At 35.5% G+C, this 144,179-nt stretch overlaps 9 protein-coding genes and 3 pseudogenes across 10 annotated transcripts; 5 read left to right on the plus strand and 7 right to left on the minus strand.

Moving 5' to 3' along the window:
• The first annotated feature begins 7,964 nt into the window (after positions 1–7,964).
• Positions 7,965–8,543, plus strand: LOC145059560 (putative mitochondrial protein AtMg01250). The gene has a single exon (XM_079007396.1). It carries the CDS (start codon positions 7,965–7,967, stop codon positions 8,541–8,543), a length of 579 nt encoding a protein of 192 aa, XP_078863522.1.
• Positions 8,544–10,947: 2,404 nt separating this feature from the next.
• LOC145058511 (2-oxoglutarate (2OG) and Fe(II)-dependent oxygenase superfamily protein) lies at positions 10,948–13,138 on the minus strand. The gene is made up of 4 exons (XM_079006407.1): positions 12,303–13,138; positions 11,770–11,945; positions 11,244–11,314; positions 10,948–11,152 (listed from the first exon to the last, which is right to left on the minus strand). Exons 1-4 carry the CDS (start codon positions 12,987–12,989, stop codon positions 11,010–11,012), a joined length of 1,077 nt encoding a protein of 358 aa, XP_078862533.1. The 5' UTR covers positions 12,990–13,138; the 3' UTR covers positions 10,948–11,009.
• Positions 13,139–18,939: 5,801 nt separating this feature from the next.
• Positions 18,940–21,884, minus strand: LOC145058767 (uncharacterized). The gene is made up of 11 exons (XM_079006669.1): positions 21,430–21,884; positions 21,143–21,230; positions 20,974–21,065; positions 20,774–20,892; positions 20,454–20,569; positions 20,247–20,374; positions 20,073–20,159; positions 19,711–19,771; positions 19,580–19,620; positions 19,344–19,464; positions 18,940–19,241 (listed from the first exon to the last, which is right to left on the minus strand). Exons 1-11 carry the CDS (start codon positions 21,876–21,878, stop codon positions 19,182–19,184), a joined length of 1,362 nt encoding a protein of 453 aa, XP_078862795.1. The 5' UTR covers positions 21,879–21,884; the 3' UTR covers positions 18,940–19,181.
• Positions 21,885–29,169: 7,285 nt separating this feature from the next.
• LOC145058956 (Ankyrin repeat family protein) lies at positions 29,170–30,646 on the minus strand. The gene is made up of 2 exons (XM_079006832.1): positions 30,451–30,646; positions 29,170–29,944 (listed from the first exon to the last, which is right to left on the minus strand). The coding sequence occupies exons 1-2, from the start codon at positions 30,570–30,572 to the stop codon at positions 29,362–29,364; spliced, it is 705 nt and encodes a 234-aa protein (XP_078862958.1). The 5' UTR covers positions 30,573–30,646; the 3' UTR covers positions 29,170–29,361.
• Positions 30,647–38,318: 7,672 nt separating this feature from the next.
• LOC145057577 (large ribosomal subunit protein eL13z-like) lies at positions 38,319–40,055 on the plus strand. The gene is made up of 5 exons (XM_079005443.1): positions 38,319–38,454; positions 39,028–39,143; positions 39,221–39,351; positions 39,457–39,615; positions 39,707–40,055. The coding sequence occupies exons 2-5, from the start codon at positions 39,035–39,037 to the stop codon at positions 39,926–39,928; spliced, it is 621 nt and encodes a 206-aa protein (XP_078861569.1). The 5' UTR covers positions 38,319–38,454; positions 39,028–39,034; the 3' UTR covers positions 39,929–40,055.
• Positions 40,056–42,755: 2,700 nt separating this feature from the next.
• On the minus strand, positions 42,756–44,553 carry EMB2768 (Tyrosyl-tRNA synthetase, class Ib, bacterial/mitochondrial). The gene has a single exon (XM_079006842.1). It carries the CDS (start codon positions 44,425–44,427, stop codon positions 42,934–42,936), a length of 1,494 nt encoding a protein of 497 aa, XP_078862968.1. The 5' UTR covers positions 44,428–44,553; the 3' UTR covers positions 42,756–42,933.
• LOC145058968 (ATP-dependent Clp protease proteolytic subunit 4, chloroplastic-like) lies at positions 44,544–45,894 on the plus strand (annotated as a pseudogene). Its single transcript, XR_013686590.1, has 2 exons — positions 44,544–45,015; positions 45,136–45,894. The product of XR_013686590.1 is annotated as an ATP-dependent Clp protease proteolytic subunit 4, chloroplastic-like (transcript).
• Positions 45,895–46,205: 311 nt separating this feature from the next.
• Positions 46,206–49,507, minus strand: LOC145058966 (pollen receptor-like kinase 4). Its single transcript, XM_079006841.1, has 3 exons — positions 48,716–49,507; positions 47,343–47,945; positions 46,206–47,039 (listed from the first exon to the last, which is right to left on the minus strand). Exons 1-3 carry the CDS (start codon positions 49,353–49,355, stop codon positions 46,360–46,362), a joined length of 1,923 nt encoding a protein of 640 aa, XP_078862967.1. The 5' UTR covers positions 49,356–49,507; the 3' UTR covers positions 46,206–46,359.
• A 32,500-nt stretch (positions 49,508–82,007) lies between these two features.
• Positions 82,008–82,125, minus strand: LOC145060694 (5S ribosomal RNA; annotated as a pseudogene).
• Positions 82,126–82,952: 827 nt separating this feature from the next.
• LOC145060696 (5S ribosomal RNA) lies at positions 82,953–83,070 on the minus strand (annotated as a pseudogene).
• Positions 83,071–95,547: 12,477 nt separating this feature from the next.
• Positions 95,548–97,286, plus strand: LOC145057607 (large ribosomal subunit protein eL13z-like). The gene is made up of 5 exons (XM_079005474.1): positions 95,548–95,685; positions 96,259–96,374; positions 96,452–96,582; positions 96,688–96,846; positions 96,938–97,286. Exons 2-5 carry the CDS (start codon positions 96,266–96,268, stop codon positions 97,157–97,159), a joined length of 621 nt encoding a protein of 206 aa, XP_078861600.1. The 5' UTR covers positions 95,548–95,685; positions 96,259–96,265; the 3' UTR covers positions 97,160–97,286.
• A 41,831-nt stretch (positions 97,287–139,117) lies between these two features.
• Positions 139,118–142,638, plus strand: LOC145059016 (uncharacterized). The gene is made up of 2 exons (XM_079006885.1): positions 139,118–139,483; positions 141,942–142,638. Exons 1-2 carry the CDS (start codon positions 139,316–139,318, stop codon positions 142,458–142,460), a joined length of 687 nt encoding a protein of 228 aa, XP_078863011.1. The 5' UTR covers positions 139,118–139,315; the 3' UTR covers positions 142,461–142,638.
• Positions 142,639–144,179: the final 1,541 nt, after the last annotated feature.

Genomic DNA, 144,179 nt, shown 5'->3' on the forward strand with positions numbered 1-144,179 from the left:
AAAAAAGTGTGAAAAATTCGGAGACCCTCGCCCCCCTTTTATAGCTGCGAGGCCTCGGACTACGCTGGGCGTAATCCTTGGCTACGTGGCTCGCACTCGAACAGGACCCGGATAAGACCGAAGGTACGCGGGGCGTAATGCGAAGGCTTCGTGGCATGATCCGAAGCGAGGTCTGTTCAGCGATGGAGGGTCCGGATGTTGCCACGTCATCTCAGTTTCGCAAATATCCTTCTCGACTTCTAAAAATCATAACTTTCGCATACAAGCTCCGTTTTCGACGTTCTTTATATCCACGTGAAGGTGGGAACACATTCTACAACTTTTGTTTAGACTCCGTCGGCTAATTTTGGCTCGATTTTAAATTTTATATTATTAACAGGCCGGTACAGGATTGGTCCGTTAAATCCTCATAACTTCTTCATCCGACATCCGTTTTCGCCCATATTTTTCTCGTTACGCTAATCTTAACGATATCTTCGATTCTCTTTCAGGTCGTGTCGGCTAAAAACCGCTCGATCTAATATTCGAATTTCGGGCTGTACACTGCTAGTCCGAAACTTCGAAAAATCATAACTTCTTCATACGAAGTCAGATTTGGGCGTTCTTTTTTATCGATGTTCTTAGTTTAACATATTCTACGACTTTCTTTTAGAGCGCTAAGGCTAAATCCCGCTCTATCGTAAATTCACTATTTACGCTTCCCGGTGCCGTGCCGGTTCCGACGCGAAACTTCGACGGGTCATAACTTCTTCGTTATAACTCGGATTTTGGCGTTCTTTATATGTACGGAAACCTTGTGACATACTCTACAACTTGGTTAAGATTATTTATTCTAAATAATCTTTTGTCGAAAAGTCGTTTTCGACCCCTATTGCTTCTAATTTGACTAGCTCGGATCTACGGGCGTTACATTAATGGCTTAAGCACTTAAGCCCAAACTTTAGATCTAGAGAACTAATGTGCCTAGGACCCATAAAGTCAGGAACTTTATCACTTTGGACATCTAGAAAGCTCTTAATACTTGGTCTTAATCCATTAAGACCTTCTTACTCCATGCATGGGACACATTCAACAACTGGGACCTCATTTTTATCACTCAAGGCCCCTTCAAGAGTCTAGAAGGATAGTTCTTTTCGTCCAAATCACACCATGCACCATCTTTGGACTTTGGGGGACAAGAAATGGTTCTTTAAAGCAAAATGGCAAGATCTATACATATATGCATAAAGTTTGAAGCTTTTTACCTTCTGGAGGTTCTAGGGCACAACCCAACCTCAGATCTACAAGCTTGATCTTCTTCTCCAACTCCTTAATGCAACTCCTTGTTCTTAAAACACTAAAGAAACACTCAATAAACTCAATCACTCGAGAAAATGGCTAGGGTTTAGGGAAAATGACTCTAAGCAGTGGAGGTTGGGGTAAGGGAAGGGTAGGTGCTTATAATGTTGCTTATATAGCCCCCAAACCCTAAATATTAGGGTTTCATCTAGACTTTAGTACGCCCAGCATATACAAGTTTACGCCCAGCGTACTAAGGCAGACCTTAGTACGCTTAGCGTACTCTTATGTACGCGCAACGTACTCCTTCTTAGCCCAAGGTTGCAGCTTTGGCCCTTAAACTAATCTTGGCTCTACACTTCTAACCCTAAGGACTATAAATGACAAGGTAATGAAAGAGGAGGGTTCAGAAATACCTGCAAAAATCTCGGGATGTTACAATTCTCCCCCACTTGGCCAAGACTTCGTCCTCGACGTCTGATGCGGTAAATAGATCCGGGTAATGCTCCTGCATCTCGGACTCAAGCTCCCACGTCCACTCGGATCCCCTTCGATGCTCCCACTGTACCTTTACCAAAGGTATTTCCTTGTTCCGTAGAACCTTCATCTTCCTCTCTAGTATGGCCACTGGCCTATCCACGTAATCTAGGCGCTCATCGACCAAAATATCATCCAACAATACCACTGCCTCCTGATCCATAATACACTTTCTAAATTATGAAACGTGGAAAGTGTTGTGGATCCGACTAAGCTCCTCCAGTAGCTCTAGCATGTATGCCACCTTGCGAACCCTGGCAATAATCCTGAACGGCTCAATGTATCGGGGACCCAACTTTCCCCTCTTTCTGAAACAAATCACACCCTTCCAGGGTGAAACCTTCAATAATACCATGCCCCCACCTAGAACTCCAACTCAGATCGACGTTTGTCGGCGTAACTCTTCTGCCGACTCTAAGTGGTATGCAGTCGCTGTCTAATCTGTAAAATCTTCTCGGTAATCTGCAAGACTACCTCCGTCCGTCCCATCACCCTGTGTCCAACCTCACCCCAATAAACCGGGGTGCGGCATCTCCGCCCATACAATAGCTCGAAAGGCGGGGTGCCAATACTGGAATGATAGTTGTTGTTGTAGGTGAACTCTACGAGGGGTAGGTGGGAATCCCAGCTCCCACCGAAGTCAATGACACACACCCTCAACATATCCTCGAGGTTCTAAATGGTTCGCTCGCTCCGACCGTCGGTCTGTGGATGATATGTTGTGCTAAAATGCAGTCGCATGCCCAATTCCTCGTGGAACTTCTGCAACAAATGGGAGCTAAATCTAACATCTCGGTCGGAAACAATGGAGACCGGAACCCCGTGGTGAGCGACAATCTCGCGGACATACAAGACGGCCAACTTATCGGTCGATGAACTCTCCTGTATAGTCAAGAAATTGGCGATCTTGGTCAATCGATCCATAATGACCCATATAGCATCAAACCCCTTCGCCATCCTCGGCAACTTGGTAATGAAGTCCATCTTGATCTGTTCCCATTTCCACATAGGAATCTCCAGGGGATACAGCGTGCCATGCAGCCTATGATGTTCGGCCTTGATCATCCTATAGGTCAAGAACCTCTCAACATACCAAGTGACTTCTCGCTTCATGTACGGCCACCGGTAACTCAAACTCAAGTCTCGGTACATCTTGGTGGCCCCCGGGTGAATAGAGAAGTGAGACTTATGAGCCTCCTCCATAACTGTCTGTCTGACCCCACCAGACATCTAGGGATGAAAATGGGTATAGGTATACCGGGTTTCGTGCTCCCCATCCCCATACATGAATCCCCATCCCCATCAGGGATTAAAAATCTATCCCCATCCCCATCCCCAATGGGTAATTGGGGATTTTTCCCGGTTACAAAGCTTTGAACTTTTATGAAAAGTAACTCATAATTATATATTAAACAACAAAAAAACTAACATAACTAATAAAACACTATAATCACTGAATGTCTTCAAACACAAACAATAACATTCAAGGTTACAAATAAAATCATTTTTTGCAAAAAAAAAAAAAAAAAAAAAAAAAAAAAAAAAAAAGACAAAAAAAAGGGACAAAAAAATTCTACCCAAAACATACGTTTGATTGTTAAAAAACCTTACTTTGTCTACTGAAAATTTGCTTATGCATTATTAAAAATAAAAACATAAGTAATACTATATATATATATATATATATATATATATATATATATATATATATATATATATATATATATATATATATATATATAGGGTACCCATCAGGGTCGGTTTCGGATACGGGTATGGGTACCCGACAGGTAGAACCATCCCCATCCCCATCCCCATCCCTGCTTTTTATATTCGGGTAATACCCATCCCCGTCCCCATCCTCGGTCAAGTCGGGGATGTACCCGGTCAACTCGAGTTAGTGTTTCAGGTACCCATCGGGTACGGGTTTTTTTTCCATCTCTACAGACATCGGAACCCATACACGACCGCATCGGGTCAATAATCCCCGACTATCCTGTACAAATTGGGTGTTCTCGCCCCTGATCCTCTGCAGCTTCCAGTTCTCTAGTCGCATGCCCTCAACCTGAGCATCTCTGGTCAAACTCACAAGCAGAGAATCTACCGCTATCCTCATACATATCGTTGGGGTGGACGACCAAGCTGTCTTGCGGCTCAGAGCGTCCGCCACTAGATTCGCTTTACCGGGGTGGTAAATAATCTCACAGTCGTAGTCCTTGACTACATCCAGCCACCTCCGTTGTCTCATGTTCAGGTTTGGTTTATCCATGATGTGTCTCAAACTGTTGTGATCCATGTATATGGTACATCAGACCCCATAGAGGTAATGCCTTCGAATCTTGAAAGCAAATACCACCACTCCTAACTCCAGATCATGCGTATGGTATCTCGTCTCATGCGGCTTTAGTTGCCGCGATGCGTAGGCTATGACCCGTCCTCTCTGCATGAGGAACGCCCCCAAACCTGTGACGGACGCAACATAGAACACCACAAAATACTCAACTCCCTCTGGGAGAGTCAAAATTGGAGCCTCGCACATACGCTGCCCGAGGGTCTCAAACGCCCTCTGCTGCTCAGGGCCCCACTGAAAATCCACCCCCTTCCTCGTTAGACGAGTGAGGGGTACTGTAATCTTGGAGAAATCCCGTATAAATCTTCGGCAGTACCCTGCCAATCCCAGAAAACTCTGGATATCTGAGGGAGATCTCAGCACCTCCCACTACATGATTGCCTTGATTTTGGTCTGGTCAACCAAAATTCCCACCTAGTTAACGAGATATCCGAGGAACTGGACCTCAGAACCAAAACTCACACTTCGAGAAACTTGGCATACAGCCGTTCCCATCTCAGAACTCCCAATAACTCTCTGAGGTGCTCCCCGTGCTGCTCTTGGGTCTTCGAATACACCAAGATATCATCTATAAACACGATGACCATGTGATCAATCATCAGTCTGCAAACCTGGTTCATCAGGTCCATAAATACTGTTGGCGCATTGGTGAGTCCAAACGGCATCACCACGAATTCGTAATGTCCATATCGAGTCTGAAACGCAGTATTGTCCACGTCCTCCTCTTTGACCCGAACCTGATGATATCTCGACCTCAAGTCTATCTTGGAAAACCAAGATGCACCCTACAACTGATCAAAGAGATCATTTATCCTCGGGAGTGGATAACGGTTCTTCACCATCAACTTGTTCAACTCCCTATAATCAATGCACATCCGGTGCGAACCGTCCTTCTTCCCGACGAAGAGGATTAGTGCTCCCCATGGAGAACTACTCGGACGAATGAACAACTTGCCTAGCAGTTCCTACAACTGTGATGACAGCTCGCGCATCTCGGGTGGCGCCAATCAGTATAGAGCCTTAGCGATAGGGGCCGCACCTGGCACCAGGTCAATCCGAAACTCGACCTGCCTCTCTGGAGGTATCCATGGTAACTCCTCATACGAAGTTAGATTTTGGCGTTCTTTTTATCGAACTTCTTGGTTTAACGACTACTACAACTTTCATTTAGATCGCTAAGGCAAAAGTAGTTTATCAAAAAATCACTTTTTACGTCATTCGGTGTCATGCCGGTTTTATCGCGGATCTTCGATTGGTCATAACTTCTTCGTTATAACTCGGATTTCGACGAGGTTTTCGCCTACAAGTTTCTAACGAAATTATCTACAAATTTAAATAATAAAATTTTACTTATTTCAAAGTTTTATATTTTCGCTAAATTTCACTATTTGACTTTTAACTTGAATCTAATAAGACTCCCAATATTTTATGAGTGATTCTAAACATAGTTTTACTTCATTTCTAGTAAAAACTATATGTTAGAATTCAATACTCAAATTCACATAGTATTTCACAATATTATTCATTATAAAACACGATTTCAAAACATGTATGTTACAGTTAGGGTTTGACAAAGACGGCTCAAAGGGTATGGAGGCTGAAAAGGTGGGGTGAAATGATCCATAATGATGCTTATATACCACCCAAACCCTAAAAATTAGGGTTTTCTCCTAAAAATAGTACGCCCTGCATACATAAGTGTGCGCTCAGTGTACCCTCGTGTACGCTCAGCGTACTGATCCAACTCAAATTACCAAATTGCCACATGGCTTCAAGGCTCATTCTCATGGACTTAGGGACTAAAATTTCATATGATAAAACTATAGGGATGAATTTAGAAGTACCTGAATCTCGGGATGTTACACCACTCCCAGGGGCGTTTCCCTCGGATCCCCGTTCGTTCAGAAGATTCACCTCTAAATGACAGTCTACTTTAAATCTCGAATAAATTAAACAAGTGTACACTTTGCACCTTCCTTACTTATTTAATATTCATCAAGATTGATTTTGGTCGATAAGTCAACCCATTACACTTAAATACAATTAGTAAAACAAATCACCAACAGTATCAACCAAATTTGTTAGTAGCTAAACATATTGGTACCAAGTATACTTGGTACGGTACTGGTAGCAAATTTTTTATACCAACTATAGTTGGTACGGTAAAAAAATTTAGGGAAAAAAATAATTGGTACCGTACCAATTTCACGCCTAGTGGCTAGTGTTATGGGTGCTATACACCGCCCCTTGGCGAAGACATGCTCACTACTCACTAGTTGGCAAACGAGATGAGAGAAGAGAAGAGATGTAATTGATTCATATTTACAGCTTTGGTCCCTCACAGCTATGAACCCGGTTTATCCTCCTATTTACCACAATGGTCCTTCGCCTTTATCCAACAAATCATTTTACATGCTCAACTAACTACAAACTCTAAATACTTATAATTATCACTTTTTTATTTACAATAATGACCCGTCATTTTACACCCATAATATTTTTAATGCATTTTTATCTCCAATATATTTTGGCATGTTTTGAAGTCATTTTATAACTTTTTTATTTAATATGAAATGTTTGTGTTTCATAAAACATAATTTGTTTAAGTATGAAAAAAAATACAAAAATAAATTGATCGTGCTACCACTCCCCAAGAAATGCCAAAGAGAACATATTATTGAGATGGTAATACAAAAGATTACGTGACAATATGTTAAGTTGGCATGACAATGTACTAAGGTTGGAGGGAATAGTAACACTCTTAGCACATTGTCACATAGGTTTTTTAGTTCTTTTTTTAAGCCGCATAAGCTTAGGATGTATGCCTTGTAGTTGGAGAGTGGTAATGTGTCATTTGAAAAGGTTTTATTTTGAAAAAAACCAAAAACAAAACAAAATAGAAACAGTCAATCACAACTCATCTTTCAACTTTGTCTCTCCTCTCTCCTCTCGTTACAGCCATGACAAGTTTGCATGGTAAGGCTACTCAGTGCAAGCTAGGTGCGGTGTGGCGGGTGCTAGCGAGCTTGATGGCCTTTTTGGCGACCCAACTCCTCATAAGGGTGTTACCGTTCCTTCTGACCTAAATAAAACTAAGGAAATGTTTGGTTATGCTCAAGTGTATTAATATGTTCAATCTCAATGATACTTGGTGAGAGTAGTCGGTGATTCAATCTTGATTGAGAAACAAATTCTAAGTATTAGGAGTAATTCAATCTAGATATAGAAGCAAGTTACGAGTACTAGAAGGGTGGTTTGATCCATGCTTTGTACTCGAATTAAGAAATTATAAGACAAAGCCCCTATCTCGTTTATGGAAGTTAAACAAGCTGTATGGGCATGTGGTAGTGAAAAGGCTCCGGGGCCTAATGGGTTTACCCTTAAATTCTTCAAAAAAAATTGGGAGACAATAAAAAATGATATCTTTGAATATGTCAAGTACTTTGAATGCAGTGGAAAGTTTTCAAGGAGTTGTAACGCCTCCTTTATTACCCTGGCTACGAAGATTAAAGACCCCCTATGCCTTGTTGACTATCGGCCAATTAGTTTGATTGGTTCATTATATAAAATCATCACCAAGATCCTAGCACTAAGGGTTAAAAATGTAATCGGGAGTGTAATTGACGATGTCCAGTCTGCCTTTGTGAAGGGATGGAATATTTTGGAAGGATCACTCATTGTGAATGAGATTTGTTCGTGGGCCAAGAGTAACAGGAAGGAAATTTTATTGTTTAAAGCAGATTTCAACAAGGCATTTGACTCTATTAATTAGGGGCACCTGGATTCCATTATGATCCAAATGAATTTTGGATCAAAATGGCGATCATGGATCAAGGGTTATTTGGAGTCAGCTAGAGCTTCGATTATCATCAATGGTAGCCCCACTAAGGAGTTCGAAATGTCAAAGGGGGTAAGGCAAGGGGATCCGTTATCCCCTTTCCTGTTCATAATTGCAATGGAGGAGTTAAATATCACAATGAAGTCAACAGTTTTAAAAGGTGTATTTGATAGGATTTGCATTCCAGATTCTAGTATGTGTGTGTCCCACCTCCTATATGCAGATGATGCATTCTTCTTTGGGGAGTGGTCGAAAAAGAATGTTAATAACATGGTGAGGATCCTTAGATGTTTCTATGTATCTTCCGGCCTGAGGGTCAACTTCAATAAATCCAAAGTTTATGGTATTGGAGTTTCAGATCAAGAAGTGGTCAATTGGGCAAGTCCGTTAGGATACGAACCTGCATCACTCCCATTCACTGACCTTGGGGTCCCAATTGGGTTGAATATGAACCGTATGGCCTCATGGAGTCCAATTATGGAAAAACTTAAAGGTAAGTTATCGATTTGGACTGCAAAAACACTCAGTTTTAGTGGGTGAGTCACACTCGCAAAAGCAGTATTTGGAAGCATCCCCACATACTATATGTTCATTTTTAATGCCCCAATTGGTGATATAAACTCGCTAGAAAAAATTCGAAGACAATTTATCTAGGGAGGTCCAAACTGTAATAAAAATATAAAGTGGGTTGTGTAGGAGAAGATTATGGCTCCAAAGAAGGTGGGAGGTCTTGGTTTGGGATCAATCCATTCGTTGAACCTTGCATTACTTACCAAATGGTTGTGGCATTTGAAAAATGAACCCAACTCCCTATGGGTTAAGATCATCCGGGGGCTCCACAACTTGAATGAAGAACAATTTTGTACAAATCTAAAGAGTCGATGGAGTGGCGTCTGGAGGAGTATTGTCAAATGCAAAGCCATTTTGAACAGAATTAACATTCCATTCGAGGAGGTAATGAAACCAGGAGAATCAAGCTTCGGGTGGGTATCTCCATTTGTCGTGGACGAGGAATTTTGTGTGGCTCTCCTTCGTGAAAGAATTGAAAGGGCAACCTTCCCTGTTTGCGACGGATTTTTCCGATGGTTAAAAATGATTCCACTGAAAGTTTTGGGTTTTATATGGCGGGCTAAGCAGAACAAGATAGCATCGGCTGGAGCTCTCCGGAATAGGGGTATTGAAATGACCTCGACCCTGTGTGGAGTTTGTCAAGAGAAAGGGGATCATATCCTAGTCTCGTGTTCACTAGCAAAAGGTATATTACACTCGATTCTTAAATGGTGTAACGTTCAAGTGACAGGGTTCCACACGGTCACTAACATCATTGATTTCGCCTCCAAATGGGGGAACTGTCCCAAAAAAAAAAAAAAAAAAAAAAACATTAATTACGATCTTGTGTGGTGCTTTTTTGGTGTTTATAGAGGGCTAAAAATGAAAGAATTTTTAACGAATGACAACCAGTCATAACAATATATACTATTTTGTCTGGGTAAAACATCGTGGAGATAGGGTTAAGATAGAATGAAGATTGTGGAATATAAATCCTCTCCTTTGTATCTAAATCAATGTAAAAAAAATTCACCTTAGTAGCTTCTTGCTGGTAAGTTATGAATATAATATATTTTTGCCGGTTAAAATAAAAAAGAAAAGAAGAGTAAAACAATAAACTTTTCTATTTCCATACAAAATGGTTTAGTGTTTAAGGCCTCATATGATTGCGTACACGCAACACGTGGTGGATAAGGGCGTTGTGGACTTTTGAAAGTCAAAGTACATCTCATCGCTTTAACCGGTGACCATTCTTTGCACGAAAGTTTAAATGACAGATTTTTTGATTTTAGTGGTCCATAATAAGAACCATCTAAAACCATATATAAAAGTTTGTTGGGCTTTCCCAAACTTTTTTTTTTTTTTTTTTTGCCAAATGATGCCACAAACATTTTAAACTAAGCTATAGATAACACCATCAAAATTCGTTCAGATGTCGTAAAAGTGCTAAATGAGTTATCAAATTAATTGGTTACTAAACTTCGGTTGAGGTTCATTTATACAAATCCTGTAAAAAAACATCCTTGTAAAATAATCATCATCTAAAATAATAAAACCAAACTTTCATTGTAAATCTCAGAACAAAAAACCAATAAAAATATAACAAATGCCATAACTTTTGCAATATAAAATGGGGATAATGACCTAGAAAGGTAACGAACTTTTGTCTTTGTTCATATGCAAGTAACCATGTTTTTTTCGTTCACGTTTGACCATTAAACTTGTTTGATCTGTTCAAAATAGGATAATATAACCGGTAACTACGGTAATATTACCCTATTATGAACAGGTCAGACAAGTTTATTGGTCAAATGTGTACAAAAAAAACATGATTACCTAAATACGGACAAAAACCAAAATTTCTTACCCGTTTTGGTAATACTGGACAAGAACCGTCTTAGGGAATGTGTGCCATGGGATCAGGCTCCGACAGTCAATGAACAATTAGGTTAGGCTTGGTCTAACCCAATTTAGTCCCGGTTAGTCATGGGCTACGCTGTGTTGCTCGGTCTTTAAAACACATACAACATAGCCCCTTAATCGTATACAACCTAACCCCTAACTAGTTGGGCCTAAACTGGGTTGGCCCAAGACTTAACCATCTCCTCATACACGAGACCGGACAACCCAATTTCATTTCACATCAATGGATCTTATGACAACTTGTACTTAACATAAAGACCCCAATATTACCAAAATAGGAAACGAACTTTGTTTTACCTGTTCATAATAGGGTAATGTTACCGCTAATTACCGGTCATATTACCTATTTTGAACAGGTCAAACAAGTTCAATGGTCAAATGTTAACAAAAAAAACATGGTTACCTAAATGTGGACAAAGACCAAAGTTCGTTACCTTTCTAGGTCATTAACCCTATAAAATGAAAACTAAAATCAAGTCAACCTAAGAATAATATATAAACACAAGTGATAAATAACACTTTTAACAAAGAAGTTCACTCCTCCTTATGGTTTTTGTCACCATTGGATAAGTTTTCATTTATGAAAGAATCACCATCATTTAAACGTGGTTTACAAAACGAAAGTGATTGCAAGAAGTTGAAGTAGGCGTATTTTATATCAAACTGCATATCATACCCTGCCAAAAGAAAAGAAATATTTCGTGATTAAATTAAATTATTACGCAATAAAATAATGATAATTTTGGAGAGTTTGTGAAGTAAATTTACAATAATTTACTGCAATGGTGAGTCCTCGATTATCAGGTGTCTGTCTAACATGATGAAACCACATACTCGGCCTACATAACATCCAAATTTAAGAATCACAAATATTCAAAAATCGTCTAAATGCAAGAAACGAAAGTTGTTTTTGTATTTGGATAATATTACTATAAGTTTTCCAAAGCACAATGCTATAATGGAAAGAAACGAAAAATTTGACCCCTTGGGAATAAGATATAAACCAAATCAAACCAATTAATCTCTGCCCATAAAAAAAAGCAACATATCTATTTTGGGTTGTCTTAAAAAAAGTACACAGTGTCTTCTTTTCTTTTTAGAAAGATCCGTTTGTAAATTTGCAAACGGATTTTTCCAAAAAGGAAAGAAAACGGTTGCAGCTTTTTCAAGACAACCCAAAATAGAAAGAAGATAAGAAATGAATTCAATTGATTTGTATCAAGATTTAAACTTTACACAGGCACATACATGTGGGAATATTTTTATTTTTTTAAAAAAGATAAGAGATGCTTACAAGTAAAGTATTTCACCAGCCTTAAGAGTGACTTCAAATGGTTTGGGTCCATTATAGTAAAATGGAAATTTAGACATTTCTTTTTCCTTGTCTTTGGGCAATGGGTAAGGATTTACACTACACCAAGGGACATATCTCTCTGGATTCTCCAATTTCAATTCAAATTCCTCACTTTCCTGTTAATACTTAATACATCAACAAAACAACCAAAATGACTAAAACACCCATACATAACAATAACATATTGTACTGTGTTTGGAATCCATTATTGTGAAATTTAAGGTCAATATCACTAAAAAGCAACTTTCATTACAAACAACATTAAGATTACTGATATTACTACAATACACCTATGCTAGTCCACATCATCAAAAAAATTTAGTCATGTCTTCATGTGTAACCAATTTTATAAAGTGATTATAGCCATTTCAAGAATCCTAACAGTATAATTGGTTAATATGTTAGAACATTACTTATTATTTTTTCATGTTTTCTGGATATGAATGCAAACATAGAAAAGGGTGAAATTGTACCTCAGAGTATGTGTATTGAGCAGCAGGGTATTCACGAATATACATTCTATGAACATCAGTGGGTGGAAGAAGCAGAAAGTGCTTTTCTCCGGTTACAACAGCATACAGATTCTCATAATGATCCTTATGAAACGAAGTTTCAGACAAATCATTCCCAATCCACAGATTAACAGCCTCCGGCAATCCTCCCATTGCTTCAGTCGCCCATGGAATATGTGAATCACAGTCTCTAGCCAACGCACCGTACTCCTCCCTAAAACAATCGTTCTGCTGCTGCGCATACGCAACGAATCCTTTACTTGAATCGTTCTTACGTGAAGCTTTGATGGCATCGATGGCGTCGGAGAATGATGTACGTTGGACGTGGGCGGAGGCAAAGCAGAGAGAGTCAGGATTAGTGGGGTGTTGGGTGAGGGAGTCGGCTTGACCGGTGGGGGTTAGGTGGAGGGAGACGGTGGAAGAAGAGAGAGTGTTGAGGAGGTAGGATGTTGAGGTCCAGAGAGTGGTGGCGGGCCATTGGAGGGTGGTGGCGGCGGAGGCAGAGAGAATGAAGGGTTTGTTTTGGGAGAGGTAATGGCGGAGGAATTGGAGTGGGGTTGGTGGGGTATGGAGGCGATCGATTTGGGGAGTGGTTCCTAAGCTTAATTCCCTCACTTCTTCCCAAAGGTTTTCGAGCTTTGAGTTCATTAATGGAGGATCCTAGAAGAATTTTTTGTGGTCTTTTGGTGGGGGAAGACGGCGTAGACGCCAGAAAACACACTTCGTACTTCGTAGACGATGGTGGATCAAAGGTCCCCGAGACCCGGTTGTGGTTAAACCCATGCCGGTCCCTTAATGGTCTAAGATTTCGTTAATTATAGTGTAATTTTATAGTTAAACTTGTGATAAAAGTATAAAAAAAATAAAATTTTGAATACTATCATTTTGGCAGATGACTATCTACAATTTCTTCATCGCATCTGCGTCTGTCCCATCTATTTCCTCATATGTCATTGATCTCTTTTAAGTAAGATTGTATAATTATCCAATACAATAATACATAAAGTTATATATTAAACACTTTTATAATCTTCCTTGTCTAAAATGGTGAGGATAGTTATGTTCAAACCTTAAATACTATGGGTTCATGAGCTTCGGGTCAAGATGAAACAGTCTATAAACGAAAATGCAACACAGTAAATATCACATACTACTGACTATTTGAATAATATTTTTGGATAACAATTATAGAAAGTTACAAAAATAGCTCAATCCCTTAATTACTTTGTGGAAAAATAGCTAAAAAAAATCTCAAATAATAAAAATAGTCACCAAAATCGCAGATGCACTCAGTCCATCTACGATTTTACTTGTCCATCTGCGAACAAACAAGTCACTAAAACACATCTGTATTTTATCGACTTGTACGTTCGCAGTTCATCTGTGATTTTGCGTGATGGATTTCCCTTTTTCAGAGATATAAAAAGATAATTTTTTTTCTTTTATTTTTCAAACTTTTTGTTGGAGAACTAGTTTTAAACAAAATTTTCAAAAAATAACAACTAAAGTGATAATTTTTTGCAAAACTTTATATATAATAAGTTTGTTTTGTAGTTAAACTTTATCAATTTCATAGTCAAAATATAAAAATAAAAACAAAAAAAAAGAAAAAAAATCGTAGGTGGGATGAGTTCATCTGCGATTTTAGTTAGAGATGAAGTATTTATACGGAAAAAATAAAATAAAAAATAAAAAATAAAAAAAAAATTACGAACGTACAAGTTGCTAAAACACAATTGTGCTTTAACAACTTGTATGTTCGCAGATTGAATGTTCCATTTGCGATTTTCATGACTATATTTGTTATTTGGGATTTTTTTTTAAATATTTTTCACAATGTAATTAAGAGATTAGGTTATATTTATAATTTTCTCTAATAATTATTTAAAAATGACAAATGATACCAGTTAGACCACTTTCCAAAATGTAAGCAAAAAATAGATATTGGACCAAAATAACCATAATTTTCGCATCCGGTATTTATAAAATCTCTAAAACGATATCATTTTGAGAAAAAATTTGTAACTAGTTAAATCTCTCATTTGCAAAAAAGTGGGTCCCAAAACTATTCTTGAAAAAAGAAATCATATTCTTTCATAGATTTCGTTTATGAAAATCCATGTTTTACATGCAAAAAAAAAAAAAATTTGAATTTTTGTTTATGATAAAGTCTTAAAATCCATTTCCATATAAACAAAGTTTAATATCCTAGTTTTACCTACGAAACTAACAAAAATAAACGTCCGCAGATGGAATCTGCGGAAACATCTAAAACGAACCGTTTTGAGGATTTTTTTTGTAGGTAAAGCTACAATATTAAGCTTTTTTGTTATAAAAATCGTTTTTGAAGGCTTCTAATACAATAAATAAATAAATAACTAAATTTTAAATTTTTAGTAGGTAAACTTTGATTTTCATAGGTTAAAATTGGATTTTCATAGACAGTATCTGTGAAAAAATCAATTTTTTTCCAAACAGTTTTGGAGGACATTTTTCGCAGATAGTTAAGATTTTCACGGATGTCATCTACGAAAATATTTAAAGTTGTGTTGTTTTAGAGATTTTTACATCTGTCATCTGCGAAAATCATGTCTATTTTAGCCTAATAGCTAATTTTTGCTTAAATCTTGAAAAGTTGATAACGATATTAGGTTAATTTGTCTTTTTATCTAATTATATAAATGTATATTTTTCAAAATAGGAAGTGTCATGCCAGCATAGTTTATGATACATATATTTTCAAAGAGTTTATAATTTATAGAACAGCAAAAAATAATTGAATTATTCAAGTAAAATAATATATTTTCAAAGAATTTATAATCTCACTTTGTAACTGATTTACATTTTGCATTCCTTGATGACCATGTTCACAATTAGGTAGTGTGTGGTATATAGTAATTGAATTTCTCCCTTCTAATAAAAAAATCTTAAACTTGTTACTTATTATGTTTTATAATTTTTAATTTCTTTTCTTTTACTCTTTAAAAATGACACATGTCATTTTTTAGGATTTTACATTTAAATTTAAAATTTATTCTAAATCCCTTAAATTTAGCATTATTAATAGAGATTTTGAAATTCAAAATATTTGATAATCAACTATAAGTAATATCATATTACACATATTTTGTTATAATTATTATCTATGTTATTTTACTTTATCAACCATATATTATACGGGTTATAACCTATAATAAAAATTAAATGAACCATTAAAGTGAAATGAAAAAAAAAAATCATTGTTGGCTGTTACTAAAAATTAAAATAGGAGCATTCTTTTACTCTTTGTTATAATATTCTACTCAGTTTGATTTTCATTTTGGGTGTTTTTTTTCATTCTTTAAGGAAATGGAATGATATATAATATAATTATAAATATAAATTATTTTTATTCCTATAATTAACTATAAATATTAAAATTTTCAAAATTTCAGTTAAGTAATTTCTTTTATATTAATATTTCTTTTAATGCTATCTAGTAATGTTTATTTTTTTTAAACTAAATTTAAGTTCATATATTATCATTATATGAAACATAAGAAGAAAATTTATTTTGTAACCTTTTTAATTTCGTAGATTTTTTTTTAATTACTTTCAAAACATATTATAGATTTTTTTGAATAAGACGAAATATGCGTATATATTATTTAACGATTTATCTTTGTTTAATTAAAATTTATGTCTATAGAATAGCATTTTTGTAGTTATTTATTAACTTAACTTTATTTAGTAATAACATACAACATATCTAAATACAGGTTTGAATGATTTTCATTTTATTCAATCAAACATGACAATTGAACGAGAGCTGTATACAATTTCTTTTTCTTTTAGGCTGATCTTTATTGAATTGGGGGAAACTATTTTTTTCTTATTACTTTTGAAAATGATATAATAAAATTATAAATCATTTTTATTTATAAAAAATCAATAATAATTTTTTAGAATGACATAGACACATATCCACTACTCTACTGTTATATCTAGATATTTTGTCAACCTTTGATTGAAAACCATATATTCATCAATTTTTGATGAAACCTTTTAGTTATAAACATTAATAATAATCTTTTTTAAATTAAAATTTTCAATTTTTTTTTTGTTGAAAAATGACTTACTAAGATTTATTTAAAGATTCATAGTATTTATTGTTTATTTATTATGTAAATAAATTTTAGACGATAAATAATTTTTTAAATATGTAGAATACATATAAAATATGCTTAGCAATCTAATTAACTATATAACTTTATTTAAACTGAATATTATTATTTATAAAGCAATATTTTTTTCTTGTTTGTTTATCAATTTAATTTTATTTACTTTTTCTATTTATATGTATTTATATGTAGACATTCATACCATTTTTTCAAATCAATCAAACGTTACAATGGAATGTAATAATTAATTATATTACCTGATTCATTGTGTCATTATGTTTCTTAGTGATTCTATTTTATTATACCAACTAGTTGTGAGACCCGTATATTATACGGGTTAATTAAAACAAAATGTTAATATAAACGATTAAATGAAATTTTTATTTGAATTTGAAATTCAAAATAACTGAAAATTATGAGAAAAAAACATGCAAAAAATAAATAAATTAAAATTATGTGTTTAGTTATCAAATTTGTGTACTAAATGGGTAAATTATAACAAAATGTTAAACACAAAGGTTTAAACTGTAAATTTATTTGAAATTGAAATTAAAATTTAGAATTTGAAATTTGAAATGAATAGTCATTATTGTAGGTTTAATTTATGGAAACTAAATTAATGATATATTGAAAATGAAAAATGAAGTAAATGACAAGTGGAAAATAAATATATCTCATAATTATGACAAAATGACATGTGACCAATTGAATGGGAGAATGACAAGTGACAAAATCATTATTATTTATTAGAGTAGAATAGACCATAAATTTACATTTTGGACACACACATGTTAGAGAGGATGTATGGTTTTAATACAAAATATTTGCATTGAAGTTGTTATTCTTATTGATATATTTTTTCGTCTCAAAATTATAGTAAATTTTCCTTTTTGGTTTGTCATAAAATAATAGTCCATTTCTAAAAATAAATGACATTTTTACCAACTAAGCATTTAATGGAACATTAAATGCAAAGTAAGGACAAAACTGTCATTTTATTAAATAAAGTTAGTGGTAATTAATTTTTCTCTAATCTGTGTGTTTTTTGTCTGTGGACAATAATATTGGGACGGAGGGAGTATTTCATATAGTTTTGTCATTTCTTAGGTGGATATACTCTTTGAGAAAATTGCAAATTTAGCCAAAAATGTTAATTACTTTGTGGAAAATAGCAAAAAAAAATCAAAATTGCATTTTTAGCCACCAAAATCACAGATTGAGCCATCTGTGAACATACAACTGGTTAAAGTATAGAAGTGTTTTAGCCACCTATTCATTCGCAGATGGCTTTTATTTCCGTTGTATAAAAGCCTCATTTCCCTTTAAAATCGTAGATGGATTAATGCCATCTGCGATTTCCTCTCGGATTCAACTGTGATTTTGTGTTTTTTTTTTTTTGTAATTCTTTTTTACTATGAAATTGATAAGGTTTGACTACGAAACAACCTTATTATATATAAACTTTTACAAAAAAATTATCAATTTAATTGTTATTTCTTTGAAAAATTTGTTTAAAACCTCTCTAAAAAAAATTATCAATTTAATTGTTACCAGATTATTGGGATTGTTCATAAAATCGTTCATAATCGCAGATGGGGTAAGAAAATCGCTTCACAAAGAGAGTTTTCCAACAAAAAATAGTGAAATATGAACCAAAAAAAATTACGTTTTTGTAGTAGGCTAGGTTTATTTTCGCAGATGGACTGATATGTTCGCAGATGGACTAGTCCATCAGCGAACATAAGCAGTCCATCTATGAAATTGATGGCTAAAAATAAAATTTTGGTTTTTTTTTGCTATTTTCTACAAAATAATTAACATTTTTGGCTAAATTTGCAATTTTCTCGTACTCTTTACTTGTTCATTTTTTTTAATTGCCCTAATTACGTATTGCGTTGTAACTTATGTTTCTTCAATGGATATGAAGTTTTTTTATTGGCTTATTTCTTTCTTGATTAATTGATTCTTGAAACTGCAATCCAATACAAATCATTACATTCATCACTTACAATGACATCAGAGTGTTCTCAAACTAGCATTGCTAGTGAATAATAAGTTAAAATAAGATTATGTTTCTGTTAGATAAAAACCTAGTTGATAAGATACTGTGAAATGCAAAATGACATGAAAAAGACATGTAGAAAAATGATTTTTTTAATTAATAAAACATATATTTGGGAGAATTTTAAGAAAGCTTCGTAAGCTTATTGAAACGCTAATCTAGATGGACTTCGAAAAAAACTAGTTTACAAGTTTTTTTGTTTGATTACAAACTAAAAAAACTCAAAAAATAAACTAGTTATAACATTTCAAACACAGCCTAAATTGAATACTTTGCGACGATTTTAGTAATATGGAAGTAAAATTGCTGTTACTAATGAAAATATTCAATTCCAAGTCTCTAATAAAATAAAAGATCAAAGATCAAACAGCGAACATAAAAAAAAGAAAATCACTTTACAAGAACAGAATTACCAAAGACACAAGATTAGGGCAAAAGGTTACAAGCATGAGATTAAGAACACATTTTGTTTGAAATTTTGAATTTGATCAAGCACTGTTTGGGGATTCTCTATGAATGTAGCAAAATACCAAATCTAATAGTATAAAATAACTATCAAAATGATACAACACCTCCGTTTCAGAAAAAAAAAAGTCATGTTCTAAGTTGCTAAAAGCATCATTTATACCAACCAGTAAGGATCCACCTCAGAAAAAAACAGAAGCAACAACCCACACCCTGTCAAAACCAAATCCAATTTTACTTAATCATTAATTATTTCATTTTAGGATTTATTCATTTATTTATGCAACAATGTTTCATAAAATAAATAGAATTTACCTGGAGAATAAGTAGGAGGATGCATAATGACTTTTCAGATCTCCTGCCAAATATTCTCAATGACACATTCACAAGTGTCCCATCTTTTGTCCCAGTCAGCAATCCTGTCCCAGGGTCAAATCTGGTAATAATGAAATATAAGTACATATCAAACTCAAAAACACTAGATCAATATAAAAATATTAATTAAATTTAAAAAAAAAAAAAAAAAAAAAAAAAAAAAACCCTAGCTTTACCTTGGCAGACGATGACGTGGACAAGGGATAATGCCTGCCAGCTGTCAAAAATAGAGCATCCTTATTACTAACTCTTAACATTATTCTGGAATAAAAACTTTATAAAAAAAATAGAGAGAAAGAGATCGAACCTGAGGAAGTGATAACAGAAAGTTTATAATTTGAGGAAGGAAGAATATTAGGAGTGTTTCACTGTCAAAGAAAATGCAGAAACACATGTTATTTATTTAAGAAAAATTCGTCACAAAAAAAGTAGAAAAATATCGCTGCTTTGTTAAGAAACAGCAACGTATTTCTTCTTATTACATACAATGTTATACTTTACATAGGTTTTTATAAAGTATAATGTTTCAATAAGAAAGAAATTTAAAAAAAAAAATAGCATATTACAATTGGGTAGATATTTCAAAGTACAATGCCTTTATTAAAAAGACTGAAAAGTAAATGAAAGTACATTGCTATTTATTAAATATATTTTTAGAATATCGCGCACCTATAATGGCCTAAAATGCCAACAACTGCCATTGTCATTCCAGCAAAGTATGTATAGGTGTCACCAACAAAAACAGAAGATGGATACCTAAAATAAATGAAGGGTGAGAAGTAGAATAATTAAATTTAAACTAATCAAATTAAAAATCAAAAACAAAATTAACAATATCAGTACCAGTTGTAAGAAAGCAATGCCAGTGAAGTTGCAAGCAAAGGTTGAACAAGGTATATGGAGAATGCATGGGCCTGTTTGGTTTCAGGATTGGAAGATGCTCCGATTTGCATAATATTGTGGATTAAAATCTGCATTACATGATTATAAATCAGATTTATTATATTATTTATCTATGTCTTGTGTTTTCTTTAAGATCTGAAGGCTTACAGCAAATGCTATAACAACAGTCTGTCCAACTTCAAGACCATTTATACCAGCATGGATGTTGATTGAGTTTGTACAAAAGACAGCCAAAAGTCCCATATATAGCTTATAGATCCAACCTGTTCAGTACCCAAGTTTTAAAAATAAATAGTAACAAACAAATTCAAATTATCAAAACATCAGAAACAATGAAAGGTCTTAATCAGACTGCAGGATATGACAGAACAGGTTGTACTGTGTTTGGCGTGCGTTTGACTGATGTAATAAGGAAATTATGGTATCATGATTTCTGTTAAATAAGGAAATTATTTAAAAGTGTTTACCTAGATCCAAGATTTCTGTTCCAATATATTGGACAAGGGGTTTTGGTATCATGATGGTTGTATGTCCAGCATAGGCCATCAGCAAAGGGAGAGCAGCAATTGATGGTAATAGTAGTTTCCTGCCTTCACAAGCAAATTTAAACCAATTAGAGATGTAACAAAATAAACAAGAAATGAGATCTACCAAGTAGAAAACTCACACTCTCCAAGGAATATCAAGAACATCATCCACAAACCCAAGCAAAATCATGAAGCAGATAGATGCTAAAGCTGCGTTATACTCAACAAGCCACTGCAAGTGTATGGATTAACCAATTAATTATGGACTAGAATAAAGAAAAGTGTCAAATTGTGAAGAATCAAACATACATTTGAATCTGATGTGAAATTGAAATACTGAAATAATATCGCCACCACCAAGAAAACGATGCCCACAGCAATACCAAGGGATTCAGGCCTGAAAGAAAGGTAGTAGTATCAACACGGAAGTTGACCAGAATAATGTAGACTAAGAGTGCACTGAATTTCAAGTCGAACTAATGCAATTGAATTATAAAGGATTCTTCTTGCATACTAAATTGCTCAATTGTTCATCAAATTACACAAATTTGATCGATAGACGAGGAAGTGGATACCATACACGAGAAAGAACTTACACTTTGACCAGACCTTGAGGCGTACCCTTCTTGTTAATGTCGTAACCAAATAAATTACGTTTGAGAACATATCTGGAAGCCACTGGGATCATCATTAGGGTTATAAAGAACCCGGCGAAGCTGAGTGATGCATTGATAAGGATCGATTTCTTCAGCTCTGTTTCGATTCTATAGTGATAAAATATCAGGTAAAGGTAAGGAAGGAAGAAAATCGAAGAGAAGAAGATGATTTTGCTTGGTTTTGAAGGGGTGATCTGTGGGTCTGTAGAAGTAGCGGCGGATTCCGAGGTTTTGGGATGTGATTCGGTGGGTGGCGGTGGTTGTTTTGAAGCTCCTCTCTTGCGAGCTGCCATGGCTGATGCTCTCTGCCCTTCTTTCGCTGTCTTCGAGTTGACGGTTGCGATTTGTAAAAGGAATCCGCGATCTCTACTTTCCTTCATCGTCGTCATCGGGGTTGTAAGATCCAATAATATACTTACACGTAGGATCCAATCACGTACTTACACGTGAGAATAAATGTGTCCCCTGTGGGTCATACAACTGCAATTCATGTTTTTGTCCTAGTTTTACACTTTTGCGTTTACTTGAAGAAAAATAACAATTTGTATTTAAAGCAAATTCTATAAAAATTATTAAGTTTTCATAGAAATTTAGTTTGCTATTTCTTTTCGTTGTTTGAATATTTTGTATATCAATTTATTATAATTTTGTACATCTAATCGATCAATGAAATGATTGTTAGCTGACGTAACATTCTGACATGACATGATAATATATCAATATTTGATGATATTATATTCTAATAGCTAAAAAAACATATCGATGGAAGATTTGTACGTAACATATGCGAGTTGGCCCTAATAATGCTAACATATCCACAAAATATTTGTACGTAACATACGCGAGCTAAAATATTGGTTAGATGTTTGTACTATGTGATTTAAAACAATAGGGTTGTTTAATCGGTTATAAATGATGCATATAGCATATACCAATTTACTTGAACATGAATCGGTCCAGGACAACTCCTGAAATCTCGCATATGGGTTCGATTTTGGTCCCACAAAGTGCCCCCAAAAAAACTGGCATCAATCATTTCATTATTGGTGTCGATCCATGATCATGCGCATCACCACTACGTATCTCAATGCATTGGCTTATACATTTGTTATCTTATATTCTTTTAAAAAATAATCACTATATTTTGGAAAAATCACTAAATTTAAAAAAAAAAAAAAAAAAAAAAAAAAAAAAAAAAAAAAACATTTTTGACACCCGGAATAGAATATCACCATATAATGTCACGTTATAAAAAGTGATACGTCAATATGCCACGTCAACTGGCAACCAGGTGTATTGATTGGCTAAGTGGTCACAATTGTAAAAAATTTGTTAACAGGATGTCCAATTTGAGATAAAATAGACAGTATTAAAATCGAATTTATGTAAAAATTTAATGACTTTTGTAGAATTTTTCATTTTTATTAAGCTTGGTATAGCATGTTAATTATATTTTTGGTTTTTATTTAAACTTTTAAAATTATAAAATATTATTTTTACATAAAATTCAAGAGTCTTTTGTGGTATAAAATTTAAAATTTTACAAAATTAAAACTTATACAGTATAAATTGAAAAAACTCAAAAACAAACTTAAGGGTAGAGGGAGTCGTTAGCGGATGAAGGGAGTGGGTTAGCGGTATCGCCGATGACACGATTTCGAGGAGCAGACAGAACTAGATAAAGGCACACAAACGAGTTGTTAAACCCACAAAGCTCTATTTTTCTTTAATCTCTTTGTCTATTGTCTATTTAGCTTTAGTTATACTTCTTGCTCAAGGACTTATACGAAAATAGTTTTGTATGTTTTTAATTGAATAGGTTGAATGGTTTGGGAAAGATGAATTTTCATATGTTGTTGGTTAGAAAAAATGAGTGAGAGAGAGAGAGAGAGGCTTATATGAAGTTAATGTGACAAGTGAATTGAATGAGTTGGGAGAGATGGACTCCTCCGCAATCCACCCTAATCTCTAATTAACATCTAGTAATCTACTTCCACCTATCACTTGGCATTCTTCATTTATGACCATTACAAATCAGTTTTAAAAAGTTTTTCTTTTTATTTTTTTATAGTATTTTATGAGTATTAATCTCCAACTAACATCTAGGAATCTACCTTCATCTATCACTTGACTTTCTTCATTTATGGCCACTACACTTTGATTTTAAAAAGTTTTTCTTTCGTTATAGATTAAATTTTGTTAGTAATCACAATAATAATATCAAATTTTGTTACTCAGATGTTTTTTTATGAGTTTCTATATGATGGTTGACTTTTAAAATACTTAGGATGCGTTCTACCATTTTTAATTATTTAAAAAAACATTGATTTCAAATATTCCATTTTATATCTTCTTATAAAGTGTGTATTGAAATTTGTATCGCTAAAGGGAGTAGCCCTTGGCAAGCTTCAACATTGTTGAAGTGTCTTCGACAAACACCACCTCATCATGTTGCAAAAACTAAGCTTCTCGACATGGACTTGGATAGGAGAAAGAAAGAGATTTTTTTTAATTAAAAATAAAAAATTTAACCATTTTTCTAACCAGTTTTAATACTAACATCAACCTTCACGCATTATCACACTTTAACCTTCCTACATAACACTTGTTTCAGGTATTCGATCTTTTTATGCTTTTGATTCAAGTAAAAAATGTAATACCATAATTAATAAATGGTCACGACGTGAAGAAGGAAGCCTTACGACGTGACCATCGATTCAGAAACTCTTGTCCATCCTTGTGGGTCACGATGTGCGTATAGGTGATTACGATGTGACGATGGGTTAATCCTAATTCCTTGTTTTGCGCTTTATTTAAGGGAATTGAGGGGGTATGGTTTGCACACCCTCAACCTCTATCACCTCCCTCCTATCCAAATTGAAGTTAGCCTCCATTATGACCTTGAAGAACTCTTTTTGGTGGTTTATAGCTCCTTGGTGCATTATCTTGGCAATCAAGTCTCTTCCTCACCACATTGTATTGTTTTTTTGACCTTTGTAAGTCCTAAATCTCTTGCATTTCTCACTTAAGCATGTTATATCTAGGTTTTAGTCATTTTCTTCATGATTAGGTTGGGTAACATGCATGGGATCCACAAAGTTAGCAACTTTATGGACAAACACCACCTCACCATGTTGCAAAAACTAAGCTTCTCGACATGGCCTTGATAGGAGAAAGAAATAGATTTTTTTTAATTAAAAATAAAAAGTTTAACTTTTTTTTAACTAGTTTTAATACTAACATCAACCTTCACGTATTACCACACTCTAACCTTCCTACATAACACTTGTTTCAGGTATTCGATCTTTTTATGCTTTTGATTCAAATAAAAAATGTAAACCATAATTAATAAATGGTCACGACGTGAAGAAGGAAGCCTTACGACGTGAACATCGATTCAGAAACTCTTGTCCATCCTTGTGCGTCACGATGTGCGTATAGGTGGTTACGACGTGACGATGGGTTAACCCTAATTCTGTGTTTTGCGCTTTATTTAAGGGAATTGAGGGGATATGGTTTGCACACACTCAACCTCTATCACATCCCTCCTATCCAAATTGAAGTTAGCCTCCATTATGACCTCGAAGAACTCTTTCGGTGGTTTATAGCTCTTTGGTGCATTATCTTTGCAATCAAGTCTCTTCCCCACCACTTTGTATCATTTTTTGACCTTTGTAAGTCCTAAATCTCTTACATTTCTCACTTAAGCATGTTATATCTAGGTTTTAGTCACTTTTCTTCATGATTAAATTGGGTAACATGCATGGGATCCATAAAGTTAGCAATATGGACATTGAGGCCCTTTAATTAACATAAGTCTTTTTATATGAGGATTGGTAGTGGTTTGGACTCCAAGCATGAGTTTTGGCTTCATTTTCTCTTTATTGACATAGTTAGTGTCCAAGTCATGCATTGGACATGCATGACTAAAAAGCTGTGATTTTTATGTACCTTTGGGTTGGGGAAAATCTTCTGGAAGGTTTGAAGGGTTGGCTTAAGGGATTAAGAGCTTAATACTCTAAGTTGTTCAGATCAGGTCTCACGACGTGACAGGCTATGTGTCACGTCATGACAAGAGATGTTTCCTCAACTATTTTGTCCTAAATCTGTCACGACGTGACCAATGAGTGGTCATGACGTAACAATCAACTGAGGCTGACTTTAGCATTGACTTTTGACCATAGATTACTTTTGGTCAATTTAGAGGTTTTAGGGGGTGGATTTAGTGGGTATTTCTTTATTGTTGTTAGATGGTTTGTAGTACCAGTCTTCATTGTGTGAGAGTTGTTGTGTTTTAGTTGCTACCTGCGAGATGAGTCTTCTCACTATACTATAGAACGCTAGGTGTCAATTGTGTGTGTTGTCTTTGTGACTCTTGCTGATATGCTTGTATGTTGTATGCATGGAGCCAATATGGGCTTGGAGTCATTACGGACTCGGGGTTGATATAGACCCGATAGAGTCGATATGGGCTCGGAGTCAATATAGACTCGGGGTTGATAGGGACTCGGGGTTATTACAGACCCGATATATAGCTACATGTTGTAATATATGTTATGTGTGGTATTTGGGGGAACTCACTAAGCTTCGTGCTTACAAATTTTAGTTTACTGTGTTTCAGTTACTTTAGATGTTCGCGAGAAGGTGAATGCTTGATTGTACACATCCATCTCCAGTTTCTGCGATTCCGCATGTTTTGATACTCTGATGTTTTAGGATGATTGTATTGGATACTTATGTTTTCTTGATTTAGTTTTTAGGAAACAATATTTTATCCTTAATTAAAAATAAAAAAAATGATTTGAAAATGGGACGTTACATCATAATTCTAATTACTTCTCTGAAACTCTTCCATACCCAATCTTCAAAATGTCTTCTCCAAGCAACCAAAAAACTCCAAGAAGAAACAAGAAGAAATATCAAAACCCTTCGTCACCCTTGTGGTACCGACCTCAAATAGATCGGTCAATCTATTCACCAACAATGTTTCATTATGTTAATCTATTCCATATTATAATCCATGTGCACCAATCCCAATCCTAATCCCAATCCGAGTTCCAATTCCAATTTCAATCCGATTTTAATCCATATGAGAAAATTCAAGAAACATAATCCTAATCACAGCCTCAACCGCAACCCAAATTGATTCCTCAACCAATTCCAATGGTGTACACGAAACACAACTTGACTCGGACACATAAGGGAAGTTCCCAAATTTAGCATGGACCCCATAAGAAGAATGGATGTTGGCACAATCATGGCTTGACATTTAGGAATATCTGACGGTAGCAATGATCAAAGTTGGTCGACTTTGTATAAAAAATATATGGAAACATTTCTTTGCCCAAATGAAAAAAGACAACTACCAAACAAAACATTAAATAAACTCGAAGCGGAGGAACATCAACAAAAATGTAATGGATTTCAATGGTATGTTTATGACCATGAAGTGACAATAGGTAAGCGGTGCAAATGATGCAATCATCATAACCAAAATTCTGGAACTTACCTTAAAGAGAAGATAGGTATTTTCAAACATGGCGAGTTTTAAAATGTTCTGAAGGATTCGGAAAAATAGCTTCAAATAAATACATCAGAATAGTTCACTACAGGTGGGTCTAAAAGAACCAAAACCTCCGAAACAACCAATCATTTGATGGTCGTGTCGGCATGACCTCAACCTAAACAATCCAATTGAGGTTCTAATGCCTAGCCATCGTATGGGAAGATATCAAGCAAAAAGGTGTCAAAGGTGGTTCAAGTCGAAGTGATGATATGAAATCGCAACTCGACGAGTTAAATACAAATATCGAAAAACTATTGAAGATTGCACGAGAAAAAAAGACTCCTAACTATAAACTCTTAATGAAATATGTTTCTTACTTGCCCAAGGATGTACATCAAATTGTGGAGAAGGTGAATGCAAAAATTATGAGGAAATATAATCTCCAAAAGATGTAGGCTTTAAGTTATGTTTTAAGTATTTCATTATAGTTTTTCCTATGTTTAAGTCATGTTTTAAGTGGTGTAATTTTCCTTCAATTAATAAAACATAGTTTAAATTTAAAAAATAAATAAATAAATAAAATTTTAAAATACATTAAAAAATTGATAGGTTTACCCATCCCACCTAAATGGCACGTTGAAGATGGTGTGGGCCTGTGCGGCATAACTTATATGTGACAGTGATGTGGCAAACAAAAAGTGAGGTGGCGGTACATCGAATGTGACACCACTCCTTCTAACCTAACTATCAACTCAGGAATAATTATTATTTTGTCATTCCCACTACACTAAAAGTAAAAGAGAAAGGGGCCTTACTACTTACTATTACATGTTTTTGCAGCTTATAACGCCAAGAATAAAAGGATGTCTTATACAGCCTACTGTTTTGAATGTGCCCAAAAAAATCACGTTTTGCATTTTAATGTCTTTAAAGGTAACCATTCACACACATTAATGCAACAAAGTGACCTTGTGGGTACGTTCAAAATAGTTAGGGGTTGTTTGATTTGGTGCTGACCGGGTCCGGTCGGAGCGTTTGATTTGTATCTGACCCAACGCACACTTCTGACTCGGGCCAAAAAAATGACTGACTCGGTCCCCCAAAAAAAGATAGGTGATTGGGTGATTGAAGAAAACAACATTATTTGCCTCGCATTTTACCGATCGACACTGCCCATAAAAATCAATATCCAAATGAAGTTTCTTGCATCACGAGAAACACAGAATTTCTGGAAACATTGTGAAGACCGGAGACCTATCTAAAAGAAAAAAAATACAATTGCTGAGAGTTTACTTTCGTTAAAAAAAATGTTGACATATCTAAAATCAAAGAACTTCATACTACTGTCTTGAGATCCTAGACTCATGTCGATGCCGTCGAAAAAAATACACACCAAAACTCCTCAAATTTCGAAATAAAAATGTTTGATCTTCATCAGAAATCAAACCTTAAGGTTGGAACTCAACTTCAAATTTGGTATTTGTTTGAATCGCTGATATGCACACCACGAGGGAGTAGGGGTAGGAGACGGAGGAATATTATGTCGGCAGATGAGAAAATATGGTTTAGGGTTCGATATATGAGAAAACATGGAAATAGGGAGATACCTTAGGTGGGATGATATATGGGATAAAGTTAACATTTATTTTTCTTTTGTTTTATAATTTATAATTTATTATTAATAAACAAAGGATAAGTGCCATCCATAGTATCAATAAGTTTTTTTTATTTTATTTTTTTTTATTTTTTTATTTTTTTATTTATTACTAATAAATAAATGATAAGTAAGGGCTAACTATAATAATTAATTGCTAAAAGCTAAATGATGAATAAAAAAATAGAATTATGAAAATTAATGAGATAAAATAATGTGTTCTAAATATAAGGTTAAAATGGTTATTTTTATCATTCAGGATAGTCAGTCAGATATATAATCAAATAATATGGTTCCAGTCAGCTTCAGACCCAGTCAGCTTGAAACCCAGTCAGACTTCTGACTCAATCAGTGACTATCAAACGACCCCTTAGTTGGTTATAAGTAGCATTATACTCTTACTATCTTTTAAAAATCTAGGCTCCTTGTCTTTATAGATAGTTTGTCCATGATTTCATGATAATCATTCAAACATTCACTCTCTACATGTTTAGTTTACATTGTTTTCATGACAAGAGAGTTGTAACAAAAACACTAGTGCATCAGAAACACATTAAGAAAAACCTAAAGCCAAAAGGGAACTACAGTTTCTCAAATCAGATACATTAGGGTCTTACTTTCTCATATTATGTATATAGTCTACACAAAAGCTAAAACATCAATTCAACTTCTACACTTGTAACCATATTTCTCATGTTATGTATAAACAATTCTAATCCTCCTCTTCAAGTGTGTCATCTGATGTTATAAGATGATTAAGAGAAACTTTTGTCTTCTTAATCCCTACATTAATCACCTCATTGCCAACATCATCCTGAACCTTTCTCTTCACTGATTCATCTTTCTGTTTTCCATCATCTTCCTTTTCACAACTCTCTGTTTTCGGTTGACTTTCTTGATCTTCAGTCTTTGAGTCAGTGTCATTCTTATCAGTTTCTTTTGATTCGGTTGGAGAACTTAACAATGAAAGGATCTCTTCATTACTTGCAAGATCTAGAGCACTCTTCCCAGCTTTGTTTTTTATACTTATATTTGCACCTTTTTTAACCAAGTACTTGATGAGATCAATGTAAGATCCTTGAACAGCATAGTGAAGTGGAGTCATGCCCTTGCGATTTGTAGATTTGATGGTAACTCCAGATGATACAAGTGTCTTTACCACCTCTAAATGACCTTTTTGAGAAGCAAAGTGAATTGCACCCATGTCATCCATGGCAGATGCACCAATGTCTGCCTTGTTCTTGCAAAGGATGTTCACCACCTGTGTCTGACCTGCCCATGCTGCTAAATGTAGTCTAGGGTTCAGTAATTTTGAATCAAGGAGAAATAAACAAGCCATAATTGTTGCCATATGACACCACAAATGTTTTATCAAGAGATTGAATTTTCAAACATGAATGGATGAAAGGGATGCCATCATATGAAGTGATTCGAGCCCTAATTCTGTAGCAATTTGCAATAGCAGGTCCAATAAGAAGAATATAATAGATATATGATGTTTCATTGTTGGTATAGACAGAGTGGATTAACCATGGGAGAGCTATGATCAATCCACAGTTCAATTAAACGGGAAATTCACAAACTTTTTACGGAATTGTGCTTAAAACATACCGATTCCCAAACAAGTTGAGAAAATTCAATCTTTTTAGGGAAAACTCGTATAACTTTCACCAATTTTATGAGTATACTGTTCAGACAGAATAACATTAACATTAAATTTGAAAAGAAAACCTAGACGTAGCATCAAAATGAAGTTGTTAATCGTAATAAACATGAAACAGAAGGGTAGATATGAGGATACGGTGTTCTGGAGTGTCTATCCCTGGAGTTGACAGACAACGGATTAGAGGTGATGATCGTCTGTACGGCAACGATGTCACCTGATCGAGCTGCAGCGTGAAGATCTTGCGTCGACTTCCCCATCTTTGATCTTGATTTTGATTTTGAGTTTGTAAACAAAAATCAACAAAATGTTCTAATTCGAATCGTATTTAGGGCTTTGTGTACGAGCATCTGTCCGTTTTAAAGGGATTCGCTCCGACCCGCTTTTGGATCCGCATCCGATATTTTTGTTTACACAAATTTAATGCATTTACATTTCTCTTTTTCTTTTCTACCAAAAAACCAACATTTCCATTACAATTTTCTTTTTCTTTTAGTGCCTTAGTGGGGTATTTTGATTAGCACCCTGTTCCAGAGTTCAATTTAACGAGAGAAGGAAAAGGAAATGGGCGGAAATGAGAAGAATATGAAAAAAATTGGTGTTCCCAAGTTTCATTAAAGGAATTAACGAGAGAAGGAAAAGGAAATGGGCGGAAATGAGAAGAATATGAAAAAAATTGGTGTTCCCAAGTTTCATTAAAGGAATAAAGTGGAAGGAAGTGTAGAGAAATTGAAGGATTACTTTCCCTCTTACCTTTCCTTCCGATTTGGGAGGATTTGGAAGGAAATAAGAAAATGATTAATTTTCCTTTCACTTCTCTCAAATTCGGGAACACAAATAAAAATTTTGTTTTTCTTTCCTTTCTCTTCTTTTCTCTCGTGACCTTCTTTTCTCTTCTTTTCTTTTCTTTTGATAAACTCGGGAACGAGGTGTAAGATCTATATTTATAATTTTTTTTCTTTTGGCGCGGTATTTTGACCGAAATCCATGTCTTTTTAAACCATAAATAAAGTTGTGCATGTAAATAGAGACAGAAAAAAATGATGTAAGAATTAGATTGTGTATTGTGGTATTTATAAAGATACATGTTTATTTTTTAATATATATATAAAAGATCCGTTAAATGGCTAGTCAAAGAAGTTAAAGCGGGTGAATTTCGAATCAAGCTTCTGATTGGACGTTGTGGATCGTTGAACAAACAACAATTCATCATGACCACGAGCCACCACAGAATATCGGGATGGCGTTCGTGATCGTGGTTTATGGTCACATCAACCACGAATACCCTCGTTGTATGTTTTACAAATGGTCTTGCAAAAACAATACACTTTTAAGGCTATATCATGTATTTTTATCGTGCATGGTGTTAAGTTGATGTGATCAACATTGTGACGAATGAACACCATCCCCTGAATATGTTATGTTGATGTCCAACAGAGGCTCGTGAAGCCGGTAGCGTGTCTTAACGACCAAATTTTCTATTCTTTTACTTTGTTATAACTTGTGAACATTATCCCCTCTAAATTGTGGAGATAAGAAAGATGATTGGTGCTTTAGGTGGTTATATCACTCGTGGTGGCCAACTTTTAACTTTTAACTTTTTATATTAACCTTGAAACGAGTTCTAAATACACTAATGGTTTAAATGAAAATACTTCAAATATTGAAGATAATATCCATATAAGTTGTTTAAAGTCTATAATCTTTACTACAATTGGGAATGTTCTCTCATTTTGCAAGTTTAGGTTTTAATACATAAACCGGTTCCAAAGTTGTTTTTATTTAGTGACATTTGATAAGGCACATAAACATTTTAAAAATATGAATAATGGGTAAATGAACATAACCATATAATTGAAGTTTTGTAATGATGCATAAGAAGGAAACAATCGGCTTATAAGATTAATATATTTGTTGTCGTAACTCGACATATAATCTAGAATTGCAAGATACTCATAATGAAAATTACATGAAATCTTTAATGCTTATGGGTTGTTTTCATGAGTGCGAAGAAAATAGGCTCGTCTTCAATAGAAACGAAAAAAATATAACAAAAGCCAAAAATCAACCGCGTAGATGAAATGAAACAACAGATGAAAAAAACGGTAATGGAAAAACAATAATTAAAGCCTTTTTGATGGTACAATCTATAGAAATATAATTGCAACACTCGTTATTATTGTCAAATGATATTGTAGACATGCTCGGTGTTTATGATAAGATGCTAAGATAGTGTTTATTCTTTTAAAAATAATAACTTTCACCATTTTATAGGTGCCAACATATAAACATAAAAAATGTAAAATATGTTTCTAAAGTTAGTAAAACTATTACTCTTGGGTTTTAAAGTTTGTCTCTGTTCAATTTTTTTTCTTCTGATTTGGTTTTTTTTTTTTTTTTTTTTTTTTGATTTGATTATTTTGTTTATTATTTTCTTGATTTTTTTAATTTGTGTATTTTAAGAATTTATTTTCAATTACATGCTAACATTAGGATTTTACAACATCTTCTAGCAACGAGACACTATTGAACTAGATAAAACCAGACAACATTGAATTGGATTAGACTAAACAGATTATTTATAAAACATTTGGTAGGACAAGGAAATAACGAAATGGTATAATTACCAAATTGCCCTCAATATTATTAAAATATGTATAGACCTTTTTTAAGCATACTCTAATTATTATAAACTAGCGGAAAAACCTGGGCTCGTCTCGGGCCGTTTTGTGTCTTTTATGAAAAAATGTAAAGGTTTTGACTGTAATGAGCAAAAGTATCAAAATGGCTAAAGAATTAAATGAGTTTGAATTAGCAAGTTTTTAGAAAAGTGACCAAAGTTGTGAATTCCTGAAAGTTTTGTATCCAAAATTTGAATATTAAAAGGTTCCTAAAAAATGTAAATTTTTTTATTCCAATGACCAAAAGTGTCAAAATCAAAAGTGTTAAAATAGTTAAAGAATTAAAGGGGTTGGATTTAGCAAGTTTTTAGAAAAGGGATCAAAGTCGTTAATTTCTTAAAGATTTGTAGCAAAACTTTGAATATTAAAAGGTTTCTAAAAAATGAAAAATTTTTATTCCAATGAGCAAAAATGTCAAAATGGGTAAAAAAGAAGGGGCAAAGTTAACAAAAAAAAAAAGACAAGTTTACTACAAAGGGTTAGAATTAACAAGTTTTTAGAAAATGGATTAACGTTGTCAATTTCTTAAAGCTTTGTAGCCAAACTTTGAATATTAAAAGGTTCCTAAAAATAACAAAAAGTGTGAAAACGAGTAAAAAAGAAGGATCACTTATGTCAAACCCTTAAGAACTTTATTCTTCCTAAGGGAACATATATATATATATATATATATATATATATATATATATATATATATATATATAGGAAAAGTGAATATACCCTTAAGGGTATATAAGCTTAGGTACCCAAACTCACCATAATACGTTGTTTTGTATCATATAATACATTCTAATTGTCTAATGTTCTTATAATTTAACTTCTAACTTGATTTACTTCCAAGATTTTTATAAATTACACATTTATCTTTCTCTTACATAATTTTCATTTTCATCTACAATATATATAGCCTAATAAGTGTTCGGCAAAAAGATGTGATGTAAGAGAAAGATTATATGGAAATTTCGAATATCTTGAAAGTAAATCAACTTAAGATTGAAGTTTATGAACATTATAATGAATTTATCAACATAGAACAAAATTTATTCATAAAACCATATAATTAATTTTTTAACCATTAGATCAATTTATGATCAAAATGGTATGAAAGTAAAATAACATTTTTTAAAATAGTAGTTTATTAATGATATTTCTAAATTATAGCATTTGTTTGAATTACTAATAACAAATATAAGTAAATATCTATAAACGAACGTATGTTATGAACATATGTTCATAAACGAACATGTGTCTAGAATGTCCATAAGAAAAAAAAGTCAAGAATCAATAATATATGAAAATTCATTATTGTTCAAAAATAAACATGTATTAATGGTTCGAAATTAAACAATGTATTGATGTTATGATAAAATATGAAATGATCATAATTGAACATATGTTGATGGATAAACATCACATGGTTAGAAATGAATATATATGAATGTAAACCAAGGTTGTCAAGATCGGATCCTACCTAAGATCGTTTTTGAGTTTGCAAGATCGGGATCGAGATCCTAAGATCCCACAAAATAGAATATAATTTTAATTTATAATATTTAATCATGAAAAATATTTCAAACATTTATTTTTCGTTCAAAAGTTATAAAAACGATCGTTTTTGAGTTTGCAAGATCGGGATCGAGATCCTAAAATCCCACAAAATAGAATATAATTTTAATTTATAATATTTAATCATAAAAAATATTTCAAACATTTATTTTTCGTTCAAAAGTTATAAAAACTTCAAAATATTAGTCATAAGTCATAATAAAAAATGATAGATTGGTAAAGGGTAAAAGACATAAAATGGTAAAAAAAATCATTTGCAAAAAAAAAAAATTCAAAGGAAGGTAAGATCGGATCGGATCTCGATCCTACGATCCTACTTACGATCTTACGATCATAACCTAAATACAATCATTTTATGATCCGGATCGTTTTTCATACTTAGGATCGTAGGATCAAGATCGCGATTTTGACAACAATGATGTAAACCATCAAAACTAATAATCAAATATTCCAACTTGAAAATATACATTTCGTTAAGAAAAAAATCATCAATATCCCTTATAAACAATAAAAATTCTACATACAATTCTCAATGAATTACACGACAACAAATATGTTTATAAATGAACATATGTACACAAATTAATTTGTTCACAAATGAATATAAGTTCATAAACGTACATTTAAAATGGAAAAAAGCATAAATTAGATGCGTTTTCTGGTTGTCTGGTGCGATTTTACTAGCAAGGCTAGAGAACTGCATTAACATAATTCTCTCATTCACCAAACCACTACAAATAAATAAAAGCGAATACATTTCAGTTATTTGCTTATGTCCTACTAATAAAAACTAATAACATAAACTAATAAATTGTACCTTGTAGTTTATGCTTGACATCGATATGTTAATGAAATTTGCACTAGCTTCACGTTGCAACAACTTTTGTAATCATGTTCATGGAATTGTAGTTATAAAAATACAAATGACCCTATCAAGTTAACTAGACAATAAAAACATGTGTTGAAACAATTTATGTGGATAACTAAACAAGAACATGAATATGAATGATATAACTTAGTCAAATGTTATGTATTGTGGACTTTTCTTCCATAGCGAAGACTTCAAAAATCATTCTTTAATAATTGATTTGTTATATGCCTTTGTCGATAATGAAGAAATAATATCGTTAAGAGTCATGTACCTTTATTATTATATAGCCATACTAAAGCATCATAAAATCCATTTCGTTGGATGTTGCTGATTTGTTCAAAGACAAAACCCTTCGAGAATGGAAACTTATTGGTATGAGTTGATCCCCAAAATTAATCCTTTAATAAAACCCTAAAATCAAAACAATTATTGATTCATGTAATATCGATTATCCGCTACCTGGTCTTCTGCTAGGTCGATTGTATCCAACTCCTTCAAAAACACAATCGGTGGTGGCTACGTGGGAGGGAAACATAGATGGATATGTATGGAGATGATCGAATGAGATGGTTTTGATCAATGGGATGATGGAGATACAGGAGAGGATGATCTATATGGTGAGGCCATGAATAATGCATCATCGATTTTTATCTAGCTGCTATTCATTGATTTTGTACCAATCATTTGGGTTATTTTAAGAAAGTAATTAATGCATATTACATGTTGAAGATATAATGGGTATTAATTACATTTTCAGCATTTAATATGCATTAATTACTTTCTTAAAATAAGTAAAATGATTGATCCATAATCAATCATGCATGCACACGGTAGATAGTGAAAACATTTGAACCTGACTCTCTCTATATATAGGGTTAGGTTATTTTGTTTTCACTATCTATTGTGTGCATGTATGATTGATTTTGTACCAGTAATTTTAGTTATTTTAAGAAAGTAATTAATGCATATTACATGTTGAAGATATAATGGGTATTAATTACATCTTCAACATTTAATATGCATTAATTACTTTCTTAAAATAACTAAAATGATTGGTCCTGAATCAATAATACATGCACACAGTAGATAGTGAAAACATTTGTACCTAACTCTATATATAGGGTTAGAGTTATATGATTTAAATTGGTTCTATTATATATATAACCAAATACACAATGGAATTGATGGATTCATCTGGCACTTTATGCTGTTAGTACTTTCTTCATATTCATGTGCATAAAAGAATTGTCAAATCTATCCTGAATTCTCACTATTTTCTTCTTGAATTATGAAAATTAAACCCAAAGGAAGAAAATAAAGGAAGCTTAACGAGGTGCACGTCATAAACCAACGAGGAACATGAGACAGAGAATGAAAGGAAGCAACTGAGATGTAGAATGAAAGGAAAGAAGATTGAAAGAAAGGAATATGAAGTTGATTGATAGACAAAAGGAAATATATCACAAGTTTTTTATCATATATTCACCAACCGAACGAGCAGAAAAGATGGAGAGATAAAGGTGGACGGCTGGTATAGATGAAGGCGGGCCTTCGTTTAAGAGGTTTGGGGTCACCGAAGTATCGTTGAGGAAGGTGATTATGGACAAAGGACGGTGAAGAAGAGAGTCTCATGGGGATTTTTGTCATTATATATTTTGTCATGGTGTGCTCCATGTTTTTAGCAGGACTAAAATTTTGTGATTTAGTCCCAATAGACTTGGTCAAAGTTCTACCTTGTCAATGTTTTGTGTTTACCAAACACCACTTCAAATAGGCTTGTTTTATTCTGTCATGTTTAATCTCATCCACCAAACGTTACCATCATGTCCAACTCATATTTACCAATTCTATTGTTTGAATGTATTTTATTGTAATTTTTAGACCACAAGTGTCTACAATTTTATTAATTGTCATCAGATTGACATAATTTAAAAAAATTAAAATGTTTAATATCCCTTTATAGTTGATTATTGTTGTGCGAGTCTATATTCCTGAGAATATTAGTATTTTGATGTTGTATGATATATGCAACATTATAGTTTATCTTCAAAACCCTAAATTAGTGAAACACTCTGGCAAACACTCACCATTATTAAACTATTGGTGTTAGACATAAACCTTCACTACAAAAAAAACTCACAGGTTTAGATCTCTACAGGAAAAGAAAAAACATAGGTTCGATATATACCTCTTTAGATCTCCACCGAAAAAAATGAACGTGTCTTATCTCCCATTCTCTCTCTCTCTCTCTCTCATCTTTTACGTGTTAGAAAAAAATGTAGGTTTCAGATCTACGTTTTTAAGTTTTTGTATGTGTTTCATAGGCCATAATGTTGGTATTTCTTGATTTATAGATGGATCCAATTGTAGGTTTTGGGACGACAAAAAACATTTGGCACACTCTGGATGGGGTTATATATGAGTTTATGATGAATAAATGGAAGAGAAAGAGACAAAAAGAGAGAAAGATTTTGTTGAAATTCATATATTGTCCATGATGAAGTTAAAAAAAGCTAGAGAAGATGAAGTTAAGAGAAGGGTGAAGGGGTGGGGTCTTTTTATTTCTTAATTATAAATGATAAACAAATAAAATAGAAATATATAACGTCATCATAGTCTTTTTAAGTTGATGGATATGCAAATTTCAAACTAACTAATCCAAATGAAACAAAATATAAAGACAAAACATTTTATTCGACCAAACATGGACGGGCGATTCATGTAATTTATTCTATTGTTTATTAAACTTTAATCAAATTACCTAACACTAAACACTTATAATATTATAATTGTAATCCATATCAGGCCTACTTTTGGGACTTTAGAGACAATGATCTAATGAATCTAAGGTTGGGCTTCTCCATAAGCAAAACATGAGGCCCAAGATAAATAATTCGGAGCTCATTTAGGTCTAGGGTTTTACTTCTCTTCTGATCCTTTTAATAGTCTCTGCGCGTCTTCTTTCTCAAATTCGCCGCGTTGCCATCTCTGAAGACGAAGCACTCCGCCTCGCCTTTAACTCAGGTATGATTGAGCAGTTGCTTATCGAACATTTTCAATGGCTACGCTATGTAATTCGTGAAAGATTGTAATTCGAGTTGTGGTTATTTGTGAAATTGTATTCATCGATGAGTATACGCCTGTAGCTGTTGTGCTAAATCTGTGTGAACTTTAAAGGTGTAGATCTCATTTTTGGAAGATTTATTTATGAATGTGTATTATCATGTTACGCGGTTGTAGTTTTCTCGTATTGTGTGAACGTTCTTGTTTGTTATGTATTCGTTGGCCTGGATTTATCCTGCGAATGCTGTTGTGCTTTCTTAACTTCTATTGTTTCTTCACAATCAAATCAACAGGCGCTGTTTTCCTTACAAATTCTTTGTTTTTTCGGTGTATCTACAAAGGGCCGATTTGCTTTGGTTTCATTAACAAAAGTTTTGGTTTTCCGTAGGCTTTAATCAATTGCTATAACATTCAAAGTATTACTTTTTGGTATTTGAAACCATGAACCTCATTACTTAATCCCTTCCGAAGCGATAATGATCTATTTGTTTATTTTCATTCGTTACAATTAACAAGATGTGATGTCTTTTCCAGAGTAACCATGGTTAAGCATAACAATGTCATTCCAAATGGTCACTTCAAGAAGCATTGGCAGAACTATGTCAAGACATGGTTCAACCAACCTGCACGCAAAACAAGGAGAAGAAATGGTCAGTTGTTTGCTATTATGATTATCAACTTACATATATGTCAATAAGTTTTTAATTTTTTTTTCGATGGATTACAGCTAGACAAGCAAAGGCTGTGAAAGATTTCCCAAGGCCAGCTGGAAAGCTTCGTCCCCAGGTTCATGGACAAACCCTGAAATACAACATGAAACTTAGGGAGGGAAGAGGATTTTCTCTGGAAGAGCTTAAGGTAAAGAAGACATGTTATCAACATAAGTTTGGGGTTCAGTTCAAAAGTGTAAATATGAGTTTTCCGAGGGGGTGAAGTGTAATTTACAATGTGTGTTGTGAACAGGCTGCTGGTATTCCTAAGAAGCTTGCTCCAACCATTGGCATTGCTGTGGACCATCGGCGCAGGAACCGTTCATTGGAGGGTCTTCAAGCTAATGTCCAGAGGCTCAAGAAATTCAAGGCTAAATTGGTCATTTTCCCAAGACGTGCAAGGAAGATTAAGGTAAATCTTATTCAATTTCATTTTGTATTTTTTATAATAATGTTGAAATTTATTTTCAAGAGCTAGTTAAGAAATGAATATTTTGTTTCAGGCTGGTGACTCTACCCCAGAGGAGCTTGCAAGTGCTACACAGGTTCAAGGGTCAGTGCTGCCAATTGTTAGGGAGAAGGCAGCTGCTGAGTTTGTGAAGGTGACTGAGGAGATGAAGTCATTCAGTGCTTATTCCAAGCTGCGTGTTGAGAGGACAAACAAACGACATTTGGGTGCAAGGCTCAAGAGGGCAGCTGAAGCTGAGAAGGAAGAGAAGAAGTAGTGAGAGACTGACTGTTTTTGGGTATTTATCATGGAAACTTATGTTGAACCAATTTTGGATATTGTTTTGTTTGATATGTTGACGTTTGGTATTATGTGTTTGGAATTCTTATGTTTTAGTTTTTGTAGCTGTCACATGGCTTCAGTTCTGTTGGCTTTTTACCAAAGACAAATAGTATATGCTTCTAAACAAACTTTTTGAATCAGCATTTTTTTTTTTTTTTTTTAAAGTATACCCACTGTATTTATAAGTTTAACTCAAGTATCGCACTTATTAACTTTCATCTTATAGGTCTAACTTAATTATGACAAGCTCAATGTGGTCGTACTCAAATATTTGAAACTTGAGAGACCAATTTGTATGAACAAAAGGGATGCCCTAAATTGTGTAAACTTTAAAACAATATACATTGTTGGCTGACAACCATTTATGAATTGGCACGTTGTTGTCTGAGGTAATACACATTCTTAGAGGTCTTATGTATAAGTTTAGAGAAAGAAATGAGGACCTGTTGTCTGTTGACCTAGGAAATAACCAAAACCTGACTTCCAATGTAGACGACCTAGAGGACTTGTGGTAGTTAAGGCAATTTGTGACATGTATTGCCGGTCTATGAGACTTTCTTTGTTGGAATAGGGCTCCATTGACACTAAACCTCTATATATTCGCAATGATTATTGATGATATAACTTGCGGGTTACAAGGCAAGGTACCATGGTAGGGTCTGTGATTCATAAAAGAGGAGGGAGCCCTTCCCACCAACCTACTTGACATATCATTTTTTTCTCTCATCTTTATTTCAAACATTCCAACCCATATCATATGATAACTCTATATTTCTCAACCCATTCAACCTTTTAATTTTTAATTTTAAAACAAATACACACTAATCAAAATTATTCAAAATTAATTAACAAAAACATACAAAATTAATTCACAAACTATATATTTTCTTGCATTGTTTTATAAAAGAAAAAAAAAAGACTAAAGAAAGGAAAAAAAAAAGAATAAAGAAAAGGACATAAAACAAAAAAAATGGCAACTTTAAACATCACATGTTAGATTGAAAATCAAATAATATTGGGGAAATATTTTTGCGTACATTAATCACAATTCACAAAATGACGGGTTCGGACATGTCTATAGTAGACGAGACTCATGTGCTTAAGAGTGTCGAGATGATTATTCTGGATAGTTTGTGTATTTGTGATGTTAGACTTGAAGGAGTTGGGTCTTTTATGATGACATGATTTCATATAGGAGGATGCCGATACATAAGAGTGGCTCTTTGGTTCAACATTGTTTTGTACGTGTATTTCTTTTAGGGGGCTGCTGTTTCGGTTTTGCTGTATATAAGTCTGACCTTTGTCTCGTCTTTACCGTATGCCTGTATCTTAGATCCAATTTCATGGTGAACATTTGTTGCATGTATTGCTAGTATTTGATCCGATTTCAAGGCCTACGTTTGTTGCATGTATTATTGATAGTATTCGCCTATATTGTTTGTACTTGTGGCCCTTTTAGGGTGACCTATGTTCCTATGAGTTTGCTCTTTACTTCCTTTCTTAGACCGGAGGGTGTGAGAGGGACTCTTCCCTCACTTTTGGTGGGCCATACCCCTCTTTCCCTCACCAAAAAGACAAGGAATGAGTGGGAAGCCCTTCCCTCACTTTTTTTTTTTTTTTTTTTTTTTTTTTTTTAATATATTTCATACATATATTATACTCATTTTGTAGGGAATTAAAAACCATGAATTTTGATATATTTTTTTATATTTTTATAATAGGTATATAATTTTATAAATATTAAAAAAGATAAAAAGAAAAAAAAATTAAAAAAATATATCTGGCCAATGAGAAGAGGAGAGAGAGTGCGGCACCCCCTCCCCCCACCTCTTTTCCCGCATTGCTTTCCCTCACCCACAGAGTGGTGTTCAAGAGGGGAGGGAAGCTTCCCTCACCTTTCCCTCACCCCACTCCGTCCGGTCTTATTGTTGCTATTTGCTAACTCAGTGTGGATTCCTTACAATGTGAATGTATTTAACATTAAACCTCTTTATTTATATTTGGGTTGTTTATACCTTCTTTTCCCCTTATCGCAAGCACAAAACAACATCAACATTACCCGAGTCATAATCACAAAGGACTTGTGTATAAAATTTATTTAAGTATTCAATTATTTTTCTATTCTTAATGATGTTTAGTATGCATGTAATCATGTTTGATGAGAAGAAATTTTTGTTTTCTTTCATGTTACTCCATTCTTATGAGACCAGGCTGCTTCTTGGTTCTTGTTTTAATGATTGTGCTGACCACTCAACGTAATGTCAACTTGTAAATTTGAGAACAAAATGTTAAGATCTATATGGTAACAACTTTTGAAATTAGGTGTTTTTTTGGATAAGATAACAGATTAGGATATAAGTTGTAATTTCATTACAAACTTCATATTTTAATATCGATGTTAGAATATGATCATGAAATCATATATATTTAATGATAAAACTATAAGTATTATAAAATCTCAAATCCGGTCTCATAACCATTTACCGATGCCAAAAGTTTTAGGGCTAGACAATTTCATCTAATTGTAAAAGTTGTATTGTTATAAAATATATACGTTTGAGATCTTTCTTGGAAGTGCTTTTCGTGTCCTCTAGACACCCCGCATTATCACTACTAGTGTAAGCTATCACAACAATACTTGCCTTCGTATACATAATGCCAAAATCGAGTGCCTATTACGTATCTTAACACCTTTTTTTGCAGCCATAGGATAAAAGTTCTTTAGGTCGAGACATATGTAACTAAATAGTGAGAGTCGTTGCTTACAAAAGGCATCATGGTGCAAAAAATCTTTCATGTGAAAAATCGAAAAACCATTCAAGTTGATTTAAAATTCCTCTAGGGGAATTGCACAATAACTAAAATTTATCTTTCTAGTCAATCCAATGTAGAAACTAGAAAGTACCAAAAATGGAAAGAAAAACATATGTGCAATAACCCTCATGCAATTCTTACAACCATCTTGTTCTTCTTTCCAGCAGACAACAACAGAACTTTCCCATCCACAATATCATCAACACTAATCTTCTTTCCTTCGTTATCAACTCTCCCGTTATTCAAATACAATCCACCTTGCTTCAACAGCCTCCTTGCAGCCGATTTACTCTCAATCAATCCAGTAGAAACCGATAAATCAACAACACCAAGATCCAAAACCTCATCATAACTCAAAGAACAACAAGGAACATCTTCAGCAATCCCCTCAATCGTCTTCCAATCCAATCGGGTCTCAGACCCTGGTTTCAAAGCCTCAGTAGCCTTAATCGCCTCCTGTAATCCATCTTCCCCATGAACAAATCTCGTCACCTCTTCAGCCAACCTTTTCTGTGCAGAATTCTGCAAATACCCGGTTGATTTCATCTCGATTTCAATCTCCTTGATCTCATCCAAGCTCAAAAACGTAAGAATCTTTAAGAATCTCACAACATCGGAATCAGGAATTGAGAAAAAATACTGGTAGAATTTGTAAGGTGATAGCATCGATGGTGAAAGCCAGATTGCCCCGTCTTCTGATTTCCCGAATTTTGTGCCGTCGGATTTTAGTAACAGAGGGAATGTGAGACCATAAGCAGAATCGGATTGATGAAGCTTTCGAATTAGTTCAGTTCCAGCAGTGATGTTTCCCCATTGATCTGATCCGCCGATTTGAACTGTGATGTTTTCGGTTTTGAACAAGTGAACGAAGTCGTAGCCTTGTAAGAGCTGGTAAGTGAATTCGGTGTAGCTTAGACCTTGATCGGAGGCTTCTAATCTTCTTTTCACACTTTCTTTAGCCATCATTGTGTTAACCCTAGCGAATCTCCCGACGTCTTTCAAGAAATCGAGCAATTTCACGTCTTTCCACCAATCGTAATTGTTCAAAACCTTGATTGAATTGTTATCGGTTGATATATGCCCGAGGACTTTCAGGATTATATCGGAGATACCCGCGATGTTTCGTTCTAGGGATGCGATATCGAGTTCAGGGCGTTCGAGGGACTTACCGGATGGATCACCGACCCGACCGGTGGCGCCTCCAACGAGGGCGACGGCGGAGTGGCCGCATCGGAGGAACCATGACAAGACGATGATTCCGATGAGGTTACCAAGGTGGAGGCTTTCGGCGGTAGGGTCGAAGCCGCAGTAGACCCGAAGAGATGAATCTGTGCAAATTGAACGGAGGTTATCGCCGGTGATGGCTTCAAGTAGGCCTCTTTCTTCAAGTATTTCGATGACGTTGGAGCGACTGGTGTGGGATTGCTCTTGGGTTAATTGTGAAGAGCAGAATTTGCGGGTCAATTGGTAATGCCGTCGGTTGTTGTAGTGTAGGGTTCGTTTGTTGGGTATCGATCGGATGAAAGGCGATTGAAACAGAGAGGAGGAGATTGGAATTTTGTATGTGGGTTTAAGGATGAAGAAGGTTGTTTTCAGCATGGAGGCAGCCGCCGCTGCCATTGATGTACGCTGTGCCGCTGTGTAGAGCAAAGAGTCGAACAAGGAGTGGCCGGAGGTCTAAATCCAGATAAGATAATACACTTGTATTTGGCCACCAAAGATTTCATTTTGATAAAATGGACACTAAACAAAATTATTTAAAACTATCCGCCACCTCTTCGAGAGCTCACTCATTCGCGCTCATCTCTATCTCCGCCTCCTCATCTTATTATCATTCCTCCTCTAATCTTCATAAGTTTATCCCAACAAAACCACCCAAGCTCAATTCCTCTCCCTCCGCTCTTCAGTGCCGCCGCATCAAATGCTCAATTGCTTCCTCTGCTCTTACCATAGGAAGCTTAAAATTGGATTTCGAGCGAAAACTAAAAATCTCAGCTTCTTCGCCGGCGATGAGAGGCACTGAAACTGATGCGATGGGGATGTTGTTGAGGGAAAGGATTGTGTTCTTAGGCAGCAGTCAATCGATGATTTCGTAATTTCGTTGCTTATGCCATCATTAGTCAGTTGCTTTTGTTGGATGCTCAAGGATCCTACTAAAGATATCAGTTTTTTTTTTTTTTTTGTGAATTCCACCGGTGGTTCTCTTAGGTAAATTGCTTCATCAATATCTTATATGAGATTGATTATGATCGAACTTTCTCGCTGTTATTTCATCACAATTTGCTGTTTAGTTTCTCTGACGCAAAATTGCTGTCACTACATCACCAGCAATTCAATGGCAATCTAGGATGTTTTGAAGCTTGTTAGGGCTGACGTTTCAACAATTGCACTGGGCATATCGGCATCAACAGCAACTATAATCGTTGGTGGTGGAACTAAAGGTAAACGCTTCGCTATGCCTAATACAAGAATCATGATTCACCAACCACTCGGTGGTGCTAGTGGCCAAGCCATAGATGTTGAAATCCAGGCCAGAGAAATGATGCATAACAACTTAACAAGGAAAATATCACCAGAATTATAGCAGAATCCACTGGTCGATCTTTTGAACCAGTTCAAAAACATATTGACAGGGATCGATATCTGTCTCCAACTGAATCAGTGGAATATGGCATAATTGATGGTGTTATTGATGAAGATAGCATCATCCCCCTTATGCCTGTTCCAGATCGAGTAAACCTACCCTTAGTTATGATGCAATTAGCAAAAATCCTGACAGATTCTTGAATCCTGATATACCTGATGATGAAATTTACTAGGAAACAGTTTATGTTCTTTATTTAGCTCTGTATTCAGCGTTCATTATCCTCCTGGAGACTGTTTTATCTTTTAGTTAACTGAGATAAAGATGACACCGAGTGTGATAAATCTGACTTCATCTATTAAGTCGTTTTTTCTGCATTAAGTAAAAAGGAAACACACATTTCTTTCTGTTACCACAGGGTATTTTCATTTTTTTTCTCATTAAGACATTGTATTTTGAAATTGTACCCAACTATAGTATTATAGTTTCAACTATTTTTCTTATTTTGGGCATATTATACTTTGAATAATCTACTAAATTATAGCATCGAATAATGAATTTTTATTTTTATTTATTATTTTTTTGTTGTATTTGGATTTTTGAAATATAATAGCAAGAAATACAAGCAGGATGCTAGAATAAACAAATAAATAGAAGTACGTTGCTATTTTTAGCATTTAACGCTTTACCTTTTTAAACAAAACTGTAATGCTGTAATAGGAAGAAATGGAAGTAGCATGACATTTGCTACAGTTGGATAAATTTTACAAAGTATGATGCTGTAATAGGAAGAAATAAAAGTGGAATGTTGTAATAAACAAATCAATGAAAGTATGTCTAGCATTCAACCCTTTATGCACTCTAACTTTGTGCGAGAGAACCCAATATCCGTTACCAAAACAAATTGTAACAAATTTGTTTTATAAATTACAAGATATCATATAGAAAAACAAGTCATCATCAACAAATTAGGTTGGTTTAAGGTTAGCCGAGAACGAGAAATCATCATCTGTCATGGCTCTCGAAGAATAAGCATCTCCATCACTTGTATAAGACGAATACTCTTCATCACTACCTCTCTCCTTCAACTCACTAATCTTCTCAACAGCCACCTTCAAATCCCACCTTTTATCAATACTCCATTCACAACAACACATTCCAATCTTTAAAAGCTTCAACATCTCCCCTTCACAGTTCTTCATCCCTTTCATTTCTTTATCAAACACTTCACCCGTCCACTCTTCTCGAACCACCGAATTTACCCATGTCTCCAAATCCGAACTCCCGCCTTTCCCTTGTTTCAAATAGTTCGCCGGAAACTTCCCTGTCAACATCTCTAGAATAAGGATTCCGAGGCACCAAACGTCTGTCTTGGTGGTGGTCCGGTCATGGTGGGTGAACTCTGGCGACTTGTAAGCCACCATGAACTCTTGACCGTGGTGCTTGTTGACTACCGGGGTTAGACCGTAATCTGCTAGAAGGGGATTGAAGGTTTTGTCGAGAAGCACATTGGATGATTTTAGGTGGCCATGAGGTAGTGATAAGTTAGGAAGCTCCTCGTAGAGATAGTCGAGCCCTTGAGCTACACCCTTGATTATGTTTAACCGTGTTGGCCAGTCTAACCCTGACTCATTTGGCTTTCGTTTACCTATAATTTTCAAAAACAAAGACAAATTTTAATATAAACCTACCAACAGTAAAAGACATTTCACGAGACATGACTGAAATTGATGTCAATGGGACAAAAACTATAAAAAAGGTGAGACTGAGGTAAAATTAGCATTTAGGTCTTTTACACAAATGAAAGATCAAGCAGAGTCACTTTTTGGCAGTATAAAAGATTGCAATTTTTATCCCATCGATATTAGTTTTGGTCTCACTCTAATGCATAAAAGATGCAGCACAACATGTTATGTAATGTGATGGGTAATAAATAAGGTAAGCAACATACCATGGAGATGACTAGCCAAACTACCATTTTCTGCAAAATCCGTGATCAAAAGCTTTTCATCTTTCTTGTAATAAAAGGCCACAAGGGGAAGCAAATTAGGGTGAGAGAGGTTTCCAAGCCTCCTCATATGATCATAAAATCCTTCTTTTTTCACATTGTTCATTTCCCTAAACCTCTTAACCACCACCGCCGGACCACCCAACAATGACGCCTTATACGACGATCCAAAGCTCCCACCGCCCAAAACCTCAGCTGAGGCCCGTAAAAGGTCTTGTAAGTCAAACCGCTCTCTATCACCCCTCACAAACTGAAGTTTTCCGCCGTTTTCGCTTCGTTTAGGGTTCTTTTCTTCATCTTCTTCATGGTGGTGCATTTGGATTTCATTTGTGTTGAATTTGTATGGATTGTTGTTGAGTTTTGTTGTTTGTTGGTATTTGTAATTGTTTTTTGGTTTTGTTTTGGATCGAATAATAAGTAAAGAGAGGACAATGATGGTTAGAACTATGATGATGGCGACAATCGCGACGATGAAGGTTTTTAGAGTGTGTTTGTGCTTTGAGATTTTACAAAGGTTGGTAAGTGGTTCACCACATAAATTGTTGCCTACATTCACCAAGTAAAATAGTTAAAAGTTGAAACTAACAAATAAAACATTAAATATGATTTTTCTATAACCTACAACTAAATTTTAAATCCACATATAAGATAATAAGAACATAGAAAGCACGTATAATAATATGATATTTCGTTTAGTATAATATTAAATATTAAATCGACATATTATAATCATGCCATTTTAAAAATGATTGATAGAATCGAATTAGACGCGCACTAACTGAGAGCAACGTGCATGGCACTTTCCAAGCTTTTATTCATAGTTGGTGTTAAGTTTGAGATAAAAAAATCCTTCAACTTTTTATCACTTTGAATAAAGAAAACATAACATTTACTAGTGATTATTTGATAAAGAAACAAAGGTACATTTTAATTCGACCGTGACTTGATTATTTTATCCAAAAAATATTTGATAGTTACTAGTGATTCAGATTTGTCACTCGGTTTTGAATTTGACAAAGTAAGAGATATTTTAGAGGAGTCAAGAGCAAATCAGACTTCTAAGTATGATCAAATAGTATGAATCAGACCCAATAAAAAGAAATATATCAAACAACACTAACTTTGTTACGATACTATCATATTTATCAACCTATAATTTCCACAAATAACCATCACTTTCCAAGAAATTACTTTTAAGGTCATTTTTTTTAAATATTTTACTCATTTCTATATACACTTTTTATCATATATCATTGTAATTGCAGTTTCGTTAAAAAAAAAAAAAAAACATTTGATAACGAATAGAAGACACTTACCTGCAAACGAGGTTGCATTCTGGTTCATGAGCCCACGTGGTATCGGCCCATTAAGTCTATTGTTTGCAAAATTCACCTTCAACCTTTTCTGTTCAAAATTCGGTATCTCACCTTCAAATTCATTATCTTGCATCTGCAAATCAACAAGAATGCTCATCCCTGTAAGTGATTCAGGAATCCGACCACTAAATTTGTTACTCTGAACTTCAATTTTCCTCATCGAACTCATTCCAGCAAACAAATCGTTCCCAATCACCCCCGAAAAGTTGTTGTTCGATAAATAAATACTCCTCAACAGCCCAATTTTCCTCACATCAGGCATGGATCCTCCAAAACCGTTGTTTGCAAAACTTAGGGTTCGAATGCTTGGTATTTCAGACAAAATGTCCATGTTGATTGTCCCTGTTAACCCCATGTTCTCGAGCTGTAACCCTAATACACTCCCGTTTTTCCCGCAGATAATTCCGGTCCAGTTCTCTTTATCCAGGTTACACGGTTCAACATCCGGGTTCCAGTCGGACAGCGGTTTCGGGTTTCCGAGTGAGTTCTTGAACGCGATTAGGTTGGTGATGTCGGTGGTGTCAGATAACACAGTTGTGAAGAGGAAAAACGCGAGTAACAGCCATTTTTTTGAGGCCATGGTGGCCGGAGGTTGAGAGAGGAGGTGGAAGTGAAGAGGGATGGCTGAAATATTGAAGGATATGGAGATGAAGACATTTGAGATGGTGACATTGACGGAGTCGTTTGGATGATTAGCTGTTGACGAATGAAGGCCGGCTTTGAGATTTGAGATGATTTTGCCAGTTTGATGCAACTTACAAGTCAAGTGTCAAGGAGTCAGGGTTTTTTTTAATAAAAAGAAAGAAAAAACAAATAAAATCAAGGTTTGACTATATGCAACGTGTAAATGATTCTTATTATTTGGAATGTTCTTTTCATCTTGTTGAGTTTCAAGGTTTGTGGTTAATGGTTAGGGGCCAAATTTGGTGTATACAAAAGGGAGATGAACCGTATTTAATAATTTTTTTTTTCATATATAACAATTTTTTCATATATAACAATGCTGTTTTAAAATAGAGAAAATGACAAAAATAGCCATTTACACTAATTGCATTACAAAAATAGCCAAAAAAAATCGAAATTACAAAAATAGCCTCCCATTTCGCAGATGAGAAGGTCCCATCTGCGAAATGGGCTTCTCATCTGCGAAAGTACAAGTACCTAAAGCACAATTGTGCTTTAGGTAGTTGTACTTTCGCAGATGAGAAGCCCCATCTGCGAAATGAGCTTCTCATCTGCGAAATGCCCTCTATTTTGACTATAAAAACGTTTTTTTTTTCTTCATTTTTCACCCTTCTCTACACAAAAACTCTCTCTAACTTTGGGCTTCTCTCGGAATTTTTGCTAGTTTTTGAAGAAAATGGAGGATTATGTCAACAATCCCGCAAATATGGTTAGATTTTAACTCTTTTAATGTCAACAATCTCTTTATTTTATCATTTGTTGTATTATTTGTTGTGTTATTTTTGTTGTTTTTTTAGTTGTTATATAACCTGAAATCTTGTATATTCTTATAAATATAACATTTGTATATATTGTTAGAAATTGTTAGAAATTGTTTGTATATATATTTGTCGTATAAATATAACATTTATATAAAGTCCAAAATAGTCGTTTGTATATATATTTGTCGTATAAATATAACATTTGTATTAGTTGAAAATTTGTCGTATATATATTGTTAGAAATTGTTTGTGTTTGTCGTATAAGTTGAAAATTTGTCGTATATATATTGTTAGAAATTGTTTGTATTTGTCGTGTAAGTTGAAAATTTGTTGTATTATTGTCGTATAACTTGCAAAATTGTTAGTTTGGTTGTCGTTTTATTTTTAAATTTTTTTGTTTATATGGTTATAAAATGTTAGTTTTAATTAGAAAGATAAATTTTTTTTATATATTTGTCGTTTAAGTTGAAAATTTGTTTAAGTTTAAAATATGTTTAATAAAATATTTATATAATTATGTATGATATTGTTTTCTATCGTAAATATATTTGTTGTATAACTTGGAAAATTGTTTATATATTTGTCGTTTAAGTTGAAAATTTGTCGGTTATATATTTGTCGTTTAAGTTGAAAATATGTTTAATAAATTATTTATATAATTATGTATGATATTGTTTTCTATCGTAAATATATTTGTTGTATAACTTGGAAAATTGTTTATATATGTGTATGTTATTGTTTTTTATCGGAAATATATATATTAGTAATTAATAAATTGTATTTGCAGTTCGTAATCATATATTTAAAAAAAAAAATTTAGTTATCTAATTTGTTTTTGTGTTTTTTTTGCAGCATCATTTTAGTTTAATGAACACGAAAGCCTTTGCGAACCTAAAAGGCTCTGGCGGTAACATATGGGAAGTATTTGAAGTTTTAGATGATGCCCGACGTGCTATTTTCAGAGATACCTTCTTTGGCTATTTTATTGATATCCCTCGTTTACAAGGGGACGCTTTATTGTTTCATAAAATGTTCCTTCATCAGATCCGGCCGGACCCTGTTTTATCTCCAGATGGAATAAAACGTTTATATTTTCGAGTAGGCAATACCAAAATGGTTTATGGGCCGGAAGAGTTTTGTTTGATTACCGGCTTCAATTTTGGGGAGTATCCAAAAAACATTGGGAGAAAAGGGTCGGAAAAATTAATAAGCAGTAAAAAAAGATGTTTACTGCGTGAACGGCTATTTCCGGACCATACTAATAGTTCGGTGAAAATCGGCGACCTGAAAAGTTAATTTTAAATCAAACATTCCTAGCACTTGACGACTTTGATGCAGTTAGAGTATGTTTGATATACATTTTGTGTGAAGGTTTTTTGGGCAAAGAAGTTAACGATCGGGTGCCACAAGATTGGTTTTATTTGGCTGAGAATTTGGATATTTGGAATAGGTATATTTTCTTTACGTTAAAAGTTCTATTTTATTAAAGTTATAATTTATATAATAATCAATTTTGTTTTTTTGTTTTGTTAGCTTCGCTTGAGGTAGCTATCTCTGGGATTTTACTTATGTTGACCTTGCAGATAAATGGAATAAGATACATAATTATTTATCACTTCCTGAGCGTGGTCAAACTTTAAAGTATTCCGTCTCAGGATTTACGGCTCCAATAAGGGTATAAAAATTTTCTTATAATTAAATTGTTTTATTTTTATGTTTTTTATTTTAATTTTAACTTTTATTACTGTAATTGTAAAAAATTGTAGATATGGATATATGAAATGATTCCGGCTGTTCGTGCATGTGGATTTGCATCGAGAAAAAATAAAGAATTGCCTCGAATGAAAAGATGGAGTGGAACAAAAAAAATGAAATGGGTTGACGTGAACAAGATTTGGTCAAAGATGGAGGTTTAAAAATATTTCGTTTATTATTAATAAAGTTGATTATTATACTTTTATATGCATTTTTAATATGTTTATTTTTTTAGGAGGGGCTACCACCAAGACAAAACATGTTACCGGGTGATGGTGAGATGACATCTTTTTATTATATGTCATTTCAAGAGTATGTATATGGTGAAGGGAAATCAGTTCCATCCCCAGTACGGGACCATTTTAGGAGACAAGACGAATCTTCGTCTAGTATGTCGTCCAGTGGTCGCTCTCATGGTAGAGGTCGGGGCAGTGGGAAACACAAGCTAGACGAGGTATTGAAACGGCTACATGCACTGGAGCAGCATGTGTTTATGAACCGACAACCTAAAGAGGTTTTTGTTGAAGAAGTGAATAATGACCAATTTTGGAACGACATTTTTTTTGATGATACAACAGTGTCACAAAGAAATTATGATGGACAGGTTAGTTACACGCTACATTATTTATTAAATTTTATTAACATATATGAATACCTGTGTTCATATTTTATATTTGAAAATATAGGTTGTGCAAGATGAAGTGATGAATAAAAACAATACAACTCAAAATGTTTTTGGTGATACTCAAGACGACAAGGTTGTTATAGATGTTACCTTTACGATTTTAATAATTACTTTTTAATAAAGTGTCTTTCGTTATTAAGTAAAAAGTTATATTTTTAATGTAGGTGTTGGAGGAGAGTAATCAGTATGCGGGGAACAAATTTGATGATGATGTGTTTGATGTAAACGATTATAGTGAAGTTAAAGAGGTTATTATAGTTACATTAATATAAATATTTTGTTTATTTAGATATTATTGCTTATTAAATTATGTGTATTTCGTTATTAAGTATAAAGTATTATTTTAATGTAGGAGTGGGAGGAGAAGAATGACAATGTAGGGAACAAATTTGACGATGATGTGCCGGACGAAGACGAACTAATAATAACGGAAAATGTAGATTTTTTCCATGATGATGATGATGACAAAGAAGTTACACCCGATAAACCGAGGAGTCGAAAACCATCACAATATTTGTGCCCTCCTTACACCGAGGTATTCGTTTTATTTATAAACTGATGATTTTATGTTTATGTTAATTATCTAGAAAGATATAGATTTAAACATTTGAATATTGTTTTTAGTTGCACACGACACCGAAGCAAAAAAGAAGAACAAAAAAGAAGGTTGATATGAAATCAACAAGCCCCGTTCCTCCTCCAGTTTTTGGTGTTGCTCGTGACTTCTCCATGTTGCGCCTGCAACCTTACGTAGCAGGCGGTGAGGATGTCATCCAAAATTATGTATTGCATTCATATGATGTGCAGCATCGTTTGTTTAATTTCGTGTTAGATAGAGATTTTTGGAGCTCATTGTTTGGGCATACACACGACGGATGGTTGGAGTCAGCGGTAAATAAATCGTTAATTAATTCTTTTAAAAGTTAATTGTTTTTTAGTCAATAACAAAAGTATCATGTGTGCAGCATATAACCATTTGGTACCGACTTTTGATGGAGAGACGGTTTGAGAGCGACCGACATACAATAATGCCTCCAAATTTTTTTGTTTCTCATGCTTTGGAAGAAGGACAAGACTGGCGGGCGTTTATGGCTGGTATTGCTACGTACCCCAACTTCATGGTTGCTTGGTGGGATGTTGATACGGTAAACTTAATAGTTTATATTGAAAATAATATCGTTTTTTTGTTATGTTTTTGTATTGTGATGTAAATAAACATAATTTTATTTTCTGATCCTTATACAGGTCTTATTGCCGATTCATTCATCCCCTAATCATTGGCTATTTGGGGAACTACGATTAGCGTCAATGGAAGTGCATATTTATGACAGTCTTGGTAGAGGTGCTTATGAAAAATTCCAATCCGAAGGAATCTTTTCCAAATTTGAACGTCGGGTGGCAAATTATTTGGACAAGATTAAGTATTGGGCCCGGAGGAACATTCCAAGAATTCCATTGAATATGCAATTCATTTATGAAGAAAACGTTCCCCAACAAAGTAGTCATTTGGGAGATTGCGGTGTTTTTCTTTGTATGTTTATGGAGCAATTGGTTTCAGGTCAACTAATACGTGTTCTTATTGACCCAAAGAACGCAGCTTTAGAGTTCCGTCTCCGGATGGCAAAAAATTTTTGGGGGTCTAGTCTTGCTCCTATGTAGTTGGATTATATAAATGTATATACAAATTAATGTTGGATTTGATTATTAGTTTATTTTTAGAGTTTACTCAACGGATGACAAAAAATATAACGTTACGACAATTACAACAATTTAATGACCTACTAATTACTTATCAATACATACAACATAAGAACGACTACAACATTTGTTTTAACGTTACAAATACAACAATTTATTGACCTAACAACTTCAAAACCATAAAAACAATACTGAAAACCTTACAACTTGTAAACAAGAACTGCCAAAAACAACACCCAACTACAAACCAATGCTACCTTTAACTTCTTATTTTCTGATTGAAAGAGCTTATTAGAGTTAGCTACTTTAGCTATTACCATAGAAGATTGGTCCTTCTCTTCATCAACCCAACTGATAAACCCGCATTTTGGTCCCTGTTAAATTTAATATTCACAGTAAGAAAATAAATTTATGAGATGTAAACACGAGGGTTTAAATTTGAATGACGGTAAGAACATGATACCAAATATGGGCAAGCGTAAAATAATCTTCCTGGGTTTTTAGCTGTACCAGAAATCCTAACGATACGTTCTCCTCCGCAATTGCAGTATGCCATTAGCCTTCTTATTCTTTTAAATCGGAGTTACTTTCTCAGTTAAATTTTTTCATAATGAGTGACACCCATTTATAGAATAAATCATATTACCAACAATTCTTTTTGACTATGAAATGAACTGGTTTGACTATGAATTCAAAAGGTTCAACTATGAAATGCAGACAAGTACATTCTGTAGTATTGTCATGTCGGTTAGTGAAATTTGACTATGAAATGAACTGGTTTGACTATGAATTCAAAAAGTTCAACTATGAAATGCAGACAAGTACATTCTGTAGTATTGTCATGTCGGTCAGTAAAATTTGACTATGAAATGAACTGGTTTGACTATGAATTCAAAAAGTTCAACTATGAAATGCAGACAAGTACATTCTGTAGTATTGTCATGTCGGTCAGTGAAATTTGACTATGAAATGAACTAGTTTGACTATGAATTCAAAAAGTTCAACTATGAAATGCAGACAAGTACATTCTGTAGTATTGTCATGTCGGTCAGTGAAATTTGACTATGAAATGAACTGGTTTGACTATGAATTCAAAATGTTCAACTATGAATTTAAAAGGTTAAACTATGAATTTTGATCAGTAGAGATACAATATTTTCTATTTATAATTGCATTTGTGTGATCATTATAGAGCACAATCATCGGTACTGAAAATGAGTAGTTACAGCGAAAGAACCTTTTCTCAACTACCAATGTTCTTGCATAACCTTCAAAGAACAAATCCTAATACCTTCACAGCCATTAAGAAAACCGATAGCAACCGCTTTCAATTATGTTTTGTGGCTTTAGGTTGCGTGGTATAACATACTTCTTTTATTGAGTTATACAATATTTCATGGTAATGTATGTCGATTAGTTGTTACTTATCACTAATATGTGTTTGTTTTTATGTAGATTTGTACCTTCCTTAGGTGCATGATACCGCTGATATATGTGGGTTATTTACCCCTTTTTGGGAGCTTTCTGACAACAATGTACTTCGCAGTGGCTTTAGATGGAAATCATGAACCACTACTCTTAGCACTTGGTTTGGGAACCTTACAGTGTGAAGAATCATGGAGATGGTTCATGATGAGGTTAAGAGATTGTTTAGGTGAGGACATAGAGGTTGGTTTCATAAGCAACCTGTGTGATAACATAGAGTTTGGTGTTGAGAGTGCCTACCCGGATTCCTATCATGGATATTGTCCTAAAGATATAGCTCGAAAGATACGTGAGTCTGTCGGACATAACAATACGAAAGTCGAATCGTTGTTTTGGAAGTCATGCAATGCATATAGCGTTGATGATTTTTACTTGTGTTTGGAAAGGTTGCAAAGTACATGTAGGCAACCACCTTTCTGCACCTTGCTTATGAGTCCAATTTACTGGCTTGACGATATACCGATTTCAAAATGGACAAGAGCCTTTTTCCCAAAAATACGTTACAATGTTAAATCGATTGACGTCCCTGAAATTTTGCAAATTATATCCTCACGTGAGTTTCCTATAACAACGATAATTGAGTTAACCACCACGTCGATAAAATCAAAGTATGTTGAACGGGCCGAACTGGCTGGTAAGGGAGATTGTTATATTTTGTTTTTTTATTGTGCTGCTATTTTTATTAAAATATCAAATTTTACAGGGAGGTTGTCTGGTGGGTTGACCCCTTACGTTGAGAGTAAGGTTCAAAAAAGTCTCAACAAGTCTTATAATTGTAATGCAAAACGTTTGTATGGGGATACATTTGAAGTCGATGACACTTTTGCCACCAGCACCGTACAACTTGAACGAAGGGTATGTAGTTGTGGTAAATGGCAAAAAAGCGGTATACCATGTGGCCACGCTATAGCATGTCTAAGAACCCGTACATCTGAGTCCATTCAGAGAATGGTTGATTACAAGTTCACTAATCATGTGTATCGAGTTGCATACGGATCTGAGTTGGTGAATGGTATACCATCATATGAGCATTGGGAAATACCAAATGAAACGGTGGTCCTGTTACCTCCCTCAATGCAGTAGTTATTCATGTAGCACATTTATGTTTTATGTAGTATTATGTATTAGTTTTTTATGTACTCCGTTTTTATTTTACTGTTGTGTTACGTATTAGTTATCCATGTACCCAGTTTATTTTTTATGTCGTATTATGTGTTAGTTATTTATGTACCCCAGTTTTATTTTATTGCTTTCTAAATATTGGCTATTGAGGAAACAACATACATTAAAAGAAATGGACGTTTATTAAATAGTAACGACTAGACACATACAACAACAAGCAACTTAAATAACGAAAAACAATTAACTTAACCAACATGCATATTAAAAATAAGGGACATTCTTTAAAACATTCCATGCATCTAAGTGGGTAAACTCGCTACCATCGTATTGAAAGCGGTATAGTTCCAAAGCCACCTGCCGTAGAATGTCTTCATCCGTATTTGCATGTTCGTTATCCAACTCGTTATAAATACGTTGAAATTGTTTCACCTTCATTTTCATATCCAGAAACTTCGCTTTGACATCTCTTCTTCTTCGATATTGAGTGCGGTTCATTAAATGGTGAAACAAATGACAGACACGAGACCAAAATGATCTGGCACGAACTTGTGGGGGACCCGGTGGAAAATCCACCTCTACAGTTGTAATCCAAGCTTGAACCAAAGCGACCTCCTCTGCGTTCATCCATATACGTGGTGAGTCCATAATTGCAAGGAGGGAAGTAATAGAATACAATTACAACGGATATTGAAATCTATTTATAACGACTCCTTACTTTCCTGGTGCAATGACTTGTCAACTCAAACAACAATGTATTGTGTTGTCATTCAACCGGGGATGAATTGTCAACTCGAACAGTGATCTGTTGTGTTATAAGTATAGTACACTGCTGTGACAACCCGAAATTTCCATTGTATGAACCTCATCTATTCAATAGAAGCAAGTTCAGTTTCTGTGATTTTCAAGCTTTTCCGAACAAATTTGTGTACATTAGGGTTCATGTTTTAGATGATATCAGGAGAGTGGATACTCCTGGTTTTGTGAAACTTGGGCATTTCAAGTTTCATCATGTTACAGTCCAACACCAGGAATAAAAATATTTTCTGCCAAAATATTCCAGGACTATAAATAGTTTCTGAATGAAATTAATTCATTATTTACAATTCCAAATAGAGAAAAGCCATATTCTCTCTGACGGATCTTCGGGTTTTCATCCCAGATTGTGAGTCTACTTTTCTATATGTGTTTCAATACTTGTTTAATGCTTATTAACAACAATAAACATGTTTAGATTACAAGATCCGAGAGTTTACCGCCCAAGAACGTTCTTGGGGAGTAAACTCCAAAATGGAACATAAATGCTTCCTAGTCCCGATTCCTTGTTAGACAACTTGTTTAGGGGTTAGAGTATGATCTTTGTAGCCTAGAAATCATCTAAGAAACATAAGTTCTAGGAGTTTACGGCCAAGGAACTCCCTTGGGCCGTAAACCCCTTTTCAAGGGCTTAAAGTGCCCCAAATCTTCCCCAAATGCTTAAGGACTTTAACTACTAGTACTTGTGCTTGTTTAGAACACCAAAAGCTCATCAAAATCACAAGTTAGTAGGAGTTTACAGCCAAGAACCCTTCTTGGGCCGTAAACCCCTTTTTGTGGGACAAAAATCATTCCAAGCACACCTAAGGCCTTTAGACAATTTACCTTGCACCTTTGGGACTAGAATGGAGAGTAGAACACATAGAAATCACTCCTTGAAAGGAGTTTACGGCCAAGGAACATGACTTGGGCCGTAAACTCCAATTGAAGGCACCAAAGTGTGCCTCTTGTCCCCATTAGCCTTAGATAAATTCATGGATGCCATTCTTGATGTTTAAGTGCCTCAAATCAATTAAATTCCTAGAGTTTACGGCCGTAAACTCTAAGGTGAAGGACCTTAGGCCGTAAACTCCCTTATGGAGTGTTCTAGAGCCTTAAAACTACTTCAAGTATTATTCCAACAAAGCTAGGAGTGTTCTAGAAGCAAGATAGCACCACAAAACACCCAAAACCACCCTTTTAGGAGTTCATGGCCATAAACCTATGAGTTTACGGCCGTAAACTCCAAGGTGTGGGGTTTGTTGGGTAGTGAACTCCTATACAAGGCCCTTTGATGTTTCAAATCCTTTTGCCTTGTCCCGTAGCAACTTAGATGCAACCATTTAGACTAAACACTCATAAAAGTGTTTAAATGTTTCCTATGTGTCTTAACTTATTTATTTAAGTTATTATTTGTCTAATTAGTTATATATATGCTTATTATATGATAACTAGGCTCGTGCGTGTAAACCAGTCTCCGTTTGTCACCTAGCACGGTAGCCGACACTGCAATTCAAACGACTCACCACAAGTGAGTTCATACCCCTTGAATCAACCTTTGAACTGATTTTAAATGTTTTATAACACTTTATGGGGGGGAATACAATTCAAATACTTATAAGTTATTGCTTCAATCACATGTGATTGCATTTAATCACATGTGATTAATAACTAGGAAAACAACGATTTTTACCACTGTTCAAACTGTTTTTCAAACTACTTCACTTTGAAATGTTTTACAAACTGTTTTACTATCCAAACTTACTTATAGACTGTGATTTAAACAAATGCTTCTTATACTTGAACTGTTTTATTTTACTTATGCCTTTAAATTGTTTTATAGATCGACATCAAGTCGATCTCCTCTTGATACAATATTTATGCTTCAAATGTTTTATGAAAACTTACTTATGTTTTATATATTCAATTGCATGCCCATATATGTATAGATGTATAAATAATGTTTAAAGGACTTAGGAAGGCCATCCGCCCTATTTCCTTTTCGCGCCTTGAGATGTGGTCTGGTGGGATTTCGGGTGACCATCCGAAGGTCGTTTCAATATTACTTATACATCATATATACATATATAGACATAAAAGTACTTCCGTATTCATACTCATCAGTACCTCATTAGTTAGTTACCGTCTGGGTAACGCAAGACAATACATATACAGATATACTAGAAACAATACATATACAGATATACTAGAAACAATACATATATAGATATACTAGAAACAATACATATACAGATATACTAGAAACAATACATATACAGATATACGAGAAACAATACATATACAGATATACGAGAAACAATACATATACAGATATACGAGAAACAATACATATACATAAATACGTAATAATTGTGATCCACTGTATCGGGCATGCCTTAAATGTCATGGCCCGAGTTGTAGCCAGAATTCTCTTGGAGGGAGAGCATGAGTTTGCGTATAGATCTATACTGGATTGACTATCCTACACCTTGCTGCTAGCTACAGCCGGACCTGCAGGTCTGCGGGTGCCAAACGTCATTTCTTTTATTACGACCATTCATTATGTCGTTGTTACCAGTCGATAGCATGGTGCAATTTATCACATTATGCCTTAATATAAATCCGGTTTAAGGTAGTAGTATTTAGTACAGCAGTAGTCTTATTATACAAAGCTACAGTACTACAATGATTTACCCATTACATATTTCAGTGATAATCTCACTTAAGCGTTAGTGTACAACTATATTTTTAACAAATGATAGTGATACTTGGGTAATTACACACTTTTACAACAGACAAGTTTACAAAACAGTTTAGCCTTAGTAGAAGGTTACTTTTATAGAAAATATAGGATTTTCTGAGTGATTCAAACTTTTACAAACACTTTCAAACATTTACTTACATTTTTACAACTTATACATTGAGACAGGTTCAAACGTTTTTACAAGAAACATTGACACTAAAATACTTATGAACTCACCAGCTTAATGCTGATAAACTCTTTCAAAATAACTTGTATTCTCAGGTCATCAGTAGACAGGTACCGAGGCCAGCTTTTGAGAAGATGGAGTGCATTCAAGACTCATCTCATATTGTTTTGTTATACATTATTTTTGGTGTCTATAACTGTACAGAACACACTTGTATTAAAATTATATATTTAATGCAATGGATGATGTTGTTTGCTTATTTACATTTACTGTGTTGTGATACTATACATGACGTCCTCCGCCCCAGAACGTTTCCGCCATTCTTGGTTTTGGGGTGTGACAGATTGGTATCAGAGCATTGTTTATAGTGAATCAAGTATATCAACCCATAAAAGATATACTAATCTATAAACCCAAAAGGGACTAAAACACTCTGACCAAGAGTCTATACTTTAAATAATAAAATATTTAATTAAGTATACTAGTCTGCATTCATACTAAAATCAGTGTCACAATGACAAGAACAAAAGTATTACGATTGTTGAATATCACAAGTGAGCTCGGGGATGTATGGTCAGTCCTGGGAATGGCATAGCCTGATCAACTATGCTGGTCCTAGGAGTGATTAGCATATGCCCTAGAATGGTTGTGATATGTTAACAAGTCTAAAAACTTACCAACAATACCACAAGAAGATCAGTAGAACTTAACCTTAAAATACTATAGGAGTATTTTGTGCTATTAGTTACACGTATACTATATTCTTATACCTCTCTTCTCGCGTAGATCTAAATGGCTGGATTTCATCATGGCGACCCGTACTTTCCCAATGAAGGCAATGCCGGGTGGATCGATGAAGAGCCCGAAGATGATCATCCAATCCTTTTTGGATGATCACCTCGCAGAAGGTTTTTCAGATGGATCTGACTCCGAGCCTGAAGTCAACAACCTACCGCTAGTAGGTCAAGCCCCGAACAACAACCCTCGACCAGCGTTTCCAGGTCCTACACCCATGTGGGCAAACAATCTGAATCGCTGGAGTGATGAGCAGGGTCAGCCCTTACCATACTTTGGGGACCGAACCTTCTACAATGTTAGCGATGGTGGATCTGCTGATAGAGCTCTGCCGGTAATCATCCGCAGAATAGCTCGTAATGTCGAGCAGGGTCGAGCAGCCATCGACCGGGTCATGGAGATTGATGCCAATTCAGGTGTCAATACAGTCCGCATTCGCCGCCTCTAAGAGGACATGGAACGGACCCGGAGAACCAACGAAACTCTATAACAACAGTTGGCTGCCTCCCGAGCTGAGGTCGTGGAACTTAGAGCTCGTCAGAGAGCTCAGGACCGACACCTTCAAGAGGTGTTTCACCAAGTGTCCGACCTCAGGGATCGCCCGAGGAATTCCCATCGCCATTAGATGATGTCTAGTACATCTCTGTCTTTTGAATTAGGGATAGCCTTGAACTTATATGCTCTAAGTAGCACTTGTCTGTAAAATATTCCTAACTTTCAGTACTCTAATTAGGAATCTAGGACTGTCAGTATTGTCCTTATGGTATGATGTAAGACCTACTGTTAGGTCGATTTTCCTTGAACTTACTACATCAGTAATACCCGTACTATTGAAATCTACCTAATATGTGGGAAAAATTTGTACACTTGTGTATTCCTATTGATATTTCTTATTGTGATTTCTAACACTCATTCAACTGTTGGGCTATGGGTAATTAGTCCATGAGTTACTCTCACATTGCTTACAAATTGATTCTTATCATCCTTCTTGTTTTTATAAACTTATAGCTGAAGGATGCCTCCTCGCAAGTCTCCCAGAAATAGGAATAATCCTGTACCTCCACCGCCTCCACCACCTGCAGTCATCGATACTGCAGCCCTGAATGCTGCCGTAGCTGCAGCAGTGGCAACTGCCATGGCTCAGTGTCACTCATCGGATGCTAGCAGAGGTGGAACCCCTGTTGAATCTATCCCAGTTGAAATCCCTGTGCGCTCGAGAGAGTGCTCTTACAAGGATTTTACAAACTGCAAGCCGAAGCCTTTCTATGGCACCGGCGGAGTCATTGCTCTCTTGCAATGGTTCGAGAAGACTGAATCAGTCTTCGAAATCTGTTCGTGCCCTGCAGCATTCAAGGTGAAATATGCCGCATGCACCTTCGAGGATAAAGCCCTAACGTGGTGGAACGGCCACGTCAAAGCCCTAACTCTCGTCGTGGCTAACGACATGGGCTGGGCAACGATGAAGGACCTCATGACTGAGGAGTACTGCCCTAGGGGCGAAGTCCAGAAGTTAGAACATGAACTCTGGAATCTGACAATGAAGGGCACCAACGTGATCGCTTACATTGCCCTCTTTAGCGAACTGGTGGCCCTATGCCCCAACATGGTTCCCACTGAAGGGAAAAAGATTGAACGGTATGTATGGGGGCTAGTACCTCCGTACCAGGGGAATGTCTTAGCATCCAACCCTGCTACCTTCGACAGTGCCAAGCGATTGGCACAAAGACTTATTGACCATGGAGTCAAGACCCCTGCAACAACAACCACCTTAGCCATCCCGGAACCCTCTAAACCCGCTGGTAACAAGCGGAAGTTCTGGGACGAGAAGAAGAAGCAGCGTGCTTCAAAGAAACAGCAAATCGTAGCAGTACATGCTGCGGTAGCCCCTACTGCTGTTACTGCTCCGGGGAAGCAGTATTCTGGAAGTTTGCCGAAGTGTAACAAATGCAACTTCCACCACAACGGCGCCTGCCGTGAAATGCAGTGTACTAACTGCCACAGGAAAGGACACACCGTCCGATTCTATAGGTTCCCGGCACAACCGATCTCCCAAGTTCCTGGCTCTGGCGTGAGCCCAACTTGCTATGGATGTGGCGAAGCAGGCCACTTTAAAAGGGACTGCCCAAAGGCGAGGAATGCTGGAGGAGCAGGGAGGGTACTAGCAATAGGCCACGGGGAAGCAGTTGCTGACCCGACAGTGGTGACTGGTACGTTCCTCCTTGATAACTCCTATGCATGCATTCTGTTCGATAGTGGAGCGGAGCGAAGCTTCGTAAACCACAAATTTGCTCGCATGCTTAAGCAACAACCACACACACTTAATGAACAATTCACAGTAGAAATGGCCAATGGGAAAACTGAAAGTACTAATAGCATATACTTAGGTTGTCTTCTAACCTTAGATAACCATTCATTCCCAATTGACCTTATGCCGGTCTCGATAAAAAGTTTCGACGTTATTATCGGCATGGATTGGTTAAGTCTTCATCGCGCCGACATCATGTGCTACGAGAAAGCAGTCCGACTAAACCTCCCGTCTAACGAAACTCTTATAGTCTACGGCGACAAACCGGGTGCGAGTCTTCGCATTATATCTAGTATTCAAGCACAGAAATATCTGCGCAAAGAATACCACGCATTTCTTGCTCACGTCGTCGACACGAACCTAGAAACGAAAGAACTAAAGAACCACCCAGTAGTGAACGACTTCCCCGACATTTTCCCAGAAGAACTACCCGGGTTACCTCCGCAACGACAAGTCGAGTTCAGAATAGACTTAGTCCCAGGAGCTACCCCAGTAGCCAAGTCGCCCTACCGTTTAGCACCAGCCGAGATGCAAGAACTCTCTGGTCAACTTAACGAACTGCTCAGCAAGGGCTTTATAAGACCAAGTTTCTCACCTTGGGGAGCACCGGTCTTGTTCGTTAAGAAGAAAGACGGATCATTCCGTATGTGTATTGACTACAGAGAACTCAACAAGTTGACGATCAAAAATCGTTACCCTCTGCCACGCATAGATGATCTATTCGACCAACTGCAAGGGGCGAACTATTTTTCCAAGATTGATCTGAGATCCGGATATCATCAGTTACGAGTGCTCGAGGAGGACGTGCCGAAGACAGCCTTCCGAACTCGTTACGGACATTACGAGTTCGTGGTGATGCCATTCGGATTGACCAATGCGCCCGCAGTCTTCATGGATCTAATGAATAGAGTATGCCGACCTTACTTAGATCAGTTCGTCATCGTTTTCATTGATGACATCCTGATCTACTCCCGAAGTAAGAAGGAGCATGGTGATCATCTACGACAAGTTCTAGAGACACTACGAAAGGAGAAACTTTATGCGAAGTTCTCGAAATGTGAATTTTGGATCCGAAGGGTCGAATTCTTAGGACACGTGGTTAGCGAAGAAGGAATCCACGTGGACCCTTCCAAAATAAAAGCCATTGAGAACTGGCCAGCACCAAAGACACCTACAGAAATTCGCCAATTTATAGGTCTCGCTGGCTACTACCGCAGGTTCATTCAGAAATTCTCCCGAATAGCAAAGCCTCTTACGACCCTGACCCAGAAAGGTGTGGCCTTTGACTGGGAAGAGAAGCAAGAAAGAGCGTTCCAAACTCTCAAACGAGCCTTGTGCACCGCACCAATACTATCCCTTCCCGAAGGAATAGAAGACTTCGTTGTCTATTGCGATGCATCCAATCAAGGACTCGGATGTGTTCTGATGCAGCGAGGTAAGGTCATCGCCTACGCCTCGAGACAGTTGAAGACACATGAGGTTAACTACACGACCCACGATCTTGAGCTAGGAGCAGTAGTGTTTGCTCTGAAGATCTGGAGACATTACTTGTATGGAACGAAGAGCACTATCTTTACCGACCACAAGAGCTTACAACACATTTTCGACCAGAAGGAGCTCAACATGAGACAACGACGGTGGGTCGAGCTACTCAGTGACTACGAATGCGATATTCGTTATCATCCGGGTAAAGCCAACGTAGTAGCAGACGCCCTAAGTCGAAAAGAATATTTTGGTCGCAAAGTCAAGTCATTATCAATAACCATCCATTCACACTTGACTAAGCAAATTCAGGCGGCTCAACTAGAGGCCATGAAACCTGAAAATGTGTCGAGTGAATCCCTTAGGGGAATGGACAAGAACTTCGAAGCCAAGGGTGACGGAGCTTTATACTTCATGAACCGGATCTGGACACCGAAGCACGGTGGTTTCCGAGACTTGGTCATGACCGAGGCGCACAACACTCGGTATTCCGTCCACCCAGGTTCAGATAAGATGTATCTGGATCTGAAAAAGCTATACTGGTGGCCTAATATGAAAGCAGAGATTGCTACCTTTGTGAGTAAATGCCTTACTTGCGCGAAGGTTAAGGTCGAGTACCAGAAGCCCTCTGGTTTACTGCAACAACCAGAGATCCCAGAGTGGAAGTGGGAGCGGATCACTATGGATTTCATAACCAAGTTACCCAAGACGACGGGTGGACTTGACACCATATGGGTCGTCGTTGATAGATTGACCAAGTCTGCACACTTCCTACCTATCAAAGAAACCGACAAGATGGAGAAACTTACAAGAACATACATTAGGGAAATTGTACGGTTGCATGGTGTACCTATTTCCATTATCTCCGATAGAGATAGTAGGTTCACTTCAAGATTTTGGCAATCCCTACAACGTTCCCTGGGAACAAGGCTGGATATGAGCACAGCCTACCATCCACAGACCGACGGACAGAGTGAGAGGACCATCCAAACATTGGAAGACATGTTGCGAGCCTGTGTGATTGATTTTGGGAAGGCATGGGATACTCATTTACCCCTTGTCGAATTTTCCTATAATAACAGTTATCACACGAGCGTCAAGGCTGCTCCATTCGAAGCTCTCTACGGCCGCAAGTGCAGATCCCCTCTGTGTTGGGCTGAGGTTGGTGATACCCAACTAGCGAAAGGGAAAGCTTCCGACAGTACTCTCACTGGTCCAGAAATCATTCGGGAAACGACAGAGAAAATCGTTCAAATCCGTGAACGATTGAAAGCCTCTAGAGACCGACAGAAGAGCTACGCCGACAAACGAAGAAAACCTTTGGAGTTTCAGGTGGGAGACCGAGTCCTTCTCAAAGTCTCACCCTGGAAAGGCTTGATACGCTTCGGCAAGCGTGGGAAGCTAAATCCGAGGTACATAGGGCCTTTCGAGATTCTTGCCAGAGTCGGCCCCGTAGCTTACAAACTTGATCTACCCGACACACTGCGTAACGTACATTCTACATTCCACGTATCTAACTTGAAAAAGTGTCTGTCTGATGAGACTCTCGTAATCCCACTCGACGAGATCGAGATCAACGAGAGCCTCAACTTCGTGGAAGAACCTGTAGAGATCATGGACCGTGAGGTCAAGCAGACGAAACAAAGCCGTATCCCTATCGTGAAGGTTCGCTGGAACGCCAAGCGAGGACCGGAATTCACTTGGGAACGCGAGGACCAGATGAAGTTGAAATACCCTCATCTTTTCGCTTAATTGTTTGTAACTTTTATTTGCTTAAATTTTAATTTCGGGACGAAATTCCCTCTAACAGGGGGATGATGTGACAACCCGAAATTTCCATTGTATGAACCTCATCTATTCAATAGAAGCAAGTTCAGTTTCTGTGATTTTCAAGCTTTTCCGAACAAATTTGTGTACATTAGGGTTCATGTTTTAGATGATATCAGGAGAGTGGATACTCCTGGTTTTGTGAAACTTGGGCATTTCAAGTTTCATCATGTTACAGTCCAACACCAGGAATAAAAACATTTTCTGCCAAAATATTCCAGGACTATAAATAGTTTCTGAATGAAATTAATTCATTATTTACAATTCCAAATAGAGAAAAGCCATATTCTCTCTGACGGATCTTCGGGTTTTCATCCCAGATTGTGAGTCTACTTTTCTATATGTGTTTCAATACTTGTTTAATGCTTATTAACAACAATAAACATGTTTAGATTACAAGATCCGGGAGTTTACCGCCCAAGAACGTTCTTGGGGAGTAAACTCCAAAATGGAACATAAATGCTTCCTAGTCCCGATTCCTTGTTATACAACTTGTTTAGGGGTTAGAGTATGATCTTTGTAGCCTAGAAATCATCCAAGAAACATAAGTTCTAGGAGTTTACGGCCAAGGAACTCCCTTGGGCCGTAAACCCCTTTTCAAGGGCTTAAAGTGCCCCAAATCTTCCCCAAATGCTTAAGGACTTTAACTACTAGTACTTGTGCTTGTTTAGAACACCAAAAGCTCATCAAAATCACAAGTTAGTAGGAGTTTACGGCCAAGAACCCTTCTTGGGCCGTAAACCCCTTTTTGTGGGACAAAAATCATTCCAAGCACACCTAAGGCCTTTAGACAATTTACCTTGCACCTTTGGGACTAGAATGGAGAGTAGAACACATAGAAATCACTCCTTGAAAGGATTTTACGGCCAAGGAACATGACTTGGGCCGTAAACTCCAAGTGAAGGCACCAAAGTGTGCCTCTTGTCCCCATTAGCCTTAGATAAATTCATGGATGCCATTCTTGATGTTTAAGTGCCTCAAATCAATTAAATTCCTAGAGTTTACGGCCGTAAACTCTAAGGTGAAGGACCTTAGGCCGTAAACTCCCTTATGGAGTGTTCTAGAGCCTTAAAACTACTTCAAGTATTATTCCAACAAAGCTAGGAGTGTTCTAGAAGCAAGATAGCACCACAAAACACCCAAAACCACCCTTTTAGGAGTTCATGGCCATAAACCTATGAGTTTACGGCCGTAAACTCCAAGGTGTGGGGTTTGTTGGGTAGTGAACTCCTATACAAGGCCCTTTGATGTTTCAAATCCTTTTGCCTTGTCCCGTAGCAACTTAGATGCAACCATTTGGACTAAACACTCATAAAAGTGTTTAAATGTTTCCTATGTGTCTTAACTTATTTATTTAAGTTATTATTTGTCTAATTAGTTATATATATGCTTATTATATGATAACTAGGCTCGTGCGTGTAAACCAGTCTCCGTTTGTCACCTAGCACGGTAGCCGACACTGCAATTCAAACGACTCACCACAAGTGAGTTCATACCCCTTGAATCAACCTTTGAACTGATTTTAAATGTTTTATAACACTTTATGGGGGGTAATACAAGTCAAATACTTATAAGTTATTGCTTCAATCACATGTGATTGCATTTAATCACATGTGATTAATAACTAGGAAAACAACGATTTTTACCACTGTTCAAACTGTTTTTCAAACTACTTCACTTTGAAATGTTTTACAAACTGTTTTACTATCCAAACTTACTTATAGACTGTGATTTAAACAAATGCTTCTTATACTTGAACTGTTTTATTTTACTTATGCCTTTAAATTGTTTTATAGATCGACATCAAGTCGATCTCCTCTTGATACAATATTTATGCTTCAAATGTTTTATGAAAACTTACTTATGTTTTATATATTCAATTGCATGCCCATATATGTATAGATGTATAAATAATGTTTAAAGGACTTAGGAAGGCCATCCGCCCTATTTCCTTTTCGCGCCTTGAGATGTGGTCTGGTGGGATTTCGGGTGACCATCCGAAGGTCGTTTCAATATTACTTATACATCATATATACATATATAGACATAAAAGTACTTCCGTATTCATACTCATCAGTACCTCATTAGTTAGTTACCGTCTGGGTAACGCAGGACAATACATATACAGATATACTAGAAACAATACATATACAGATATACTAGAAACAATACATATATAGATATACTAGAAACAATACATATACAAATATACTAGAAACAATACATATACAGATATACGAGAAACAATACATATACAGATATACGAGAAACAATACATATACAGATATACGAGAAACAATACATATACATAAATACGTAATAATTGTGATCCACTGTATCGGGCATGCCTTAAATGTCATGGCCCGAGTTGTAGCCAGAATTCTCTTGGAGGGAGAGCGTGAGTTTGCGTATAGATCTATACTGGATTGACTATCCTACACCTTGCTGCTAGCTACAGCCGGACCTGCAGGTCTGCGGGTGCCAAACGTCATTTCTTTTATTACGACCATTCATTATGTCGTTGTTACCAGTCGATAGCATGGTGCAATTTATCACATTATGCCTTAATATAAATCCGGTTTAAGGTAGTAGTATTTAGTACAACAGTAGTCTTATTATACAAAGCTACAGTACTACAATGATTTACCCATTACATATTTTAGTGATAATCTCACTTAAGCGTTAGTGTACAACTATATTTTTAACAAATGATAGTGATACTTGGGTAATTACACACTTTTACAACAGACAAGTTTACAAAATAGTTTAGCCTTGGTAGAAGGTTACTTTTATAGAAAATATAGGATTTTCTGAGTGATTCAAACTTTTACAAACACTTTCAAACATTTACTTACATTTTTACAACTTATACATTGAGACAGGTTCAAACGTTTTTACAAGAAACATTGACACTAAAATACTTATGAACTCACCAGCTTAATGCTGATAAACTCTTTCAAAATAACTTGTATTCTCAGGTCATCAGTAGACAGGTACCGAGGCCAGCTTTTGAGAAGATGGAGTGCATTCAAGACTCATCTCATATTGTTTTGTTATACATTATTTTTGGTGTCTATAACTGTACAGAACACACTTGTATTAAAATTATATATTTAATGCAATGGATGATGTTGTTTGCTTATTTACATTTACTGTGTTGTGATACTATACATGACGTCCTCCGCCCCAGAACGTTTCCGCCGTTCTTGGTTTTGGGGTGTGACAACTGCATTCGTCAGTTAATTTTGACTATGAATTGCAGACATATTAGAAGTTTGGGCTGCGATTTTGTGTAGAAACTACTATAAATTGACCCTAAGTTACATGCAAAACGTTATTAAATTAACCAATATAGTTGTTCAAATATTGTTTTTTAGATTCTACCCTCTTTGTTTCAATCCAAATGACTTCTATATCATGGAGCAATGAAGAGTTCTTGGTTCTTACACATGCTTATATTCATGTGTACGAGACAAGCAAGTTGAACGATCCAATGTTTTGGAGCCGTTTAACAAATATTTTCAATGCTGAAAACCGAATGGCTACAAGAAACGATCGTGACGAACTAGACATCTTAGCAAGATGGTATGAAATGAAAACCGAAGTTCTATTATTCAACGATCTTTATACCAAAATTGACGACACCTGTTTAAATGCTACTGAGGATGTCATCTTGGAAGCTGCTAAGGAGGAATACAAGTCATTAAGTAACGGGTTGGAATTCCAGTTTGAAGCCCCTTGGAATATTTTGAAATATATCCCGTTTGTTTAAAATCTATTTTAGTTTATTATTTGAGTACTAGGTTATTTTCATGTACTAGGTTATTTTCATGTATTTCTTATGTATTTCGTATGTATTTCGTTTGTTTAAAATCTATTTTAGTTTATTATGTGAGTACTAGGTTATTTTCATGTATTTTGTATGTAATTCGTATGTATTTCATATGTTTAAAATATATTTTAGTTTAGTATGTGAGAAACTCGTATGATTAAGTTGAGTTAATATATTTTAGTTTATTATGTGAGAAACTCGTATGATTAACTTGAGTTAATAAATGGCCATTGCATTAGTTATCAAAATATATTAGAATACATTAGTAACAAGATTCAATGAACCATTAAAACATCACAACAATTACATGAAAAAAACGACATAATACGAACAAAGCATTAACGTAAAACACAAGTCCATGGCTTATTCTTAACACAAATTAGAGCGGTCTACTTGAAATACTGTTTATCTCTAACAACCTTCCAAACTTCCTCATATTCGAAGTCTCTGCCTTCATGCTCAAAGATGTAAAACTCTGTAACAACTTCCAAGAACTCTTCTTCGTCACGACAACGAACATTGTTACGTTTCGCATAACTACATGCTCGATTGAACCATGTCACTTCCTCCTTTACATCCGTCCACTTAGTAACAACATCTGATTTTTCTCTTTATTGCCCTTCTCCCATCTCATGGTTAAACAAAGATGTGATGCGACTCCATTCATCACCAATTAGGCAATGCGGGGGAGCAAGTAACGGTTCACCATCCTTAACACTTAGCCAACACCGTGTTAGAACTAAAACCTCGTTTGTCGTCCATGGCCTTTCAGAATTGGAACCAGGTACTTCATTCGAAGAACTTGCTGCATTCGACGACATTTCTAATAATGGGAATTCGTTTCGTTTAGGTGATTTGGGTGTTTGGTTTATAGATCTTAAACATCTATTTATATAAATAAATAGACTATGAAATAATACTTTGACTACGAAATGGTTATATTTGGACTACGAATTTCAGCTTTATGCAGTGTTTTGTCATGTCAAACTGTCATTTATCTCTTGTCACTTAAGGGACCCACTAGGATGTGCAGGTTACTACAGTGACTTGTCATTACTGTCTAGTCATTTCAAAGTTGGACTTCTCATTACTGTCTAGTATGTATAAATACCACTTATTGCTCCAGTTTAATACAATATCGATTTTATTATGAGTTCCTCACACAAATTCGAAATTTGCTCATGCAACGAAGTAGATTGTTACTACTGTGATTCGGTAGACCCTTTTTTTACACCCTCTTCAGCCGGGTCATATATGTCACATGAAAATTTTGAAGAATTAAAGAAGGCTGAAGCACAACAAGAAGAGGACACAGAGTCATCCTGACTTCTCACTCAACTTGCTAATGATATAGGTTCGGAATGCAAACAAGCTGAAGAATGGATTGACCTCAATAAAAACAAAATCAAAGAGCATAAAGATTGGATAAAAAAGAGTAAGAAGGCAATCAAAACGACTGAAAAACGGCTTGTTGAGAAGGATGAGCAGTTGATACACATTATGGTAAAAAAGGATCGTTTCGAAGACAAAATGAGAATTAGGGATGACTATATAACAATGGAGAAAGAGAAGTACCCGTTGCAGTTCCCTGAGTTTAAAAATTAGTTATAAAGTTGTTGTAATATTATCATGAAACAGATTAGGTTGCCAAAGGATCGTTTGTTGTTTTTTTTTAAATAACATCTTGTAACTGTTAAAATAAATCTGCAAACTATATTTTATAATATAAAAGCTTCATTCATTGTTATAATCAACAAACTTAACTAAAATATGAAAGCATAGCAATGTCTTGTAAGAGTTAATAAAAATATTACAATACGTAATAAGCTAACAACTCGTCATTACTCTTAATTTCAAGGTTGTTTTATATCAAAATCAGCGTTATGGGTTTGTGAGCAACCCGCTGAACCACCAATATTATATGCCATTTCTGCAGTAGAAATTATGTGACCTGCTCTGCTACTAGACGCCCTTCCAGTACAATTATTTCTCGTGTGTCCTAGTTGACCACATGTAGAACACTCTTTTATAATTGGACCCTCGCCTTGGGATGGAATGCGGTCTGTGTTTCTTGGCCTGCCTGGCTGACGTTTATCCATTATAGGTGGCTTAACAATCATCAAATCATCGGGGATCTCCCATTCGGATGGCTTCGGCAGAGGGTTTATTGATTCCTCATATGTTTTCCTCAGTGTTTCGGTAAGGTAAGCATTTAATGCAAACCTCGAGCAGTCTTGGTAATTGTTCACTGTTAAACATCTTATGACATGACCACAAGGTATCCCATCAAGTTGCCAATGCTTACATGTACATGTCATATGTTGAAAATCAACAATCACATTTTGTGCCCCCTTTTTGACCTCGCATTTCGTATTTGAGATCATGCGAACATCCCATTTGGTAAAAGTTTTCTTGTTTTCTTTTACAACTTCATCCGCCCAAGGGGTAAGTGTTGTTGTTGCTTCCGCTAAAAAAACAGCCAAAATGAAGAAGTTAAAATCAATAACATCGAAACTAATAAAACATTAATATTACAAATTTACGTAATACCTGCAAAGTTACGTCTTTGAAACCACCATTGTTGCATTGTAGCACGAAAAAAATCAATCAACATAAGTATTGGCACCTTACGTGCGTGTCTAGATAATGCATTTATAGACTCCGCACTGTTGGACGACATAAGATTGTATCGGTTCCCTTTAAAATGTGCCCTTGACCAGGTTTCTGGATTTATACTTTTTAAGTACTCCCATACTGGTTCTTTTGTCTTTTTCATAACATCCATGGCAGCATCAAAAGCATCAACTGTGTACGCCCTACACGCCTCCCAAAAAATTCCTTTAACCGTCTTACTCTTGCCGAATCTAGATACTATGTTGAAATACAAATGGACACCACATATTCCATGATGAGCGTGAGGAAAAATGTTGGCAACGAATGTTGCTATAGATGGAGACCTATCAGATATAATTGTAAGCTCCTGCATATTTCCTATGCAATCACGTAGTTTTTGAAAAAACCATGTCCAAGAATCAGTACACTCATTTTTGCATATACCATATGCAACCGGTAATATTTGATTTTGTCCGTCCTTAGTAACTGCAAGTAGCATGGTACCTTTGAACTCGCCCTTTAGGTGAGCTCCATCTACTACTAGGGTCGGCTTACAAAAATTGACAAAAGCTCGTACCTACAATACATTGTATATCTATTCAAATACACCAAAATAAATATTAAAAAAAATTAGGACATGATAATACTAACCGAGAAACCGAGTGCGACGTACAAAAACTCAAACCGATCATCAGCATCTGTTTTAATATGTGTGACAGTACCCGGATTATGTTTGGCCAAGTTGTGACAATACGCCGGAAGTTTGGTAAAAGAATCCTCTTTCGTACCCCTTAACGACAACAATGCATATTGTTTCGCACGCCATGCCTGATGGTATGAGATATTGATATTCAATTGAGCATTCATATCATTAACAATTTCTTTTCCCCGATAAACTCTACTATAGTCTTCAGCCAAAACATCAGCAACATATTCACCCAAAACATATTTGTTTGCTTGTCGATGATTAGGTTGCAACAATGTTGAAGAACATGTGTGTACATCAACAAATTTATTCACTTGGAAAAGTCCATCAGTATTTTTAATTGCTTTTGCTCTTAGTAACCAAGAACAATTTTTCGAAACACACACAACTTCATACCTTGATTTGGTGGATCTACTTGTCCTCGTCTGGAAACCTTCTCGAAGACATTTTTTACCAATACACCGCTTTAAAAGTTCTTTGTTTCTAAATATACTCTCACATTGAATCTTTTGAAGATTAATGTCTACCATCTGTGTTGGGATTTCTTCATTATTATCAACTGGCCATGCTGGTACAGGGGACATACCGTAAAAAAGGTTATCGGGATACTTAGCTTTAACTTCATCACCCAACTCATCTCTATCGGAATTACTTTGTAGCTCGGTTATATCTAAACATACATCACCAACATCAACATAATGCCCGTAACATGATTTTTTTCATTTTTTTGAGTTGAATTTTTTTTCTTTTTAGTTTTATCTACCATACGCCTATTCATAAATTTAACTTCTTGTTCGGCAACATCATCACAACGACCACCCACATGATTAAGATATGTACCAACATCATCATCACCAACATACTTGTAATTCTCGGGATCCACATAGTGAATAGGTGAATAACTAACATTAACATTTTCAGCAACACTGTGAAACTGAGGTACACTAGGAGTATTGAAAGTACCTATCGGATCGTTGCTCCCTTTAAAACTGCATAAATTACCAACAACTTGGTTTCCAATTTCACCGCCCCCATTAACCTCCTCAACTTCATCAACCACCACAAACACTTTCACAGCCCTTCCTCCACTACATTTGATTACGTTTATCAACATTCTAACATCCACGTATTCAACTATAGCTATATAATAATTTAATTCAGGATGGTGGAAACGAAGACTAATTCTATATTTGTCTAACAAACCAATTTTGCTTCTTACCAAAGATACAAAATCACTATAACTAATATACTCAGAAAATATCAAAGCAAGTTCAGAAATACCTCCCTGTGGACATATGTATTCCAGAATAGTTCCATTAACTTGCCATCTCCCACCGGTTACAAGACAAACCAAATATTCAATCATTTTTTGAGCAAATTGTAGAGAGTATTTCACAAACAAATAACAACCAAAATGATATTTTTTCTACAAAAGTTTTTATATAGCAAAGTCCATTTCGTAGTCAAACCAATTCATTTCATAGTCAAACTTAAAAAAAAAAAAAAATTGCATCATTTCGCAGATAGGCTCAGAGGATTTCGTAGATGGACCTATTCCATCTGCGAAATTACCCCTATTTATACAGAAAAAATTAAAAAAAAAAAAAAATTCTCATCTGCAAAAGTACAAGTACCTAAAGCACAACTGTGCTTTAGGTAGTTGTATTTTCGCAGATGAGAAGCCCATTTCGCAGATGGGACCTTCTCATCTGCGAAATGGGTGGCTATTTTTGTAATCTCGATTTTTTTTGGCTATTTTTGTAATGCAATTAGTGTAATTGGCTATTTTTGTCATTTTCTCTTTAAAATATTATATTATACAAATATATATTAAGATAGCATCCTATATGAGTTATTTAAGGTTTAAGGTTTTTTTTATATATGGTGGTGTATGTATGTGTTTGGTTGTTAACACACATGCATAAAACGATTGTAACATCCCGCGAATTATCTACCTATAGGGTATTGTTAGGGTATAGATTGACGCATAAAATTAAAAATTGCGAAGGAAAATAAAGTATTGTTGATAACATCATAATAATCTTATTATATATATATATATATATATATATATATATATATATATATATATATATATATATATATATATATATATATATCCTCCTTAATAAATGAAGGTTTTTTTTTGCCACATATCAATCTCTTATTAATTTTGATACTTGTCATTTTATGGTATTTTTCAAATAAATATTATTCACTTGTCAATTTTTGGTTTGTTTTAATTTTTAAAATTAAAGTCATATACTTATATATGTAAAGTATTAAATATGATATATATGAAATTAAATTGCAATAAATATGTATCTTCTTTATTTTAAAGTTATTCATTAAAAAAAAATTTATGTTTACACTTTAATGTTTAATCTTTTTTTTTTTAAATCAACCTGTGTAATACACGGGTTTCACACCTAGTATATATATATATATATATATATATATATATATATATATATATATATATATATATATTGATTTCATAGTTCGATTTACTATTATATTGAAATCCATAAATAGAATTTTTTTTGGGGGCTTAAAAATGAATATATTCTAGGCCTAAACAACTAAGGCTACCCGGTATGGAGGTAATGTCACGCGTAGGGATGGGATTTAGAACCGGAAAACCGGACCGGAACCGGAACCGTTAGAACCGAAATATATAGAATCGGGTCCGGTTCCGGGTTTAAAAATTGGCTTTATTCAGGTTCCGGGTAATCCGGGTTTGGTCCATCGGGTCCGGGTAAACCGGGTCTAAAAATCGGAACCGGAACCACTTTTAGGGCCGGAACCGGTTTTTATGAAACGTTTACAAGATGCATATCTTATTCGTTTCAACTCCAATTGACATACGGTTTTTTCCAACATGTAGTTTTGATATTGTACATGATTCTAGACTATAAATTTGTCGCTTTTAGTTTTATATTCATTGACTTATAGTCCTCAAAAATCGAGATATCAAAGCTGGAAGTTTTTAGTTTTTTAGTTTTTTTGTATTCGGTGAAAGATTTAAAACATGCATATCTAATTCGTTTGAAGTCGGATTGACATGTGTTTTTTTCCAACTTCTAGTTTATAGTTTATACATGAGTTTACACTATAATTTTGTCATTTTTGGTTTAACATTCAATGATTTACAGTCCTCCGAAGTTGGGATATCAAAACTGAAAATTTTCAACTTTTCAGCTATTTGTTTTTGTACTTTGTATTATGTGAAAATATTAACACAAGCATATCTCATTCGTTTGAAGTCGGATTGACATGCGGGTTTTTCCAGAGTGTATTTTAGAGTTTGTACATGATTTTATACTCTAATTTTGTTAATTGTGGTTTCGTATTCAATAAGTTACAGTCCCCCAAAGTCGGGATATCAATATGAAAATTTTCAAACTTTAACCCACTAAGTAGTAAGTAATTACCAAAAAATTCCGGTTTTTTCGGGTTTTCCGGTTCTAAACCCACTTTATCCGGTTCCAACCTACCCACTTTGATGTTTCCGGGTTTTCCAGTTCTAGACCCACTTTACCCGGAACCATACCCGAAACCGAATCGGAACCGGTTCCTATATACCGGTCCGGTTTCTGGTTCTATAAAATCTCGTTAACCGGTTCTGGGTTTTCCAGGTCCGGGTTTGGACCCACTTTCATCCCTAGTCACGCGTCTTGGGCTGAGGTTACATGCCTCCCCACACGTAAACACCTCCCCACGCCTAAACAGCTAAGGCTACCCAGTATGGGGGTAAACCTACTGGTCTTGAGGCAATCATACTCCATAGCCACATAGTTATTTGTTCAAAATTTCAATTAAAATTTGGACGGTATCAATTTACAATAACAATTGGTTATTATGAAAGAAACCAAGAATAAGTTAAGAAGGAGGGTGGTTACAATATTATGATATTCAAGAATTATGTGTTATTTTGAATAAAGTATCAAAATGACAAAATGCACAATCATTTATGTATTAATATTAAAAAATAAAAACCTTATATTTTGTTTATATTTAGAAAAACTGTTTTAATTACCATTTTACATTAACCCAAATATTTGGTTTTTCTAAGAAATTATTGGTTGTTTTGTGACATGACATTTATCTTTTTCTTTTTGAGTTTAATATATATGAAAACAAAAATAAATGATGTTGCCTCTTTTTCTAAGGTAAAACGTGAAAATATACCATTTACTCGGGCAAAAAATAAGTGATTTCGTTTATTTTTTCAATGTCAACCTAAAAACAAACAAGATCAATGTCATGCCACAAAACAACCAGTGACTTCTTATAAAAATAAATATTTAGGTAAATCTGAAAGGTAAACGAAAATATAAGGGCACGTTGGTTGGCAGGAAATGAATATAATTCGAAGGAAAATGATTAAAATTCCCTCGAATTCATGTGTTTTGTTGGATTTAGAGGGGGAAATGGATTCCTAAATGAAATAAACCTTCCACCATACGGAGGAAAGTGGACTCCTCCCAAAGTTGGATGGAAAACATTCATTTTCATCAAAAAAAGTGACAGATTACAAAAATACGTCTTGTACTTATCAGAAAATGTAACATCCGAATTTTGAGACACTTTGAAACTATTTTATTTTATGTTGAGGGCTACCACGACGTGGTGAAGGACCACAATGACGTGACAAGTCAAGATTAAACATGTGTTTCATTTTAGCCGCCATGGCGTGGCAACATGAGGACACGACGTGGCAGCAACCTTATGGTAAAAACCCTAATTTTCCGAGTTTGCTCCATATTTAAAGGAATGAGGAGGTTAGTGTTTGCCCATCCTCAGCCTCCATCAACATCCCCAAGCCTTGAAGAAACCCTAATCTTTTCCCTCCATTTTTGAAGATCTTTTTGGTGCTCTTGGAAGCTTTTGAAAGAAGAAGGAGAATTATTGAGCTAAGATCCAACAAACAAGTTTCCATTCTTTACCTTAGCACTCTTCTAGACCTCTGTGAGTGTCCTAAACTCGAATTTTACCATGTTAATGTCACACCCCCAAACCAGAACGGCGGAAACATCTGGGGGCAGATGACTTCATATACAATATCATAACAATTGAATAATAGAGATCAAAACCTCACAACCATTACATTGAATATTAAATAAGTTTACATTTTTGTTCACAAAAGCATTCTTTACATGGTATCAAAAGTATATGACAAAAATAAATAATAAGATGTGATTGCGTCCCATCCACCAAAAACTTCTGTGGTTACCTGTTTACTGGTTTCCTGAGAATACACGTGATTTTGAAAAATGTTAACAATTAAGTTGGTGAGTTCATAAGCATTTTGTATGAGAAGGTTTTGTAATTGTTTCTTGTAAATGATAATGTATACTTCCAGAAAATCCGATATTTTCTTTGTAACAACCCGACACCTAAGATGTTAGCTACAGTTAGACCGGCGGGTCTAGGGTGACAAATGTCGTAAACAGTTCCGATGTCCGAAGCGCGTCATTCAGGAAACTAGTCGCATTAGTATGGTTATAATAACTCACATAGAGTATCGAGAAACATTTGATTTACGGGTCAACATATCTCCAATAGTTTTATTTAAATAAAACTGCGTTACACAATTTTTCAGTACAATACAATTTATAGATATGGAAACATGCATTCAAATGGTTTTATATACGAATGAAGCTACTTATTACTACTTTCGAGTACAACAATACTTATACATTTTTGGTCTTAAGGTTTTAAGACTACAACAATCTAATATAGATCTATACACAAGTGTCACGCTCTTCCTACAAGAGACTCTGGTTATAATGCAGGTCTTAGTATGTGTACTCTAGTGGGTACAGTGAATCCTAATGTCTCACAACCATTATCAATCGATTTATGTGAACTGAAAATTCCATTTTTCTTGTAAATGAAATAATTATACCTTTAAATATTTATTTGTCCCTTTTGAAAAGATAGTGTAGTTTTGTGACTCCCAAACTATACCAATTATAGTTTATCATGTTTGGTTGTCTAGAACATTTATATAATCCTTTATATAAATACATAGTAATCATGTTGTTTAGTTTCATATGTAAGATCAAACCTTATAATTTTAGGTTAAAACCCACAAAATAGTGGAATAAATAGAATGCACTCCTTTTTGTTGGAAAAACTATATTTTTGTTAAAAAGCTTTCAAAAACCTATAGTTTTGTAAATCATAACTTTTCTCAAGATTTTTATAACATAGATATCGTTTTGTTTTTGTTAGTTTTACACTTGAAAACTAATACAACACAAATATTTGTACAAAACTAGTAGTAAACACATCTTATGCAAATAAAGGCTTATACTTTAACATAAAGAAGAAACATGCAAGTATTTGTGTGATAAACAATTTTTGACTTGTATTCCCCTCCCCCTAAAACATGAAAATCTCGAAAATGTGGGGGGTATGAACTCACCTTGAGTGGATTTTGTGGGTTGTTTGAGAAGATGGTGTGAAGATTTCCAAGCCTAAACACTTGAATGGATTGATGAACTTCCTTGGAAATGTGATTATCCTAAGGGTTTTACTACATAATAATATGTGTAAATAGGATGAAACTTACATAAAAATGTATGAACACACTAGATTAATGAGAAAATCTTACCAAAATTCTAAGGACCAACTTGGAGATTTTTGAACTTGGAAGATCTTGGCTTTCTTTTTGAGAGAGTTTGGAGTGATCGCAAAGAGAAATAAAAAAAATGGGGTTCTTGGATTGTTTACTACCATGAATAAAAAAAGAGGTTGAAGTGATATTTGCTTGGTAAACTGGTGGTTAATAGCTTGGGTATATGATGGATATTGAAATGCATGGGAAAATGATGGGGTATCTTATCACAAAGTCAATTATTCTTATATGTTTCCTTCCCTAATCTGAATTCACTTTTGGAAGACTCAAACGGTGATTTCGGCCATGGCAAGACCGAAATCACTTTGTACTCTAGGTGATTTCGGCCTTAATCCCTCCACTATGTTGATTTCGGTCTTAGTGGCTTGGTCCTTAGGTGTTTTCGGCCTTAGTGGGGGTTCTATGGGGGGAGATTTCGACCTAGGGTGTTCTAGGTGGGAGATTTCAGCCTAGGCATGAGTTATTGGCCCACTATAACCGAAATCCTATGATCTTGGGTCCCTAAAACCGAAATCTCAAGGTCATGACATAATTCATGCATCAAATTCTATTATATTGACTTAATTGGCTTGACTTTTTGTTTCAACCCGAAATTTCCATTCTGAACAAACCATTTGAAGCCAATAGAAGTAGAACGGTTACAGTGAAAACTCAGATTTCGAGTATAAGGTTGGCAGTTTTCAGGATTTTACACTTAAGGAGATATTAGGAGAGTGGATGCACTAGGATTTTGTGCAACACTGTTATTCCAATACTCCAGGACATTAGAATTTGTTTCTGGAATAAAAATATTTCTGCCAAAATATCTCAGGACTATAAATAGAATTCTGAACCAAATTGGTTCATTAATTGAATTCCAATTAGAGAAAAGCCAAAATTCTCTCTCACGGATCTTCGGGTTTTTATCCCAAATTGTGAGTAACTCTTTCTAGTAGTGTTAGAAAGTTTTAAATGTGTTCATAACATAGATTACATAGCTAAATCATTCGATTTAGGAGTTTACTCCCCAAGGTGTTCTTGGGCGGTAAACTCCCGAAACCAAGCCTAGATTGTCCCCCGTGATTTGTAATGTAACATCCCCCTCTGGCACGTATCACAATATTGTCCGCTTTGGGCCACTCGGCACGAGGACTTCCCAGGGGGTCACCCATCCTGGTACTACTCCCGCCCAAGCACGCTTAACTGCAGAGTTCTTATGGGATCTGCTGCCCTCACGGCTTTAAAACGCGTTGTGTTAGGGAATGTATCCACACCCTTTATAAGGAATGCTTAATTCTCCTTCCCAGCCGATGTGGGATCAGATCTAACCCACTTTCACCCCCCCATTATAGGGTTCGACGTCCCCGTCGAACACATCGACCCGTACCCTAGCTCTGATACCATTTGTAACACCCCCCTCTGACACGTATCACAATATTGTCCGCTTTGGGCCACTCGGCACGAGGACTTCCCAGGGGGTCATCCATCCTGGTACTACTCCCGCCCGAGCACGCTTAACTGCAGAGTTCTTATGGGATCTGCTACCCTCACGACTTTAAAACGCGTTGTGTTAGGGAATGTATCCACACCCTTTATAAGGAATGCTTAATTCTCCTTCCCAGCCGATGTGGGATCAGATCTAACCCACTTTCACCCCCCATTATAGGGTTCGACGTCCCCGTCGAACACATCGACCCGTGCCCTAGCTCTGATACCATTTGTAACACCCCCCTCTGGCACGTATCACAATATTGTCCGCTTTGGGCCACTCGGCACGAGGACTTCCCAGGGGGTCACCCATCCTGGTACTACTCCCGCCCGAGCACGCTTAACTGCAGAGTTCTTATGGGATCTGCTACCCTCACGGCTTTAAAACGCGTTGTGATAGGGAAGGTATCCACACCCCTTTATAAGGAAATGTTTCGTTCTCCTTCCAAGCCGATGTGGGATCAGATCTAACCCACTTTCACCCCCGATTATAGGGTTTGACGTCCCCGTCGAACACATCGACCCGTGCCCTGGCTCTGATACCATTTGTAACATCCCCCTCTGGCACGTATCACAATATTGTCCGCTTTGGGCCACTCGGCACGAGGACTTCCCAGGGGGTCACCCATCCTGGTACTACTCCCGCCCGAGCATGCTTAACTGCAGAGTTCTTATGGGATCTGCTGCCCTCACGACTTTAAAGCGCGTTGTGTTAGGGAAGGTATCCACACCCTTTATAAGGAATGCTTAGTTCTCCTTCCCAGCAGATCCCATAAGAACTCTGCAGTTAAGCGTGCTCGGGCGGGAGTAGTACCAGGATGGGTGACCCCCTGGGCGAGTGGCCCAAAGCGGACAATATTGTGATATGTGCCAGAGGGGGATGTTACAAATGGTATCAGAGCCAGGGCACGGGTCGATGTGTTCGACGGGGACGTCGAACCCTATAATGGGGGGTGAAAGTGGGTTAGATCTGATCCCACATCGGCTTGGAAGGAGAACGAAACATTTCCTTATAGAGGGGTGTGGATACCTTCCCTATCACAACGCGTTTTAAAGCCGTGAGGGCAGCAGATCTCATAAGAACTCTGCAGTTAAGCGTGCTCGAGTGGGAGTAGTACCAGGATGGGTGACCCCCTGGGAAGTCCTCATGCCGAGTGGCCCAAAGCGGACAATATTGTGATACGTGCCAGAGGGGGATTGGCTACTCATTAGCCGTTTTACCAAACAGTTTCCTTCAAATGTTTTTCATAAACACTTTATGTGTTTAAAAACTCCTTATTACACTGTACATTTTATTCTGTATATTACATTTCAAACTTATTTACAATTGTGTTTCAAACAAATGTTCTTTATACTAAACTGTTTTATCAAACCCATGTCTTCGAAACCATTTTATAGATCGACATCAAGTCGATCTTTTCTTAGAAAATATTTATGTTCAAAGGTTTTACAAATCTTATTTTATGCTTTTATATTATAAATTGCATGCCTCTATATGTATAGTTATATAAGAAATGTTTAAAAGACTTAGGAAGGCTATCCACCCTATTTCCTTTTCGCGCTTGAGATGTGGTCTGGTGGGATATCGGGTACTCGTCCGAAGGTCGTTTAAATATTAGTTATATATCATGTGTACATATATAGTCATAAAAGGTCCTTCCAGTTCATCCCATGCCCTTGGGTAGCAAGGGTATACATCCATGTCCATACGTACCAGTTAGATTACTAGTAAACTACCATATGGGTAGTTTAGGAAGATACTAGAACTATTACTAGAACACAATATCATACTATGAGTCAGTTCATTCATGAGTCAATACTTACTACTATGAGAACATATACAACTATACTAGAGAAGAACATATACAACTATACTAAAGAAGAGCATATACAACTATACTAGGAAGAACGTATACAACGATACTAGAACGAGTACATTACTATACTTGCTAGGTAGAGAGCACGTACATTACAGCTAGAACAATTCATTACATTACATATATATGAATACGTTAATTATTGTGATATGTATCGGAGCATGCCTTAAATTTCATGGCCCGAGTTGTAGCCAAAGTCTCTTGAAGGGAGGGCGTGAGTTTGCGTATAGATCTATACTGGATTGACTATCCTACACCTTGCTGCTAGCTATATAGCCGGACCTGCAGGTCTGCGGGTGCCAAACGTCATTCCGTTATTACGACCATTCTTATGTCGTTGTTACCAGTCAATAGTATGGTACAATTAATCACATGATACCTTAATATAAATCCGGGTTAAGGTAATTAGTACATCAGTAGTTCTTATAGCGCTACGTTTTAGTACTACATTAATTTGCCCTGTACACATATTTAGTGATCTTTTCACTTAAACTATAAATGTAAAAACTATATTTTATTAATAATAGTTACACTTGGGAAAATTACACACTTTTACATGACACAAACATTTAGAACAGTTAAGTCTAGGTAGAAGACTACATTGAGAACAGTTAGGTCTTGGTAGAAGACACCCTTATATAATAGTAGGAATCATGGGGATTTCTAGAGTTTTTCAAACGTTTACAGTTGTTTTACAAATATTTTCATACTTACAGTTCATATACATTTACAATACTTACAATTCATTTACTTACAAATTCTTACATACAAATTAAGACACTAAAATACTTATGATCTCACCAGCTTCAAAGCTGATACTCGCTTTCAAAATTACTTGTATCCTCAGATCATCTTAGACAGGTACCGGTGCAAGGATTAGGGAAGATGGAGCTCGTTGAAGACTCATCTTTCATTTTGATTTATGCTTTAGTGTTTATCAAAATTTGACAGAACACACTTGTATAATAATTATATTATTAATGCAATGGATGATGTTGTTGCTTGTTTACTACTTTTCATTGTTGTGATACTGTACATGACGTCCTTCGCCCCATAACGTTTCCGCCGTTCTTGGTTTTGGGGTGTGACACTTTTAGATGTTTATCACAAACATGATCTTCAAAGTGTGCATATATACCTACAGACATACATACTTATACAAATTAATGCTCTTTTGGCTTTCAAAATTTTATTGCATCAAGGTTACATTGTGGGTACACTTACACACAATACCTCTTAGACTTTGTTAAGCTCAAAATTTTCCAGATGTCACAATTAAGATGCTAGATCTTGAGCTTTGCCCCATAAACTTCTTATTCTACTTATTCAGAATGGTGGGGTTTCATCAAGTTTGCAACTTTATGAATCTTTAGGTCATTTGGTGTAGTTTGTGGCTTGGATATGAAGTTTGGTTGTATTTTGAAATCATGCATGAGATTTAGGTCATAAACTCTCATTTTGACCTAATATGGGTTCAAGACATGCATTGGACATGTATGTATATAAAGCGCCAACTTTCATGTTTGTTTTAGTGCTAGAAACACTTCTGGAGAAGAGGGACTTCCGAATTAAATTAATAAGTGCTTAATGGTTAAGTTTATGTATTATGAAACATAGGGTTTGACTTTTGGACCTCTTTGGATGGTCCTAATGGGTAAAGTTAGAAACTTTATCCTTCTAGATCATGTTTTGAGTTACATATGAGCATTGAACCTCATGGGGTTGAAGAAAACAACTTAATCAATTAAGATTTTTGGAACCCAGTTACCACGATGTGGCGTCAGGTCACCACGACGTGGCGACTAGGGTCAGATCATCTGTTTTTTTAAACTATAAATAAATTTGTGTATGTAAATAGAGAAAGAGAAAATGAGTAAGAATTAGATTGTGTATTGCAGTACTTATAAAGGTACATGTTCATTTTTTTAATATATATATATATACATATATATATATATATATATATATATATATATATATATATATATATATATATAAACAGCCGGTAAATGGCTAGTCAAAGAAGTTAAAGCGGGTGAATTTCGAATCAAGCTTTTGATTGGACGTTGTGGATCATTGAACGGACAACAATTCATCATGACCACGAGCCACCACAAAATACCGGGACGAAGTTCATGATCGTGGTTTGTGGTCACATCAACCATGAATACCCTCGTGGTATGTATTACAGATGGTCTAACAAAAACAATACACTTTTAAGGTTATACCATGTATTTTTATCACGCATGGTGTTAAGTTGATGTGATCAACGTTGTAACGAATGAACATCATCCCCTTAATGTGTTATGTTGATGTCTGACAGAGGCTCGTGAAGCTGGTAGCGTGCCTTAACGACCAAATTCTCTATTCTTTTACTTTGTTATAACATGTGAACATTATCCCCTCTAAATTGTGGAGATGAGAAAGATGATTGGTGCTTTAGGTGGTTACATCACTCGTGGTGGCCAACTTTTAACTTTTAACTTTTTATATTAACCTTGAAACGAGTTCTAAATACACTAATGGTTTAAATGAAGATACTTAAAATATTGAAGATTATATCCATATAAGTTGTTTAAAGTCTATAATATTTACTATAATTGGGAATGTTATCTCATTTTGCAAGTTGTTTAGGTTTTAATACATAAACCGGTTTCAAAATTGTTTTTATTTAGTGGCATTTGATAAGGCACATAAACATTTTAAAATTATAAATAATGGGTAAATGAACATAACCATATAATTGAAGTTTTGTAATGATGCATAAGAAGGAAACAATCGACTTATAAGGTGGCGTTTGGTTTGCATAATGTTTTTGAAGGAATTAGAATCTGTTAAGGAATTGGAATCTACCATGAATTTTAATCCAATACCATGTTCTGTTTGGTTGGCAGGAATGATATTTGAATCCAATTCTATATTATGTTTGGTTGAGAGAAAATAGAACTAAAATAATATTAAATGACAATAATGGTGATGATGGCGACAGAGGTGATGGTGGGGTAGTGGTGGAGGTGATGACGGTGGTGGCGGTAGTAATTGTGATGGTGATGGTGGCGGTCACGAGTAGTGGTGGAGGTGGAAATGGTGGCAGTAACGGTGGTGGCGATGAAGGTGGTGGCGAAGGTGTTGGTGGTGGTGGCGAAGGTGATGGCGGTGGTGGTGGCAGTGATGGTAAGGTCGTGGTGGCGAGTAGTGGTAGAGGTGGAAGGTAGTGTGGTGGTATAGGTGGTGATGGTGGTGGTAGTGGGTGGTTGTGGCGGTGAGGGTGGTGGTAGATGTGGTGTGTATTGGGTGGTGACGACGGTGATATGTGGTGGTGGAGGTGGTGGTGGTGGTTATGGCGGAGGCAGTGGTGGTGGTGGTTGTGGCGGAGGTGGTGGGTAGCGGTGACAGTGGTCGATAGTGGTGGAGGCGACGGTGTTAATGGGTTGAGGGTGGTGGTAGCGGAGTTACCAGTGGTGGTGATGTTGGGTGGCGGTGGAGGTGATGATGGGTGGCGGTGGAGGTGGTGTCTAGCAATGGTGATAGGTGGTGGTAGCGACAGAGGGGTTTCATATGTAGTGTTAAAAGTAAAATGGGTAATATGGTAACATTCAACATTCTCACTTGAAAGGAATTTTAATTCCTTAAGTTTTTGGATGGAATTTATTTTCCTTCATTTGAAGGAAAACTTGACTCGTTTAGGAATCCAATTCCTTTTGAAAGCTTGAACCAAACAAAGGAAAATGATGGAATTAGATTTCAATTCCTTCTGATTCCAATGAATTCCAGCGAACCAAACAACACGTAAGGATTAATATAGACAAAATTGCAAGAATGGTCCCTATGGTATGTCAAAACTAGCATGTTTGGTCCAAAATAAATTTGGTTCGCAAGGATGGTCCAATAGTTTCGTTTTGTTGCGAGTTTAGTCCAAAAATTTTAAAACTTTTTATAACGACAGATTTGCCCTTAGTATTTTCCCTTTTTTAATTTTATTATTACAGACATCAAAAAAGAAAAAAGATAAAAAGAAAATCTCTCTCTCTCTCTCTCTCTCTCTCTCTCTCTCCCCAGTTTAGAGAATGCCACCACCCTCACTCCCTCCCCCAACATTCACTCCAAATGGGAGTCCCAAACACCATCGTCGAAAAAAGATAAACGACACCAGATCGAAGCTTTGGAAGTGAGACTCTAGCCCTAAAAGTTTCAGGCAGCAACATATAGATCGAAATTAAGGTTTCTAGCAGCGGCGGCCTCTGAAAACCCTAAGATTTCAGTAAACGAGAATGGTGGTAACATGTGAAAACTATAGGGTATCCTTCTTTCCTTCTTCAAACTCGATTGAAGCTTACCTGAGGGTCATTTGACGGAGCCAGGAGGTTCGAGAGACGGTGTGGACGGTTATAAATGGTGGTGAAGAGGGGTGGCAGTTGGTGTTTCCAGTGGCCTTTCCTCTGCTGTAGTGGCCTCGTTATGGTCTGTAATGGCGTCGAGAGGCTGTAACAGACCAATGCGATGAAAGTAGTTTCCGGTGGTTTGGTCGTCATCGTTGTGTTTTGGTCTGTAAAGACGAAGCTCGTTGATTCTCCGGAGGCGGCGGATCTGAAACCCCCATTTTCAAACCCTTGTTTCATAGCTGGAGCAACAATTAAGGTTCTCCACTCTTACACTTAGAAGCTCGTCTGAAAACCATTTGATCTTGTTGAGGTACAAATTAATGGGGGAGACAATGGAGATTACATTTACAGTTAGGGTTTCTTTTTTCTACATATCATTAAGAGGAAGAAGACAATGAAGATGTGGGGCGGCAATGAAGAGAGAGAGAGAGAGAGAGAGAGAGAGAGATTTTCTTTTTTCTTTTTCTTTTCTGATTTCTGTAGCAAAAAAACTAAAAAAGGAAAAATACCAAGGGCAAATCCGTCATTATAAAAGTTTTAAAAATTTTGGACTAAACTCGCAACAAAACGAAACTATTGGACCATCCTTGCAAGCCAAACCCATTTTGGACCAAACTTGCTAGTTTTGACATATCACAGGGACCATTCTTGTAATTTTGTCATTAATATATTTGTTGTCGTAACAAGACATATAATCTAGAATTGCAAGATACTCATAATGAAAATTACATGAAATCTTTAGGGCTTATGGGTTGTTTTCATGAGTGCGAAGAAAGTAGGCTCATTTTTAATAGAAAAGAAAAAAACAAACAAAATTGCAAAAATGGTCCCTATGGTATGTATCTTTTGGGGTTTTAGTCCAAACCCCGACTTTTTTGAATTCGTGGTTCTTTTGAGCTAGTTTCATTGCGTTTTTGGTCCCTATGAATCGTGAAATGACTGTAATACCCTTAAGGTATTTGTTTTCCATTTTTCTTTCATTTCTTTTTAAATGTAATACTAATTTAGTTATTTTAACAATTAAAAAAATAACAAAGGGCCCACATTCTCTCTTTCTCTCTCTCTCTCTCTCTCTCTCTCTCTCTCTCTTGAAGAATTTCATCTTCTTCGTATTCTTCATACATCCTCAAATCAACACCATAACCCTTTTTCTTCTAGAATCAGTACTTATACACTCAATAGGTTGTTTAGATATAAATATTACAACATAAGGTAGCGGTGATTTTCGGGGGTAGTGTTCTTTATGTTTTTTTTAAGGTGAAATAGGTTAATTAGGTTCAAATTGATAAATAAGATGATGGGTTGTTTGAAGTGTTCTTGTTGTGATATCGATTTGAGGGGAAAAACTTTTTAGATTCTTTTTACTTCGTTATTAATCCTTCTTGGGATTTTTTTGGGTTTTCCAAAACTTGAAGTGAGTTAGATTTTTCTTCCCTCTGCTACTGCAACAAGTCATGAATGGGGAGCAAAAAAATACAAATGCATATTTGATAGTATCATGTTCATCAAAACTCCATTCAGATCTTCATCTTGTTCATTAAAACCTAATACATCTCCCCCACCCTCCCCTCTTCGGTCACCCCTCTTTCCAATTTGTTGTAAAATATTAGATGATGATTCAGATTCACAGAAGAATCAAATATATCCCATATTTGTAATACCTTCAAGTCCTCCAATTAAACCAAAAATCGATTTCAAATTAAACCAAAAATCAATTTCATGGCTTCTCAGCTAAGCTTTCTGATGTAGAGGCTTCTAATCTTGAATATGCTTTTGGGCTTCTCTCGGTTATTCCTGAACAAGTTCGTCATCTTCATAACAAAACCAAATCAAACAAAACCAAAACATGAAACACAAATCATTGAAACCGGACCTATAACAAAAATTGTAGAAACAAAAATCGAAGAGCCCAAAACCTATAACCAGGTGATGAGTTTAAATCGACGCATTCTAGTTTACTCTTGATGAACTAAACGAGGCGATGAGTTTATCAGAAGGGAAGGGGCGATAATAGACTTCCATGTATGTATGCATGAATCTGAATGTGTCCGTGAATAAGAAATCTCTCATTCTTCCACCGGTTAATATGCCCCTTCCTCTTTCTTAATTTTTATATAATGGCTTAAATAGATTTGATTTCCTGCATCTTTTTTTTTTCCTAAATTGTGTTGAATCTATGTTTTATCGGGTTAGCTTGAGAGAGAGAGAGAGAGAGAGAGATATGTGAGCCCAAATATTTTTTTTCATTTAAATTAAATAGAAAAAATATAAAAAATATATCAGAAGAGCATTATAGTCATTTAAATTTACGAAAGACCAAATTTACGTACAAACATGACCAAAATGACCACAAATCCAAAAAAATCGGGGTTTGAACTAAAACCCCAAAAAAATGAATAGCAAAGCGACCCTCGTGGTATGTATTACAGATGGTCTAACAAAAACAATACACTTTTAAGGCTATACCATGTATTTTTATCGCATATGGTATTAAGTTGATGTGATCAACGCTGAAACGAATGAACACCATCCCCTTAATGTGTTATGTTGATGTCCGACAGAGATGCGTGAAGCTGGTAGCGTGCCTTAACGACCAAATTCTCTAGTCTTTTTACTTTGTTATAACACGTGAACATTATCCTCTCTAAATTGTGGAGATAAGAAAAATGATTGGTGCTTTAGGTGGTTACATCACTCGTGATGACCAACTTTTAACTTTTAACTTTTTATATTAATCTTGAAACGAGTTCTAAATACAATTTAAATGAAAATACTCAAAATATTGAAGATTATATCCATATAACTTGTTTAAAGTCTATAATCTTTACTACAATTGAGAATGTTATCTCATTTTGCAAGTTGTTCAGGTTTTAATACATAAACCGGTTTCAAAGTTGTTTTTATTTAGTGACATTTGCTAAGGCACATAAAAATTTTAAAATTATCAATAATGGGTAAATGAACATAACCATATAATTGAAGTTTTGTAATGATGCATAAGAAGGAAACAGTCGGCTTATAAGGATTAATATATTTGTTGTCGTAACACGACATATAATCTAGAATTGCAAGATATTCATAATGAAAATTACATGAAATATTTAACGTTTATGAATTGTTTTCATGAGTGCGAATAAAATAGGCTCATTTTCAATAGAAAAGAAAAAAATATAACAAAAGCCAAAAATCACGCCGCATAGATGAAATGAAACAATAGATGAAGAAAATGGTAATGGAAAAACAATAATTAAAGCTTTTTGAAGTTCGAAAAAAAGCTGAAAAAAGTGTAAATTCTTACTCGATGGTATAATCTATAGAAATATAATTGTAACACTTGTTAGTTATTATTGTCAAATGATATTGTAGACATGCTCTGTGTTTATGATAAGATGTTAAGATAGTGTTTATTCTTTTAAAAATAATAACTTTCACCATTTTTTCACTATAAACCATTTTATAGGTGCCAACATATAAGCATGTAAAAAAATGTAAAATATGTTTCTAAAGTTAGTAAACCTATTACTCTTGGCTTTTAAAGTTTGTCTTTGTTCATTTTTTTTCTTTTGATTTGTTTTTTTGATTTTATTATTTTGTTTATTATTTTGTTGATTTTCTTAATTTGTGTATTTTAAGAATTTCTTTTTAATTACATGTTAACATTTGGATTTTACAGCACCTTCTGGCAATGAGACACTATTAAACTAAATAAAACTAGACAACATTGAATTGGATTAGACTAAACAGATTATTTTATAAAACATTTGGTAGGACAATAAAATAACAAAATGGTATAATTACCAAATTGCCCTCAATATTATTAAAATATGTATAGACCTTTTTTAAGCATACTCTAACTATTATAAATCATATATTATAAACAAAATAACTTAACCATGACTTTCTTCGTATTCATGTGCATAAAAGAATTGTCAGATCTATCCTGAATTCTCGCTATTTTCTTCTTGAATAATGAAAATTAAACCCAAAGGAATAAAATAAAGGAAGCTTTACGGGGTGCACGTCATAAACCAACGAGGAACAAATCACGAAAAAAAACTTCGTATCAGGATACGAGGAAGCAACTGAGACGGAGAGTGAAAGGAAAGAAGATTGAGAGGAAGGAATATGAAGTTGACTGATAGACGAAAGGAAATATATCACAAGTTTTTTTTTTTTTTTTTTTTTTTTTTTTTTTTATCATGCATTCACCAATAGAACGAGCAGAAAAGATGGAGAGATAAAGGTGGACGGTTGGTAGAGATGAAGGCGAGTCTTCATTTGAGAGGGGTGGGGGTCACTGGAGTATCGTCGAGGAAGGTGATTCTGGACAAGGGACAGTGAAGAAAAAGTCTCATGTAGGGACGAAACAAAATCGGGACGAAATCAAAATTCGAATTCGTTTTCGTGTCGTGTTCGTGTCAACTTTAAAAAACACGATGTCGTGTCGTGTCGTGTTCGTGTTTACAAATCCACACGAAATTGACACGATTGAGCATGTATTTGTCGTGTTTTCGTGTTTGTCGTTTTTATCGTGTTATATATGATTAAATATTAATTAAATAAAATAATAGTTATGTAATATTATCTTTGTCGTGTCGTGTCGTGTTGTCGTTTTTTAATTGGTTCGTTTTCGTGTTAGTGAAAAAAAACACGACATCGTGTCGTGTCGTGTTACAAAAAACCCTGTCGTGTCGTGTCGTGTCAGATAAAAACACGACACGACGGCCCGATTTGACAAACCTAGTCTTATGGGTATTTTTGTCATTTTATATTTTGTCCTAGTGTGTTCCATGTTTTTAGTAGGACCCAAATTTAGTGATTTAGTCCCAATAGACTTGGTCAAGGTTCTACCTTGTCAATGTTTTGTGTTTACCAAACACCATTTCAAAGAGGCTTGTTTTGTTCTGTTACGTTCAATCTCATCCACCAAACGTTACCGTCATGTCCAACTCATATTTACAAATTCTTTTGTTTGAATGTATTTTATTGCAATTTTTGGACCACAAGTGTCTAAATTTCTATTATTTGTCATTAGTTTGACATAATTTAAAAAATAAAATGTTTAATATCCATTTATAGTCGATTATTGTTGTTTGGAGTAATAAGTCTATATTCATGAGAATATTAATATTTTAATGTTGTATGATATATGCAACATAAAACTTTATCTTAAAAACCCTAAATTAGTGAAACACGCTGTCACACACTCACCATTATTAGACCATTGGTGTTAGACATAAACCTTCACTACAAAAAAACCCACAGGTTTATATCTCTAAAGGAAAAGGAAAAAACATATGTTTGATATATACCTCTTTAGATCTCTACCGGAAAAAATGAACGAGTCTTATATCCCATTCTCTCTCTCACTCTCTCATCTTTTACATGCTAGAAAAAAATACAGATTTCAGATCTACGTTTTTAGGTTTTCGTATGTGTTTCATAGACTCTAATGTTGGTATTTCTTGATTTATAGATGGATCCAATTATAGGTTTTGGGACGACAAAAGACATTTGGCACACTCCGGATGGGGTTATATATGAGTTTATGGCAAATAGATGGAAAAGAAAGAGATATAAAGAGAGAAAGATTTTGTTGAAATTCATATATTGTCGGTGATGAAGTTCGAAAAAGCTAGAGAAGATGAAGTTAGGGGAAGGGTGAAGGGATGGGGTCTATTTTGTTTTTTAATTATAGATGATAAACAAATAAAATAGAAATATATAAGGTCATCATAGTCTTTTAAAGGCAGACAAATATGCAAATTTCAAACTAACTAATCCTAAATGAAACAAAATATAACGACAAAACATTATATTCGACCAAACATGGACAGGGCGATTCATGTAATCTACTATATCGTTTATTAAACTTTAATCAAATTACCAAACACTAAACACTTATAATATTATAACTAGTTGTGAGACCCGTATATTATACGAGTTGATTAAAACAAAATGTTAAGTACGAACGATTAAATAGAAAATTTATTTGAATTTGAAATTGAAATAAGTGAAAATTATGTGAAAAAAACATGCGAAAAATAAATTAATTAAAATTATATGTTTAGTGTACTAAACGAGTTAATTATAACAAAATGTTAAACATAAAGGTTTAAACTGTAAATTTATTTGAAATTGAATTTAAAATTTAAAATTTAAAATTAATAGTAATTATGATAGGTTTAATTTATAGAAACTAAATTAATGATAGATTGAAAATGAAAATTGAATCAATGACAATTGGAAAATAAATATATATCTCAAATTTATAACAAAATTACATGTGACTAATTTTATGAGAGAATGACATGTGGCAAAGTCATTTTCATTTATTAGGGTAGACTAGTTTATAACCCGTGGAAACCACGGTTATAAAATTAATTAAACGTTCATAATAAAAATATATAATTATTAATCAATTGTTTTAAATAAATGATTTTAAATAAATTATTAATTAAGAGATATATCAAATTTTTAATGTTATTATAACTTCAAATTTAACATATAATTAAAAAATATAAATTTGAATTTTGAAATGGTTGCCTAATATATTTATATGACACATGACATAATATTAATGAGGACTTGTCACAATGAGATTAAAACTATTCATTTATTAAAATAGGGATTGTAATCCATATCAGGCCTACTTTTTGGACTTAAGAGACAATGATCTAATGAATCTAAGAGGGTGTTTGTTTTATCTTTTAAAACATCTTTTAGCTTTTAGGAAAAGATAAAACAGCAAAAAATGTTTGGTAATCTTGTAAAAGCTACTTTTATATATAAGAAAAAATGAACTTTTTGGAAAAGTTAAAAAATCCTAATTTTTTACAATTTTTCTTAAAAAAACTTTTACCTTTGAAAAGCTTAGCCAAACACCCTAAGATTGGGCTTATCGATAAGCAAAACATGAGGCCCAAGATAAATAATTCGGAGCCTATTTAGGTCTAGGGTTTTACTTCCCTTCTGATCCTTTTAATAGTCTCTGCGCGTCTTCTTTCTCAAATTCGCCGCGTTGCCATCTCTGAAGACGAAGCACTCCGCCTCGCCTTTAACTCAGGTATGATTGAGCAGTTGCTTATCGAACATTTTCAATGGCTACGCTATGTAATTCGTGAAAGATTGTAATTCGAGTTGTGGTTATTTGTGAAATTGTATTCATCGATGAGTATACGCCTGTAGCTGTTGTGCTAAATCTGTGTGAACTTTAAAGGTGTAGATCTCATTTTTGGAAGATTTATTTATGAATGTGTATTATCATGTTACGCGGTTGTAGTTTTCTCGTATTGTGTGAACGTTCTTGTTTGTTATGTATTCGTTGGCCTGGATTTATCCTGCGAATGCTGTTGTGCTTTCTTAACTTCTATTGTTTCTTCACAATCAAATCAACAGGCGCTGTTTTCCTTACAAATTCTTTGTTTTTTCGGTGTATCTACAAAGGGCCGATTTGCTTTGGTTTCATTAACAAAAGTTTTGGTTTTCCGTAGGCTTTAATCAATTGCTATAACATTCAAAGTATTACTTTTTGGTATTTGAAACCATGAACCTCATTACTTAATCCCTTCCGAAGCGATAATGATCTATTTGTTTATTTTCATTCGTTACAATTAACAAGATGTGATGTCTTTTCCAGAGTAACCATGGTTAAGCATAACAATGTCATTCCAAATGGTCACTTCAAGAAGCATTGGCAGAACTATGTCAAGACATGGTTCAACCAACCTGCACGCAAAACAAGGAGAAGAAATGGTCAGTTGTTTGCTATTATGATTATCAACTTACATATATGTCAATAAGTTTTTAATTTTTTTTTCGATGGATTACAGCTAGACAAGCAAAGGCTGTGAAAGATTTCCCAAGGCCAGCTGGAAAGCTTCGTCCCCAGGTTCATGGACAAACCCTGAAATACAACATGAAACTTAGGGAGGGAAGAGGATTTTCTCTGGAAGAGCTTAAGGTAAAGAAGACATGTTATCAACATAAGTTTGGGGTTCAGTTCAAAAGTGTAAATATGAGTTTTCCGAGGGGGTGAAGTGTAATTTACAATGTGTGTTGTGAACAGGCTGCTGGTATTCCTAAGAAGCTTGCTCCAACCATTGGCATTGCTGTGGACCATCGGCGCAGGAACCGTTCATTGGAGGGTCTTCAAGCTAATGTCCAGAGGCTCAAGAAATTCAAGGCTAAATTGGTCATTTTCCCAAGACGTGCAAGGAAGATTAAGGTAAATCTTATTCAATTTCATTTTGTATTTTTTATAATAATGTTGAAATTTATTTTCAAGAGCTAGTTAAGAAATGAATATTTTGTTTCAGGCTGGTGACTCTACCCCAGAGGAGCTTGCAAGTGCTACACAGGTTCAAGGGTCAGTGCTGCCAATTGTTAGGGAGAAGGCAGCTGCTGAGTTTGTGAAGGTGACTGAGGAGATGAAGTCATTCAGTGCTTATTCCAAGCTGCGTGTTGAGAGGACAAACAAACGACATTTGGGTGCAAGGCTCAAGAGGGCAGCTGAAGCTGAGAAGGAAGAGAAGAAGTAGTGAGAGACTGACTGTTTTTGGGTATTTATCATGGAAACTTATGTTGAACCAATTTTGGATATTGTTTTGTTTGATATGTTGACGTTTGGTATTATGTGTTTGGAATTCTTATGTTTTAGTTTTTGTAGCTGTCACATGGCTTCAGTTCTGTTGGCTTTTTACCAAAGACAAATAGTATATGCTTCTAAACAAACTTTTTGAATCAGCATTTTTTTTTTTTTTTTTTAAAGTATACCCACTGTATTTATAAGTTTAACTGAACCTGTTAACTTTCAACTTATAGGTCCAACTTAATTATGACAAGCTTTGCCTTTTTAATCAACTATTAAAAAAGATATATATGACGAATTTTCTGTGTGTTCAATGTGGTTTTACTTTTACCTCATCACCAAATCATATTGGTCATACTCAATTGATTGAAACCTGAGAGACCGATTTGTATGAACAAAAGGGATTACGCTAAATTGTGTATTTAAAACAATATACATTGATGGCTGAAAACCATTTATGAATTGGCACGTTCATGACTGGGGTAATACACATTCTTAGAGGTCTTATGTATAAGTTTAGAGAAAGATATGAGGACCTATTGACCTAGAAAAAAACCAAAACTTAGTTCCAAGGGAGACAACCTAGAGGACTTTTGATAGTTAGAAGTTTCTCAATGTGTTTTGTTAAGGCTATTTGTGACATGTATTGTCGGTTTTCTGTCCATATTGCAGTTGGTGACACATAGACTTTCTCTAGGTACCATGGTGTGTATAGGGTCTATGATTCATAAGGGAGAAGGGAGCCCTTGCCTACCCACTGCCACAATTTTTTTCTCTCATCTTTATTTCAACACTTCCAACCTATATCACATATAGAAACCCTATATTTTTCATTCCATTCAACCATTTCAATTTTTATTTTTAAAACAAATACACACTAATTAAAATTATTCAAAATTAATTAGTAAAAACATACAAAATTAATTCACAAACTAATAAAAAACATACAAACACAATTTGATACAAATTTTAAAGCTTGAGGTACAATTAATAATATAAACACAATTATATATATTCTTGCATTGTTTTTAAACGGAAAAAAAAGAATAAAGAAAGGGAAAAAGAATAAAGAAAAAAACGTAAAACAAAAACTGACAGCTTTAAACATCACATGTTAGAATGAAAATAAAATAATGTTGGGATATATTATCGCATACATTAATCACAATTCACAAAATGACAGGTTCATCAAACCACAAAAATGAAATAAACAATTAACTCGTTGGAGCCGACAGGTACAAGGTATCATATACATGCGGTATTGCCAGTACCGCTGGATCCCACTTTTGTGACTCATTCCTCCCTAATGAAGCGGTAGAAGTGTGTATGGGTGACCAAGCCCTTTAATCAAAGTAGTTCAAGTATATAGGGCCTATGATTCATAATGATGGGGATATCGAGAATAATGACACTCAGTGTATAAAGGTGTGATCGATAGAGTTGAGGACAGAACAAGAAGATCCCATTGAAACTTAAGGGAAAGTTTTTATAGAATAGTTACTATAAGGCCAACTATGTTATATGGATATGAATGTTGACATACTAAAAATGACCGTGACAGGAAAATAGAGGTCACATAAATGAGGATGTTGTCGTGTGTGGTAAAACCATGTTAGACTGAGTTTTGAATTCCACAATCAGAAACTCGCTAATAGTCGTTTCAATCAATGAGAAATTAAGGGAATGATGATTGTGGTGGTTCGAACATGTCTGTGGTTGACAAGGACTCATGTGCTTAAGCGTGTCGAGACGATTATTATCGATAGTTTGTGTCTTTGTGATGTTAGACTTGAAGGAGTTGGGTCATTTATGAGAACATGACTTCATATAGGAGGATGTGGATGCATAAGAGTGACTCTTTGGTTCAACATTGTTTTGTACGTGTATTTCTTTTAGGGGCTGCTATTTTGGTTTTGCTGTATATAAGTCTGACATTTGTCTCGTCTTTACCGTATGCTTGTATCTGCTAGTATTTGATCCAATTTCAAGGCCTACGTTTGTTGCATGTATTACTGATAGAGTGATAGTATTTGCCTCTTTTTCTAAGGTAAAACGTGAAAATATACCATTTACTCGGGCAAAAAATAAATGATTTCGTTTATATTTTCAATGTCAACCTAAAAACAAACAAGATCAATGTCATGCCACAAAACAACCAGTGACTTCTTATAAAAATAAATATTTAGGTAAATCTGAAAGGTAAACGAAAATATAAGGGCACGTTGGTTGGCAGGAAATGAATGTAATTCGAAGGAAAATGATTAAAATTCCCTCGAATTCATGTGTTTTGTTGGATTTAGAGGGGGAAATGGATTCCTAAATGAAATAAACTTTCCACCATACGGAGGAAAGTGGACTCCTCCCAAAGTTGGATGGAAAACATTCATTTTCATCAAAGAAAGTGACAGATTACAAAAATACGTCTTGTACTTATCAGAAAATGTAACATCCGAATTTTGAGACACTTTGAAACTATTTTATTTTATGTTGAGGGCTACCACGACGTGGTGAAGGACCACAATGACGTGACAAGTCAAGATTAAACATGTGTTTCATTTTAGCCACCATGACGTGGCAACATGAGGACACGACGTGGCAGCAACCTTATGGTAAAAACCCTAATTTTCCGAGTTTGCTCCATATTTAAAGGAATGAGGAGGTTAGGGTTTGCCCATCCTCAGCCTCCATCAGCATCCCCAAGCCTTGAAGAAACCCTAATCTTTTCCCTCCATTTTTGAAGCTCTTTTTGGTGCTCTTGGAAGCTTTTGAAAGAAGAAGGAGAATTATTGAGCTAAGATCCAACAAACAAGTTTCCATTCTTTACCTTAGCACTCTTCTAGACCTCTGTGAGTGTCCTAAACTCGAATTTTACCATGTTAATGTCACACCCCGAAACCAGAACGGCGGAAACATCTGGGGCAGATGACTTCATATACAATATCATAACAATTGAATAATAGAGATCAAAACCTCACAACCATTACATTGAATATTAAATAAGTTTACATTTTTGTTCACAAAAGCATTCTTTACATGGTATCAAAAGTATATGACAAAAATAAATAATAAGATGTGATTGCGTCCCATCCACCAAAAACTTCTGTGGTTACCTGTTTACTGGTTTCCTGAGAATACACGTGATTTTGAAAAATGTTAACAATTAAGTTGGTGAGTTCATAAGCATTTTGTATGAGAAGGTTTTGTAATTGTTTCTTGTAAATGATAATGTATACTTCCAGAAAATCCGATATTTTCTTTGTAACAACCCGACACCTAAGATGTTAGCTACAGTTAGACCGGCGGGTCTAGGGTGACAAATGTCGTAAACAGTTCCGATGTCCGAAGCGCGTCATTCAGGAAACTAGTCGCATTAGTATGGTTATAATAACTCACATAGAGTATCGAGAAACATTTGATTTACGGGTCAACATATCTCCAATAGTTTTATTTAAATAAAACTGCGTTACACAATTTTTCAGTACAATACAATTTATAGATATGGAAACATGCATTCAAATGGTTTTATATACGAATGAAGCTACTTATTACTACTTTCGAGTACAACAATACTTATACATTTTTGGTCTTAAGGTTTTAAGACTACAACAATCTAATATAGATCTATACACAAGTGTCACGCTCTTCCTACAAGAGACTCTGGTTATAATGCAGGTCTTAGTATGTGTACTCTAGTGGGTACGGTGAATCCTAATGTCTCACAACCATTATCAATCGATTTATGTGAACTGAAAATCTTACCAAAATTCTAAGGACCAACTTGGAGATTTTTGAACTTGGAAGATCTTGGATTTCTTTTTGAGAGAGTTTGGAGTGATCGCAAAGAGAAATAAAAAAATGGGGTTCTTGGATTGTTTACTACCATGAATAAAAAGGGAGGTTGAAGTGATATTTGCTTGGTAAACTGGTGGTTAATAGCTTGGGTATATGATGGATATTGAAATGCATGGGAAACTGATGGGGTATCTTATCACAAAGTCAATTATTCTTATCTGTTTCCTTCCCTAAACTGAATTCACTTTTGGAAGACTCAAACGGTGATTTCGGCCATGGCAAGACCGAAATCACTTTGTACTCTAGGTGATTTCGGCCTTAATCCCTCCACTATGTTGATTTCGGTCTTAGTAGCTTGGTCCTTAGGTGTTTTCGGCCTTAGTGGGGTTCTAGGGGGGAGATTTCGACCTAGGGTGTTCTTGGTGGGAGATTTCAGCCTAGGTATGAGCTCTTGGCCCACTATAACCGAAGTCCTATGATCTTGGGTCCCCAAAACCGAAATCTCAAGGTCATGACATAATTCATACATCAAATTCTATTATATTGACTTAATTGGCTTGACTTTTAGATGTTTATCACAAACATGATCTTCAAAGTGTGCATATATACATACATACATACTTATACAAATTAATGCTCTTTTGGCTTTCAAAATTTTATTGCATCAAGGTTACATTGTGGGTACACTTACACACAATACCTCTTAGACTTTGTTAAGCTCAAAATTTACCAGATGTCACAGTTAAGATGCTAGATCTTGAGCTTTGCCCCATAAACTTCTTATTCTACTTATTCAGAATGGTGGGGTTTCATCAAGTTTGCAACTTTATGAATCTTTAGGTCATTTGGTGTAGTTTGTGGCTTGGATATGAAGTTTGGTTGTATTTTGAAATCATGCATGAGATTTAGGTCATAAACTCTCATTTTGACCTAATATGGGTTCAAGACATGCATTGGACATGTATGTATATAAAGCGCCAACTTTCATGTTTGTTTTAGTGCTAGAAACACTTCTGGAGAAGATGGACTTCAGAATTAAATTAATACGTGCTAAATGGTTAAGTTTATGTATTATGAAACATAGGGTTTGAGTTTTGGACCTCTTTGGATGGTCCTAATGGGTAAAGTTAGAAACTTTATCCTTCTAGATCATGTTTTGAGTTACATATGAGCTTTGAACCTATTGGGGTTGAAGAAAACAACTTAATCAATTAAGATTTTTGGAACCCAGTTACCACGATGTGGCGTCAGGTCACCACGACGTGGCGACTAGGGTCAGATCATCTGTTTTGTCCTTTAGGGACCACCACTTAGCCAAGGATGGTCACAATGTGGCGATTCAACGTTGACCTTTGAATTATGTGTACTTTTGGTCAACCCCTAGTCTTGGAAGAAAAGCTAAGGGTGTGCTTTATATGGCTCTATAGGTGGTTGGTTGCATCTGTGTTCGTAGTAGTAGTAGTAGTTGTAGTTTATCATCGTTTGATAGGTGAGTCTCTTCACTGTACTCGTAGGTCGAAGGAACTAATGCCGACCCATTTAATTGTGTTTGTAGGAGGATAATTGTCTTTGTGACACTTGTTATTATGCCGGTATGTGCTTGTTGTCTTTGTGACTCTTGCTGATGTGATTGTATGCTTAGCTGTAGGGGTGAAATAGACCCGATACCGGTTGAAAGAGAGCGAAGGGGGTGAAATAGTCCTAATACTGGTTGAAAGAGACCGAAGGGGGGGGGGTGAAATAGACCTATTATCGGTTGAAAGAGACCGAAGGGGGTGAAATAGACCCAATGATGTTTTGACTATTATCTATGAATCTCCTATAATATCCTGTGAGACCTAAGAAGTGATGCACTTCGGTTGGTGTATGATGAGTTTTATATGTTACAAAAATAATCTATTTTTGGCGGAAAAACATAAACCATAAGTTCACATGCACCCTAAAGGATCTATGTTCTCACTATGATTTGCAAACAACTATTAAATATCAAGAACCCTAAAAGTATGTTGCTATTTTTGAAACTAGTAAAGGGTTATTAGAAAATTCATACCTTAGTTTATTATAGAAAATAAAGTAGTAATCCTTCTTTGTTGGTCTTCAGAAAGCAAGCACCAGAAGTCTTGTACCTCTAATGGCTCACACCCAAACCCTAGAAAATTGGAGGCTAAAGAGGAGATAGGAGGAGGAAGGGAATTTTCGATTTTCTGTTTTAAAAAAAGGATGGCTATAAATCATAAACCGTATGAGGTTTTATATAGGTGACTAGTGATGCTACATATATGACAGTTTCCTTGTATACACCTTATCCTTTTTCTTGCTCCTAAGGATTTCTAGGCTTCCTTAATGCCCACGAAAAGAACCCTTAACCATCTAGAATTCGTCCCCCTCCTATGGGAGGTTCTAGAATTGGTCAATGTTTAACTTTTGAACATTGTCACCTTTAGTCCTTCCACTTTCAATTAATCCAATTAATCCTAAAATTAATTCCAATTAATTTTTGATTAATTCTTAATTGAATAATACTATTTATAATTAATATATTATTCTCATAGTATATCAATAAATTATTTATTTTGATTTCTAATTAATTTATTAATCATATAATAAATTAATAAACCAGTCTCTTTCTCCAAATAGCGTTCCAGTCTATTACTAGGTTTGAGGGCAACCCAAAAGGACTTTGCTAATAATTCAAGATTATACTAATTTAGTTATTAGATTAAACACCTAATTTAATAGTCTCCCACTTTGATAAGTTTAAAACTAAATTACTGGTATAACTTCTAAATTAAAAAGCAAATGGTGCTCTCCAAAACAACTGCCAAACTCTGATCCGATCAGTTATTTGTCCTTAGATAAGTGATCAGATATTCCTCCGTTCTGCATATGGATATGATACATGGATCAAAATCAATCTCATTATCCAAAATTTTGTTTTTTGATTTCCCGATTTATGATAACTAAATTCAGACTACTAATTGAAACCATCAATTCAGTCCGGGCTCGGCCAACCACTTCTGATGTTGACATCAAATCATCGAGAGGACCAAATATATATATTTTCTTATTAGGGCAAAGGAACGAATAAATTTCAACTCATATGCTTGTATCTTTTAATCACCAAATCATAAATGCCACTACGTTTTATAGCATCACGTTACTAATGCGTTTAGGTAACACCAATGCACAACCGACTTGTAAATTACAACTAATATATCTCTATTTCAAGAATATAAGATATTATCACCTTAGTATTACTCGAGATAGAATCCATGAAGTAATTCTTTGAGCATGTGTTTATCCAGTACTCAAAATCTCCATTTTCTAAGTACTCATGAATATTGTAGCAACACAATTGCTATGTCTAAACTCCTCATACAATCTACAATCCAGTTCATGACAACCTTAATTCACTACTTACTTCCAAAACTATAAGCGATTGTGGATTTTCGAATAATCAAATCATTTAGGAAGTAAAACATGCAAAGTGAAACACAATAACAAACTAATTAACTATGGTCTCAAACCTATTGAAAATAAATAAATCTCTATTATTTAATCACCATAATAATTACGACTTCATTCATTGTATAATGTTTCGAGTAATCAACTAACCACTTGAATTAAACATCAGTCATGCCATTTTATGAACATGCATACTATGCATCTCTATGATCCTTCCTTTTGTTGGATTAGGTGTCTAAGCCCATAACTATAATTGGTATGTACTTGAATTGATAGCAACACAATCCTTTTGGGTTGCCCTCAAACCTAGCAACCAGACAAGGAAATTATGAAAGGAGAGATATTAATTTATTATAAGATTAATAAATTAATATAAATGAATTTATTAATATGTTAAAAGATTAATATATTAATAAGAAATCATTTTGTTTAATTAATTGTTAGCCAGAAATTAATTAGAATTAATTTTGGGGTTAAAAGAATTGATTATAAGGTGCAGGGACTAGTTTGCAATTATCTAATAGTTGAGTGGAAGGCTCTAGAAACCCCTTGGATAAGGGTGGATGAAATCTTTAGGGGAAACCCTAATAATTTCGTCCATAGGGGCTTGGATAAGGCCCTTGGGTTTGCTTAGGCCCTAAGCAAAGGATAACTAGGGTTTCCCCTAAACCCTAGATCCCTCAGCTATATAAGGAGCCTCCTGGTTCATGTTTTGGTCACTCTTTTCTTTTGAAGAAACCCTAAGGGCCGAAATTTTGCATACTCCCTCTCCCCTCTCTCCTCTACTTTCCTTCTTGCTAGTTTGGGTGTGATTCCATTAGAGACATTACACTTGTGGTGCTAAGCTTCTAAGAAGATCAAGATCAAGATCAAGGGAATTATCAATTGTTTACTATAACAATTGAAAGGTATGTAATTACTAAACCCTAGGTTGTAAATTTCGTTTATAGCCTCTCTCCTCTAGGGTTCTTGTTTTGCAATTCGAAGTTGTATGTTCAATAGATAAAACATAGATCCAAAGTAGGTTGCATGTGAACTTAGGAATTGTTTTTCTAGTTTATTTGTTTTACCTAAAAACCATCAGTGGTATCAGAGCCATTGTTTGTTTTAAATTGAATTACTATAATTGTTGAATTGAAAATTAGGGTTTATAGCTATTAAACCCTAAAGGTCATTTTTCGATTTCTAGGGTTTTGGATCAAAGGGTTTTCGAAAACCCTAGCCTCCAAATAACCCTAATCGAAATTAGGGTTAAGGTTTTGAAAACCCTAGCCTCCTCCCTTGTAAATTTCGAAATATGCTATAAAGATTAGGGTTTCTTTGTTTTGGATAATAGTTGCCTTATTGGATAATTGAGAAAAATAAGGAAATTATCCTATCCCCATATTTTCGAAATCTAGAAGGGATATGGATTAGGATTAAATTAATTGTTTAATTTAATTAGATAATCCTTACAAGATTTAATAAATTAATTAAAAGTTAATTAATAGATAAATATTAAATCTAATTAATTGGTTTATTTAAATTTAAAATTTAATAGTTTAAATTTTGAAAAATTTATATAAACCCTTGGAGTTTTAAAATGTTTTTAAAACACACCTTATATATATATATTATAATTAAAAGTTAAATATTATATATGTATAAGAATATGGTCAGTCAAATCGCTAGTATGTCTCATTCACGAAGCTAGTCTATAAGGGGGGTATAAGGAAACTGCCTATAAAATGGTAGTTGAATGGGTGTCCACTCTCACCCACCGCTTCCTTGATTAGTGGAGGGTCGTTAGCAGAACGGATTTGATAGGACAACTACTTCCCATTAAAAGTATAATGCTATTAAAGAAAGTACTAGAACACTATTTTTCAAAATCCCAACTCTAGTTACTTTAGGAAAATGTGAAAAGTATGCTAATCCATGAAATTGCACATTATGCTTTATTGGTCGTTAGTGGAGCGTGTGTGGTTAACCGGCACACTAAAAGGCACTAATAAAGAGTAGTAATGGGTATCTTATAATTATCATTTTGATGGAGCGTGTGTCGTTTACCGGCACATCAATAGTTAATGATAAAGACAATAAGGTTACCCAGCACATTTGCATGGTTATTCACATCTAGTTTGTGATCCTCGGTATCCCAGTCACAAATAGTAGAGCATAATCCGAGATTAAAACATACCATTTAATAGTTTTAATGTATCTCAAAAGAATTAGGAATTTCACTTCGTTTATTTTGTCTAATGGTGGAATTGGTGAATCGTCATTCACCAACCTTTATGAGATTTGAACTTGGATCTCGGCATCCCATTTCTAAGTTGTAAATCGTCATAGTTGGGTCCTAACCTTGATATGATATCTTTGGGTTATTATATTGAGGTGTCTTGGAATCTAACTAAAACTATCTTTCTTTTCAGATGTCTACTCCTGGAAACACTTCTGCTTCATCATCCTCCAGCCACAACTTCTCTCTACTAAACATCTGCTCCAAAGTCGTTATGGATGGCTCCAACTATAACGATTGGATGCGTAACATCAAGATGGCGCTTAAATTCGAGGACAAAGAGTATGTCCTTGAAAAGGAGCTCAAAGAACTTGATGAGTCAAAAGCCACTCCCCAAGAGTATGCTGTCTACAAGAAACACTGTGATGATGCTACCAAAGTGGCATGCATCATGGTTGCAACCATGTCCCCAGAATTGCAGAGGTACTATGAGGACTACTGGCCTTTTGAGATGAACAAGGACCTTATGGAAAAGTACCATAAGCGAGCTCGTCAAGAAAAGTTTGAGGTAGTCAAGTCATTCATGGATTGCAAGATGAAAGAGGGGGAATCGGTTGTATCTCATGTGCAAAGAATGCAATGCTACATAGAGCGTTTGGTCAAGCTCAACATTCACTTCGATGAGGAATTGGCCATTGACATGGTCTTGAACTCGTTGCCTGATTGTTATGGTCAGTTTATCTTAACTTACCATTTGAACAACACTGAGCAGACTTTGGCCCAATTGCACAACTTGTTGCAGACAACTGAGGCAGGGATGAAGGGTAAAAGTATACCCTCCACACCTGCAAGTGCCCCTGTCTTGGCCATTGGACAGGGAAAGGGGAAGAAGAGGAAAGGTCCTCCTAAGCAAAACTGGGAGAGCAAGGCTCAAGTTGTGTCATCTAGTAATGGCCCGAAGGCTAAGCCCAATGGTTCCACTCCCCATGTTTCTGATCCAAAAGAGGCCATTTGCTTTTACTGCAATCAAAAGGGGCATTGGAAGAGATCTTGCCCACAATATTTGCAAGATATCAAGGATGGCAAAGTGAAGCCATCCTCGGCAGGTATGTACACTATTTCTGCTAATAACTCATTATCTTCTCGTTCATGGGCCCTTGATACAGGATGTGGATTTCATATCTGTTCTGATTTGCAGGGGCTAAGGGAAAGTGAGGAGATAGAGCATGGGAGAATAAACTTGATCATGGGGAACAGAAAGTCTTCACCAGTTACCAAGATCGGAGTTTATCAACTTTTGCTCAGTAATGATGATAGATTAGATTTAATAAATTGTTGCTATTCGTCTGAGATGACGAGAAACATTATTTCATTTCATGCATTGTTCAGACAAGGTTTTAAATATTCTTTTAATGATTTGAATGGTTCAATTTCTGTTTATAAGAATGGTGTTTTTGTGTTTGAAGCTTTACCTTGTGATGGTGTGTATGAAACAGTGACTTGTGTTGATAGCTTAGGAAATAGTGTACTTAATATTGACTTGTCTAATAGTGTAGACAAGGCATGCTTATGGCATTGTCGTCTTGGACACATTAACAAGAAATGCATAGCCCAACTCCAAAAGGATGGAGTGTTGGAATCATTTGACCTAAAATCAGATGATATGTGTGAATCTTGTCTTTTGGGAAAGATGAAAAAATCACCATTCACAGGGTCTTGTGAAAGAGGTGAAGGTCTGTTGGATCTCATACACACAGATGTGTGTGGGCCCTTCAGATCAACCACAAGGGATGCTAATCGATTCTATGTGACTTTCACTGACGATTATAGCAGATATGGTTACATCTACTTGATCAAACATAAGTCAGAAACCTTTGAAAAGTTCAAAGAGTTTAAGCATGAAGTCGAAAATCAATTGGGCAGAAAGATCAAGATACTTAGATCCGATAGAGGCGGGGAGTATCTTAGTACCGAGTTCAACGACTATCTGAAAGAATGTGGGATAGTCTCACAATTGACTCCTCCTAGGACACCACAGTTAAATGGTGTAGCTGAGAGGCGTAATCGAACCTTGTTAGACATGGTTCGTTCAATGATGAGTCGTGCCTCGCTTCCTATTCACTTCTGGGGGTATGCCTTAGAGACAGCTGCCCACATCCTCAATCTTGTCCCTACAAAGAAGGTTGCCAAAACACCTCACGAAATGTGGATAGGGAAAGTTCCCTCGTTAGCACATATTAAAGTCTGGAGTTGTGAAGCTTTCGTAAGACGAGAGACTCATGACAAGCTAGCAGCTAGAAGTGAGAAATGTGTTTTCATTGGTTACCCAAAGCAGTCTTTTGGATATTTTTTCTACAGACCTAGTGAAAACGTGGTGTTTGTAGCTCGAAGAGGAGTCTTTCTGGAAAGAGAGCTCATATTCAAAGAGGACAGTGGGAGTACCATTGACCTTGAAGAGATTCAAGAGTCAACCAATGAAGGAACCTTATATGACACTAGCACTCAACCAGAGGAAACAATTCCTGTTGAACCGGTTGATAAATCATTACCTCTTCGAAGATCCACTAGGGTGAGTGTGCCACCTGAGTTGTATGGTTTTCATATTACTTCAGATGGTGACACATTCATAAGTGACAGAACGCTGGTAAACTTAGATGAACCAGTCACTTATAAGGAAGCAATGGCAGGCCCAGAGGCTTCCAAGTGGAAAGAGGCAATGGACAGTGAGATTAAGTCCATGTATGACAAACGAAGTTTGGAATTTGGTTGATAGTGCACCAGGTCGGAAGACAGTTGGGTGCAAATGGATCTTCAAGAAGAAGACAGACATGGATGGGAATGTGCATACGTTCAAGGCTCGACTGGTTGCAAAAGGTTTCACTCAAACCCCAGGGGTTGACTATGATGAGACTTTTTCACCGGTGGCTAAGATTAAATCTATTAGGATATTGCTCGCCATAGCTGCCTTTCATGACTATGAAATCTGGCAGATGGATGTCAAGACTGCCTTCCTTAACGGGAAGTTGGCTGAGGATGTTTACATGAGTCAGCCAGAGAGTTTTGTTGATGCAAAGTTTCCCAATAGAGTATGCAAGCTTGAGAAATCCATTTATGGATTGAAACAAGCATCTCGCAGCTGGAATCTTTGCTTCCATGAGAAAGTCAAAGAGTTTGGTTTCTCTAGAAGTGAAGATGAGTTTTGTGTGTATATCAAGGCTAGTGGGAGTATAGTAACTTTTCTGGTGTTATATGTCGATGACATATTACTCATTGTCAACGACGTTCCAACCTTGAATGAAGTTAAGTCTTGGCTTGGAAAGTGTTTTGCCATGAAAGACCTAGGAGAAGCCGCCTATATTCTTGGGATTAGAATATTGAGAGATAGAAAGAAGAGACTAATTGGACTTAGTCAGAGCACATACTTGGATAAGGTACTAAAGAGGTTTAGTATGGAAAATTCCAAGAAGGGAGAGCTACCTATCCAGAGCAATACCAAATTGAGTAAGACTCAATGCCCGAGTACAGATGAGGAAATAGATGACATGAGTCGTGTACCTTATGCTTCCGCTGTCGGATCGATCATGTACGCTATGGCATGTACTCGCCCTGATGTGGCATTTGCTTTGAGCATGGTCAGTCACTATCAGGGAAACCCAGGTAGAGCTCATTGGATAGCCGTGAAGAATATACTCAAGTATTTGCGAAGAACAAAGGACTGGGTCCTTGTACTTGGTGTCAATGATACTTTGAGAGTAGATGGTTACAGTGATGCCAACTTTCAGACGGATAGAGATAACTTCCGTTCTCAGTCAGGCTGGGTATTCTTATTAAATGGAGGAGCAGTTACTTGGAAGAGTTCCAAGCAAGATACGATGGCTGATTCTACTTGTGAATCAGAGTACATAGCAGCAAGTGAAGCGTCGAAAGAAGCAGCTTGGTTGAGGAACTTCATTGGAGATCTCGGAGTTGTTCCAACCATCCAGGAGCCTATGGAACTGTTCTGCGATAATGAAGGAGCGGTTGCCTTGACAAAGGAACCGAGAGATCATGGTAAAACCAGACATATCGACAGAAAGTACCATTTCATCAGACATAGAGTAGAAGAAGGCCATCTTATAGTGAAAAGGGTGTCATTTGAGGATAACCCAGCAGATCCCCTCACAAAGGGTCTGAGTAGGGCTAAGCATATTCAGCATGCTCGGAGCATAGGACTGAAAGATGATATTAGTTTTAGTAGTTAGATTAGTTTTCTGAAACTTGTAACAAAGTAAATGTAATTGACTTTTGGTGATTAAATAATAAAGTATTATTTATAAGTTTGGGTTCTACCTTTTGTCAATGGTTTATTATTGTGTTTCATTTTTTTTGCATGTTTTACGTCCCGAATAATAAGATTATTCAAACTCCACAGTCGCTCGTACTTTTGGAAGTAAGTAGTGAATCAAGACTGTCATGAACTGGATTGTAGATTGTCTAAGGATAGACATGGCAATGTATTTGCTGCAACGTTCATGAGTACTCAAAAATTGAGATTTGAGTATTGGATAAACCCTCGCTTAGAGTATTACTTCATGGAATTCATCACGAGTAATACTGAGACGATAATATCTTATAATCTTGAAACAGAGATATATGAGTTGTGATTAGCAAGCCGGCTATGCATTGGTGATACGAAAACGCATCAGTAACTTGGTGTTATAAAACGTATTATCATGTATGGTTTGATGAGTAAAAGATACAAGCATATGAGTCAATGTTTTTCGTTCCTTTTGCCCTAACGGGAAAAGCGATATCTGTGGGCCCCTCGATGATTTGGTGTTGACTTGTGTGCTGGGCCCAGCCAGGACTAAATTGATGTGTTCAATTAGAAGTCCTACATCATCACAAATCAGGAATCGGGAAACATAGATTCTGGAAAAAGAGGTTGATTGCATTCCATGTCTTTTGTCTATGTATATCTAGCAGAACGAAGGATTATATGATCACTTATCTTAGGACACGTAACTGACTGGGTCAGAGTTCGGCAGCAGCTTTGTGGAAGCTACAATTTGCTGGTCAAATTTAGAAGGCATACTAGCAATTATAGTTACAGACTTATCCAAGTGGGAGACTGTTGGATTAGGTGTCTAAGCCCATAACTATAATTGGTATGTACTTGAATTGATAGCAGCACAGTCCTTTTGGGTTGCCCTCAAACCTAGCAACCAGACAAGGAAATTATGAAAGGAGAGATATTAATTTATTATAAGATTAATAAATTAATATAAATGAATTTATTAATATGTTAAAAGATTAATATATTAATAAGAAATCATTTTGTTTAATTAATTGTTAGCCAGAAATTAATTAGAATTAATTTTGGGGTTAAAAGAATTGATTATAAGGTGCAGGGACTAGTTTGCAATTATCTAATAGTTGAGTGGAAGGCTCTAGAACCCCCTTGGATAAGGGTGGATGAAATCTTTAGGGGGAAACCCTAATAATTTCATCCATAGGGGCTTGGATAAGGCCCTTGGGTTTGCTTAGGCCCTAAGCAAAGGATAACTAGGGTTTCCCCTAAACCCTAGACCCCTCAGCTATATAAGGAGCCTCCTGGTTCATGTTTTGGTCACTCTTTTCTTTTGAAGAAACCCTAAGGGCCGAAATTTTGCATACTCCCTCTCCCCTCTCTCCTCTACTTTCCTTCTTGCTAGTTTGGGTGTGATTCCATTAGAGGCATTACACTTGTGGTGCTAAGCTTCCAAGAAGATCAAGATCAAGATCAAGGGAATTATCAATTGTTTACTATAACAATTGAAAGGTATGTAATTACTAAACCCTAGTTTGTAAATTTCGATTATAGCCTCTCTCCTCTAGGGTTCTTGTTTTGCAATTCAAAGTTGTATGTTCAATAGATAAAACATAGATCGTTGCATGTGAACTTAGGAATTGTTTTCTAGTTTATTTGTTTTACCTAAAACCCATCACATGACACATGGTTGTACTAGTATAAAGTCTAAACCTTGAACTGTTATTTCTTAGATCTCCTCCTATGGAAGTCTAGGGGCATTTTTGGCCCGTTTTGGGACCATTCCTTGGCTTGGTCATTGCATAAGGTTATAACTTCAGATCTGGGAGCTTTGTGGCCTCTTTAGGCCTAAAGTTCCAAGCTTTAACTAGATCTAGATCTCCTTCATGCACTAAGTCCCCTAATAAAGATTTAATGGAGTGTTCTAGCCCTTTGATGCCATGCATGGACGTAAAGTTAGCAACTTTACGTAATATCTCAACCCTAGGGGTCCAGATCTATAGTTTGGGGCTTTAGATTCGAATGGAAGGGGCTGAATATGTTAAGACAGGAAAACTCGAAGAGTTGCCTTGACAACTCAACGAGTTGGGTCGGGTTTTTTCCCGCTTTCTGGATACTAAGTGAACTTGGTGAGTTGGCTAGGGTTTTCCCAGTTTTCTGAACACTGAAGAAATCGACGAGTTGCTCTGGTAACTCGGTGAGTTGTCTCGATCTTTTCACGATCTTCTGAGATATGAAGGAACTCGACGAGTCAGTAGATGCACTTGACGAGTTAGGTCAACATGGATGGTTGATTTTGACTTTGACCGTGGTTGAACAAGTTTGACTTATGAGGGTATTTTGATAATTTAAGATTTTGATGGAATTAGTCATATGGTGGTTACAGGCAGTTGAGTTCGGAGCTGTGAGTTGGGATTCAATTTTATCGGTTCAACACTACTCGTGAGGTGAGTTTTCCTCACTATGCTAACAGGGTCAAAGGCACCAAGGCCGACCCTTATTGAATTGTATCATGGTTTATCATAAGATGACATGTTTAGTGATCTGTTAGACCTGTATCATGGTATATAGGATGATGCTATGTTTAGTGATCTATTAGATATGTATCCTGGTATATAGGATGATGATATGATTAGTGATCTGTTAGATCTGTATGACTGTCTGTACATGTTAGCTAGCATTTGATATCTATGTGTTGATTGTGTGTTTGCGGGTGGGTTGAGGCTGTCTTGCTTTGTGCTCTAGGTCAACAGACCCAGGGCGACCCGAATAGACTGAAGGCCCAACGAGGTGTACTAGTCAGGCCGAAGGCCTGTAGAACGGTCCAGGCTGAAGGCCCAGTAGGGTGGTCCAGACATGCTGAAGGTTCTGAGAGTGGGCCAGATAGGCTGAAGGCCGATGAGGCGGTCCATTCATGCTGAAGACTATGTATGCATACTGTTTGTTATGATATTGTTATGGTTTATATGGCGTTGGTATTTTGGGGGAAATCACTAAGCTTCAGACTTACATTTTTGGATTTTGTTTCAGGTACTTCGGATAAGGCGAAGGCTTGATCGTGCACCTCCTCACATTTTATGATTTTGATTTATGGGATTCTATGATATGAAACTATTTTAAAAACATTTTGTGTTAAATAATGGTTTTTGGAAGTTTGGAAAAGTTTTAAATTTTTATGAATTTTATGGATGTTACAGGAACATTAGAATTTATGTAAAACTTAAGCGTATAATATATTTAGTTACTCAAATGAGTTGAAAGGTTCAATCATTAGGACACCCTGATTCTCAATTATTTGAAATGTTGTTATGCTAAAGTGAAAGTTCAATCTTCAAGACATTTTCATTTATGCATAAGTGTGGTTTTGTGTTTGCTTTTTGTTAATAAAGGATTATACTAAAATAGGGGAAGAATGTTGGTGATTTTAGTGTTATCAACATATGTTACTGTTGTTATTATTACTATTGAAATAGGTTGTTCAATTTACTATCCGAGGCTGGAGGTGCGGGGTGCACATTTGGAGTGACAAATGTGGACTCAGAAATAAGGATGTTATTTGGTCTAGAACTGGACCAAACCAGACCGGAACCGAATAAACTGAAAACAAAATAAGCCCCAAACTAAGAACCGAAAATGGGATCAAATACCACTATTCGGTTTCGACCGGTTCCGGTTCGGTTTCATTAAGAAATGTGTCATCTAAGAAGGTGTTCGGAATCATAATTGAGTCGAACCAGACCAGAACCAAAAAAACCAAAAATGAATAAGCCTTAAACTAAGAACTAAAAACAGGACGGAATACCACTACTTGGTTCCAACCAGTTCCGGTTCGGTTTTTTGGTTGAAAAACTCATCCATACTCAGGAATACAAGGATCCGGGGGTAGCACCCCTGGGTATAAGGTTCCAAGGGGCAGATCCCATTGTGGTTTTGTATAAAAGGAAAGGGTCCGAACATATCTTTCCTGCCAAAAACATATTGAGGATATCATGATGATGTAGGATGCTATTTTGTCTAATAACTACACTCAACCAACCTTTTTGGTGCCAATTTGGTGTATAACCACCATTTAACCGCATTCTTCCTTATATAAAAGGAAGATGAATGTTTCAGAAAAAAAAGAGTAAACTACACAAATGGTCCCTATGGTTTGGGGTAATTTGCGCGCTTGGTCCTTAATTTATTTTTTTAACTCGGAAAGTCCATACTGTTTGTTTTTGTTACGAGCTTGGTCCCTACTGTTTGTTTTTGTTACGCGCTTGGTCCCCATCTTACTTAAAAATACTATTATTTAAATAGGGAAAATGGTAGGGTAGATAAGGTAAGGTGAGCGGTGTGGGGTTGCGGGTGTGTTTATTTAAATAAATTAAAAAATCAAGGGAAAAATAGTTTTTTTAGGTAAGACAAGACCAAACGCATAACAAAAACAACACAGTAAGGACATTCCGAGTTACAAAAATAAGTTAGGGACCAAACGCACAAATTACCCTAAACCTAGGAATCATTCGTGTAATTTACTCGAAAAAAAGGTTACAACATTCATACACGAAATTTGATCATTAGCGTCTCTATATCTCTCTGAAACATATCACAACATGTATTACAAATTTTGAAAAGTTATACAATCACGATCCTTAAAACATGAGAGTTATATGGTTATTCGAAATTCTTAAATTCTAAAAAATATGTCATCTTGAACATGCTCTTAGATATGTCCTAAGGAATGAAGAAAAGACTTGAAATTGGTTCCTATATGAATCATCAAAACCTGTCATCTTCTCATTATTGATAACATATTTTTGTTTTATTATTATGCCAAGTCTTATGTCGTATTTTCTTACACAAAAACTTACAAAAATTAAAGTTTAGTCGTTTTAATATATATTATCATATTAACTAAAAATATCAAACAAAAAAGTAAATATTATCTTAGAACTAACTTTTTGTTGATCGACCCAATAGAAATGAACTAATTTTCGTTTTCGTACTTTAAAGTTTAAAGTCTCAAACGTGTATTAGCACTATTCATAAATCATAGATACATTGTGGTCGTTTTCATGATTATTATATGATAATCAGTGATAATATTTTTAAAGATATAAATATTTTTAAAGATATAACTAAGAGTTATATATGAAATTATGTTTGGTCGTTTTAGTTGTATTGTTTTTTATAAGTTTAGCATCGATTACCATGACACCATGTACATGTTAGGAAAATATAACCAAAAATTGTACGAAAGAACAAAAACATAAAGTTCTTGACTAAGGCCTGTGTTTAACACAGTTTTCTTAAAACAAATTCGCCCTATATGGGTGTTTGTTTCCCAGGAGACAACAGTAGAAAACAATTCTTCTAGATTGCCCGAACCCTCACTTGCTCCACATTATACCTTGGTTGCAGCAAGAGAGAAAAGATGAAGCAGAAGCGTAAGAGAGGAAGAGATTGATTTCGTTGCATTCGGTGTATTTAACCAGTCACAAATGGATTGTATATATACTACTTCAATGTAACCGATGTCATTAAACTGGAATCGTAACCGTCACAATTAAATAAGAAAATTAATCAAAGAATCAAAACTGAAATCTATGATTGATAGCTCTTAATTTGTTTTTGTAACCCTCACTTGGTCCAGATTATACCTTGGTTGCAGCAAGAGAGAAAAGATGAAGCAGAAGCGTAAGAGAGGAAGAGATTGATTTCATTTCATTTGGTGTATTTAACCAGTTATATAGAGATTGTATATATACTACTTCAATGTAACCGATGTCATTAAACTGGAATCGTAACCGTCACAATTAAATAAGAAAATTAATCAAAGAATCAAAACCGAAATCTATGATTGATAGCTCTTAATTTGTTTTTGTAACAGTTAACCAAAAAGAAAAAAATGCAAAAAAGGTTCTTGAACTTTTCTGGTCGACCGATGGTGTATTCATGTCTGCAGGACGCGCGGACACAAGTTCAGTGGGCCAAAGCCAATTTGGCTCACATTTGCACCCCCCTGCGTGCGCACGCAAGAGAGAGCCTTGGTTCTAATTAGTCTTACAAAGGTAGCTAGTCTTTGTAGTTATAAACCATTTTTTTTCTTCTTCCACCAATGTGGGATGAGTTTTAAAAACCCACTTGACTCATTTATCTTCTCTTCAATTGTCTTACTTTGACAAGTAATTCCTCATTTATTTTTAATCTGTTTTGAATGTGTGATATATCGAAAAGTAGATATCACGGAGGAGAACACAAATATATAATCAATAACTCGTTTTGATTATATTTAGAGTATTAAATTTGTGCTAAAAATGGAGAAAATCCATTTTTGGAAATTAATAAAATTAATTTTCCAACAGTACATGCGTTAGATTTTTTTTTTATTTTTATTTATTTATTTTTTAAGTTTGAAAGGAAACCACCGAGAAAAAATTATTATATAATAATATTTGTATAACCTATTCAAAAACATAATAATTAATCATATATTTGCAACAATTATTTATTTACAACGTTGGTTGTTTTGTCCGTAACTTTATAACGGTTAATTCAAATTAACATGTAAAATAGTTTAAAGATACAAATGACATTCTTTATATCTGGATTAATGATAAAATGATCATGTTGTACAATGAAATATAAAAATGAATGGACTAAAAAAACCAAATACAATCAATAATAGAAATTGCTAACATTATCATATGATTATAACAAAGAGAAATTACAAGGGTTCTCAGAGAAAAGCATAAAAACTACAAGGAAAAAAAAAGCGGATATAAATACTAGCTAGAAAGAAACGCTAATTGGATAAAGACAAAGGGCTCATAAACAAGCGGACTAATAATATATAGACTAACATCCCCCTCAAACTCACAATGTCGCAGCAATAAGCATTGAGAGTTTGTCACATAAGAACCGAAACCGAGAAGCTGATAAAGCCTTCGTAAAAATATCCGCAAGCTGCAAGGTTGATGAAACAAATGGAAGCGAAATGGTCCCAAGCTGCAGGTGATGACGAGTAAAATGACAATCAATCGCATGTAGTTATAGCCATAGCACGATATTCAGCCTCCGTGGAAGATCTAGAGACAACATCCTTTTTCTTGCTCTTCCATGAAATAAGAGACTTTCCAAGAAACACACAAAATCCAGTGGTAGACTTACGATCATGACGATCACCATCCCAATCAGCGTCACTATAGGCACGTAACTCAAGAGAAGACGTCGAGGGAAACAAGAGAGTCTGAAACTGAGTGCCACGAAGATATCTCAGAATACGAAGAACAACTCCCCAATAAAAAGAGGTAGGTGCAGTAACAAACTGACTGACAACATGAATAGCATGAGCAATATCTGGACAAGTAACTGTGAGATAAACCAAACTTCCCACCACAGTGCGATAAAGATTCGGATTAGACAAGGGAACACCATCAGTAGGAGAGTATCGTGCATTGGTTTCAAGAGGGGTATCAACAGTCTGATTGTCAGAAAGTCCCGCCCATGTAAACAAGTCAGATATATATTTAGTCTGGGAAAGAAGGTACCCTTTCTTAGACTGAGCGACCTCAATACCCAAAAAATAACGCAGCAAGCCCAAATCCTTCATAGCAAATCGACGCGCTAGATCATGATTCAAAGACTCAATACCACCATGGTCATCACCTGTAATAATCATGTCATCCACATATAAGGACAGAAGAATCCGTCCTGCACTCGAGCATCTAACAAACAGAGCAGAATCGTGATTACTCTGGACAAATCCAAGAGTGGTAATCACTGTGGAGAATTTCTCAAACCAAGCACGAGGGGCTTGCTTGAGCCCATACAAAGCTTTGCGAAGCCGACAAACCTCGCCCGGTCGGTGCTGAATTCCTGGAGGAGGGGTCATATAAACCTCTTCATGAAGGTCACCATTCAAAAAGGCATTCTTGACATCCGTTTGAAAGATCTTCCACTGTCGAACGGATGCAACTGCAATCATAGTACGAACTGTCGTCATCTTTGGAACTGGGACAAATGTCTCCTCGTAGTCAAAACCATACTGTTGGGAATACCCTTTTGCTACAAGTCTAGCCTTATATCGTTCAACATAACCATCAGCTTTTGTTATTATCTTGTACACCTAACGATAACCTATCGTATGTTTCCCAGGAGGAAGAGAAACCAAATCCCATGTATGAGTCTAATGAAGAGCAGTGAGTTCTTCAGCCATAACATTCTGCCAAAGAGAATCTATAACAACTTCTCTATATGATTCAGGTTCAGACAGATGATGGATGCTTGCTATAAATAAAGCAAACGGTCCTGAATATGTAGAATAAGAAAAATTTGGTAGCTTGGTGGACTTGACAGGACGGGAAGATCTCCTGAGGGGTGGTGGTGGAGGTGGATCCTCAACTTCAATAATCGGAGGATCAAGCTCAGGAACAGGTGGAGTCGAGGCACCCTCCGAAGAAGTGGGTGTGTTATGAGCTGAGGGATCATGTAGCATAGATGAGTCTTGAGCCTCTATATCTTCATTAAAAGGATCAATACGCAGAAGATCAGACTTTGTTACATTGTGGGCTGTAGCAGGAATCGAGTAAAAAGGAATATGTTCCAAAAAGGTAACGTGCCAGGAAACATATAACTTCTGACTCACAGGATCATAGCAACGGTATCCTTTCTGACCAATACCATACCCCAAAAATACACAAATAGCAGATTTCGTCCCCAGCTTGTTCCTTTCAACATGAGGACGAAGAAGAAAACAAGTACATCCAAAAACTCGTAAGGAAGAGTAGTCTGGTAGATGACCATATACACAACAGTTAGGACTGCTTCTCCCCAAAAGGCACTAGGGACCTGCGTAGACAGGAGCAATGAGCGGGCAGTCTCAACAATATGACGATGTTTTCATTCTGCCACATCGTTTTGCTGAGGTGTGTCAGTACACGAAGACTGGTGTATGGTACCATCAGAAGCAAGTAACTGAGTGAAATTATTAGAGGTATATTCACCCCCTAAGTCACACCTGAAGCACTTAATCACAGCCGAATGTTGAGTTTTAACAAGAGCTCTAAAATTGCTGTAAATATCAAAGAAATCAGATCTGCGTTTCATAAGATAAGCCCATGTATATCTTGTATAATCATCTATAAAAGATACATAATAGGTTGACCCACCCTTTGTAAATACTGGTGCAGGACCCCACACATCAGAATGAATAATATCAAAAGTAGCAGTAGAACAAGACATACTTTTATTGAAGGGTAAAGCAGAAAATTTTGCTAGTTTGCAACTGTGACAACCGTCAATCTTCGGTCAAGTCAAAGTCAACTAAAGTCAACAAGTCAAACCGTTCGACTCAATTTGCCCGTGGGTGCTAGAGTTTACATTATGTAATTCCTAAACAACTCGCTATTCTAATGAGAGATCATAAGTCGAAAAGTGCGTACATCTAGATCTCCTTAACCTAAAACTGTGGTACGTGGCGAGCCAAACCGATAAAACAATGTTGCATACTCATCAGGAGTGTGTAAGATCCTTAAACAAGGCTTAACAGGGTTTACGAACCTTGCATTGCGAAGCCGGACACTCGCATTTGTCACACACGAAACCTCTCTCAATCGTGTTTACTCTATCTCTCTTTATCGAGAATCTCTCCCAAATCTCCCCACGTATGTCAAATCTCTCCCAAATCTCTCTAAGTATGTGAAATCTCTCCAAGAAAGCGAAATCTCTCCCAAAACTCTCTTTGTATGAGAAATCTCTCCAAGAATGTGAAATCTCTCCCAAATCTCTCTTTGTATGAGAAATCTCTCCAAGAATGTGAAATCTCTCCCAAAACTCTCTTTGTATGAGAAATCTCTCCAAGAATGTGAAATCTCTCCCAAATCTCTCTCAAAAGTTCCCATAACTTTTTGAAGTCATTCGGGTCATTCCGACCCTTAACCGGGTAAAAAACGGCTTGAATCGGGGTAAAAACGAGTAAAATAGCTTAAGGCCCCGAAACCCCTCTTAAGGAGCCGAAACCCCTCTTAGGGCCGAAAGTCCTCTTAGGGACCGAACCCTCCTGAGCCGAACCCGAACCTGCTGAGAAATGAACCCGAAGGGTCCTCTCGGGCCCGAACCTCGCATAAGACCTGAACCCGAGCCTCGGTCTATTTCGCTTCTGACTGCTTCGGACCGAGCCTACTCTCCTTGCTGTCTCGCCCTAGTTCGCTTCGGACCCAACATCAGAAGGGACCGAACCTTCGGCCCCCTTCCGAGAAGCCTCGCTGTAATGTCTTTTCTTCCCGGTTTTCGACTACGACTTCATTTTAGCTTCGTTTTTAATTGTTTTAATGCGGGATTTTCACCCAAAACTTTATTTTAACATATTGGGACCCATAATTAATGATTTATCACGTTTTTAAGGATAAAACCTTATCCAAGAAAAGTGGGTGAAGTACAAGAGGTGAAGTGTTGACTTTCCTTTATTCTATGGCACAAGCAACCACCCATACCCACTCATGTCACTATTCCCCATCAACCCTTACCTAGTCACTTCATTGTACTTTTCCCATCTTTTTCCAACCTCACAATTGGTCAAAGGCTAGAAAAGGCGTATATCTAGATCTCCTTAACCTAAAACTGTGGTACGTGGCGAGCCAAACCGATAAAACAATGTTGCATACTCATCGGGAGTGTGTAAGATCCTTAAACAAGGATTAACAGGGTTTACGGACCTTGCATTGCGAAGCCGGACACTCACATTTGTCACACACGAAACCTCTCTCAATCGTTTTTACTTTATCTCTCTTTATCGAGAATCTCTCCCAAATCTCCCCACGTATGTCAAATCTTTCCCAAATCTCTCTAAGTATGTGAAATCTCTCCAAGAATGTGAAATCTCTCCCAAAACTCTCTTTGTATGAGAAATCTCTCCAAGAATGTGAAATCTCTCCCAAATCTCTCTTTGTATGAGAAATCTCTCCATGAATGTGAAATCTCTCCCAAAACTCTCTTTGTATGAGAAATCTCTCCAAGAATGTGAAATCTCTCCCAAATCTCTCTTTGTATGAGAAATCTCTCCAAGAATGTGAAATCTCTCCCAAAACTCTCTTTGTATGAGAAATCTCTCCAAGAATGTGAAATCTCTCCGAAATCTCTCTCAAAAGTTCCCGTAACTTTTTGAAGTCATTCGGGTCATTCCGACCCTTAACCGGGTAAAAAACCGCTTGAAACGGGGCAAGAACGGGCAAAAAGGGCTTAAGGATCGGAAACCCTCCTAATAGGGTCGAAGCGTCTTAGGACCCGAAAGTCCTCTTAGGGACCGAAACCAAGAAGACCCGAACCCGAAGGCTCCCGGACTCGAACCCGAAGGCTCTCGGAACCGAACCCTCCCTTCGGGCCCGAACCTCGCTTAAGGCCGAACCCGAAACTACTGTTCATTCAGTTCATTTCGGGTCTGACCACCTTCGCTTCTAAGACTTCGGACCGAGCCTTCGCCTTCGCCTCTCACTTCTGGTTCGCCCCATTTCGCTTCCGGCTCGGCATCAGTAGGGACCGAACCTCGGCCTAGGACCGAGAGGTCTCGCTGGGAACTCACTTTCTCCCGGTTTTCGACTAATTTTGCGTTTTAAGCCCGTATTTAATTATTTTAACGTGGGATTTTCACCCAAAACTTTATTTTATCATATAAGACCCCAAAATTAATTATTAAACACGTTTTTGGGATAAATCTTATCCAAGAAGACTTGGTGAAGTACAAAAAGGTGGAGTGTTGACATTTCTTTGTTCTATGACATAAGCAACCACCCCCACACCCACTCCATGGCCAGCCATGTCTTCCACCATACCTAGGTCACATCAATGTACTTTCTCATCATTTTCACCCATTTCCCACGTTCTTAGAAGCTGGGTATTCAACCTCTCTCCTCACTTCTCTCATTTTCTCTCAATTCACCACAAAGATCAAACTCTTTTCTCTCTCACTTCCTCTCTCTAGAATTCGAGATTCAAGGGATAATCTTGGGTTTTTCCTCCACATTTGTTAAGTATAATCCATCCTCCATATGATTATTACACTTCCTTCTACACAAATCATAGATATCTTACAGAAACTCCATCATATTTGTGTTAGATCTTCAAATCTTCAAACAATCTTCTAAAGTGTTCGTGAGTTGAAAACTTCTTTTCTCCATCATTCATCTACTGAAATCACTCAAGGTGAGTTCATACCCCTACATTTTCATGTTTTATCAAGTTTTTAGGAGGGGGATACAAGTTAAAACACCAAGAACATAACTAAAATTTTCTAACAGCTTTCATCAGAAAAGTTGGACTCCATTCACGGACTGTTTTGGACAACTTAAACATTTTTGTTTGAAAAACTGTTTTAGGTGTAAGTAGTTCTAGTTCTTATCTTTAAAATGACTACTTGCACATTTCCATACGATTTTTCTACAATTTATGGTGATTTTTACAAAATTGCTTATCATTTCAAACACCAATCCGGACCAGTCAGTGATTATGGACTATTTCACCCAAGTTGGTGGTCATTAAAAATCATGATAAAAAATATGAGTAAAGTAGACAGATTTTGGGAACTTTCAGAATTTACGGATTTAGTTTTTGACTTCGTATGATTTTTCTATGACTCTTCTAAAACAGCGCAGAAAGGTTAAATTTAGTTAACAGCATATAAATTTCATAACACTTTGTATTATGTTGGGCAAAGTGTATAACCATAAGTTCTAAATATTGAATGTGTTTCCTTGTTAGTTTATCATCATAAACTGAAACTTAGTCATTCATGATAACATTACTCATTCATTTAGAACACGAATATTAAGCTATAATAAGCATAGTTTATGGATTCATAACACTAATGCATTTTCATAAAAGAGTTCTTATACATTACAAACGTTTTGGATAAACTAGAATAGGTATAGTTTATGATTCATCACATAACACACTCGTACAAAAAGGGTACATTCATACAAAAAGGTTCTACACTTACGCACCTACACGTAAACTTGTTAACTCAAATTGTGAGACTTTCTCTCCCCGTACGTCCGAGTGTGGGATCCAAATTCATGTAAGTTACAACCAGAATATCTTGTAGGGAGAGTGTGATAATTGTGTATAGATCTATATTGGGGTTGACATCCCACACCTCGCTGCTAGCTACAGCCGGACTGGCAGGTCTGCGGGTGACAAGAGTCATAGGATCAGGGCGTCTAAAAGACGTTGTGCAGGTTACCTCTAGTCATAGTATGGTTATAGCGACTCACATAGGGAGCTTACAATACATAAAGTTTACGGGATTTTTATAAAACAAAAGGGGTCTTATGTCGATTTAAAATCACTTTTTATATCAATAATTACAAATATTGTTGTGTATTTTCAGTCTTGGTATTTAAGACTACACACCATTCATTACGGGAGTTTTCTCAAATCACAAAGGGTTTTACGCCAATTTGAAACCACTTTTATATCTTTAAGTATGGAAAATACTTGTTATCACTCGGTCTTGGGATTTAGGACTACATATACATAATAAAGAAAATATTGGATTTTCTCGATACATACTCTATCGCTTTTACAAGAAAAACGGTTTACTTCTTTAACAAAATCTCTTATGAACTCACAAACCTTTGTGTTGACACTTTTTCAAAACTACTTGTATTCTCAGGAATTCAGTGAAACAGGAAATCAAGTGCATTTTGAGGATGGGACGATAAATCGTCAAACAGTTCATTTTGTATCATAATGTAATTGATTTGAATCATGTAAACATATACTTTGGTGTAACTTTTTCAATTATATTTATGATGGTTGTATTTACTTTGAGCACTATTATACTCATTGTTGTGATACTCTACATGAAGTCCTCCACCCCCGGACGTTTCCGCCATCCTTGGTTTGGGGGTGTGACAAAACAGGACACTTCAAGAGAAACTGTCCAACTAAGAAGAATGACGGGGGAGCCGGAGGAGTGTGACAAACGAACCAACAAGGGTAACAGGGAACCATATTAGGACTTTGTAATGTTCCAACGACAAAAACGTTTAAGTACCATATGTTTGTAATGAATTTGGTATGCTTGCTAAAGCCACCGTCTTTCTAAAAGTAGTTAAAATACTCTCTCATTCAAATCAAACCAAAGACATTCATATATGATCTTAGGATCATTACCTGTAAGATGTGATGACCTTGTACATACATCGGGGTTAATTATAATCAAAATACTAAAGTCTTGAAACAAATAATTCCATCCTGACTCCTATTCCGTGTCTAGTAGTAAGAATTGAGTGGGGCCACCCACTCGACGATTTCACCAACATCAACTTACATACAACGTTCATATACCGCTTGATCGTAGGGAGACCTGTCAGGGATCATGATATCAGGTATCATTAATGACTATCGAAACACACCCACTGCCAGTGCTAGACATTGTGGTATGAATCATCTATAGTAATAATAACATCAAACAAAACGGAACACCCTGAAAAGAAACACAAGATACTCTATTACTCTAGTGATCTCTTCTTACGAATACAGCTTAACACATGTTATCTAAAAAGATATTGTTGTCATCATCCAATTTAACGACTACAAAGGTACCCTTCACCTAACCCCCCGAATATCGAAACCTTCATCTCTCATAAACATCCAGCACGGACCTCCGGGCCATCTCTCGCTGTGAACTCCAAAACACGCACCAGAGGAGTGTTATACTTCCCGAAACCTTATCACATGTATTTACAGAAGACCTTCGGGAATGTCATGCATGTAGCAGACAAGGTTCAAGCACAGAAGCTTGGGACAGATATAGTACGAGTCCTACCATGAGCTTCGGGCCAAGGTTGCCCAGAAGGACGAGTAAATGTCCTACCATCCAAAAAGGCCTAGTCGCGTAAACCAAACCCACATGATTTCTATCGAGCTACAAGAACTGTCAGGTCAAACCTGTCGAACTACTCAACAATGAAATTGAAGAACCAAGCTCCTCACCCTGGAAAGCTCCGGTCTTATTCTTCAAATAGAAAGGCAAATGGCTCGTAGTTCCATCGACTTCAGAGGCCCCGACAATATCTCCAGTAGAAACCTTTACTATCTGCCTCGCATAGACGAATAGGCCGACCAACCGCAAGGAACGAGGAACCCTTCAGGAATTGGACTTGAGATCTGAATATCACCAGTCGCGAGTATTGGAGAAGGATGTCCGAGGACAATCCTCCAAATTCGATGCGGACGCTGCAAGTCCGTAATGATACCCCTCGGATAGGACCAACCCGCTCGCAATATTCATGAACATAATAAATAGGATATGCCTTTCTTACTAGGATCAGTTCGTCATTGTCATTATAAATGACTTGCTTATCTACCCTCGTAGTAAGAAGGAAACCAAGGAGAGCAGCTTCAACAAACCGCGGAAGCAATACGATCAGAGAAGCCTTACCCGAAGTTCTCTAGATACGAGTTTTGGAATTGAGGAGTCGAATTCCTAAGACACATCATTATCAATGTGGAAATTCTTAAGGACCCTTTCAATTGATCAAAATCGTTGAGAAACAGTCAGCACCAAAGGCATCAGCAAGAATACGCCAAAATTCTGGGTCTCGCTGACCCACCGTCTTAGTTCCTTTAGAACTTCTCGTAAATTACGGAACCCCCTTACGACTTTGACCCTGAAGGGAGCAACCCTTGACTAGGAAGAGAAGCAAGAGGGAGAAACCTTTAGAACTCCAGAATAAGAGATCAAATTCCTCTGGAAGCCTCACTCTGGGAAGGCTTAGTACGCTTCGGAAAGCGTGGAAAGCCAAAACCCCAGATAATTATGCCTTTCGAGATTCTTGTCAGAATCAGCCCTGTAACTCGCTACATCAATCTACTCCCGCGAGCTTGGTAAAGTACATTCTACCTGACACGTCTCAAACTTGCAGAAGTATCTATCCAACGAGACTCTTGTAATCCCCCTCGACGAGATCGAGTTCCACAAGAGCCTCACCTTCGTGAAAGAACCGTAGTGACCATGGACCGAGAGGTCAAGCGAACGCAGCAACGCCGCTTACCATTAGTGAAAGTTTGCTGGAATACTAACCAAGGACCTGGAGTCACTTGGAAGCGCGAGAATCAGTCGATTAGGAAGTATCCCCACTTCTTGACTCGATTGTTCATGCCTACTTCTTGCCTAAATTCAAATTTCGGGACGAAATTCCCTCTAACGGGGGGATGATGTGACAACCGTCAATCTTCGGTCAAGTCAAAGTCAACTAAAGTCAACAAGTCAAACCGTTCGACTCAATTTGCCCGTGGGTGCTAGAGTTTACATTATGTAATTCCTAAACAACTCGCTATTCTAATGAGAGATCATAAGTCGAAAAGTGCGTACATCTAGATCTCCTTAACCTAAAACTGTGGTACGTGGCGAGCCAAACCGATAAAACAATGTTGCATACTCATCGGGAGTGTGTAAGATCCTTAAAAAAGGCTTAACAGGGTTTACGGACTTTGCATTGCGAAGCCGGACACTCGCATTTATCACACACGAAACCTCTCTCAATCGTTTTTACTTTATCTCTCTTTATCGAGAATCTCTCCCAAATCTCTCCACGTATGTCAAATCTCTCCCAAATCTCTCTAAGTATGTGAAATCTCTCCCAAAACTCTCTTTGTATGAGAAATCTCTCCAAGAATGTGAAATTTCTCCCAAATCTCTCTTTGTATGAGAAATCTCTCCAAAAATGTGAAATCTCTCCCAAATCTCTCTTTGTATGAGAAATCTCTCCAAGAATGTGAAATCTCTCCCAAATCTCTCTCAAAACTTCTCGTAACTTTTTGAATTCATTCAGGTCATTCCGACCCTTAACCGGGTCAAAAACGGCTTGAATCGGGGTAAAAACGAGTAAAATAGGCTTAAGGACCCGAAACCCCTCTTAAGGAGCCGAAACCCCTCTTAGGGCCGAAAGTCCTCTTAGGGACCGAACCCTCCTGAGCCGAACCCGAACCTGCTGAGAAATGAACCCGAAGGGTCCTCTCGGGCCCGAACCTCGCATAAGACCTGAACCCGAGCCTCGGTCTATTTCGCTTCTGACTGCTTCGGACCGAGCCTACTCTCCTTGCTGTCTCGCCCTAGTTCGCTTCGGACCTAGCATCAGAAGGGACCGAACCTTCGGCCCCCTTCCGAGAAGCCTTGCTGTAATGTCTTTTCTTCCCGGTTTTCGACTACGACTTCATTTTAGCTTCGTTTTTAATTGTTTTAACGCGGGATTTTCACCCAAAACTTTATTTTAACATATAGGGACCCATAATTAATGATTTATCACGTTTTTAAGGATAAAACCTTATCCAAGAAAAGTGGGTGAAGTACAAGAGGTGAAGTGTTGACTTTCCTTTATTCTATGACACAAGCAACCACCCATACCCACTCATGTCACTATTCCCCATCAGCCTTTACCTAGTCACTTCATTGTACTTTTCCCACCTTTTTCCAACCTCACAATTGGTCAAAGGCTAGAAAAGTCCCCTCTCTCCTCACACTTCATTCATTCTCTCATTTTTCCACCAAGAATCACACTCCAAACTCTTTCATCTTTCTCTCTCAATTTCGAGAACTTCAAGGCATACTCCAAGGCTTTTCTCCTTCATTTAGTAAGTATCATCCTCTTTCTTATGATTATTACACATCCTCCTACTCAAAATCATAGGTTGCTTACACAAACATCATCACATTCTTGTTAGATCTTCGAATCTTCAAGTGATTCTTCAAGTGTTTTTTGAGTTGGACACTTCTCTTCTTCAATACTCATCTACTGAAACTGCTCAAGGTGAGTTCATAACCCTACATTTTCATGTTTTCGCAAGTTTTTAGGGGGGGGGGGGATACAAGTTAAAACACCAAGAACATAACTAAAATTTTATAACAGCTTTCATTAGAAAAGTTGGACTCCATTCACGGACTGTTTTGGACAACTTAAACATTTTATTTTTCAAAACTGTTTTAGGTGCAAGTAGTTCCAGTTCTTAGCTTTAAAATGACTACTTGCACATCTCCACACGATTTATCTACAATTTATGGTGATTTTTACAAAACTGCCTATCATTTCAAACACCAATCCGGACCAGTCTGTGATTATGGACTATTTCACCCAATTTGGAGGTCATTAAAAATCATGATAAAAATTATGAGTAAACTAGACACATTTTGGGAACTCTTAGAATTTACAGATTTAGTTTTCGACTTCGTATGATTTTTCTATGACGTTTCTAAAACAGCACAGAAAGGTTAAATTTAGTTAACAGCATATAACTTTCATAACACTTTGTATTATGTTGAGCAAAGTGTATAACAATAAGTTCTAAATATTGAATGTGTTTCCTTGTTAGTTTATCATCATAAACTGAAACCTAGTCATTCATGAAAAGATTATTCATTCATTTAGAACACGTATATTAAGCTATAATAAGCATAGTTTTTGGATTCATAACACAAATGCGTTTTCATAAAAGAGTTCTTATACATTACAAACGTTTTGGGATAAACTATAATAGGTATGGTTTATGTTTCCATTAACACAACAAACACATTTCGGTAGGTTTTATTCCCACAGAAAAAGGTTTTACACTCATGCACACCACACGTAAACTTGTTAACCTAAATTGTGAGACAATCTCTTCCGTACGTCCCAGTGCGGAATCTAAATTCCTGGTAGTTATAATCAGAGTCTCCTGGAGGGAGAACGTGATAGTTGTATATAGATCTATATTGGGTTTGACAAACCCACACCAGAGCTGCTTGCAACAGCTAGACCGGCAGGTCTGAGGTGACAAGTGTCATTCAGTTTCGCGGCGCCTGAGAAACGTCGTGGCAGGTTCATTCATTCATTAGTATGATTATAGCGGCTCACATAGGGATTTAACAGCATAAAGTTTACAGGGATCTTCATAAATAAAAAGGGGTTTTATGTTGATTTAAAATCACTTTTTATATCAATAATTACAGATATTATGGTATATTTTCAGTCTTGGTATTTAAGACTACACATCATTCATTTCGGAATTCTTCTCAAATCAGAAACGGTTTTACGCCAATTTTAAAACCACATTTATATCCTTAAGTATGACAAATACTTGTTCATTTTCGGACCTGGCATTTAGGACCACATAACTTTTATAAGGAAAATATTGGATTTTTCTTGGTAACATACATCTCTTTACAAAGATCGATTTTCAAACTCATACTGTCAAAAGCTTATGAACTCACCAACCTTTGTGTTGACACTTTTTCAAAACTACTTGTATTCTCAGGAATTCAGTGAAATTTCAGGAAATCAACAACGTTTTGAGGATGGGACAATAAATCATCAAACAGTTCATTTTGTATCATAATGTAATTGATTCGAATCATGTAAACATATACTTTGGTGTAACTTTTTCAATTATATTTACGATGGTTGTATTTACTTTGAGCACTATTATACTTGTTGTTATGATACTCTACATGAAGTCCTCCACCCCCAGACGTTTCCGCCATCCTTGGTTTGGGGGTGTGACAGCAACGACTACAATCAGAAATATCACATGAGTTTAAATGACCCAAAACACCACTAAATGCTAAGAAATTCAAACGTGATACAGACACATGTCCCAAACGAGAATGCCAAAGATAAACTTAGACGACCAAGGACTCAAATGAAAAAGAAGATAAATCAATGCTGGAAGCAGCAACAACAGATACTTTGAGGACCTCCAAGACATATAGTTCCCCCACCCTATGGCCGATCCCAATCACCTTTTGGGTGTGTTCATCCTATATAACACAGACAGAATCAGAAAAGAATACCCAGTTACCAGACTTGCATAACTGACTGACTGAGGCAAGGTTCGAAGTAAGTTTGGGAATGTAATAAACATCTGGAAGAGTGATATGAGAAACAGAGACAGACCCAACACCCTCAACTAGCATAGATGTATCACTAGCAGACTTAACAGAAATAGATGGCACTTGCGACAAAGAAGTAAATGATGACAAATGAGGAGTTATACGATAGGTTGCACCAAAATCTAAAATCCACAAAGATGAGGGAATACCTGAAGTAACAGATGAAGAAGGACCATAATGAGACATAGATGCAGACATGGCAGTGGGATTAGAAGCCAAATACTATCTAAAGCTGTCAAACACCTTGGGATCCAATGCAGATGGTGGCATATGTCCAACAGATTCTGTGTCAACTGGTGGAACTTATATGATGGGTTGCACCAAAATCTAAAATCCACAAAGATGAGGGAATACCTGAAATAACAGATGAAGAAGGACCAGAATGAGACATAGATGCAGACATAGCAGTGGGATTAGAAGCCAAATACTATCTAAAGCTCTCAAACACCTTGGGATCCAATGCAAATGGTGGCATATGTCCAACAGATTCTGTGTCAACTGGTGGAACAGCAACAACAACAAACTGTGGAGGACGAGGGGTCCATGGAGGGTTTGGCTTTAGTCCCAGTGACATAGCCCCACATATTCTTCCCACGAAGGAAGTTCTTCATAACATAACTCCAATACATATAATTCTTTCCATCCAAACGAGTACTGATTAACTAAAGGGCATCATCCTTTCCAGTTATGTTGATAGTGAATGAATAACCACAATGACAATATAACAATCTGAGAATGAAAGGAGTAACAAACCAGCGGAAGCAATCACTTGAATAACGAATCAACAGCAATTACGAACCAACAACAGCAACGAACCAACAGCAACAATGAATCAACAGTAGCAATGAATCAACACATAAAAAAACGAATACCAGTGACAATAAACGAAAACAACATGCTACAGTAACCCTAGATCCGTGCAACAGATGACTGCTACAAAGACTTCTAACAACGTATCAAACCTCTGCTCTGATACCATGATAACATTGTCATATGATTATAACAAAGAGAAATTACAAGGGTTTTCAAAGAAAAGCATAAAAACTACAAGGAAAAAAAGCAGATATAAATACTAGCTAGACAGAAACCCTAATGGGCTAAAGACAAAAGGGCCCATAAACAAGCGGTTTAATACTATATAGACTAACAGAAATATCATTGTTAATTAGGCAAATTATAATATAAAATAATATAAGAAAGATACATGAACACTAAATAAATTAAAAATTAAAATGATGAATAAACTATGTTTTACTATTAACAAATAAAATATGTTATAAATAATAAAACGCTATTAATTTTTTATAAATTTCTAGACACTTCTTTATAAACATTGGAAGATGAATTTGTAAGCCTTCTTATCTAAAATTAACAATTTTAATCATTTTCTACTTTAAACTCTAGATAAGGCAATTACAATTGACCATGTATAAAAACAGGTTGTTAGATAAATAAACCATCATTCGATAATGATTGTCTTTGACTCTTATTAATTGTCATTGTAAAACATATAACTATTGTAAACTGTCTCCTTTGGAATTTGAATGGTTTTTATTTTCAAAAGAAGTAAAGATCTTCTTGGAATAAATGTATGATTTCCAATATTACTTACATATATGATAATTTTTTCAATAACACGCTTGCGTAAAGATATCATATGTAGTTTAGTGCCATTACATAAATTATTTTTCTGATTAATGTTTCTCAATAGCATAACTAGAACCCCGATTTTCTCTATATGTTCATTTTGATAAGTATCATTTCGATTGAATAAGGAGTGTTTGGGGTTTTCTTTGGTTTTGGTTGCCATAAACGGAGTATGTGACCGTTGAGTATGAAATTATCCTTTAAATTATTCATTTCTCTTATAAGAGTAATATTTTGTGAAATCCAAACTCTTGGATCACACAATCTACATTACACACATCCAAATGGGTCTAAACCTCTCTTTCTCAAAGCCCGAAGCCTTATAATACTTAATCTTTGGGTCACGACCCTGAATTATGAAACAACTCAAAACAAGGTGTTACACATATTCCCTGACATTTGAAACAACGACTTAATCAGGATGGAGTGGTTGTTGGAGCAGGTGGGGGTCCTCGCGAGGTCTCGGTTTTGAATAGACTTGTTATGCTTCCACTTCCGGGAGAGAAATTGTTGGGAAAACGTGCTGATTCGGTTTTGGAAGTGTTGAGTGGGGTCACTTTTTTTTTTCTTTCTTTGTCTCTCCACCTTTAGTGCTAAGCTACACACGTCTGTGAAGGTCCAGTAATGTTGAAGCTATACAACATCATAAACTTCAGACCGTAAAGCACCTAAGAATCGGGCAATTACTTGTTCTTCTTGTTCATAGGCTCCACAACGCATTCTCAACCAATCAAATTTAGCAATGTACTCCTCAATGGTAGTGTTCCGTTGGGACAAGTTGTGATATTATAAAAAGGCCTCTTAGCTTATTGGAAGAAATTTGGCACATGATAATTTCTTCATCTTTCCCCAAGTTTCCACTTTCGATTTCCCTTCTCGTGTTTGTTCTTTTTTTTCAAAATTTCCCACCACAATGATGCATAATTACGTGACCTAAGGCTAATATCCCCTTTTTACCTTATAATTATCGGGAATGTCTTTCAAGTCAAAGAAATCCTCCACTATGTTGATCAAGTCAATGAAGTCATCAAGTTGAGCCTTCCCCTCGAATTCAGGAATATCAATCTCCATTCCCATATTTCACATCGGGTCTGTTTCATACCACCTATGTGATTGGTGTCGTCTCCCAAAACGGTTTCGGCCATCACCGAAAAAACCGATGTTTGATTCAGTTTCTTCTTCTCATTCTTTTTGTTTCAATTCCATGTCTCGGACTCGTTGTTGCAATCGTGCAATTTCCGCAATATCATGTGGATCTCGTACGTTGACCTTGTTGCCTCTATCGTCATCTCTATAGGGTTATTGTCGATGTCCTTATTGATTGGCACCATTTCGATTTGTGAGCTTTGAGCTCTGATACCAACTGATCCAGTTTTTGTGGCAATTTAATTGGCAACAGAAACTATAGAGAATTCCTAGGAAATGTACGTTTAATCAATAAGAAAACACTCCTCATAAAACATTTATCAGACAAATAAAAACCCAAAGGAAATCTTGAAAAGTAGCTACCAACCAAACGAGATAAAAACCAATTCTTTTAAACTTAAAAACAAGTTAATTATTAAAATTAAGACTCATCTAAACCCGTAATGACATGGGTCCGTTCGGATGGGTTGGATCTCCATGTTAAGTGTGGCCATCTGCATCAAAATCAATTATCCATTTAAACCTTATATGTGAGTATAGAGAAGTGCATACAAGGATAGATGTGTCGAGAATCACAATAGAAGACTAATACATATGCATTTGAATTTTTGTTATACTACATGTATGTAGCGTTTAGACCTTTTAGTATAGGGTAAATTGCATATTTTTTTAATGGAGTGTCAAAATTATAAATGATTGAAAAGTTAGTATCAAAATCACAAAAGAAAAAAAAAAACATAGTGTTTTTTGCATCATTTTTTTCCACTTCTGATACGTCGTCATGCCACTTCAGCATTATATAACCAAATAGTGTTAAGTAAATATGCCGCGTCAACACCCCCATGCCACGTCGGCAGTGACAAAAAAAACAAACAAGCGATGGTGATTCGACTGATTCAACCATATGGTGAACAAACCAATTTGTAGGGTTCAGATCGACTGTGACCTGTTTTTTGAAACCAGAGCCGAACATGACTTACAAATAAAAATATAATCACCAACACCATCATATGCAGGCAAAGAAGAAAAACAGAGGCATAAGAATAGGCGAAGAGAGAATCACTGGAAAATTGTAAAAAAAAGAAAGAAGAGAGAGAGAGAGAGAGAGAGAGAGAGAGAGAGAGAGAGAGAGAGAGAGAGAGAGAGAGAGAGAGAGAGAGAGAAGGATGGCAGTGAAGCGGCAATCGCAAGTGAAGAAATATAAAAAATAGAAATGTTATTGGGCAAGTGAAAATGGGTAAATGGTCGGTTGAAAAAATTAAAAAGCAAGCATTGCGGCAAATGTTGTAAAGCAAGAAAAATTTGTAGCACAAATGTAAATCATCGAAGATTTTTGTACACCAACTTTTTTACAATTAATAGTATATATATAATATGATATTTAATAAAAACACATGTTATTTTTGTTTTTTAATTGCAACTAATGTGATACAAATATAATTAGTTATTTTGAACCATATAAATCAAATAGATGTCTTGACAATATATTATTATTTTTTATTAATAAAATTAATAATAAAGATTAATTTGTTATTTATGCGTGTTAATGAATATAAGAAAATAAGAACAAACTATCTTTCTTAACATTTTTACAAAAACGAAATGCTCAAACCACATCATTTTGAAAATTTTGTAGTAATAGCTTCCGTTTTGCACGGGATCTTTTGCAAAATGTTCCTGTTCTGTATAATCCACCTACGAAATAGACTATTCGGCTTGCGAATTGGATTATATGGGCCTTTGGCCTGTGAAATATAATCTAACAAACAAAAAAAAATTATAAATTCACTCGTCTATTTGGTTTTATAAGTTTCTAGTTAATATTGATATTAAACATTTACCAAATATTGATATTAAATTAACCCAATAGTTTTTATAAATATTGCTGTTACTCTCCCACCTTACATTCTCACCTAACACCTTATATAAAGATGTTAAAACACTAACATAACTTAAACTAAGTCTGATAAAAGGAAATCAGTTGCAACATCATTTGTTAAACTTGTAAGTGACGTGTATTTTATTCTTATATATTTTATTCCATGTGACATTTATCCATGTTTATAACTGAAGCAATAAAGGACTTGGTATCTTGTAAGTGGCTTGTATGACAACCAGAGGATGGACTTGAAGATTAGCATGAGAGAAATAGGGAAAATGATTTTTAAGGGTAACTAAGTGTTGCGTTTATTATTATTTGGTCTATTTCCTTCTTTTTTGTACTCAATATACCATCAAACTTGTTATTTGTGTTCACCATAACCCTTTTGACCGACTTTTGACCTATAATAGCCGGTCAAAAGGTTATAACACAAACAATAAGTTCGATGATATATTGAGTACAAAAGAAGGAAATGGACTAAATGAGAACAAATGCAACAGTTGGTTACCCTCCCGATTCATTTTCCTTTTACTCATTTACAGCAAATCTCAGGTCATCTTCTGCTGATATTAATGACTTTATGAGATTCATGCTTGCTTCTCTTAAAAATATAACCCACAAAAGAACATATTCATACATGTATAACTTTGTAATGCACTTGAATATTTATCAGGGGAATCTTGACTAAGTAGGCGCATTTCATGACTACATTTACATTTCCAGTCAAATGATTTATCTTATCATGGATTTTAGACAAGTCTACAAACGAGTAGAATCACAAGTGCTGTGATTTTTTAGTTTACTTAGCTTTAAGATCGAATTCATGGGATAAGATACAACATCAATATGTACAATATCATGCAGCTTTTGCAGACACATCACCATAATATACCTTGAGGTAAACGTTTATGCTGATAAATATACCTCTCATACACATCAATATCCTTTTGCAGAGAGGTGTTGACAGCTAACCGCAATAAGCATAGCATAGATCCTGTTTTAACGAAGTTACCTTTCCGAAACGCTTTTCATATACGTTATGACTAAAGAAGATTGCAGTCTTTGATAATTTGGCAACTTTAATTTCATTTAACTTTTTGGAGAAAATGACTCAGGAGGGTAACCAACTGTTGAGTTTGTTTTCATTTGGTCTATTCTCTTTTTTTTGTATTCAATATACCATCGAACTGATTGTTTGTGTTCACCATAACCCTTTGACCGGCTATCACATGTCAAAAGTCAGTCAAAAGGGTTATGGTGAACACAAACAACAAGTTCGATTGTATATTGAGTACAAAAAAAAAAGGAAAGAGACCAAATGAAAACAAACACAACATTAGCTACCCTCAAGAGTCATTTTTCCAAAGAAATATTTAGACAACACTTTTGAACTTATGGTATTTTGTATTGCAATTATAGCTTCTCTATAGCCTGTGATTGGTTTTAATTTGTAACCATGTTTTGGACAGGTCTCTGTTAATTGTTTATGTTGTATGTTGGACCGACTTTCGCTTTGGACTTGACATTATTGAATAATTTTCTATTATGTACGTTAATTCATGCTGTAAGATGTAGAGTGTTATAAACCATTTGATAAATGAGACATCTACTAGAACCACATTATCTTAATGATTTATACCAGTGGTTACACATAAATAAATTAGATCTAGGTTTTAGGTTTAATACTATACTTTAAATCAAATATAAATTATAGTGGATTGATAAATATAAGAATAATAATTTATATCTAACAATATATTTAAATTAATAAATTAAATATAACATTCAATTTAAAATAATAAACAAGTTTAATATGCTAAAGTTATCAAAAATTGAAAATGATTTAAGATTAAATTTTATCTTAAACAATTGAGAATATGATTTTGTTTTGTAAAATAGTGAAAATGTTTGCACCATCTTATCTGGTGCAATAGTAGGACCAAGTTAAAAATCTTTTTATTAGATTTAAATATGATGACTCATTTGTTAAGAAACAAGAAAATGTCGGGGTCACTTGGTGCGGTGGCTTGACCTTTCATAGGTTTTGGTGTGTCGAGTGTCGACTATGCAGCGTCAGATCTCACTCCGGTCTCCTCATCATTTTCCTCTTCCACTTCTCAATTGTCACCAACTTTGCCATTACATGTAGATTATTTATTCATCAACCCTCAAAATCATAAAAATATGACATTTGTTATGAGCCATTTATAGTTTTATTAATTAGAGTCAAAATATAATTAAACAAGTCTTCTGTCACTTAATTGACAACGTTTTTTAATTTGGTTTATAAGTGGTCAAACCATTACATATTTTATCTTATTAGAAAAGTAATTGTATTGGCACAAATGTTTCTATCTTCAATAAGATAAAGAAAATAAGAGGTTCAATCAGCAAAATGTGTCTGTTATGTTCAATATTGAAGATTTGTCGCCTTTCGTTGGAGATTATGATGATAAAGCAGACTCAAGGACAAGTTCCTTTCCAAGATCATGAGGATGATGCATGGTTTAAAAGTGTTGATGCATGTTGAAACTTGAAATGGAAGTGTAATGTCATCATCAGCAAATCCGCCGAAGTTATTTGATGGTCTCCGAACTAGATGAATTTCACAAAGGTTGTGGAAACGAAAATTTATGGAACTTTTTTTAAAAAAAATTCTGAAACATTATTTTAATGTTTTGATTTAGATACTGTATTAGATAAGTGATTGATCTTATTCTAATAATTCCTGTTTCCTAGGATTAAGGAATGGAGTTTATCTTTTTCTTGTATAAGTATTTTGGTTTTCTTTATTTTTGAGCCATTTTTCTCTTATTAATAAAAAATCCGTTTGAAGTTATATTTTTTATTTTTGCGTTTATATTAGTTGTAATAAGTCGTTTGATCCAATCATATTGTCATCAGTTTGTATCACATGTATTGTTTGATACTAACGTATAGAAGTAAAATGAAATAATCGTTTTCATAAATTTTCCTTTAAAAAGGAAAGTAAATGACAATGTGTAACAACCCTACTACCCTAAACATGTGATTTTTGATAAATCGTTTTCCTCAAGCAACTTCAGGGGCAAAATTGTAGTTGTAAAAGTAAAGTTATTATTTTACAACCACAAACCCAAAAGAGTTCTAAGTAAAAGAATTAACAATATTAGAAATATCAAATGCATATGAATAAAATGAATTTTTAAATTCTAATTTAATGAATAAAAATGGAAATCACTACTCACTAGTTACTACCTATAACTTTAAAAAAAAATCCATGGAGACAATTTATAACATAAATCATAAAAATTATACATTTTGGTATGATTTTTTTTTGTTGAAAGAGTGTAATGTCCAACACCCTTCCATCCCACCATATATAGGCATGTTGTTATTTACCTTCATGTGTTGGTCACCAAGACGTCCAAAAGTGATGCTTATAAAAGTAAAAAAAAAATCAAGGTGTCATGTTAGTAAATATAACGAAAAACATGGGCGATATATATAGTACAAAAGTTTTATATATTAAATTGAAGTCTAAAAAAGTTTTAGATGAAAACAAAACCTTCGTTGCATGATCAAGTCACAGTGATTGTAAGGCAGATCAAAATGGTGTTCCCCCTTTATCTTTAGGATTTGCTTTTTGTGATTGTGAACCTTGCGTCAAACACCGTCTTTGTTCATTGATGCACTCATTCAGTCATTCTATATATATTATATCATCTCTTCTTTATGACACCAGAAGAAGACTTTGCTAATTAATTAACACAGCAGATTAAAATGGAATGGAAGAAGTGCTATCTAGACATGATATTGGTGCCATTATCCTTTATGATCACCATTGGCTACCACCTTTGGCTATGGCAGAAGGTCCGAACCAAACCACTCTCAACCATCATCGGCACCAATAACTATGGAAGACGCTTGTGGGTATCCACCATTATGAAGGTACGTACATGCAGTGTTAAACTCTCCATTCAGGATAAAAATAACTACATAATTTTTTATTTTTTTTTAACATCTTAAAATAATTATAGATATCACGAAAACAATTTGAATGCGATGTCCAAGATCACAATTTATATTGCATTTCGATCATTCACGGTTTTGAGTTCTTATGTGTTGATTTTCATGTGACGACGATTTAACTTGGTGATTGAGAACAAATAATGATATAAGTAAGTTAATAACATGATATTTGATTTTTTATTATAAATAACATTATTATTTTTGAAATATATAAAGACCTACATATTTTATTAGAAGTTGTGTTTCTGCATAAAAATGTTTTATACTTTCTCTTCGTGTCTTCGTTTTCGAATTGGATTTAAGATTGGAGAGAAATGTTCACTCACTTATTTCATAATGTTTTAGCTTTCCTTCTATTATCTATACTAACTCATAAATCCTATAATCCTAACCTATAAATTTACAAATTTATCTATTATTTGACTTAAACCCTCAACCACCTATTAATTAATCACAACTTTCAAATACACATAAGGGTCTTTTGGTGTGAAAAATGATTTTTGCTTATAAGACCATCTAGTATGGTCATCACACCAAAGGTTTTGTTGTGGCTAGTGATGGAACACTTTTGTGGTTATTTGTGCTGGGGAGCATTGGGAGCACGGACGAGTACACCCAATTAACTTGTTTTTCTCTTTATCTCCCTCTACCTTTCTCTACCTCTCTCTACCATTTAATATATATATATATATATATATATATATATATATATATATAATTTTAATATCAAAAAATAAGAGGGCCATAATGATGAGTATCACAACCTTTTAATGGTAGTTAGTAATGATGATGTGACCTCATTATTATAGTGGTTAGTATAGTATTGTGTATAAGAAATGGTCTAAAGTGTATATTGCAAAGTATATTATTATTATTATTATTATTATTATTATTATTATTATTGCATAATAATGATACAAATAAATAAATATCAACTTATTCATGTGGATAGAAAGTATGTTTAGTGGAAATCTAAGTAGGAATGAATTTCTTATCCTCATATAAAACATTATTTGGTGGAGTTTATGACAGTTTTTTAGAGCTTCTTCCCACCCAAAATGTTCATTCAATTGAATAATGTATTAAAGAAGATTTTTAAGTAGCTCTTATAATGAGTTTTTCAAAGAGATTATGTCCTATGGGATATCAACTAATTATAAATTGTAAACATCTATATGGGTCTCCTAGAAAAACAAAATGAAAATACTCTTCTATTTTAGATATAAAATGAACATTTTCATTAAAAAAATTCGGATGTTCTAAAAAGGATAAACACACACACACCAATGTGTATATATATATATATATATATATACTAACAAATAAAATTTATTTTTGCTAAATATCATCTTCTTATTGAATTTGTCACGTGTAACTTTGTGGTTTTTTTTAATGAAATTCAATTAATATGTCCCATAATACTAAATTTATATATGTAATGTATTAAATACATTGAATATGATAATAAATGCAAAAAAAAAATCTGAGAAAAATATATATGTTATATATTAAGTATATTAAATGTGATAATAAATGCAAAGAATCTTAGAAGAAGTAAAATAAAAAAAAAGGTTCCCACAACAATTATTGTTGTATTCTTGATGGTATCTGTAATTTCAGATATTTATATATCTGTGTTTTCTAATGTTATATGTGAAAAGACTAATTATTGGACAAATATAAAGAATACAATGTTGATGTATTTTTTGGTTTATAATTTATATTTACAAGATCATTATTTTAAGGTTTATACTTTATAAAACAATTATTAAATTTCATTTTGAAAGTGAAAAGTCGTTTCTTTGGCACATTTATAAGTTAAAAGATCACATTATTTAACAATTATCCATCAATTCTTCAAAGTTACCATATTTACTAATTACATTTAGTTTCAACTAACAAATCAAAATCCCAAAATTTATTATTGAATTATTATAGAAGGCATCATATATGTACTTTTATATTTGTAGATCATTTACTAAATAATGTTGACTATGTCACTTATATTAACCTTTTTGCTCAAATTTTTTTTTTTGCCCATTTGACTATCTATTCAAATGACAAGGATCATATCAACAAGTTTGTGTATCCGTTTAATCTCAACATATGTGTGTATATGTGTGATTTTTATTATAAATCATAATGTGACATTCTTTTATGCAAATCGCATAAAATGAAATAAACAAGTTTGACTTGTTAATGCTTTTGTAATTAATTAGAAAAATAAAATGTAAACAAACAGACGTCTAAACACAAAGATGCATCTTTTTTCATTAACGCATGCCAATAAACGTTTAATTTAAAGTTATGGATGATAAAGCATAATATCTTTTAAGGTGTAATGATATAATTTAGTTTGTTGCTGTATAATTAACAGGATAATGAGAAGAAAAATATATTAGCCGTTCAGACACTTCGAAACACAATAATGGGAGCAACTCTTATGGCTACAACATCGATACTTCTATGCTCAGGTCTAGCAGCAATTATTAGCAGCACATATAGCGTTAAAAAACCAATCAGTGACGCTCTTTATGGGGCTCATGGTGAATTTATGGTAGCATTGAAATATGTGACACTCTTGCTCGTCTTCCTTGCATCTTTCATGTGCCACTCCTTATCAATCAGGTTCATTAACCAGGTTAACTTCTTGATCAACTGCCCACCTGAATCAACAGTGACTTGTGAGTATGTTTCAGAGCTTTTAGAGAAGGGTTTCACACTTAATGCCATGGGGAACAGGATCTTCTATTCAGCACTTCCGCTCATGCTTTGGATTTTTGGCCCTGTGCTTGTTTTTGTGTGTTCGATCACCATGGTACCTATGCTTTATAATCTTGATTTCGTGTTTGGGAAATCGAAGGAAAAGATGGATGAGATACCAAGTGAGGTGTAGTTAAGCTCATCTTAATAACATGTTAATTAATCATAGTGTGATGGAAATATGTAATGTTGTTTTAGGCATTTTCAAAAAATCTGAGGGACTAATATCATCTAAAATTAAGTATCCTATGAATCTATATATGATCAACATAATTATAGTTAAAGCAATAAACTTTTCTTTTAATCTCGAACTTGATAGACAAACAATCGGGTGATTAATATTGTAAACTAATTTCAAATTTTTAGTAAAACCCACATCAAACGAATCGACAAACAATTAATATTTAGAATTATATATCGACTCGTCGCAAATAATAAATTCAATTTGTATTACTTTTTAATTGTTTATCAAGTTTCGTGCAAAACTCAGTTTTCTGCGATTAGATCTAACTGTAAGAAAGATAAGAGAAGATTGTAATGTTGTCGGAAGAACTAAAAAGACGAGACAAAAATTAAAACCAACATGGATAAAAACTTATTGATCTTGACTAGTAACTACATATAATGATTCATGTCTTTAAATGTTTTTACTTACTCCAATGGGCATAAATTGCAAGGTAGAACCCTGAGATTTAATGTAGTTATTATTCGTTCCTACAACAATGTAAGAACCGATAAACACAAAAACAAGTACTCTAAAATCAAGAGAAAGTTGTATCATAAAGGAAGAGAGAGAGAGAGAGAGTATGTGTGTGTGGTAGGTTTTGGTGGTGGTAATCAATAAATGGGAATGATTGGGTCCTATTTATGGTGGACAGGTTCTCAATGCGAATTTGAGAAACCTGTAGTCAACCATCGACGGTCGGTCCAAGCTTGGTCTGACCTGAACTCGGCTAAAAACAAAAACTCAAGAGAGAAAGAGAGAGAGAGGTTTTGGTGGCGGTAGTCAATAAATGGGAATGAGTGGGTCCTACTTATGGTGGACAGGTTCTCAGTTCGAATTCGAAAAACATGTAGTCAACCATCAACCATCATTGGTCGGTCCAAGCTTAGTATGACATAAACTTAGTTAAAAACAAAAACTCATCGACTCCCAATAAACCATGCGTTGTGCACCCAAGTTGAAAAGCTTTCATCCTCTTACCTCCAATGTAGTCTTTGAAGACTTAAGGCAACATAAGTCTTATAAAACGCACAAAAATTTCTTCTTACAAATTAATATGGGACGAAAAGAAATTACCAACTTACAATTGCTTATAAATTTCCAAACGTTTTCAAAATGGTTAAATAAATGTCATCAACCATACCACTTTGATGTAGATATCAAATCTAAATATCGTTCATTATCTCAATCTATTATCCACCACCATACTATCATTAGATTGCAAATCTTACCTTTGGCTGTGTCACTTTTGCATTCCCTTCACGTCCTTGGTACCAACTTTGGTCGGATAATTACTAGTCTCTTCGTTTCAACATCACTTTACTTTACTTTCATTGGCTTTTCGTTAGCCCTATCATGTTAGTTTTTGTATATTAGAAAAGGTAAATGCTACCCCTAGGTGTCACACACTAATTGGTCATTTGGTCAATATGGGAAGGTTATTGTAATATTTGCACAATAATGAATTAAAGGTGATGTTCAAATTTGAACTTGACAAATTATATAAGAATTCTTGAATATCTCTCTTATCAAAAGTATGAATAATACATATTTCTTTACTTTAGACATCTTTTCAGTCGATGATTTTCATTTGTCCATCTATCTTTTGTAAAAGCTCATTGCACAATA

Source organism: Lactuca serriola, chromosome 6 (genome assembly GCF_051521515.1).
Source record: "Lactuca serriola cultivar US96UC23 chromosome 6, Lser_US96UC23_V15, whole genome shotgun sequence".
Taxonomy (NCBI): domain Eukaryota; kingdom Viridiplantae; phylum Streptophyta; class Magnoliopsida; order Asterales; family Asteraceae; genus Lactuca; species Lactuca serriola.

Excerpts from the sequence above, each read along its gene's own strand:
- LOC145059016 (XM_079006885.1), top strand. The coding sequence starts at position 139,316 with ATGGAATGGAAGAAGTGCTATCTAGACATGATATTGGTGCCATTATCC. Across the intron at positions 139,484-141,941 it reads GGGTATCCACCATTATGAAG|GATAATGAGAAGAAAAATAT; the intron begins GTACGTACATGC and ends TATAATTAACAG.
- LOC145057577 (XM_079005443.1), top strand. The coding sequence starts at position 39,035 with ATGGTTAAGCATAACAATGTCATTCCAAATGGTCACTTCAAGAAGCAT. Across the intron at positions 39,352-39,456 it reads TTTCTCTGGAAGAGCTTAAG|GCTGCTGGTATTCCTAAGAA; the intron begins GTAAAGAAGACA and ends TGTTGTGAACAG. Across the intron at positions 39,616-39,706 it reads GACGTGCAAGGAAGATTAAG|GCTGGTGACTCTACCCCAGA; the intron begins GTAAATCTTATT and ends ATTTTGTTTCAG.
- LOC145058767 (XM_079006669.1), bottom strand. The coding sequence starts at position 21,878 with ATGACGACGATGAAGGAAAGTAGAGATCGCGGATTCCTTTTACAAATC. Across the intron at positions 20,893-20,973 it reads CTTGATATTCCTTGGAGAGT|GAAACTACTATTACCATCAA; the intron begins GTGAGTTTTCTA and ends TTGTGAAGGCAG. Across the intron at positions 20,375-20,453 it reads CTGTTGTTATAGCATTTGCT|ATTTTAATCCACAATATTAT; the intron begins GTAAGCCTTCAG and ends CATGTAATGCAG.
- LOC145058511 (XM_079006407.1), bottom strand. The coding sequence starts at position 12,989 with ATGAACTCAAAGCTCGAAAACCTTTGGGAAGAAGTGAGGGAATTAAGC. Across the intron at positions 11,946-12,302 it reads CTCAATACACATACTCTGAG|GAAAGTGAGGAATTTGAATT; the intron begins GTACAATTTCAC and ends AAGTATTAACAG. Across the intron at positions 11,153-11,243 it reads CACCATTGCAGTAAATTATT|GGTATGATATGCAGTTTGAT; the intron begins GTAAATTTACTT and ends TTCTTTTGGCAG.
- LOC145057607 (XM_079005474.1), top strand. The coding sequence starts at position 96,266 with ATGGTTAAGCATAACAATGTCATTCCAAATGGTCACTTCAAGAAGCAT. Across the intron at positions 96,375-96,451 it reads CAAAACAAGGAGAAGAAATG|CTAGACAAGCAAAGGCTGTG; the intron begins GTCAGTTGTTTG and ends GATGGATTACAG. Across the intron at positions 96,847-96,937 it reads GACGTGCAAGGAAGATTAAG|GCTGGTGACTCTACCCCAGA; the intron begins GTAAATCTTATT and ends ATTTTGTTTCAG.
- LOC145058966 (XM_079006841.1), bottom strand. The coding sequence starts at position 49,355 with ATGGCCTCAAAAAAATGGCTGTTACTCGCGTTTTTCCTCTTCACAACT. Across the intron at positions 47,946-48,715 it reads GAATGCAACCTCGTTTGCAG|GCAACAATTTATGTGGTGAA; the intron begins GTAAGTGTCTTC and ends TGGTGAATGTAG. Across the intron at positions 47,040-47,342 it reads TTTGGCTAGTCATCTCCATG|GTAAACGAAAGCCAAATGAG; the intron begins GTATGTTGCTTA and ends TGAAAATTATAG.
- EMB2768 (XM_079006842.1), bottom strand. The coding sequence starts at position 44,427 with ATGGCAGCGGCGGCTGCCTCCATGCTGAAAACAACCTTCTTCATCCTT.
- LOC145059560 (XM_079007396.1), top strand. The coding sequence starts at position 7,965 with ATGAATTTTGGATCAAAATGGCGATCATGGATCAAGGGTTATTTGGAG.
- LOC145058956 (XM_079006832.1), bottom strand. The coding sequence starts at position 30,572 with ATGGGGAAGTCGACGCAAGATCTTCACGCTGCAGCTCGATCAGGTGAC. Across the intron at positions 29,945-30,450 it reads GATAGACACTCCAGAACACC|ACTACATTTAGCAGCATGGG; the intron begins GTATCCTCATAT and ends ACTGAACCCTAG.